The 106,250-nt window shown below is 45.7% G+C and overlaps 7 protein-coding genes across 10 annotated transcripts; 4 read left to right on the forward strand and 3 right to left on the reverse strand.

The window, feature by feature from the left end:
- Positions 1-30,330: 30,330 nt before the first annotated feature.
- Positions 30,331-39,185, forward strand: SLC46A1 (solute carrier family 46 (folate transporter), member 1). Of its 2 annotated transcripts, XM_006874210.1 has the most exons (5): positions 30,331-30,558; positions 30,957-31,809; positions 36,904-36,987; positions 38,531-38,687; positions 39,137-39,185. In XM_006874210.1, exons 1-5 carry the CDS (start codon positions 30,331-30,333, stop codon positions 39,183-39,185), a joined length of 1,371 nt encoding a protein of 456 aa, XP_006874272.1. The 2 variants fall into 2 exon arrangements, with proteins under 2 accessions (XP_006874272.1, XP_006874273.1); XM_006874211.1 differs by lacking the exon at positions 36,904-36,987.
- Positions 39,186-42,657: 3,472 nt separating this feature from the next.
- SARM1 (sterile alpha and TIR motif containing 1) lies at positions 42,658-67,936 on the reverse strand. The gene is made up of 9 exons (XM_006874214.1): positions 67,467-67,936; positions 59,045-59,663; positions 56,905-57,117; positions 56,521-56,612; positions 56,202-56,437; positions 51,666-51,768; positions 51,404-51,593; positions 42,956-43,077; positions 42,658-42,802 (listed from the first exon to the last, which is right to left on the reverse strand). The coding sequence occupies exons 1-9, from the start codon at positions 67,934-67,936 to the stop codon at positions 42,673-42,675; spliced, it is 2,175 nt and encodes a 724-aa protein (XP_006874276.1). The 3' UTR covers positions 42,658-42,672.
- Positions 67,937-70,736: 2,800 nt separating this feature from the next.
- VTN (vitronectin) lies at positions 70,737-73,321 on the forward strand. The gene is made up of 8 exons (XM_006874213.1): positions 70,737-70,800; positions 70,894-71,013; positions 71,091-71,417; positions 71,495-71,634; positions 71,881-72,037; positions 72,159-72,311; positions 72,684-73,022; positions 73,209-73,321. Exons 1-8 carry the CDS (start codon positions 70,737-70,739, stop codon positions 73,319-73,321), a joined length of 1,413 nt encoding a protein of 470 aa, XP_006874275.1.
- Positions 73,322-73,510: 189 nt separating this feature from the next.
- Positions 73,511-74,897, forward strand: SEBOX (SEBOX homeobox). The gene is given in 5 exon segments (XM_006874236.1): positions 73,511-73,526; positions 74,319-74,406; positions 74,408-74,440; positions 74,631-74,647; positions 74,794-74,897. Coding segments are annotated over 5 exon segments (258 nt in total).
- A 3,230-nt stretch (positions 74,898-78,127) lies between these two features.
- TMEM199 (transmembrane protein 199) lies at positions 78,128-81,224 on the reverse strand. The gene is made up of 6 exons (XM_006874212.1): positions 81,020-81,224; positions 80,153-80,226; positions 79,775-79,864; positions 79,275-79,317; positions 78,522-78,634; positions 78,128-78,223 (listed from the first exon to the last, which is right to left on the reverse strand). The coding sequence occupies exons 1-6, from the start codon at positions 81,222-81,224 to the stop codon at positions 78,128-78,130; spliced, it is 621 nt and encodes a 206-aa protein (XP_006874274.1).
- Positions 81,225-81,304: 80 nt separating this feature from the next.
- POLDIP2 (polymerase (DNA-directed), delta interacting protein 2) lies at positions 81,305-90,651 on the forward strand. Of its 2 annotated transcripts, none has more exons than XM_006874215.1 (11): positions 81,305-81,605; positions 82,864-82,945; positions 84,029-84,126; positions 86,703-86,799; positions 86,958-87,033; positions 87,249-87,356; positions 87,798-87,934; positions 88,588-88,614; positions 88,771-88,896; positions 89,540-89,619; positions 90,196-90,651. In XM_006874215.1, exons 1-11 carry the CDS (start codon positions 81,445-81,447, stop codon positions 90,308-90,310), a joined length of 1,107 nt encoding a protein of 368 aa, XP_006874277.1. In that variant the 5' UTR covers positions 81,305-81,444; the 3' UTR covers positions 90,311-90,651. The 2 variants fall into 2 exon arrangements, with proteins under 2 accessions (XP_006874277.1, XP_006874278.1); XM_006874216.1 differs by having other exon boundaries at positions 81,438-81,605; positions 84,083-84,126.
- Positions 90,652-93,478: 2,827 nt separating this feature from the next.
- TNFAIP1 (tumor necrosis factor, alpha-induced protein 1 (endothelial)) lies at positions 93,479-103,302 on the reverse strand. 2 transcript variants are annotated; one of them, XM_006874217.1, is made up of 7 exons: positions 103,204-103,302; positions 97,991-98,309; positions 97,240-97,409; positions 96,746-96,835; positions 96,617-96,669; positions 95,656-95,851; positions 93,479-93,726 (listed from the first exon to the last, which is right to left on the reverse strand). In XM_006874217.1, exons 2-7 carry the CDS (start codon positions 98,193-98,195, stop codon positions 93,490-93,492), a joined length of 951 nt encoding a protein of 316 aa, XP_006874279.1. In that variant the 5' UTR covers positions 98,196-98,309; positions 103,204-103,302; the 3' UTR covers positions 93,479-93,489. The 2 variants fall into 2 exon arrangements, with proteins under 2 accessions (XP_006874279.1, XP_006874280.1); XM_006874218.1 differs by lacking the exon at positions 97,991-98,309 and having other exon boundaries at positions 103,204-103,296.
- Positions 103,303-106,250: the final 2,948 nt, after the last annotated feature.

A 106,250-nucleotide genomic window follows, 5' to 3' on the forward strand; every position in this document is an offset into this window, starting at 1 on the left:
GTGGTTCAAGTTCACCAGCTGCTCCTTGGAAACCCTATACAGGGTCACTATGGGTCGGAACTGACTCGATGACACTTCACAACAACAAAAGGTTTTGGGTAAGAAAAAGACATCATGTTTATTATAGGAATGGACAAGAATTTCCAGGAAATGGTCTATTTAGGAGGGATCATGCTAACTGAGTGCCTTCTCAGCATTTCTTCAATATGGATCTCACTGTAAAGGCCTCTGGTAGGAGAAGACAGAACTTGTTCTGGGATGTTGAGCATGCATGGTTCTTTGGGACCCTAATTCAGGCTCTTCCCAGAAGCTGGCATTTTCCTTTGCCCCAGTAGAAGTTTTGTCCTTTAAAGTCATACCTAAGGCACTAGGTAAACCAGTCCAACCTGTAAAATACCTCACAAGGAAGTAAAAGTACAGAATTTTTTTGGGTGGTCTTTCTTAATGGTACATTCCAGGGTGTGGCTGCTCAGTTATGTGCCCTGGCCATGTCCTGTATATCTTTACAAATGCACACTGGGGAGCAGGCTTCAACATTTCTCAGGATTTCTGGATGCTAACATTAGATAGATCTTGGGGAAAAGCAGAGAAGATCAGAAAGATGTTTACTTGTCCTTTACTGATTACAAAAAGCATTCAACTGTGTGGATCTTAACAATGGATAACATTGCAAAGAATAGATATTCCAGAAATTTTTATTGAGCTCATGAGGAACCTGTACATAGACCAAAAGTCAGTTGTTAGAACAAGGTGATACTGAATGGTTTAAAATAAGGAAAGGTGTGAACCAGGGTTGTATCTTCTTAAGGCAGGGAGCCTAAGGGATCTCTTGGAAAGAGTTATTAGAAAAGCAAAGACTTGGTTATCAAAGACAGAAGACTTCTTTGATTCTTTATTGTATCCCCAGCACCTGACCCAATGCTTAGGACATATACAGTAGGTGCTTAGTAAATTTTCACTGAGTGGATTCTCAGCAATAGGTAATTTCTAAGAACTGTACCTTCATATTCCCTTGGAGAAGGCCCCTGAGTAGCTATGAGGGATCCAGCTGAGACTCTAACGTAACCCAGCCACTATCATCTACTACTTGACCTCTCCAAGTCTTCTTGAGACAAGGAGCCTAGGGGGCCCTTGGAGGATGAAAACATTACTCCCAAGACCTTGCCCATTTTACTGTAAACAGACTACCATAAATTTTCTGTATTTCACCTCCTGGTTTTACCCACTTTGAAGGATGATCTTTCCTGGGGTGGGGGTGGGGGTTACAGGAGAACATCAGCCCCTGGGAGGGGCTTGAACTAGAGTACTGAAGAACCATGCATGTGTGATATCTCATAGAGTTCTAGCTGCTCCTACCAGAGAGAAAAGAAGACCCCCAGCGAGATGGATTGGCAAAGTAGCAGCATCAATGGGCTCAAGTGTGGCGACAATTGTGAGGTTGGCCCAGGACAGGGCAGTGTTTCGTTCTGTTGTGCATGGGGTCGCTGTGAGCCAGTACCAATTTGATGGCACCTAACAACAGCAACAACCAGAGGCCTTTCCAGTGGAATCTATCTTGAAGAAATGTTGTGCATGCACCCAATTAACATTGCTCTTCCTAAGTAGGCCATTTCCCAGGAATCCCTGTCCATCTCTTGAATAAACATGATGTTTTTTCCCTAACCAAAAACTTTTAAACCCCAGCAAAGCCTTTGCTCAGGGAGTTGGGGTTTCAGTGTTGCATTAAGTCCTCCCCATCTCTGCTTGCAAGGCTCTTTCCCACAATAAACCTTTGTTGGTCTGGAAACTCTGCTTCACCTAACTATTCTTAATCAGTAGAAGGCAAGAGGCCTCTCTTATACAGTTTGTATCTCCCCCTGTAACACTTTCACCATACTTTTGCAATCTGTATGCTGAGCAAGTAATCTAAGAAGCTGAATTATATGAGAAAGAATGTGGCATCAGGATTGGAGGAAGACTCATTAACAACCTGTGATATGCAGGTGACACAACCTTACTTGCTGAAAGTGAAGAGAACTTCAAATACTTACAGATGAAGATCCAAGACTACAAACTTCAGTATGCATAGTACCTCAATGTAAAGAAAATGAAATACCTCACAACTGGACCAATAAATAATGTCATGATAAACAGAGAAAAGACTGAAGTTGTCAAAGGATTCATTTTGTTTGGATCCAGAATCAACTCTCATAGAAGCAGTAGTCAAGAAATCAAAACGGGACATATTGCCTTAGGTAAATCTACTGCAAAACACCTTTTTAAAGTGTTAAAGAGTAAAGATAACAGTTTGAGGACTAATGTGTGTCTGACCCAAGCCATGATATTTTTCAGTTGCTTCATATGTATGTGAAAGTTGGACAATGAATAAAGAAGATGGTACAAGAATTGATGCATTGGAATTATGGTGTTGGCCAAGAATATTGGAAGTACTATGGAGTCCTGGTGTGGTGCTGTGGACTCCAAGGTCAGTTTGAACCGCAAGGTCAGTGATTCAAGCTCACCAGCCGTTCCTCAGAACAGGGTCACTATGGATCGAATTACTTGCAAGCACTTAACCACAACATGGAGTCCTGGTGTGGCACTGTAGTACAAGCATTGAAACACAAGGTCAGTTTGAACTGCAAAGTCGGCGATTCAAACTCACCAGCTGCACCTCAGAAATACTATACTAGGTACTATAAGATGGTAACAATTCAACTGCACTTAACAACAGCAACATGGAGTGCCAGAAGAACAGAAACGCCTCTGTTGAAGGAAGTATAGCCATAATGCTCCTCAGAGGCAAGGATGGAGAGACTTTGTTTCTCTTACTTTGTACATATTATCAGGAGGGACCAGTCCCTGGAGATGGATGGACATCATGCTTGCTAAAGTGGCGGTGGTGATGGTGGTGGTTACATACCGTGGAATCAGTTCTGATTCATAGCGACCTTCTATAGGGTGTCCGAGACTGTAAATCTTTATGGGAGCAGAAAGCCTCATCTTTCTCCTGATGGACAGTTGATAGTTTTGAACTGCTGACCTTGTTGTTAGCAGCCCAACTTGTAACCACTACAGTACCAGAGCTCCATTGGTAAAATAGAGGAAGACCCCAACGAGATGGACTGACAATGGGCTCAAACCTAACAATCGTGATGATGGTAGAGGATCAGGTGATACTTCGTTCTGTTGTGCCTAGGGTCGCCATGAGTCAGAAAAGACTTAAAGGCAGGATAAGCATTGACGGCTAACCACAAGGTCAGCGGTTCAAACCCACCAGTCTTTCCTTGGAAAGCTTGTACAGGGTCTCTAACAGTTGGAACAAACTGCAAGGCAGTTAACAACAATTTGACATGACCTCATTAACATAACAAAGAAAACACTATTCCTAAATGGGATTGTATGTACAGCTATTAAAAAACTCACTATTAGTGATCCAGAATAGAATTGGCCCAGAGGGCTTCCAAGGCTGTAAATCTTTATGGGAACAGAAAGCCTCATCTTTTTCCTGAGGAGCATCTAGTAGATTTGAACCTCCAACCTTGTAGTTAGCAGCCCAATGTTTAACTCATTATGCCACTATGGGTCCTCTCCATAGATACAGAAATTCTGATCTGGGGGAAAACCTTGTTTCAGTTTCTCTAGTGATCTTGACATTACTCCCTTCCTTGATGATCTCCACGTGATGTCTTACCTTTCCTTCATTTGGGTTTGCCGCTCTCTGTCTAATCTGCTCTTTCTGTATCTCAAAAGTCATTAGGTTTACGACACACCCTACAGTGATATGACCTCATTAACACAGCAAACAGGAGTCCTGGTGGCGCTGTGGGTTAGGCATGGAACTGCTAACTGCAAGGTCAGCAGGTTGAAACCCACCTACTGATCCAAGGGAGAAAGATGAGGCTGTCTGTTCCTTTTAAGATTTACAGTCTCTGAAACCTATGTAGGGTCACTGTGAGTTTGAACGGACTGGATGGCAGTAGGTTTAATTTAGTAAAGAACACCCTACCCCCAAGTGACCTTATATCTACAAGCACAGGGTTTTCTTTATTAGATTAATGGTTCCATTATCAATGTGTTGTTGTTAAATGCCTTAGAGTCCTTTCCAACTCATAGCCACCCTGGGTTTGAACTGCAGACTTTGTGGTTAGCAGTTCAATGCTTATCCTACAGAACCACACCCAATGACTTTTGAGACATAAAAAGAGCAGATTAGATACAGAGAGAGGCAAACTCAAATGGAAGAAAGGTAGATCGCCAAAGGTTAGGATTCCAACACACTTTTTTTTTTTAAGTTTTCATTGTGAGTTATGTTATAGTTTACATGGGAGAACATTAGCTTTACATTCATCCTATCGTATATCATTTCATTTCCATGGTTACAATTTCCTCTATGCAGCATCAACCAACCAACCAAAGGGGATACCTTGCAAGCCTGCCCCTCGGTCATCAGCACACAGCCCCTCTCCCTCTCTGGGTCTACAGTCCCCAGCCGCTCCATCTCTCCACATCATCATCTCTGCCTCCATCTCTGGCGTCACTGTTTCTTTGGGTAGGGTCCCACACTCTGCTCTTCTCCCTGGATGGTCCCAGGGAACTCCGTTCCTAGGCTGCAAAGTCGATCACTCCCCTCCTTTTGCTACAAAACATCTACCTTTCCATTTCCAACTCTCTCAGTCAGTCCTGATAACAATTATTCACTATAGTATCACAAAAATCCTATCCCATCTCCTTTCATCAGCCCCGCCCGGGCAGATTGGATACTGTCAGTAGAGATTCTACCTTCCTCCGCACCCTCTGGATCTAGGCTCCCTCTTGAAAGCTTGTAAACCAGTCACTTCTTGCCTTTGTAGGTCCGCCCCCTCCCCCCATTTTGGGTAGCCAATGTCCAAGCTGCCCATCCCTGTCCACTCTGTGTATGGAGGGGGTGGGAATGATCCTTGCTGTAAAGATTTGTTCCCTCTTTTGAGCTACTGCATCCATAGGTGTAGGTCAAGTTCATCAAATTGTATCAGATTACTCCTTATTTCCCTCTACTTTCATCTTCTAGTCAAGTTCTGATCATCAAGCCAATGATGCCAGGTCAAGTGGGTATTATCTACAAGTGTGGGTGTTCTTGTGCATATGCCCTCTCTTATCAACTGGACGCTTCACTCTCCACTCTAGTCCTCTGGGGCTATGTCACTGTCTCTGGGCCCAGGAGTCTCCAGGTCTTGCCATACCGCTGGCCAACCAGGTCTCCACCCGGGTTCACACAAGTCTATTGAACGTAGTTAAACTTAGCTCACAGTTTCATTGCTGTTTTTCCCTGACTTCCCCTTATTGGTGACCAACGTGGTCACCAGTCAGATCGCATGCCTTTTTGTGTATTTCCCTTGAGTCTTGCATTATGCTCTTTCAAAGGATCAAACTGATCCTTTGATCTATATAGGATCAAACTGATGCCAAAAACTCGAAAGATTAGATAGGCTCCTTAGGGAACTGCAGAGTTTATGTTAATGGGGTTGGAACACCTTCGAAAAGGAGGGCAAAAACGGTTGCCCAACTTGAAGAATGTAATAAATGTCACTGGATCACATGTAGAAACTGTTGAATTGCTGCTACATGTTTTTCCGTGTATATCCTCAACAACAACAAAACAGGTAAAAATAAATTATTTTAAAAAGAAACAAGTTTCTGCTTAAAAACAACATGTACAAGAGGACTTCAAAAATTCCATTATCTTTTCATTCCATTTTCCCACAAATGTTTTGAAGCTCTCTCATATCCCAGGGGCATTTTTTCATATTCATAGCATAGGAATTAACTTAACCTGAAAAACCTGTTGCCTTCCATTTGATTCCAACTCATAGGACAGAGTAGAATTTCTCTGTAAGGTTTCCAAGGCTGTAAACATTATGGAAGCAGAGAACTATGTTTTTCTTCCGAGGAAAAACCTTGGTTTGTACACAAAAGGGAATAGTATGCAAAGCTGAAGAATAATGATGAGTCTGCAAAACACCTCACAACATGGATGAACCTGGAGGACATTGTGTTGAATGAAATTTGTCAATCACAAAAGGAAAAATATTGTATGAGATCACTGTCATAAAAAGTTAAGAAAAGGTTTTCTTGGTAAAAGAAATATTCTATGCTGTATACCCAGGGGGATGGGAGAGGGGAAATAATTCACAGGCTAGAGGGTGGCCTGTTAACATAGGTGACAGGACAGGCATATACAAGAGGGAGGCTGGCAGAGGAGAGCTGAAGGTAGGGGGAGATACAGGAGGAATGCAATAGTTAACGTGAATAGAGGTAAGTACTCTTAACTGGCTCATCTGTCAGTTTGTTGTACTGTGGTGTCTTGAGAGTTGCTGTGATTCTGAAAGCTATGCCACCAGTATTTTAAATACCAGCAGGGTCACCCATGGTGGACAGGTTTCAGATGAGCTTCCAGACGAAGACAGACTAGGAAGAAGGAGTGACAACTACTTCCTAACATTTAGTCACTGAAAACCTTGTAAGACCCTCAGGTTGGAAGGCATTCAGAATGGATTGGCAAAGTGGCAGCATCAATGGGTTCAAGTATGGCAACAATTGTGAGGTTGGCCCAGGATCGGGCAGTGTTTTGTTCTGTTGTGCATAGGGTTGCTATGAGTCGGTACCTACTCAATGGCACCTAACAACAACAACAACTGTTAACTGGGACTCCTGGTGTGGTGCTGAGGGCTAATGCGCTGAACGGCAAGGTTGGTTTGAACCACAAGGTCAGCAGCTCAAGCTCACCAGCTGCCCCTTGGAAACCCTATACTGGACTCGATGGCACTTAACAACAACTGTTAACTGATGGCACATGGAGGGGACTATAATCATTGTAATGAAGCAAAGTATATGATTTGTTGAATGTAAAACTGATGGTCTGCTCTGTAAATCTTCACTCAATTCACAGAAAAAGTTGTTTTTAAAAAAATGTCTAATTAAAAAATAAAAGAATGAGGAATCCTAGAAGAACCCTGTCAGTGTCAGGTACATGCTAGTACATGGATTTTATCCTTTATCCATAATTTCAGAGACCTCCATTTTTTCATATTTTAGACAAACTCTTGAATACACAGCTCCATGATTTCATGTTTTCTTTAAATTTATCCTTTTTCTTGCCCACTGAACAATGAGTGATTTAAAGTGACAGAAATTTCTTATCTCACAGTTCTGGAAGTTAAAAGCCTCTCTGAGGGCTCTAGGGGAAGATCCTTTCATGTCTCTTTCAGTTTCTGGTAGTCCTGGGTGTTCCTTGGATTGCAGCTGCCACATAACTCTGTGGAAATGTGACCGTCTTCCCTCTGAGTCTGTCTCTAGTCTTTTCTTTTTTAAAGGAAACTCCTTGGATTGGATTAGGACCCACCCTACTCAGACATTATATTCACTGACAACCTCTTCAAAGAACCTAATTCCTAAACAATGTCACATTCACAAGTTGTTGTTGTTGTTGTTAAGTGCCGTCGAGTCGGTTCCGACCCATAGCGACCCTGTACAGGGTTTCCGAGGGTGTAAATCTTTACGGGAGTAGAAAGCCTCATCTTTCTCCCGCGGAGCAGCTGGTAGTTTCAAACCACTGACCTTAAGGTTCGCAGCCGGATTCGTAACCACTACGCTACCAGAGCTCCTTTACATTCACAAGTACCGAGGGTTAAAAGACCTGCATTTCTTTTGGAGATGGAGCACAGTCAACCCATAGCATGTACCCTCAGTGCAACGAGCATTCATTTGAGGCCCAAACGCATCGCTCTCAGGTGGCCAATGATTATCCATTTTATCGGTACCAGTCAGTCCTAGTGTTTCCCCCAGTTCTATTTTTTTAAAAAAAAGGGCAAATGTCAATCAAAGATAAAATAGCTGAGTGGAAAATTAAAAGTGGAAAAGTCATGTTGGAACAGCTGAAAGTGTTGGTTCAGCAGGGTTGTACAGGTGACCCAGTTTTGCCTCTGACAGGTAGTTTAGAAGCGTTGGTGTCTAAGTATGAAAGAGTCAGTGCAAGTACCGTTGAGGACAGCTGGCTGCCTGGACAGGTTAGCACCATGATGAAGCATCTGCCGCTGTTAAACACTTAGCCAGCTAAGGTTGGGTGGGGTTCCACCTTTCACCTGATCACTCCCCCTCACTAGGTTTCAGTCTCAGATATGCTTCCCTGAGATTACACTGATCACTGAGATTTAGGCCTGCCTGATACAAAACTCCTCCATCCTACCTTTAAGAGAGGGGCTAATCTCACACCAGAACGTGTTGGGTCTTGTTGCTTGTTGCATTCTCCATAATGACCTTATCAAGGCACACCTTTGCTACATTCCTCAATACTAAATGTTGTCTCTAATCCAAGTCTGATTTCTCCTTCCCTTATCTCACCTGCAGAAACTGTTCTGGGAGTGCCCACCATGGACCCCTAACTGCAACAGTTTTCTAAACCTCTCTTTAGTATCTAGCATGTCACCACATTTGGTTGTAAATTATCATCTCTTGGCATCCTCAACACTCTCTTCTGCTTCTCCTTTTCTTTCTCTGTTGGCTCCTTCTTCCTCTGTCCATCTTGAAACATTTGTGCTACTCACAGACCCAAGGTCTTCATCAATTGCCATGTCCTCTCTGGATGGTCTCTCCACTTTCATGGTTCTGTCACATATATGTAGATGACTCCCAGCCCTGACTTTTCTCAGGAGCTCTGGGTACAACTGCCTATCAGAGCCTGTCCTGTACCAGATGTCACACAGGTACCTCAAAACCAATAAGACCCAAATGGAATTCATTAGAGGCATAATCTGGCACCTACTTACTTCTCCAGCCTTATGTTTTCTCTCTCTCTCTATTACTATAGTAGGAATAGCAAACTGTGGGGGATTAGACACTAAGATGCCCCTTATAGCTAATTTAATCAACTAGACATGGGAGGAAACCACATGATTCTCAGGTTCTTGGTATAATGGCTTGGCACTGTGTCACAGTGACTTCGTAGCTTAGTGGTTGCGAATTGGGCCACTAACCTCAAGCTGTTCTGTGGGATAAAGATGAGGCTTTCTGCTCCCATAAAGATTTACAGCCTTAGAAACCCTGTGCAGAGTCACTATGAGTCAGAACCGACTCCACGGTTCTTAACAACAACAACTTAAAAAAAAAAAAAAACAACCCAATCCAAACTCCATAAAACCTTGGTATCCTCTTTTCCAGGAAACAAAAGAGCATAGTAGAGGGACTACAATCTTGACAGCCTACAGGGACAGGCCTACTCTGCATGAGTGAAGGCTGGTGCGATGGCAGTGTTGAATATAGAACACATGCCTCACTTATAGGTAGAGGAAAGCTCCTTCCCAACATTAGCCAGGTACTGCTGTGTGTTGTTGTTGTTGTTAAGTGCCGTCGAGTCGGTTCCGACCCATAGCGACCCTGTACAGGGTTTCCGAGGGTGTAAATCCTTACGGGAGTAGAAAGCCTCATCTTTCTCCCGCGGAGCGGCTGGTAGTTTCGAACCGCTGACCTTAAGGTTCGCAGCCCGATTCGTAACCACTACACTACCAGAGCTCCTGCTGTGTGTGGATATTGTCATATTTTCTGAGCTTTCAAGAGAATCCAGAAAGCTGGATTTTTTTTTTTTTTTTAATCTTCCAATTTCTAAGTGTTGTCAACTAATTCGAAAAAATTTTAAATATACTATATGAGCCAAGTGATTTTTTTTTTTTTTTTAATGGCTTCTAAAAGGGAAGGGGAGTCCTGGTGTGGAGCCGTAGGATAAGCACTGGACCACAAAGTCATTTGAACCACAAGGTCGGTGGTTCAAACTCAGCAGCCACTCCTCGGAAACACTATATGCTATGAGTTGGAACCGACTTGACGTCACTTAACAACAACAACAAAAGGGGAAGGAGACCTAAGTAAATTCATTACTAATTTTTAAACTTAGTCATATTCCAGACAATCATGAGCATTTGATAAAACAGTAATAACCAACCCATCAGACTCCTAAGCAATTGGCACTCAGGAGACAAGGAACCCTTTAAAGTCCCTGCAACTTCCTCAAGGGGCTGATCTCAGCAGTCCCCTGGGTATCTTCAGAAAGGGGCTAATGGACCACCCTGGTTCCTTACAACCTAGAAACAACCTGTTTTATACAAAGTGATAGCAGTTTAATGAGCTAAGTAATATTTAAACCAAACAAAGTACATCTTTGGACCATATCTAAGCTATATGTCAGTTAACTATATAAAGTAGAAAGATTAAAGGCTTTGGCCTCAGGTAGACATGGGCTCAAATATGGACTCTAATTCTCTTCAGTTGTATGAGGAGGCTTCAAAAAGGTCATGTGGAGATGATGGACTAGGCAGACATACTTCATGGACCGTCTACAACAAAGATACGAGAGACCAAATAAAACAGACACAGATGAAAATTCTGGCACCCTGAACTTCAGAAGAAAGGATAGAGAAGCAGACAGAGTGCTTGCTGGGAGGAGAAGCTGAGCAGGAATGGTGAGAGAGGAAGACTTGTGAATAGCTGGTCAAATGTGACTTGGTCATCTTGTGAGCAGCTTTGGTAACAGAAAGAGGCTTGGCAGAGCAGATTCACACAGACAACGGGAAAGGTACAATTCCTTCTTTTTCCTCATTGACCCTTGGCAATCACAGCTTTGACAAGCTCCCATCCTCATCTATCCCCAACATAAACCCTTCTCTCTAGGAGTTTGGAGTCCCATGGTTGGGAGCCATACCACTTTGAAGTGAGGGTCAGGTTTGGTGCTTGAATTCAGGTGGGCTCACCTCCAGACTTATAAAACCCACAGAGTCACCAAACTAGCATGTAATAGTCACCCTGCTCTCAACTGCCCTGTGGTCCTAACAGACACTAAAACCAACTCCATAAAGGGTCCCCATGAGCTACTTCTGGATTGAGTGCCCTAAATATAAATAACACTGAGGCCAATGGAACTCCATCTAGGGCCAGGAACTCTGCTGTCAGATCTTGTCTACAACCACATTGTGAGCTCCTTAAGTTTCAGGAAATGGAATGAAGAGATAATGAAAATTTTCCATGAAGTTTTCAAAGCCCCCTTATATGACTTTGGGCAAGTCCCATAATATCTCCAATTTACTCATCTATAAAATATGGATTGCAATACTTACTTCACTCTATTGTGATGCAGATAAGAGGTTTTTATGGGTTGATGTGTGTCCCCAAAATGTTCAGATCCCAGTCCCCAGTACTTATGAATGTGACCTTATTTGAAAAGAATGTTTTTTCAGGTATACTTAATTGACATGAGGACACAGTAGAGTAGAATGGGTTCTAATCTAATGTGGCTGATGCCCTTATAAAAAAAGAAGAGATGACCCTGTGAAGACAGAGGCAGAGATTGGGGCTTAAGCCAAAAACCAACCTGGATCACCAGAAACTGGAAAAGGCAAGAAAGAATTGTCCCTACAGCCTTCAGAGAGAGCATGACCTTGCTAATACTTCTAGTCTTCAGACTGTGACACAATACATTTCTGTCATTTTAAGCAACTCACTCTGCACTTTGTTATGGATACTCTAGGGAACATACAGATATTATAGGTAAGGTGACTGGCACACAGCCATTCTGTAAAGGGAAGCTGATGATTATTTAATTAGCACTAATGAGACATCTCCACTACTCATCTGTCAGTTTGTCCTTCTGTGGTGGCTTGTGTGCTGCGGTGATCCTGGAAGCTATGCCACAGACATTTTAAATACCAGCAGGGTCACCCATGGTGGACAGTTTCAGCTGAGCTTCTAGTTGAAGGCAGACTAGAAAAAAGTAGAAGTGCTATTCATAAGGTTTTCAGTGACTAATATGGTGTGAGCACCAGAATATTGAATATTGAAACATGATGAAGAGCACCAGAATATTGTCAGATCTAGTGTCAGAAGATAAGACCCTCAGGTTGGAAAGCACTCAAAATACAACTGGGGAGCTGCCTCCTCAAAGTCGAGTTGACCATGACAATGCGAGTGGAGTAAAGCCTTCAGGACCTTCGTTTGCTGATGGGGCACAACTCAAAATGAAGAGAAACAGCTGTAAATGTTCATTAGTAATCAGAACATTGACTGTATGAAGTCTGAATCTAGGAAAATTGGAAGTTGCCAAAAATGAAATGGAACACATAAACATTGATATCCTAGGCATTAGTGAGCTGAAATGGATTGGTATTGACCATTTTGAATCTAGCAATCACATGGTTTATTATGCTGGGAATAACATGCTGAAAAGGAATGGTGTCGCATTCATCATCACAAAGGTCTGTTTTTACTTGAAGGGGAGAGAGAGGAATAGCCAGAAACATCACCAGAGAAAGCTTGTAAGTCCGTCTTCAGCCTGTAACTGTTTGGAATAACTAAAAGGGGGCTAGAACTTGCCCAGTGAAGGAGGTTCTCTGCAGAGCCTTTGCATTGCACAAGACCATAAGTGGAATCCTGATCCTCATCCAGAATCTTCTGAGGTGGGACATTCCCACGTGAAAGGACAAGCAGACCAGTCTGGAGCAGCTAGAAGAACAGAAGATACTTCTTGAAAGAAAGACCCACAAAACACAAAACAAAACAATCACAGCAATCCAACTGACTACTACAACAAGAAGCAAGTTGTTCCCCAGGGAGCCATCAATGCAAGTGGTCAGCTCCCCTCAAGGCAAACCCCCTTCCAATACTGAAACTCAAATGGAATACACTAGTAGGCATGTGGTCCTGCTGCTGACCACGTTGGTCACCAATAAGGGAAAGTGGGGAAAAACAGCAATGAAGTTGTGAACTAAGTCTGACCACATTCAATAGACTTCTGTTAACCTGGATTGAGACCTGGTTAACCAGCAGTATGATGAGACCTGGGACTCCTGGGTCCAGGGGCAGGGACATGGCCCCAGAGGACTAGAATGGAGTGTGAAGCATCCAGCTGACATGAAGTGAGGGAGGATGCACAAGAACACCCACACTTGCAGATAGTACCCATTTGACCTGGCATCAATGGCTGGATGATCAGGAGGAAGAAAGAAGGGGAGGGGAGGGAAGGAGTAACCCACTATAAGTGGATGAACTTGACCTACGCTTGTGGATGCAGTATGACAAATCTCTACAGTGAGGATCATACCCACCCCCTTGGTACACAGGGTCAACAGGAAGGGGGAACTTAGACATTGGCTACCCAAAATGGGGGGACTACAAAGGCAAGAAGTGACTGGCTTACAAGCTTTCAATAGTGAACCTAGCTCTAGAGGATACAGGGAAAGTTAGAACCTCCACTGAATTGTTTCCAACCTGTCTGGATGGGGTTGATAAAAGGTGAGGGGGAAAGGACTCCTGTGGTTCAATAGGGAATGATTGCCATCAGATCTAACAGTGAGTGTTGGAAAGGTAAATGTAAATGTTTGGTAACAAAAAGAGGGAAGTCCAGGAGCAGAGATCCCTGGAACCATCAAGGGAGAAAAAGGAAGTGAGAGACCCTGTCTGGAGAGGCAGTGATACTAGGGATGGAGGCAGAGGCAATGATGTGGACAGAAGGAGTGGCTGGAGACTCTCGACTCAGGGAGGGAGAGGGGTTGTGTGCTGGCAGGGGGCAGACATGTGGGGTGTACCCTTTGAGTGTTTGATGATGCATGCAAGGGATTGTGATCATTGCAATGAAACAAAATACGATAGGATAAATGTAAAGATAATGTTCATCCATGTAAACTAACAGATAATTCACAATAAAAACTTTTTTTTAAAGTCTGTTTTAAATTACAGCTCTGTGTGTGATAGGATAATATCCATATGCCTAGAAGGAAAACAAGTTAATACCATTATTATACAAACTTACACACCAAACCACTAAAGCCAGTGACTATGAAATTGAAGAATTCTATCAACGTCTTTAGTCTGAAATTGATCAAACATTCAATCAAGATACATTGATAATTACTGGCAATAGGAATGCAAAAGGATGGAAACAAAGAGGAAGGATCAGAAGTTGGAAAATATGGCCTTGGTGATAGAAACGATGCTGGAAATTGCATGTAGAATTTTGCAAGCTCAATGACTTCGTCATGCCACATATGTTTTTTAAACAACATAAAAGATGACTATATACATGGACCTCACTATATGGAATACACAGAAATCAAATTGACTACATCTGTGGAAAGAGATGGTGGGAAAATTCCCTATCATCAGCCAAAACAAGACCAGGGGAAGACTGGACAACAGACCATGAATTGCTCATATGCATGTTCAGGCTAAAGCTGAAGAAAATTAAAACAAGTCCTCCAGAACGGGAATCTGACCTTGAATATATCCCACCCGAATTTAGAGACCATCTCAAGAACAGATTTGACGTATTAGACACTAAAGACCGAAGACCAGAAGAGTTGTGGGATGACATCAAGAACACCATATGGGAAGAAAGCAAAACGTCATTAAGAAGACAAGAAAGAAGGAAAAGACCAAAATGGATGTCAGAAGAGACACTGAAACTTGCTTTCCAGGGTAGCTATGCTAAAGCAAATGAAAGAAATGAGGTACAGAACAGAATTTTCAGAAGTTACAGAACAGAAATTTCAAAGGTCAGCTCGAGAAGACAAAATCATATATTACAACAAAATGTGCAAAGATCTGGAATGAGAAAATCAAAAAGGAAGAACACGCTCAGCATTTCTCAAGCAGGGGGAACTGAAACAAAAATTCAAGCCTTGACTTTCTTTTTGAAGATTCTCTGGGCAAATTATTGAATGATGCAGAAAGCATCAAAAGAAGATGGAAGGAATACACAGTCACTGTACTAAAAGGAAATTGTTGATGTTCAACTATTTCAAGAGGTAGCATATATGATCAAGAGCCAATGATACTGAAGGAAGAAGTCCAAGGTGCATCGAAAGAATTGGCAAAGAACAAGGCACCAGGAATTGATGGAATAAAAGTTGAAATCTTTCAAGAAAGTGAAACAGCACTGGATGCACTCACTCATCTCTGCCAAGAAATTTGGAAGACAACTATCTGGCCGACTGATTGGAAGAAATCTGTATTTGTGCCCATTCCAAAGAGAAGTGACCCAACAAAATGCGGAAATCATCAGACAATCTCTTTGATATCCCATGCAAGTAAAGTTTTACATTGACAAAGAACTGCCAAAGGTTCAAGCCAGATTCAGAAGATGCCATTTAAAGAGGGATATCAATGCTGATGTCTTATGGATCTTGGCTAATAGCAGAGAATACCAGAAAGATGTTTACCTGTGCCTCATTGACTACTCAAAGGCTTTTGACTGTGTGGATCATGACAAGCTATGGACAACATTGCAAATTATGAGTATTCCTAAAAACTTAATTGTGCTCATGAGGAATCTGTACATGGACCAAGAAGCAGTTGTTTCAACAGAACATGGGAACACTGAATGGTTTCAAATTAAGAAAAAGGTGTGTGACAGGGTTATATTCTTTCACCATACTTATTCAACCTGTATGCTGAGCAAATAATCTGAGAATCTGGGTTATATGAAGAAAAACATGGCATCAGAATTGGAGGAAGACTCATTAACAACCTGCGATATGCAGTTGATACAACCTTGCTTACTGTAAGTGAAGAGGACTTACAGTATTTATTGATGAATATCAAAGACCACAGACTTCGGTATGGATTTCATCTCCATGTAAAGAAAAGAAAAATCCTCACCACTGGACCAATAAACAACATTCTTATTAATGGAGAAAAGATTGAAGCTGTCAAGGACTTCATTCTTGGATCAATCATCAATACCACGGAAGCAGCAGTCAAGAAATCAAACAATGTATTGCATGAGGCAAATCTGCTGCACAAGATCTTTTCAGAGTGTTGAAGAGCAAAGATGTCAGCTTGAGGACTAAGGTGCGCCTGACCCAAACCATGGTATTTTCAGTAACCTCATATACATGTGAAAGCTGGACAGTGAATAAAGAAGACCATAGAAGAATTGATACTTTTGAGTTATGGTGTTGGAGGAGAATATTGAAAGTGCCATGGGCTGCCAAAAGAACCAACAAATCTATGTTGGAAGAAGTGTAGCCAGAGTGCTCCTTGGAGGCCAGGATGGCCAAATTTCTCTCATACTTCAGACATACTGTCAGGAGGGACCAGTCGCTGGGGAAGGATATCATGTTTGGTAAGATGAAGGGTGAGAGAAATAGAGGAAGACCCCCATCGAGATGGATTGGCAAAGTGGCAGCATCAATGGGCTCAAGTGTGGCAACAATTGTGAGGTTAGCCCAGGACTGGGCAGTGTTTCATTCTGCTGTACAGAGGGTCACTATGAGTCAGTACTGACTGGATGGCACCTAACAACAACAACAGATGACCAAGAGCCATGATCTGGAAGGATTCTATGGACAAAATAGTGAATGATGCAGAAAGCATCAAAAGAAGATGGAAGAAATATACAGAATCACTGTACCAAAAAGAAATGGTCAATGTTCAACTATTTCAAGAGGTAGCATATGATCCAGAGCCAATGATACAAAAGGAAGAAGTCCAAGGTGCATTGAAGGCATTGACAAAGAACAAGGCTCCAGGAATTGATGGAATACAAATTGAAATCTTTCAACAAACTGATACACCACTGGAGGCATTCTCTCATCTATGCCAAGAAATTTGGAAGACAGCTACCATGCCAACAGACTGGAAGAGATCCATATTTGTGTCCATCCCAAAGAGAGGTGACTCTACAGAAAGTGGAAATCATTGGACAATATCATTAATATCACATGTAAGTAAAATTTTGTTAAAAGATAATACAAAAACGGCTACAACCGTACATTGCCATAGAATTGCCAGAGGTTCAAACATGACTCAGAAGATGACATGGAATGAGGGCTGATATTACTGACATCAGGTGGATCTTGGCTGAAAGCAGAGAATACCATAAATATATTTGCCTGTGCTTTATTGACTATACAAAAGCTTTCTATTGTGTGGATCATGACAAGTTATGGACAACATTTTCAGAGAATGAGTATTCCGGAACACTAAATTGTGCTCATGAAGAACCTGTGCTTATAGACCAAGAAGCAGTTGTTGGAACAGAACAAGGGGACACTAAATTGTTTAAAATTAGGAAAGGTGTGCACCAAGGTTGTATTCTTATTCAATCTATATGCTGAGCACATAATCCAAGAAGCTGCATTATATAAGGAAAAATGTGGCATCAGAATTTGAGGAAGACTCATTAACAACCTGCGATATGCTGATGGATGATACAACATCGATTGCTGAAAGTGAAGAGGACTTGAAATACTTACTGATGAAGATGAAAGACCACAGCCTTTGGTTTGACTTGCACCTCAATGTAAAGAAAATGAAAATCCTTACCACTGGACCAATAAATAACATCAAGTTAAATGGAGAAAAGATTGAAGTTGTCAAAGACGTCATTTTGCTCGGCTCAATCATCAACACTCATGGAAGCAGCAGTCAAGATATCAAATAACATATTTATTGCATTAGGCAAATCTGCTGCACAAGACCTCTTTAAAGTATTTAAGAGCAAAGATGTCAGCTTGAGGACTAAGGTTCGCCTGACCATGGTATTTTCAATAACCTCAAATGAATGTGGAAATTGGACAGTGAATAAGGAAGTCCCTATAGAGGACTGTTGTAAACTCTAGTCTGTTATCCCAGCACCTAACAATGGGCCTGGCAGCAGCAGATGCTAGCTGAAGGGGTGTGTGTGTGTGAGTGAATGGAAAGGCTACAAGGGAAAGAAAGTGCTAAAAAAGTGGAACCAAGAGTAGGACCCCTAAGATAGGAAGTAATTCGGGAAATCTTCCTTTTGGTATAAGTGTCCACTGTGGTTGAGGGCAGTGTTCTCTTCTAAGACTGGGATAGCCTCACTCCTTTCTGCTGAAATCCCTTCTTACTGACAAGCCCATCTCAACAACTCTAACATTTCTGGTACCTAAACACAGCCACATAAAGTTCACAGCCACACAGTTTCTCATTTGGTCCTAACAACTACCTCATGGATTGGATATTATGACTTCATTTTACGGCTGAGGAATTGAGGCCCCAAAATGACTTCATAGATGAGAAAACGGAGGGAGTTAGCTAAAGTCTCACAACGAGTTGGACAGAATTTCAGTTTCTACTTCAGTGCTTTTGCCACCCTCAATTGTGGCATGGATACCACTTTAACTTTTAGGGTTGGTATGTAAGAAGGAACAAATCAAAACAGGAAGTAGTTTTCCCCTCATGGTCTTGCCTCCCTGCTTCTTGTTAGCTAAAAACATGAACAGCTCTTTGGAAGCTGCAGTTGTGGAAACAATCACAGGCTTTGGGTGGAAGCGATGACAAGACTGCCATATGGGTGAGGAATTCCATGTGGCAATAATTTCTCTCACTGTTAACTATCAGTGGTTGTACAGCCCGTCTTTTACAGACATTATCCGCCTGGGAGAAAATAGTTTCTTAAAGCTTTTAGAAACTTCCCCAAAGTCTTTTAATGCAATGCATTGAACAAAAAGAACTTATTGAGCAAGAAAACGAAAATATTTCAAAGTTGGACCGATGCTGTCGGTGCTAATAGTTACTAATCCTGGACTGTCATTAATGGATTACAGGACTCCTCACCAAGCCAAGCAACAGCCATACTCAACGAAGCAATCAAGACAGCTGAAGTCAATTGACTGGAGTTGGCATGTGATGTGAAATCCATGAACTAGTATCATCCTGTTGCATGCCAGGCCCAGTGATAGGGAATACAGAAACGAAGAAAACATTGTCTCTGCTTTCAAATCTGGAAGCAAGAAGTGGATAGAGTTTAGAAGGAGGCAAACAAGTGAATACATACCTACAACCATGTTGTCAACCTATGTGGAACCAGGGTTAACTGTAAGAACACAGTATTATGGGGGCTTACAGGATTAGTGATTAATTCTGACATGGGTTTTGAAGGATGAATAGGAGTTCAATAGACCAAGCATGGTAGGAAAGGTATTCCTGGCAAAGGAACCATCATATACTAGGGCTTGAGATCCAGAAAGAACCTAAGTGACAGGAGCTTATCTCTGGCAATTAAACTATTATAGAAGTAGAGAAACATCATCAGATTTTTAATTTTCTTTCTATTGTATTATATATATATATATATTTATACTAAAAGAGTTGAAATTATTTTTAAAAGAAGAAAAGAAAATCTCACTAACCAGAGAGATTTCTGTTAATATTTTAATACTGTGTCTTTAGTCTTGTTGAAATTATTTTCTATACTCCATATGAACAAAAAGGTCTCTTCTTCACATAAAATTATGACAAATATTTTTCTATATTATTACAGTCTCTTTGACTATTATTTTAATGGCTAAGATACATAGAGTGGCTAGACTGTAAATAACCATTTCCCCATTGTTGTACAAGTCTACAATACATTTTTACTATAGTCTGTAATGCTATAGAGAACATCTTGGCACATAAAGGCTATTTGTGTACTTTAGATTATTTCCTTAGGATAGAGACCCAAATGTGGAATTAAAGAATATAAGGGTCTTCATGGGTAGTACAAACCGTTAGCTTGCTCAACTGATAAGCAAAACTTTAGAGGTTTGAGTCCACCCCGAGGTGTCTTGGAAGAAAGATCTGACCATCTACTTACAAAAAATAAGCCATTGAAAACCTTACAGAGCAGGGAGCACATATTAATCACAGACATAACTCTTCGCTCCTGCCTGGGAACTACACACCCTCGAGGTGACCATCCAGAAGACTACAGCCAGATCGAGGTTCATGTTGAGTTGTTTACTGGAGGATATTGCCCAGAGGATCAAGTCATGCTCCTGGCAGACACAACCAGGAAGCGACAAGGCTACCCTGAGCCAGTGTGGAAGCAGCTGGCAGCAGGCTTTGAGGTAAAGTCCATGGTTCCCTGTCTTTGGTCAGACTCTCAATGTGGCCAAACAGAAGAAGCCCAGACAGATTAAGCCGTAGATATAATAGAACGGGTGTTCACTTGTGATAAGAAGGGCTTCAATACCAACTCTTAAGTACCCTGGCTCTCTTTGAAGAGTTTATTCAACTAACCTTTTCTGAGCATCTACCACGTACCTGGCACTGTTTTAAATCACTTAGCCCAGTCACACACAAAAAGAGCACATTTTTTCTCTGACATGCAGAGAATCTGTATGAGTCAGAATCAACTTGATGACAACTGGTTTAATTTTAAGGGTCTTGATACATACATATTGCCAAATTGTTTCTTGAAAGTCTATGGGCATTTACACTTCCTCAGAAGAAGGCTTTGGGTCTTCTCATTGAAAACAATCTCTAGTAATGTGTTGGCCCAAAAGAACAAAAACAAAGGCACAGGATTACTCTGGTTATTTAGAAACTGAAGACAAACTTACAAGTGTGTCTCACGAACATGGTTCTGGTTTTGACATCTTGGTGCATGGTTTTTATCAGGGAGGGATCATAAGCTTGTTATCAACTCTGGTTAAAATATTTAGCCTTTGATTATTTTAAATGATTTTCTATTAGATTTTGTTTGTAGTTTGTCTCTTAAGTTCTCAATTATTTTCCTCTCTGGTTTTATTCTCTTTCTTTCAGGGATTTGAAAAAGAAGAATTTTTTAGTTCTTCCTATGTAAATCACCTATCTCTGGGGCTCAGTTTCCCCATCTTTTAATTGGGTGGGTAGGCCAAGATGTGATCTCTTGGCTTTCTTCCAGGTATAGATTCTAGGACTCTGGACTCCTCTACAGTGCAACTCAACATTGACAACCCTCACGAAGTGCTCTGGGCTCCAACCAGAAACCGTTTTCCTTGGGACTGAGAGGAGGAGTTCATTTGTTTATTCAACTAACCTCTTCTGAGCATCTACCAGGTGCCAAGCACTATTCTAGGTGCCAGGAATATAGGAATCAAAACAAAACAAAACAAAACAAAGCCCCTGCCATCATTGTTTCTAGTAAAAGGAGATTAAGAATAAAAAAAGGAGCAAGATATTTATAATAATTCAGATAGTGACAAATACCAGCAGAAAAATAAAATGAGATAGAAGTTAAGGCGTGTCAGCAGGGAAGTTTCTGTTATAGATGAGGGGATTTCAAAAATATCACGGAAAAATTCCATTATCCTTTCGTTTCATTTTTTTCTTGAACTTTTTAAAGTCCCCTCTTATAGGAGGCATCAGATGATATTTTAGCAGAGAGCTGAGAGAAGAGAGCCAGTCAGAATTCTGAGGGAATAGAATTCCAGTAAGGAAAAGGCCCTGAGGCAAATTAGAAGGAGCTGAGGGAAAAAGAGCAAGGGGGAGAGGGTTAGCAAAGGAGAAGCAGTTTTAAAGCCTCCATAGAGTTTGCTTGTACTCTGCGTGAAATGGAAATAATCCGATGGGCCTAGTTTGGCGCTGCAGGATAATGTACTGGACAGCAAGATTGATTTGAACCACAAAGATTAGTGGTTCAAACTCACTAGCCGCTCCTCAGAAACCCTATACAGGGTCGCTATGAGTCAGAAGCGACTTGAGGGAACCTAACAACACAGATGGTATTTATGTTTTAAAGAAATGCAGAGCAGTATCCGTCCGGTCTCATGGCCACCACAGGCTCTAGCTCTGAGAAAGCACGCCCTGTCTCACTCCCAGCTAAGGAATCCTGGCCTCACCTCTCCTAGCCTTAGTTTCTAGTTAACATACAAGATTTCAGCAGCGCACCCACTCCCTCAAAGCAGCTAACTTAACCCGGACAAGTTTCTATGTAGGTGTTAGGGAGGGGAGGAAAGGGAGTCCACTCAGAGGTTTAAATGTTTAATGTGGATTTCCAGACTCTAGGAAACCCACAGGGTGGTGGTTGTGAGGAAGTGATGACATTCAGTCAACCAATGTTTAGCCAGGATTTACGTGTTCTGAGCCTGGGGCTCTTTCCACCCTTAGGGAATATAAGGAGAAACTAGACAGCTGTAGAGTAGTGCCTGGGTGGTGCTGTAGGAGAAGTACTGGAGTGCTAACAGCAAGGTTGGTGGTTCAAACCCACCAGCCACTCCTTGGAAAGCTGGTACAGGGTCACAATACATCAGAACTGACTTGAAAGTACTTAACAAGAACAACTGCTAACTGAAGATAATTTTTTGTTAAGAATAATTTTGAAATAGTTGCAACAGTACATTGATAAGGAGCTGCCAGATATGCAAGCTGGAGTCAAAAGAGGATGTGGAAGTAGGGATATTGCTGACATCAGATGGATCTTGGTTGAAAGCTGAGAATGCCAGAAAGATGTTACTTGTGCATTATTGACTGTGCAAAGGCATATGACTGTGTGGATCATAATAAACTATGGATAACATTGGGAAGAATAGGAATTCCAGAAGACTTCATTGTGCTCATGAAGCACCTGCATATAGCTAGACCAGAGGCAGTCACTAGAACCAAACAAGGGGATACTGAGTGTTTAAAATCAGGAAAGGTGTGCCTCAGGGTTGTATCCTTTCACCATATTTACTCAATCTGTGTACTGAGCAAATAATCTGAGAATCTGGATTATATGAGGATGAGCATGGCACCAGTATTGGAGGAAGACTCATTAACAACCTGTGATATGCAAATGATACAAGCTTGCTTGCTGCATGTGAATTGCATTTCAAAACAAAAATTCTCACAATTCGATCAATAAATAACATCATGATAAATGGAGAAAAGACTGAAGTTGTCAAAGACTTTATTTTGCTTGGATCCACTATCAACACTCATGGAAGCAGCAAATATGCTAAATCAAATGGAAGAAAAGAGGAGGTGAAAGAACTGAACAGAAAATTTCAAAGGACAGCTCAAGAAGAAAAAAGTCAAGTAGTATAATGAAATGTACAAAGACCTGGAGTTAGAAAACCAAAAGGGAAGAACATGCCCAGCTTTTCCCAAGCTGAAAGAACTGAAGGAAAGATTGCAATATTGAAAAATTCTATGGGAAAAATATTGAATGATGCAGAAAACATCAAAAGACGATGGAAGGAATACACAGTCACTGTATCAAAAAGAAATGGTTGATGTTCAATCATTACAAGAGATAGCGTATGGTCAAGAGTCATTGGTACTGAAGGAAGAAGTCCAAGGTGCACTGAAGGCATTAGTAAAGAAAAAGCCTTCGGGAATTGATAGGATACAAATTGAAATATTTCAACAAACTGATGCACCACTGGAGGCACTTATTCATCTATACCAAGAAATTTGGAAGACAACTTCTTTGCCAACAGATTGGAAGAGGTCCATATTTGTGCCCATTTCAAAGAAAGGTGACTCAACAGAATGCGGACATCAGACAATATCATTAATATCACACGTAAGTAAAATTTTGCTAAAGATAATTTTAAAATGTCTGCAACAGTACATTGACAGAGAACTGCCAGAGATTCAAGCTGGATTCAGAAAAGGACATGGGACTATGGATATCATTGCTGACGTCAGGTAAATCTTGGCTGAAGCAGAGAATACCAGAAGGAGAATACCTGTGCTTTATTGACTATGCAAAGGCTTTAGACTGCGTGGTTCATGACAATCTATGGAAAACATGTGGAGAATGAGCATTCCAAAAGACTTAATTGTGCTCATGAGGAAACTTTACATAGACTAAGAGGCTGTCATTTGAACAGAACAAGGGGACACTGAGTGGTTTAAAATCAGGAAAGGTGTGCACCAGGATTGTATTCTTTCATCATATTTATTCAATCTGTATGCTAAACAAATAATCTGAGAAGTTGGATTATATGAAGAATATGGCATCCGGATTAGAGGAAGATTCATTAACAGCCTGTGATATGTAGATGATACAACCTTGCTTACTGAAAGCGAAGAGTACTTAAAATACTTACTGATGATGATCAAAGACCACAGCACTTCAATGTAAGGAAAACAAAAATCCTCACCACTGGACCAATAAATAACATCAAGAAAAATGGAGAAAAGATTGAAGTTGTCAAAGACTTCATTTTGCTTGGATCCACTATCAACACTCATGGAAGCAGCAGTCAGGAAAGCAAATCATTGCATTAGGCAAATCTGCCGCACAAGACCTCTTTAAAGTGTTCAAGAGCAAAGATGTCAATTTGAAGACTAAGGTGTGCCTGACCCAAGTCATTGTATTTTCAGTAACCTCATATGCATGTGAGAATTGGACAATGAATAAGGAATACTGCAGAAGATTGATGCATTTGAGTTATGATGTTGGAGAAGAATATTAAAAGTACTATGGTCTGCTAGAAGAACAATACACATTTGTGTTGGAAGGAGTACAGCCAGACTACTCCTTAGAAGCCAGGATGGTGAAACTTCATCTCTCATACTTCAGACATATAATCAGGAAGGACCAGTCCCTGGAGAAGGACATCATGCTTAGTTAAGTGAAGTATCAGCGAAAGAGAGGAAGACCCCCAACAAGATGGATTGGCATATGGCAGCAGCAATGGGCTCAGATTTGTGAGGATGGCTGAGGACTGGGCATTGTGTTGTTCTGTTGTGAATAGAATCACATGAGTCAGAACCAGCTGGAGGGCACCTAACAACAACAAATGAGGAAAATAAATTAAATTGACTATTATTCAAATTTATGCACCAACCACTAACGCCAAAAATGAAGAAATTAAAGATTTTTACCAATTTCTGCAGTCTGAAATTGATCAAACATGCAGTTAAGATGCATTGATAATTATTGGTGATTGGAATGGGAAAGTTGGAAACAGAAGTATCAGTAGCTGGAAAATATGGTCTTAGTGATATTATGGACACTGAAGATTACATGATAGAATTTTACAAGACTAACAATCTATTCATTGGAAATAACATTTTTAAATAACATGAATGCTGACTATATACATTTGGATCTCACTGGATGGAATACACAGGAATCAAATCAAATCAATACATCTGTGGAAAGACGATGGAAAAGCTCAATATCATCAGTCAGAACAAGGCTAGGTGTCATCTGTATAGCAGATGATCAATTACTCATATGCAATATCAAGTTGAAGCTGAAGAAAATTAAAACAAGTTCACAAGAGCTAAAGTATGATTTTAGTCTTGAGATCACCTCTAAATCCCATTTGAATTTAAAGATCATCTCAAGATTTGATGCATTGAACCCAAGACCAGAGGAGTTAACAAGCAAGTTGCTCACCCAGGAGACATCAAGGCAAGTGGTCAGTCCCCCTTAGGGCAAACCCCCTTCCAAGACTAAAACTCAATGGGAATAAACACTCTGATTGGTGACCATGTTCATCACCGATAAGGGGAAGTGAGGGAAAAACAGCAATGAAGCTGTGAGCTAAGCCCTACACCGTTCAATAGACTCCTGTGAACCCGGGTGGAGCAGTGTGGCAAGACTTGGGGGCTCCTGGGCCCAGAGTCAATGACATAGCTACAGAGGACTAGAGCAAAGAGTGAAGCATCCAGCTGATAAGAAGCGAGGGATATGCATAAGAACACCCACATTTGCAGACAATACCCACTTGACCTGGCTTCAATGACTTTATGATCAGAGTTCAACTAAAAGAAGAAGGAAGAGGAATCTGATACAATTTGATGAACTTGACCTACACCTATGGATGCAGTAGCTCAAAAGAGGGAACAAATCTTTACAGCAAGGATCATTCCCACCCCCTCATTACAACGAGTAGACAGGAATGGGCAACTTGGACATTGGCTACCCAAAATGGGGGGGCTACAAAGGCAAGAAGTGACTGGCTTACAAGCTTTCAAGAGGGAGCCTAGATCCAGAGGGCATGGAGGAAGGTAGAATCTCCACTGAGTAGTATCCAATCTGTCTGGGAGGGGCTGATGAAAAGAGATGCGGATAGGTCTCTTGTGATACAATAGTGAATAATTGTTATCAGGACTGATTGTGAGGGTTGGAAATGTAAAGGTAGACATTTTGTAGCAAAAGGAGGAGAGTGATTGACTTTGCAGTATAGGAGTGGAGGTTCCTGGGACCATTAGGGAGGAAAGCAGGGAGCGGGGCCCTACCCAGACAAGCAGTAACATGAAAGATGGAGGCAGAGAAAATGACATGGAGAGATGGAGCAGCTGGGGACTTTAGACCCAGAGAGGGAGAGGCTCTGTGTGCTGATGACCGAAGGGCAGGCTTGCAACCCTTTGGTTGGTTGATGATGCATGGAGGGGATTGTAACCATGGCAATGAAACGATACAAGATAGGATGAATATAAAGCTGATGTTCTCCCATGTAAACTATCACATAATTCACAATAAAACATTAAAAAAAAAAAGACAGAGGAGTTGTGGGATCCGATCAAGGACATCATATATGACAAAGCAAAGGTCATTTAAAAAGACAATAAAGAAATGAGACCAAAATGGATTCAGAAGATACTCTGAAACTGGTTCTTAAATGTAGAGTAGCTAAAGAAAAAAGGAAGAAATGATTAAAAGTAAAAGATCTGAATAGAATATTTCAAAGGGTAGCTCAAAAAGACAAAGTATTATAATGAAATAAGCAAAGACCTGGAGTTAGAAAAACAAAAAGGAAAACGATTGATTGACTTTTCTCAATCTGAAGGAATGGAATGAAAAATTCAAGCCTCAAATTGCAATACTGAAGAATTCTATGGGCAAACTATTAAATGACTCAGGAATCATCAAAAGAAGATGCAAGGAATTCACAGAGTAACTGGACCAAAAATAACTGGCCTTTACAATAACTGGCCAATAACCAGTGGTACTGAAGGAAGAAGTCCAAGCTGCTCTGAAGGCACTTTTGAAAAATAAGGCTTCAGGAATTGGAGTTGGGCTATGCCAAGAAATCTGGACGACATCTACCTGGCCAACTAACTGAAAGAAGTCTGTATTTATAATCCAAAAAAAGGTGAAAATTATTGAACAGTAACAATATCACACACAAGTAAAATTCTGATGATTTAAAAATTAGTTACAACAGTACATAGAATGGAAACTTCCAGAAATTCAAACTGAATTCAGAAGAGGACATGTGTCTTAGTGCTGTTATAACATAAATACCAGAAGTGGATGACTTTAACAAACAGAAATTTATTCTCTCCATTTGGGAGACGAGAAGTCTGAATTCAGAGCACCGGCTCTAGGGAAATGTCCTTGTCGCCTTTCAGCATCTGTAGGCCCAGAATTCCTTGGGGATCTCCATGTGTCTTGACATCAATCATTCCCTGGACCTAGGAACTTCACAGTGCAAGAATCCTAAGTATAAATGACGTAGTCTATTCCTAGCTCTTCTATCTTCAGCTCTGCTCACTTCTTCATCCTTTCTGATCTTAAAAAATTTTGACTCAAGATACCATCTAATCCTTTAGATTACATCTGGCCTCATTAACATCACAGAAGTAAGGATTTACAACAATAGAATAATTATATCAGATCAGGGCTGGTCATATTAGATCATATCATGGATGGGATTGTATCCATCATATTTCATCATGGGGATGATACCTACATCTTAATTGTTAAACCACAGAGAATCCTGGCCCAGCCAAGTTGACATAAAACTTTAATTATCACAGAGTGATGTCATTGCTGATGTCTGATGGATATTGACTGAAAGCAGAGAGTACCAAGAAGATGTATACTTGTGTTTTATTGACTGTGCAAAGGTATTTGATTGTGTTATTGTTGCTAAGTGCCTTTGAGTCAATTCCAGCCCATAGTGACCCTGTACAGGGTTTTCAAGGAGCAGCTGGTGAGCTTGAACAACTGACCTTGTGATGCAAACTGACTTTGCAGTCCAATACATTAACCCACAGTGCCACACTAGGACTGCAAAGAATGGGAATTCCAGAACATAAGGGAATACTTCTTGGTTTAAAATCAGGAAAGGTGTGTGTCAGGGTTGTATCCTTTCATCATACTTTTGCAATTTGTATGCTGAGCAAATAATCCAAGAAGCTGGACTATCTGAAGAAGAACAATGCATCAGGATTTGAGGAAGACTCATGAACAACCTGTGTGTGATATACAAGTGACACAACCTTGTTTGCTAAAAGCAAAAAGAACTTGAAGCATTTATGGATGAAGATCAAAGAATACAATCTTCAGCATGGATTATACCCTAAAGAAAACAAAATTTCTCACAATAAACAACATCACCATAAATAAAGAAAATATTGGGGTTGCCAAGGATTTCATTTTACTTAGATCCCTAATCAACACCTATGGAAGCCGTAGTCAAGAAATCAAATGACATATTATTGCCTTAGGCAAACCTGCTGCAAAAGACTTCTTTAAAGTGTTATAAAGCTAAGAGTCACTTTGAAGATTTATTTAGGTGTACCTGACCCAAATAAAATTTTGAATTTTGAATTCTTATTGTGAATTGAGAGATTTACAGACAAGTCATCAGTTTTACATTCAACAAGTCATACAGTCTGTTTCATCTCAATGATTGAATCCCCTCCGTGCAACAACACTTTCTTCCCATGGTTTCTTCCCATGGTTCCTATTTCCATTCCACCCACCTTCCCATCCCTTCTTAACTTGGTCCTTAGGTAAATGTTACCTTTTTAATTTGGAATGATTGACCATTTCCTGGTGACCACTAGTGTTGTTGTTACCCCCATATACTTACCTATCTATTACTTTGCTGAAAATTAGGGGAGTTCCTTTCCAGACCTGGAGAGTGGTTGAGGACCATAGTCTCTTTCTGACCAGTAAACCCAGTCTTTTCTTTTAGCTTTTTTGAATAATAAGTTTGAATTCTGTTCCACATTTTCTGCTGCTGTATCCTGGACCTTCTAATGTAATCCCTCTTAGAGCAGTTACAATCTAATTCTGGTCTCAGAGTCATGGAGACTGATATTTACATATTCCATTAGTCTGCTGGACTAATTGATTCCAAGACTCTTCTATTTTCATCACTTTTCTTTCTTCTGCACATGGAGAGACTAATTTTTACAACTTAGCCCACTCATGAGCTTTTAAGATCTTAAACGCTACACATAGAAGTAAGATGTAGAACATTGTCTTTGTGGACTGTTGTAGAGACACAAATTTAAGGCTCCAAAATGGCCATGACATGGTCACATCAAACCGTGTCTCCTGTCCCAACCCCCTGCTCCTGCTGTCTTGGAAGGAGCTGACAGCCCCTCCTCTAGTTATGTATACCAAAACTTCTTGCTTTCTTGTTTTAGTTGTACATATGTTAGGAAGGAGTTCCCTCCTCCCACTTCTAGAGAACTCTTTGTTCTCTAGGAGGGGACAGACAACGATCCTACCTCTCCTAGTTCTGCATACCAACCTTACACATGGGAATACCCCATGATATAAAAATACCTTAGCCCCAACCGCTCCTGGATAAAACTTCATGGTCCAGCCAGCAGCCACTGGATACAGCTGTGTTTTGCCCTGTACAGGTAAATTCCCTTGTTGGTAAATCGTCTCCTTTATTTTCTTTTCTGTAATACATTAATGTCTCTCGGGATGAGTTCTGGTCATATTTTCAGCCTCTTGGCACCTGTGGACTCAGAAGACATTTTCCCTTCTGGGCCTGAAGCGCAACAACTATGTTATGCTAATTGACCATGGCGTCCCCAGGCCCAGCAACTCATTGCCTTAAAGTGTTTGATATCTTAAGTAGTTTTCATCATTTTGCCCCCTGTGAGCTCCACTGCAGCCACGGTATTTTCAATTACCTCACATGCACGCAAAATTTGAACAACGAATAAGAAAGATCAAAGAATTGATGCCTTTGAATTATGGTGTTTGGGAAGAATATTGAATATATCATGTACTGCCAGAAGAACGAATCAATCTATCTTGAAGATATACAGTCAAAATGCTCCTTAGTAATGAAGATGGAGAGACGTCATCTCACATACTTTGGACTTGTTATCCCGAAGTACCAATCCCCTAGAAAAGAACCTTACGCATGGGAGAGGGTCTGAGAAAAAAAGGAAGACCCTCAGCAAGACGAATTGGCACAGTGGCTACAACAATGGGCTCAAGCATAGGATTGTGAGAATGGTACAGGACCCATCAGGGTTTCAAAGTTCTATTGTACGTATAGGGACGCTATGAGCTGGAACCGACAAGAAGACACCTAACAACACCGATATTTTTGTTATTGCTATAAGCGTTTCTGGACTCGGGCGGGTTGGCTGCAGGGCGCATTCTTACACAGTTTGGAAGGGAGATCGCCTTGAGGTTCTTGGGTGCGAGGGTCCCTCCTCGCCCGCCTACACCCATCACAGAGTGGGCGTGGCAAGAAGTTCCGCCGGCGCCATGCCCCGCCCCACCAAGCTTTTTTATAAAGGGCACGGGCGCAGGCGCAGATTGCGCAGGCCCGGTCTGGTGGTGCGGGAGGTCCTGAGCTGCTCGATTCACGCCACCTACGAAGTGCACCAGAAGTACCATAAGTGGAGCGCATGGAGGGGCACGCAGGCTCCCCGGGCCAGCCCCCCGCCCGTCCGGTGGCGTCGGTGCTGTTCCGCGGCCCTGTAGAGCCGATCATCTTCCTTGCCAACTTCGCCTTAGTCCTGCAGGGTCCTCTTACCACGCAGTATCTCTGGCATCGATTCAGTACCGACCTCGGTTACAATGGCACCCGCACCAGGGCCAGCTGCAGCAATCACAGCGTGGACCCCGCAATGAAGGTAACGGCGGTGGGAAGCGTGGAAGCCGTGGTGTCAGGGCTTAAGTGCAGCTAAGGGGTAGGTTGGACCTGTTAGAAGGTAGAGGGGCCCCTGTGAGGAGTGGATATTGGACAGTGGGTGGAGCCAGAACAAAGTTGGGGCCTGGGAAAGAACTGCATGTTGGGGGGATACAGTAAACTTGGTCTAATAAAGCATGGCCTTGAAAGTTAGCAGAAGGGTGTAAAACTGTGGGAATGGGGCCGTAGCCTGTTCCCCATATAGGCTCAAAAGAAAGTTTTGGAAAGTTCTATCTTTCCAAAAATAATCCTCATTCTCATAGCTTCCAGGATGGTGATGTTTTGGGGTGGGGGGAACCCAAAGTAAAGAATGGCACCCGACTAAGGCTTATGCCTTCACAGGAAGTGGAGACCCTCACCTCCCACTGGACCCTCTACATGAACGTAGGCGGCTTCCTAGTGGGGCTTTTCTCGTCCACCCTCCTGGGGGCCTGGAGTGACTGCGTGGGCCGCCGCCCGCTGCTAGTGCTGGCCTCATTCAGCCTGCTGCTCCAAGCCGTGGTGTCCGTCTTTGTGGTACAACTAGAGCTCCACGTTGGCTTCTTCGTGCTGGGCCGCATCCTTTGTGCCCTCTTCGGCGACTTCAGTGGCCTCTTGGCAGCTGGCTTTGCCTCCGTAGCAGATGTCAGTTCCAGCCACAACCGTACCTTCCGAATGGCCCTGCTGGAGGCGTGCATTGGGGTGGCAGGGATGCTGGCAAGCCTTCTGGGGGGTTACTGGCTGAGGGCCCAGGGTTATGCCAATCCCTTTTGGCTGGCCTTGGCCTTGCTCATAGCCATGACTCTCTATGCAGCATTCTGCTTTGGCGAGACCGTCAAGGAACCAACACGTGCCCGACTCTTCACGCTCCGTCACCACCGATCCATTTTCCAACTCTATGTGACTCCATCCCTGGAGAAGTCTAGGAAACATTTAGCCCTGTACTCCTTGGCTATCTTCATTGTAGTCACTGTACACTTTGGGGCCCAGGACATCATGACCATCTATGAGTTGAGCGCACCTCTCTGCTGGGACTCAAAGCTAATTGGTTATGGTTCTGCGGTTCACCATATCCAGTACATCACCAGTCTGCTGGGCCTACGGCTTCTTCAACACTGCCTGGCTGACACTTGGGTGGCTGAGATAGGTCTGGCTTTCAACATCCTGGGGATGGTGGTCTTTGCATTTGCTACCATCACACCCCTCATATTCACAGGTAAAGTATGTGGGCTCAGGCATAGCTTATTCCAGGGGCCAGCCACTCTGCCCCAAATGGGATTAATGTCTTTGAAAAAAAAAAAAAGCATTTTGCCCCCAGCCTGCACTGGAGGGCAGTCAACTAAGAAACCTTTGTTGTTAAATGCCATCCTTGAGGGTGGGGGGGGAACCTTCTTTGAGTAGCCAAGTAATTAATCCACATTATCAACCATAAATATAGCATAAAAGATACAAAAGTATGGCTCATACACTCACTAATTGCTTCAGCCCTTGTCCTCCTTTACCTATTCATGGTGTTCTTAAACAAAGTCCACACCATTAATGCTTCAGTACTAACTTCTGTGATAAGAATCACAGGACTTTAAATAGCCTTGGTCAGCTTCTTTGGATTTTTAAAGAAACTGGTCTTCTCAGACCACAAATACGAATATTTCACTTACTTCTGTTTTTTTGGAGGGAGTAGGAGAACGCATAGACCCTGTAAACTGGGACTGGCCAGGAAATGAGGAAATTAAGCTGTTTCCCCCGCCTCCCCTTTCTTTGATCTTAGTTGTGGTGAAAATATACACACCGAAACATTCTCCAACTTTTATGATTCAGATTTACAATTCAGTGACACAGTTGCAATTTGATGACAGTTTTCATGGGCCACCACTGTAGCTATACTTTCCCAAAAGATTCTACTATCATTAACATAAATTTAGTACTCCCCAGACAAAAACTCCCCTCTACTCTCTCTCCCACCATTATTGGCATTAATAATCTTTGGTTTCTATATATTTGCTAATTTCATATAAGTGAGATGGCACCGTATTTGTCTTTTTGTGACTGATGTGTTTTGCTCAGCATAATGTTTCAGGGTCATTCGGGTTGTGGCATGTGTCAGAACTTCATTACTCTTTATGGCTGTATAATATTCTGTTGTAGGTATGTCTCATATTTCGTTTATCCATTAATCTGTTGGGCATTTCACAATAACCAAAGGTTGATTCCACCTTTTGGCTATTGTGAAAACTGTTGTAGTGAATCTTGGTGTACAAGTGTCTGCATTGCTGTTGCTTTCTTTTAAAAGATGGTTTCTAAGGCCAATGCAGGCTACCCATTAGCCCTGTGGTATGTGCCTCTGTGATTTCATTACATAGCAGGAAGTATTTATTAATTATATTGAGTGTATGTATTTTGTGCCAGTCACTCACTATACAGTGGTGAATGGAGCTACTGCCCTTCCAGAATTATTGGTTGGGGTGGGACAGGGCTCAGAGATAATGCAGAGAGAAATAAGTCATATTTCTTAAGAAACATGTACTTGTTTATCAAGAGACACCATTTTCTGCAGGTCTCCCTGTTCTCGGAGAAGAATCTTCTCACAGGATTGGCCAGAATGAGATCTCATTAAAAAGAGAGAGAATGTATATAGCAAAATACTAAGTTTATGACCATCGTTCTATAATTAGTTGATAGCCCTAGAGCATATTAAAGTTTCTCGTTTACCATCTGTTCAAAATTATTTTTTAACTTTTTATTATGAATTGGGTGAAAGTTTACAGAGCAGATCATCATTTTTACATTTAACAATTCACACACTTCATCACGTGATTTCAATCACTTCAACATAGCATCACTTTTCCCACTTCCTCTTTGTCTCCTATTTTCATTCCTCCTTCTGTCCTAAACCTTCTGAACTTTGTCTTTGGGTAGATGCTTCCATTTTGATCTCTGGTTGATTATTCTAAGATGTATATACTTCAGTGGAGTCCTGGTGTGGCACTGTGGGTTAATGCGCTGAACTGGAAGGTCGATTTGAACCAAAAGGTCGGTGGTTCAAGCTCACCACCTGCTCCTTGGAAACCTTATACAGGGTCGCCTTGAGTTGGAACGGACTCAACAGCACTTAACAACAACAATATACTTCACTAGTGTTATTATTCCCTTTATAAACTTGTCTATTGGACTGAAAATTGAGCCTCAGTGGTGAGTTCAGTTCTAGACCTGAATGAAGGGTAGCTAGGGATCATAGTTTCAGGGGTCTCTGCCCAACTAATAAGTCTGGTCTCTTTTATGATTTTGAGTTTTATTCCACATTTTCTCCACATGTAATGTAATCCCTTTCAGAGCCGTTGGTAGTGGTAGCTGGGTCCCATCTAGTTTTTCTGATCTCAGTATAATGGAGTCTGATGTTCACATAGTCCATCAGTCCATTGGACTGTTGCTATGTGTCTTCAATCTTCTTCACTCTTCTTTTCTCCAGACAAGGAAAGATCAGTAGTTGTACCTTGATAACCAGTCACAAGTTTTTAAGACCTCAGTCTCTACTCACCAAAGTAGGATGTAGAACATTGTCTTTGTGGACTATGTTATGCCAATCTACCTTAATGTCTCCTATTTGGTTATACTAAGAAGTTTTCATAACTTTGCCCCCTGTCTGCTCCTCCACACTCGTGGATTTATTTGCAACAAATAGGATGTGTACAAATATCCTCTGTCAAACCTGTATATATGTGTGGGTATACTCTTGACTCTCCCTCTCATACCTGTCCAGGCTATATGTCTGTTCAGTTGTATTGTCTTCCCTTTCACATAAGTATTAATTTCTTCCAAAGTTTGAAACAGTCTGTCTTCCTTTGAAGTCTACTTCCTCACCATTTGGAAGCTCTGTAATTACACTGTTTTCCCTTTTTACTTTGTAATTGTCTTTGTTATAAATTGATATTGCTGATTCCCTCTGTTCATTTTTATAGTTTTATTTTACTTTGAATACTTCTATGTCTGGGTTGATTTCTGGATAGTGTCGTCATGTATGGTAATCTCAGGTTGTTGTCTACTGTTGGTTATCTTTCCAAAGAACTCCCTTGAGTTTTTATAAGATGGGTCTGGTTTTTACAAATGCCCTTTTATCTGGAAATGTCTTAATTTCGCTGCTGTATTTGAGGGATAATTGTGCTGAGTGTATGATTCTTTTATTGGCTTTGGCTTTGGCAAATTTATGATATGTCTTGGTGATTTTCTTTTGGGGTTCATTCTGCTTCTTGAATGCATATCTTCTCAAATTTCTTGATGTGAGGCAAGTTTTCTCCCAACAACTCAGACTTTTCTCTGTACTTCTTTTGTCTCTTCCTGTTCTGGAATTCTAATCACACGTAAGCTTCTCTTGTTGATAGTGTCCCACATACCTCTTAGACATTCTTCAGATTTTTTTTGTTCTTTTTTCTGATTGTTCCTCTAGCAGGTGAATATTGAGAGATTTATATTCAAACACATAAAATCTGCTTTCCATTGATTCATTTCTACGACTTTGCCCTTTCAATGCATCATCTGTTTCTGAAATCTTAGTATTCATCTTCTGGATTTCTTTTTGCTGTTTGTGTGTGGTTTCTAGTTTTTAATTTATTTTGTCGAATTCAAGGAAACACTATAGTTTGTTCTCGAAGTGTTTTCTTGAATTCATCTAAAGTGTTATCTATGTTTCCCTGATTTTGCCTACAGCTTTCTTAGTCTTTCTCTCAATTCATCTAAGGCACCTAAATATAATTCTTTTAAATTCCTTGTATCAGATAGTTCCAATGCCATTTCTTCCTCAGAGAGGTCTTCTCACTCCATATTTTGGAAACTTGTGGCTTATTTCTTCATGCAAACTCAAATTGTCTGTTTTCTCTGAGACATTGTGGTGGTGTTGTGCATGTATTTAATTGACGATTGTATTTCGGTGTGTTCTTAGGCACTCACCACCTATAGAATGTGGGTGTGTGGTTCTCTGTTCACTGTTTATGTAGCACAGTTTGGGGGTGGGTTTGGCTGGTGTTGATGACTCTTTACCAATTATTAGGTGGTATAGGAGTGGATAGTGGCCCTCACCCCATAAGTGGGGTTGAAGATGGTATGGGTGTGACTGGGCTGTATGGTACATGGTTGGTATCTCCCATCAGGTGTCACAAGAAAAATGAGAACAGGAGGGGAAAAAATGAAAATAATAAAGAGGAAAAAAAGAAGAAGTGATGGGGAAAGCAGGCAGACACATAAGTGGAGTGTGAGATTCTACCTGGCAAAGCGATGACAGCAGAGACAGTGGCAGAGGCGGTGGCATGGAGAGACAGAGCCGCTGCGGGTTCTAGGCCCATGGACTGAGTAAGGCTGTGTGCCTGTGGGCAGGAACCCTTTGGACATTTAAAATGAATGTTTTATTTGATTTTGCATGTGTACATCAGTATTTTTGCCTTATTCCTTTGTGAAATATAAGACATGAAAGGGAAGCCCCAGGGAGGAAGTAGAATAACTGTTGTTGCAGGGAGGGGAGTGTAATCACTGAGATGAGGCAAAGCAAATAATGTGTTGAATGTAAAGCAGATGATCGCGTCTGTTAACCGGCACTCAATTCACAATAGAAAGTTAAAAGAAAATAAAGAAAAGCAGGCTAGTAACAATAAGAAAAAAGAAGGCAATGACTTGTGGTCGCATCACTGCAATTTCTGCCTCATGTTGCCTCCTCTTCTGTATGTCTTCCCCTCTGTCATACCTTTCTCTGCTTCCCTCTTATATGGATACATGTGACTGTATTTAGGCATTTTACATCTGCAAAGGCCCATGTTCCAAATAAGGTAACATTTACCGGGATTTCGGACCTGATGTCTTTGGGTAGCTGTTTTTCAGTCTACTTCACTTAAGAGCCATCTGCGATGAAAACTTTGTATTCCTTTTACAGATAACAAGTCAGGCTCATGTAGGTTAAATATCCAAGGTCACACAGTAGTGAGCAATAGCACAAGGATTTGAACTCAGGGCTGACTCCAGAGCCCATTCTTGCTTTCTACGTCCTGCCATCTCCCAATCACGTGCCCAGTGCGGTGGGTGATGCATGCTGTGACCTTGAGAATATTCTAACAGGAAAGCAACTGGAGAATCGGTTTTCAATCATGAAACAGGTGACAGATGGGCCAAGTGTTAACAAAACTAGCCTTGATACCTCCTTGACCATTGTCTCCCCATCCTCACCATCAAGGAAGTTCTACGTCTTACCTGAGTTCCAGATGGGGTGCCATATCATTTGGGAACTCTTCTCCCCAACCCCATTTTCTGATGGTTGTTTATTTCTTCACAGGGTACGGGCTCCTCTTCCTGTCATTGGTCACTACACCTGTCATCCGAGCCAAGCTCTCCAAACTGGTGGGCAAGTCAGAGCAGGGTGAGTGTCAAAATCAACCTGAGGTGGGCAGATGGCCTGCCATGGGCTAGGGGCTGCTTAACTTTCACCCTCCCATTCTGGAGAATCGGGGAAGAACAACACACTTGTCAGATTGCCCAGGAACCGTGGTTCCTTGGCATTTCAGACCACAAAGTTGGGATCTGCAAGCAGCAAAACACACTTATGTTCCTGGTTGGTAACCGGAGCATAGCATTTACTCTCTTCGGACCTCTGCTTTTCTATCTGAGAATTGGATGTGATGATGCTCGAGTTCTCTACTTCACTGGGTCAGAGTGTACAAGCTTGGAGGAAGTGAACAACCTTATGAAATAGGTTTTACTGTCCCTGATCAATAGATTAGGAAATAGAGACCCAAAATGTGCTAATTGACTTACAGGTCATTCAATGAGTGGGGGAGCTAGGATGAAAACCCAGGTCTATTTTTAAGAGCAGTGGGTCTCAGGATCTAGATTTAAATCCTGGCTTTGTCACTCAATGACTGTGTGATCTTGGGCAGGCCCTTTCCACTTTTTGAGCCTCAGTTTCCTTTGCTGTAGAATGAATGGTTTGAAGCTTTTGAGTCTATGATCAATTTCTGTTGAGTTTCGTAACTCATTTTGCAAGTTGGACTTCTGTTGGCATATCTGTAATGGACAGCTTCTCAGGCCTCTGGGTGTTTGAAACATCAGCTCATCCCAATTCATACATTCAGCTGCTCTGGAAGAATAGAGACCCTAGTGCCACATACAACCCACCATGGGCTCTGTTGTCCTCAGAATCCATGTGTCTTCATTTATTTACTCAGTTTTTCTATCACCTTCATTCACTGTAACCTCTTTTTCTATCACCTTCACTGTAAGATGCTAAGGGGAACACGAGAAAAAAACAGTCCTACTACCTGGCTTCCTCTAAGGAGCCAGACTCTGTGATGGGTGCATTATTGACAGTCCATAAGCAGGTACTGTCTTTAGAAATCCTGATGTGGTGCTTAGAATAAACACTGGACTGCTAACCACAAGGTCAGTGGTTCAAACCCAGCAGCCACTCCTTGGAAACCCTAACCAGGGTTGTTTTGAGTCAGAATAAACTCGACAGCACTTAACAACATCTTTATGTAACAGAAGGGGGGATGGAAACTCAGGGAGGATAAGTAACAGGCTGAGGTGTCTCTCTGCATGCTGCAAATGGTTAATTGCTTGACTATTAACTGGAAGGTTGGCAGTTTGAACCCCCCCCCCTCCCCAGAGGTGCCTTGGAAGACAAGCCTGGTGATCTGCATTCGGAAGGTCACAGTCTTGGAAACCCTATGGTAGTTTAACTTGCAGACATGGGATCACTATGAGTTAGAATCAACTATATGGCCACTAACAGCAACAGGAGAGCCAGTGATTTCCATGCACAACCTCACTGACTCCTTGTCACAGCATGAGATTTACAGATGAGGAAACAGACAGGTTATGTGACTTTCCCCAGGTAACACAGCTATCAGGTGGTGATGCTGGAGTTTGGAGTCTTACAGAGGGTGGTATTTATTTCTTCACAGGTGCTCTCTTTTCTGCTGTGGCCTGTGTGAATGGCTTGGCCATGCTGACAGCTTCCAGCATCTTCAACTCACTCTACCCAGCCACGTTGAACTTCATGAAGGGGTTCCCCTTCCTCCTGGGTGCTGGCCTCCTCTTCATCCCGGCCATACTGATTGGGTAATACAAGACCCTGAACCCATGCTTATAATGGAGCCCTTGGTCCAAGTCTCAGGCCCAGACTGACTCTCCCCTTCCCCAAGAGCAAGCTGGAAGTGTGGGTAGGGGAAGGGTCAAGTTAACATTGCTTCTTGGTAAGGCTGTGTTCACCCCCAGTCTCCCTCCTTACCCCTCCTTTCCTGTTTTTGACGTGAAACTATATTGGCAGAAACGTGCTAAAGGAAGCCTGGAGAATGTTTTTAACTTAGTTGAGCTGGGCTACAGACTAAACTGGTCCACTCCTTCCCTATAGCCTCAGCGCCTACTGTCTTTGGGCCATTGTCTTCCACCTCTCAGCTTGGGGAGAAAGTGGGGGCTCCCTGGCCAGCCCACTTAGAGAAAGACTGCCACTTCAGATGGCAGTTGAGAGTCTCCCTTGGCAAATCTGATTCTTCTCTCTGGTTTCATAGGGTGTTGGAGAGGGTTAATCCTCACAGTGAATTCCAACCATTTCCCTGATCTGTCTGGACCAGAGGACAATGGAACAGAATGAACACTCACCAACTGGAAAGATACCTCTGGGGTCCCAGTCACAGCGGCATCCGCAACCTCCCTCAAAGCTACACCAAGACTCTGCCTCAGCCACAGCGTGCCAACCTTCAACTCTAGTGTATCAAATCCTACTTCACAGGCCCATTAGGGCAGGCAGTGTGGGAGCCACTGGGCACCCTCTATGCCATCTGTCACTTAGAACCCTCCAGGGGAGAGGAGAGGCCCTGGCGGAGGTGACACTTCAGGGAACAGCTAGCACCGAAGGACTGGCCAAAATGGTACAGGGCTCACTTCATGATGTGCACACCAACCACCAGTTGCTCTTAGTGATGAACATTGTGTCTAGCCTTGGGGGAGAGGGCTGCTGTCTGTGCTGGGGAACTAGTCTTTGTCTGTGGCCTGCCTGTCACAGAACCACATGGTACTAATCATAATAAATCTATATAAACATTATAAATCTATGTAAATGAACCTTCCAGTCTCCAAGGCATGGGGCTCTGAGGCCTCTTTTCCTGTTTCTGATCTGCCTGCCACAAGTCAGAGGACAGTAAGTGCTGAGATGGGCAGGAGCCCCTGAGCTGCCACAGGCTTGAACTGGGTGTGGGCCAACCCAGGCTTCATCTAGACCCTCATTTTCTTCTGAGTTGCTGGGAGAGACTGGTTGGCTTGCAGGAGGCTAGCAGAGAAGCTGGGGCAGTGTCCTGACTTCCCGTCTGAGACTCGGGAGATCCAGTCTTTGAAGGTGCCTATACTGAGCTTTCTAGTAACAGGAAGCCCTCCAACATCTCTTATCAATTGGCATGTCAGCAGAGCCATGTGCTGAGATCATCCCCTGTGCCTCCATCGTAAGTCACTGGGACCTTGGGAGGTTACTGATTCCCAGAGATGAGGGGCCCATTTCTAGGGAGTTTGGAGGGTCTGGATCTTAAGTTGAAAGGCAGACTGTGCTTCATATTAAGGCACCGAAACACTCCAGGTGGCGCTTGACTTCTATACAGTGTTGCCCATTTCTACCATCATCTCCCCTGCCCTGCCAACCAGTTTCCTGACTGAAAGTCAAGCAAGTGAAGGTGTCCAGGACCACTGCAGCCGAGGCCCCTGTCTCTCTCTGTCCGTTATACAGTTGGGACACTAGGCAAGGAGAGGGTTTCCATCAAGTGTCAGCATGAGGCAAGGAGAGTGGGGAAAGGCTCTGAGCTGCTCTCAGGCCTGGGTCTTAGCCCACCAGCTAGCTGTATGACCATAAGCAGACCCTTCTGTGAGGGGTAGGTCAGCAGTGCCCCAAATTATTTGTAGAGATCCCACCTGGTTGGATTAGATAATGTCTGAGAACCCTCCTAGTTCATACATTCTTGTTCTGGGTGGGCCAGGGGAAGATGAGTGAATAGTGATACAAGGGACAAGATGGCTTTAACATGTCCCTGAGAAGTTCTGGGCTCTTGGGAGGTGGGACAAAGACAGTTGGCTCAGCTCCAACCTGGAGGTAGCAGCTGCAGCTCACTTAAACACCGTGTGCCTGCAGACCTGGGCCAGAGCAGGTTTAGGGAGAAGGCTACTTCTCAGCCAGGTATAGGTCCCTGCCAAGGCTGTGGTCTGTACAGCATTTGTATGGCAAGGCCGTCATCCCTGAACACACTGGTCTGGCAGGGAGAAGGTCTTCCCTTCAGCTGCTCTGACTCACCAGAGACAGAGGTCAACCAGGAAAGTAGTTAGTGGAGGGTGTGCCAAATGGACAAAAAAGGAACAGGGGACCCATCTGAGTACTGTGGATTGGGAGCAGGGCTGGTTGGAAATGAAATGACAGAAAGCTTCACTCGAAGACATTCATCGCACTGTTATTGTCTCTGTCTGGTCTGCTACATTCACCGGGGACGCACTGGTGGGGACTGTGGTTGCTTGAAAGAAGGAGGGAGGGCAGGCCAGGAACCGAGTGTAGTCAGAGTCAAAGAGCTGGACCTGGACACGGAAGACAAGCTCTGATGGAGGGGCGGGGAAGGAGTTCTAAGCCTAGAGGGAGACCTTTGACTGAATGATATGGTTGGAGAGCTAGAAGTTACCTGGCCGGCGCCTTAGGGGTGGAGGCTGGAACCTGAACCAGCCATGAGGTGTGAACCCACTGCCCCTTAGGAGGGAAGGAGCAGGGAGGGTTCCAGATGACCACACTAGCTGAAGCCTGGATTCATGGAGGGAGGCCACTCCCTTGCCCTTCTGCCCAGGTAGAGGGAGAAGCAGGACATTCCTATTCTTGGCTTGGCCCTTGGTGCTACAATCTACGCCCCAATACCAGTTCTTTGGCGCAAGGGAGAAGCCAACTGTCTGGAGCCGCGGCCCTATCTAGGGCCCAGCCTCTAGGCTGATCTCTCAGAGCAGCTCCATCAGCCTGGGGTTATCACTAGCCAGTTGGAAACCTGGGCGTGTCACTCAACTTTCCAGAGCCTCAATTTCTGTACTTGCAAGCTGGAGAGGTTAGTAGCAAATAGAGTTGCTGTGATGAGTACAGAAACCAAGAAGTGGCATGTTTAGGAAATGACAAAGATTGGTGTTTGGGAGCCTTGCTACTTAGTCTTAAGTAGGACCCCCTGCCCTCCTGTATGGGCTGACGTGAGGATTTGTGAAAAATGCAGGTCTTAGTTGAATCTGCATTTTAGCAAGATCCCTGGGTGACTGGAACGCACATGAAATCAGAAACTGTCCTAGGTCATACCCTGGCCCTTCATTAGGATCCTGCCTCCTCTACCTTGGCTGCTGCTGAGTTGCCTGAGTAGCCTTGGGTGGGTGGGGAAGGCAACCGGGAAACAACTGAGGCATGGGGTAGGGTGGGGAGCCTTGCCTTAGCTAGACCCACGCAGGGGGCTCTTATGCACTGCTAAGTACAGCAAAGCCAGCCAGAGCTACAGACCAGCCAGAGGGAGGCCTCAGCTGACCCAGATGAGGCAGAGAAGGCTGGTCCTCAGGAAGACTGACAAGGACATTAAGAACAGGCCAGCTGGCTAAGGGCACTGAGTGGTTGCAGGGCAAGGCCATGGACGGCAGGAAGTGGTGAGCCAGGGGCCATCACTGCCCTCGACCCTGGCTGACTGAGCCAGGGGGCTCAGACTGGAGAGGGCCTGCCCTCTGCCCTAATTCCTGCCAGAGACTGCCTGGTTGCTATCAAGGCAGGGGTGGGGAGTATACAGCAAACCTTGTCTCCAGAACTCAGCCTTGACTCTGCCCACATCCAGGGCAAGTTGGTGATGGCACCCAGGCCTGGGGAAGTCAGACCCTCACCACCCCCAATGTCTGCCTTCCATTTCCTTTGCTGATTATAGGTGGGTCATGAGGGTTGGGGAGAGGGGAGCCATTTCCTGAAAAGAGTCCAGGCTGTCTCAGCCCAGGGAGGCCAGCTTGAGGGGTCACTCCCCCAGGGAGAATGGTGGAAGTAGGGGTCACCACAGGTCTCGGGAAGTGAGAGCTGTTAAGTTGGGCCCAGAGAGGCAGCACCCTCCAAGCTGGTGTCGGAGCCTGCAGATGAGTCCCGGGAGGAACGGCCCTGAAGAAAGCGGATGATCTTCTCAATGGTGGCCTCCTGGTATTCGTGGGACCACCTGTGGGCACAGAGGCTGTGTGAGTCAGAGGGCTTGGCCAAGGGAGCTTCTGGCAGGGGAGAGGGGATGTTTGTTTTGCCTTCGAGTTACCTCATGTGCTGACTGTACCCAGTACCCACTCACCCACCTACCCCCACGGGCCCTGGAGCTCACTTAATGCCATTGAAGGTGAGCACAGCCTGCATGTCCTCAGGTAGGGCCTGGGGCTCTGGCCACTCAAAGCCATCGATGATGGGCACAATGTTCTTGCCACAGCTCAAAGCAGTCACAATCTCCTGAGGGAAGAACAGAGAAGGGGCCTAAAGGTGACAGGCAGAGACTGTGTCCATCCTGGGGCTAGGTGGGTGCTGGGAGGACTACTGGTCCAGGGCAGGTCCTGGAATCCACCTTAACTTCTCCCTCATTCCTACCCCATCGCTCCCCATTGATCCTGCATGAACCCTGCCAATGGTACTTCTTACTGGTTTCTCAACTCCACCCATTTTTTTCTACTTCCACCCCACCACCACCTTGCTCCAACCCACCAAGACCTTGAGCCCCATCAGTCTCTTCTCAGCCACTCCTGACTCCTCTAATTTGTTCTCCGTGTTACTCCTTCATGTAGCTAAACTTTACAAAATGCAAATCGGACCATGCCACACACACACATCCCACTTACAACTCTTGAGGTGGCCTACATGACCCTGGAATGATTGGTGACAGCTCACTTTTCAAAATACTCCACCTCTTCACTGTCTTCCCAACCACACCAGCCTTGCAGCCCCTTGGACTTGTCATCCTTCCTCACATGCTATTTGCTCAGCCTAGAATGTTCATTCTTGCCTCTCCACCTAGTTACTACCCACTCATTCTTCTTATCTGAACTCGTCACCATTTCCCCCAAGAAGTCTTCCCCTCTTTCCTGACGAGGTCAGCTCCCCCTATTACAGGCTTCCATACCACAGTGTGTTCCTGTAGCTGCAGATTTTAATTAGGGAATAATCTACTTCATATCCATTGTACCCACCAGACATAGAGGCATGGACCCCTGAACTTTCAGCTGGCATCCTGAGTGGGTAGAAAAAAGTCCTGAATTTGTAGCCAGCAGGTCAGAAGTGAGGCTATCATGTGACCTCTCAAACGTGAGGCAGGCATCTGCCTACTGAGCTGTTTGAAGAATGGTGTCTTTTTAACTTGTGAGATCTGGCCTACCTCCAGGTGGCTAGGGTCAAAGACAGTGCTGCATGCTGCAAAACTAAACAGAAAATGAAAAGTGTGGAGTTTTATTTATTTGAGATGTCCACATTACACAGGAAGTATCACTGCAATATCCATGGGATATGTTTAGAGCAGGGCCTGGCATATAGTGTAGTTCTGCTATGTTAATACCCAGTTGGAGTCCTGGTGTGGCGCTGTGGGTTAATGCGCTAGACTGCAAAGTTGGTTTGAACAGCAAGGTTGATGGCTCTAGCTCACCAACTGCTCCTTGGAAACCCTATACAGGGTCGCTATCAGTTGGAACCTATTCAACAGCACTTAACAAAAACAACAATATACATGCTGTTGCTGTTAAGCACCATCCAGCCGGTTTCAACTCATTTTCCGAGGAACGGCTGGTGGGTTTGAACCGCTGACCTTCCAGTTAGCGGTCCAGAGCTTATCCTACAACACCATACCAGGACTCCATATATATATAATATATGTTGTTGTTATGTGCCGTGGAGTTGGTTCCGACCCATAGCGACCCTGTACAGGGTTTCTGAGGCTATAAATCTTTATGGGAGCAGAAAGCCTCATCTTTCTCCCGCAGAACAGCTGGTAGTTTCGATCTCCTGACCTTGCGGTTCACAGCCTGATTCGTAACCACTACGCTACCAGAACTCCTTCATATAATATATAGCCCATATTAATAAATATGAGACATGATTATTTCCTCCTCTTTAAATGAGGATAGCAATGCCTACCTCACAAGGTTGTTCTGAGGATACAACAATGGATGCTCTGATAAGTGCTTATTGAGTGTCACTTTTTCTTTCAAGGGGGAACCTCAGTTCATTTGTGGCTTTCCATATTGATTACCCACTGAATGTGGCTTCAGGGAAACGAGTTTTAAAATCAGAGGCAATTAAGCACTAAAAACTCCCGAGGAGAGATGACGGAGACATTGGGACTGGTCCAAAGCAAAGGTTCCTAGCACCCTTTCTGTTTCTTCCCTCCTCATCATCGGCTAAGAAGTATGGGTACTAAGCATCCTTGTAGAGGGGGCTCCTCCTCCTGGGGGAAGAGTCTGCATAACTTACACCCTGACTGGCTTTCTGGGGAGCTGCTCCGTTTTATGAGTGAAGGAAAGGAAGCCCAACAAAGGGAAGGACCATTTCCCAAATCACATGCACACCTAGCCTAGGAGGGGCCAGGCCTCTGACTCAAGCCTTCAGATTCCAAGTCCAGGGCTGTTTTGACCTCTCTGCTGAACATTTGGTTGAATTCAGACCCTGCAGCACCGTATTTGGGAACCTTTAGACATTTGTTTCACCCGGAATGACCAAGAACCAATGTAAGTCCTAAGCACTCATGACACAAATGCAGAAGTTGCAAGATAATGCTTTGTTCAAGTCACTCAACTAGTTAAGAACAAAGCACATCTTCTGCCCTGATAAACATAGTAGATGTGGTACAGTTATCTCAATTCTATCAGAATCACTCACTTGTTTAATCATTGGTTCAATTACGAGCACCTATTAAAAACTCTTCAGAAGTCTAACTTGGTGCCAAACACCGTCTTAGGCATCAGGGATACAGTAGTGGGAAAGGTGAAGTCCAAGCGCTCACATAGATCACAGATTTTCTCCTTTCTCTCAGAACACAGTTATCTGCCCCCTTCCCTGGGTCATTAGCCATGTTCCTCCAGGAGGTCAGCCTGGTCCAAGGTCCCTTCCCCAAATTAGGTCTGGTACTCAGTTCTCCTACAAGGCCTCTGGGCTGGACCCTCTTCCCACTACAATCTAGATTGCACACCCCAGAGCCTTATTCTCAAAACCGCAAGCCCAGCATCACCCCTCTTGTGAGCTCCCTGCTTCCCAACATTTTTAGCCCAAATGTTCTCCTTGTCTCTAGGCCCTCCAGAACCTGGTTCTAATTCTAATCTAGCAGGTGGTATGCTGATAAATGTCCGATAACTAGCTCTCTGGGGAAAACCAACCAGCCAAAAAAGCAACACCCTAGAGTTGTAGTGTGTTTTATCAATTTCCTTGGTGTAAATATTCCCAGCATGGCCGATTTCAAGCTAGCTACCTGACATCACTAAAGGTGAAACTGGGAAGAGATGAGGACAACAGGCTATGATGGGCCAGTGTGACGTGATTCCAATCCTTCCAAGCTTTCCTTTTTGACTCTCTCAGATCTGAGCTGTAGAACACAGTGGTGGACCTGGCAGAGTTTGGGCTTTGGAGTCAGATGGTCAGAGTTCAAAGTCCCACTTTTCTGATTTCTACACTAGTAGTATGGCTGTGGGAAAATTACTCTACTTCACAAAGCCTCAGTGTCTTCATCTGTAAGATGGAGAAGGTAATACTAAAGATGCACACAAGCTGGTGGTACCTTTCTTATCTCCAGCCCCTCTGCATTTCCTCACTCATGCTGTTCCATCTGCAGGAGAGTCCATCTTTCTTTTCAAATTCTATTTCCTTCATGAAGCTTTCCATGATTATTCTAGTCCTCGACCCTCTCTCCCCTTTCCATAGGCTTATAGTAAGAGGTTCACTTCTTGGCCTAGTATTTACACCAACTTATACACAATTTGATGGCACTTAACAACAACAACATACATGATTTGGAAGGAGTTCTGGTACTGTAGTCAGTTACAAGTAGGGCTGCTAACCACAAGGTCAGCAGTTGGAAGCTACCAACCACTCCGTGGAAGAAAGATGTGGAGAAAAGCCTCTCCTTTTGCTATGATACATCTGCTCCTGTACAGATTTATAGCCAGGGTCGCTATGAATCAAAACCAACTCCACAGCACATAACCACCACCACACCATATATGATCCGGAGTCATGCTGTAGTGCTGTAGGATAAGAACTGGACTACTAACTGCAAAGTTGGTGGTTCAAACACACCAGCCGCTCTTCAGAAATCCTATACAGGGTCATATGAGTCAGAACCAACTTGATGGCACTTAACAACATAACACTTAACATTCTGGGCATATTTTTATCTCTCCTGCTGCTTGAGGACAAGGCCCTATTGCGCTACTCAGCCTTCGTCCCAATTCCTACTGACTGATTAATGATTAACGCAATGAGGCCCCAGTCATGCAAATGCAATGTGGACCCAGTCAGAACTATGCAATGAAATAGATAAACGCTCTGGTCACAGAAGCTCCAAGAGCTTACTGCTTAATGAAAAACATTACTTCACATTAGAGGGTTATTGTTAATAAATGCTATCGAGTTAAGTGCTGACTCATAGTGCCCATGTATAGGGTTTCCAAGGAGTGGCTGGTGAGTTTGAACTGCGGCCCTTGTTGTTCAAACCAGCCTTACAATTCAGCACATTAACCCACAGCACCACACCAGGACTCCCATTAGAGGGTAGCGCACCCTTTTTGGAACACAGAAGCTTTGCATTGGAAAGCCTTTCCTTTTGCTATGATACATCTGTAATTGTAAGTTAAAAAAAGAATAACCTGTAGATGTGACATGGATCTACTCGTCCATCTATTCCGCAAATATTCAAGAAGTTTTTACTATGTGTCCAGCACTGAAAACACAATGGTGAGTTAAACAGTGGACTGCCAGCTGCAAGGTCAGATATTCAAACCCCCCAGCTATAGTCATTGGGAGAAAGATAAGGCTTTCTGCTCTCATGAAGATTTATCGCCTCAGAAACCCTACACAAGGTCACTATGAGTCAGAATCAACTCCTCGGCAATGAGTTTGTTTTTTGGTTTCAGCACTTGTAACAATTATATTAATAACCATAATTTCTACTATTACTGAGCAGTTACCAGTTAGACACTCCGCTAAGCACTTCATGAACTTTAGTTCTTTTAATCCTTAGAATAATATCTTGGTAAGTTAGGACTTTTAATATCCCCTCTTTCCTGTAAACAAACATGAAATTCATTGGGTTAAATACCTTGATGAAGGCTAGAGCCTGAATTAAAACTCACAACTTAGTACTCTTAACAATCATTTAATTTGTCCTGTTATGTGTTCTCTTGCCCTCCCACACTTACAGCGCTTATTTTTAAAAACATTTTCATTGCTCTCTGATCCTAACAACAATCATATAAGGCGAACAGGATGGATAAGCTATCCTCATTTTGCTGATGATGAGGCAGAGGGTCAGAGAGCCTACGTGGCTTGTGAAAGTCCTATCATTATGAAGAGCACCTGAATATGAGCCCCTCAGGTTGGAAGGCACTCAACATACGACTGGGGAAGAACTGCCTCCTCAGAGTAGAGTTGACCGTGATAACACAAATGGAGTAAAGCCTTCAGGACCTTCATTTGCTGATGGGGCATAACTCAAAATGGAAAGAAACAGCTGTAAACTCCCATTAATAATCAGAACATTGAATGTAGTAAGTATGAATCTAGGAAAATTAGAAATTTCAAAAATGGAATGCAAAAACATCAATATCCTAGGCATTAGTGAGCTGAAATGGACTGGTATAGACCATTTTGAATCTGATAATCACATGGTTTATTATGCCAGGAATAATATGTTGAAGAGGAATGGTATTGTGTTTATTAGCAAAAGAACATTTCAAGATCTGCCTTGAAGTACAACACTTTCTGTGATAGGATAATATCATATGCCTGGTATGGTGCTGTGGGTTAATGCGCTGGACTGCAAAGTCGATTTGATCTGCAAGGTCAGCGGTTCAAGCTCACCAGCCGCTCCTCAGAAACCCTATGGGTCAGAAACAACTCGATGGCACTTAACAACAACTGGAAGACCAGTTAATACCACTTTTATTCAAATTTACGCACCAACCACTAAAGCCAATGATGATGAAATTGAAGAATCCTGCCAACTTCTTCAGTCTGAAATTGATCAAACATGCAATCAAGATTATTGATAATTACTGGTGATTGGAATGCAAAGATTGGAAACAAAGAGGAAGGATCAGTAGTTGGAAAATATGGCCTTGGTGATAGAAACAATGCTGGAGAATTGCATGATAGAATTTTGCAAGACTAATAACTTGCTCATTACAATTACCTTTTTAAACAACATTTAAAGATGACTAAACACATGGACCTAACCAGATGGAACACACAAAAATCAAATTGACTCATCTGTGGAAAGAGATGGTGGAAAAGCTCCATGTCATCAGTCAAAACAATGCCAGGGGAAGACTGTGGATCAGACCATCAGTTGCTCATATGAAAGTTCAGGCTGAAGCTGAAGAAGATTAAAACAAGTCCACAACAGCCAAAATTGACCTTGAACATATCCCACCTGAATTTAGAGACCATCTCAAGAACACATTTGATGTATTAGACATTAAAGACCGAAGACCAGAAGAGTTGTGGGATGACATCAAGGACATCTTACAGGAAGAAAGCAAAATGTCATTAAGAAGACAAGAAAGAAGGAAAAGACCAAAATGGATGTTAGAAGAGACTCTGAGACTTGCTCTCCAGCGTAGAGATGCTAAAGCAAATGGAAAAAATGAAGAGGTAAAAGAGCTGAACAGAAAATTTCAAAGTTCAGCTTGAGAAGACAAAGTCAAATATTATAACAAAATGTGCAAAGACCTAGAGTTAAAAAACCAAGAGAGAAGAACATGCCCAGAATTTCTCAAGCTGAAGGAACGGAAGAAAAAAATTCAAGACTCAACTTGTGGTATTGAAGGATTCTATGGGCAAAATAGTGAATGATGCAGAAAGCATCAAAAGAAGATGGAAGAAATACACAGAATCACTGTACCAAAAAGAAATGGTCAATGTTCAACTATTTCAAGAGGTAGCATATGATTAAGAGCCAATGATACTAAAGGAAGAAGTCCAAGGTGCATTGAAGGCATTGACAGAGAACAAGGCTCCAGGAATTGATGGAATACAAATTGAAATCTTTCAACAAACTGATACACCACTGGAGGCTCTCACTCATCTATGCCAAGAAATTTGAAAAACAGCTACTAGGGCAACTGACTGCAAGAGATCCATATTTGTGCCCATTCCAAAGAGATGTAACCCAATGGAATGTGGAAGTCATCAGACAATATCATTAATATCACATGCAAGTAAAATTTTGCTAAAGATAATACAAAAACAGCTGCAACTGTAGACTGATAGAGAACTACTAGAGGTTCAAGCCAAATTCAGAAGAGGACATGGAACATCATTGCTGATTTTAGATGAATTTTGGCTGAAAGCAGAGAATACCAAAAAGATGTTTACCTGTGCTTTACTGACTATGCAAATGCTTTTGATTATGTAGATCATGACATGCTATGGACATTCTGGAGAATGAGTATTCCAGAACACTTAATTGTGCTCATGAGGAACCTGTACGTGGACCAAGAGGCAGTTAGTTGTTCGAACAGAACAAAGGAACATTGAATGGTTAGGAAAGGTGTGCCCCAATATATTCTTTCACTATATTTATTCAATCTGTATGCTGAGTACATAATCCGAGAAGCTAAATTATATGAAGAAGTATACGAGGAAGACTCATCAACAACCTGCGATATGCAGATGATACAACCTTGCTTGCAAAGCAAAGAGTACTTAAGGTATTTATTGATGAAGATCAAAGACCACAGCCTTTAATATTGATTGCACCTCAATGTAAAGAAAACAAAAATCCTCACCATTGGTCCATAAACAATATGTAAATGGAGAAAAGATTAAAGTTGTCAAAGATATTATTTTGCTTGGCTCTACCACCAACATTCATGGAAACAGCAGTCAAGAAATCAAATAACATATTACATTAGGCAAATCTGCTGCACAAGACCTCTTTAAACTATTCAAGAGCAAAGATGCGCACCTGACCCAAGCCATGGTATTTTTAATAACCTCATATGCATGTGAAAGTTGGGCACTGAATAAGGAAGATTGTAGAAGAATTGATGAATTTGAGTTATGGTGTTGGAGGAGAATATTAATATTACCAAGGACTGCCAAAAAGAACAAACCAATCTGTTAGAAGAAATACAGCCAGAATGCTCCTTGGAAGCCAGAATGGCCAGACTTTGTCTCTCATACTTTGGACATATTATCAGAGGGACCAGTCCCTGGAGAAGGATACCATGTTTGGTAAAGTAGAGAGATGCAGAAAAAGAGGAAGACCCCCAACAAGATTCACTGGCACAGTGGCAGCAGCAATGGGCTCAAGCGTAGCAATGATTGTGAGGTTGCCACAGGACCAGGAGTATTTTGTTCTTTTGTGCACAGGGTCGCTATGAGTTGGTACCAACTCAATGGCACCTAACAAGAACAATAAAGTCCTATCACAGTTATTAACTGTGGCTCTGGACTTCCAGCTGGGCCAAGAGGTACTTCATAGTTAAGTTTTGCTTGGGTATGCAGAGGAGAAAAGAGAAGGGCTCTGTTCCCCAAGCCACAGGCTACTGCTGGGGTCACAGAGGCCTAGGCTAGCACCTACCTTGTGCACCCAGTCCTTGCAGTCATAGTCCTGCATGCATTTGTCCAGCGCCCCAGTCGACAGCACCAGCACAAAGTTTCGGGCATCCATGACACTCTGGATGAGTTTGTCCTCGAATTTGCCCGCTTCCAACTTCTCCACATCAATGAAGACACTGAAGCCGTGTAGCTGTAGATGCACCTTGAGGAGACTGCAAAGAGGTCTCCGTTCAGTGCTATGGCCTTGCCCTAGAGCCTTGGGCTACTTGCCTGCCCCTCCTCACCTGGCCAGTTGGGAGCCTGAGTTCCGACGGTAACTGATAAAGACATCCGGAGTGTCCCCACTGGGCTTGCAGACAGTGCAGGGCAGTGGGGAGTGGAGCATTTCTGGAGTGGATAAGAGACAATGCAGTGAGGGGATTGTAACCATGGCAATGAAATGATATACGATAGGATGAATGTAAAGCTAATGTTCTCCCATGTAAACTATCATATAATTCACAATAAAAGATTTTTTAAAAATGAGAGAGACAATGCAGTGAGGGTGGCTACTCCTCATCACTCACCATGAATTGCTAAACATTGGTGAGCCCCTCTCAGGGGGCAGGGATTGTGCCTCAGGGACACTGATATGCCCTACTAGCCCTTCCCTCTTTGCGGATCTCCAGACCTGTACAGTCAGCTGCTCAATGGCACCCCAAACTCAACACACCCCAAATCTGTTCTAGTCCCTTATTCATAACTTCCCACGAAAGCCAAACACCTGTATCCATCTCACTTCCTGCTGCTCTTTCATCCAACAAATATTCAAGTATTCACTGTATGCCAGGCACTAGTCCTGTTCTTGGATATGGCACTGAACAAAAGCGACAACTCCGGTCTTCATGGAGTTGCCATTCAGCCCTCAGACCTAGGCACTGTGCTTTGTGGATTCTACCTACTAAATATCCTGGATTCTGGCCTTGAGCCCTTCCTATGTCCAGGCCCTCAACTTCAGCCTCCTCATTGGTGTCCCCTAACTCACACTTGCCCATCCTAAGCCAGCTGCCGAAGGGATATTTCTAAAATCCAGATCTAAAATCCCACTGAAGAATTGTAAATGGTTCCCTACTCCCATAGTAGGAGTTTGTAAGCTATTTTAGTCCTAGGAACCTCCTGTTTCAAAAAAGAAACAGAAAGAAATAAATCACGGAGTTTTTTTCTAGGAGCTACAATATAAAAATGGTAAGCCCAACCTGCTTTGGTTGAAGCAAAAGACTGAGAGCAAAGCCCAGGCCCTTGTCCACAGTACATATTTATTGAATGAATGGATAAAAGAATATAATCTGTTTTCTTTTCTTTGGACTTAATACCCACAGGCAACATTTGTCTATTTATGAAGCAGAACATTATGGGTTCAAAATCCAGCTGTCATTTAATGGCTTTTAGAACCTTGAATATTATTTAAATTCTTTACATCTTAGTTTCATCATCTTTAAAATCAATATCCACACTGGAATGGAAATGTTATCATTGGTTGTGATGGTGGTTACATCAAAACTCTTTGAACCAGGCACTTTCAGATTAAATTACACCTCTTTTTATTCTTTTATAAAATGTTTTATTGTGGGGGGTGAGTGGGTGGGTAGGAGTAAGGAGTTAGAAGTAGGATTGTGGCTAGGTCTAGGCAAGGCCTAGGACTTCATTTAGTGTTAGGGGTATGGTTAGGACTAGGGTTAATAATAGGGGTAGAAGCTGGGAAAGAGCTAGGAGTAAGGCTTGGTCTAGTGTTAGGGTTCCAGTTAGGTTTATTTTTTTTATTTTCTTGAAATGTACTTGATTTCCCCTTCTTTTAGAAGCTTTGTAATTCCACTATTCTCTTTTTTTCCTTTATGTTTTGTTGTTGTGTTTTTGCAAACTGGTATCTCTAGGTTTGTTTTGAGGTCCTTCTGTGCTGCTGTAGGACCCTATACAGGGTCTTTAAGAATTAGAACAGACTCAACAGCACTTAACAACAACAAGGTTTGTTTCAAGTCTGGGTTGAGTTCTGGGTGACATTGTCCTGTATGCTAGTCTCAGGTTGTTTGCTCTTGTTGGTTCTCTGTTCAAAGACCTTCCTTTAGTATTTGTTGTAAGGTTGGTCGGGTTTGTGAAAATTCTTTGAATTTCTTTTTATCTGGAAGTATCCTAATTTTGCTGTCTTATTTGATGAACAATTTTTCTGGGTATATGGTTCTTGGTTGGCAATTTTCTTCTTGCAGAGTGTTATATATGTCATCCCATTGTTTTCTTGCCTAAGTGGTTTCTGCTGAGAAATCAGAGTTCTCCTTTGTAGGTAACTTGGTTTTTCTCGAGCTGCTCTCAGGAACTTATCCTTGTCTTTGTTTTTGAAGAATTTGATCATAACATGTCTTGGTAATTTTCATTTGGGGGTCTATCCTGTTTAGAGTTCATTTATCTTCTTGAGTGGCTATCTTCTCATCTTTCATGATGTTAAGAAAGTTCTCTTCCAGCAGCTCTTAGATCATTTTCTCTATGGTTTTGACTCTTCCTGTTCTTGAATTCCAATCGCAAATAAGTTATTCCTCATGATCGTGTACCATGTAAATCTTAGATTTTCTTCAGATTTTTAAATTATTTTTTCTGAATGTTTCTCTCGAAGATCAATACTAAGAGCTTTGTCTTCAAGCTCACTGATTTGGCCTTCCATTGATTCAATTTTACTTTGCCCTTTCAATGTATTATCTATTTCTAAAGTCTTAGTATTAATCTTCTGGCTTTCTAATTGCTGTTTTTGTATGGCTTCAGAATTTTCATTTATTTTGTCAGTTTTTCCTTATATTATTTTCCTGAATTCATCTTTGCTTTCATCGATCTTTCTCTCAATTCATTCAAAGTACATTCTTTTAAATTCCTTATTATGTTGTTTTGATTCCATTTCTGGTAGCATATTTTCTGAGTCTATATTTTGGTCATTTGTTTGAGGTACTCTGTCTTGTTTCTTCATGTAAGTTGAAACTGTCTGTTTCTCTGAGACATTGGGGTATCATATTTATATTTACATGATGCTTGCATTCTGGTGTGTTCTCAAGCACTCACCACCTTCTCTTGATGGTTGTGAGAGAGACAGAAAGAAGTCTAGACAGTTCTCAGTTCCTGTATGTGTATTGTAATTCAGGGCGAGTTCAAATGCCTCCAGAGGGACTCCAACCTGGCTGTCTACTGGCTGCTGTGTTGGCCATGAGGGGACTGGCTACCAGGAAGGCAAGAGAACAAGGGAGGACTACAACCCCTTGTCTACCACCTGTAGCCCAGCCCTGTGCCCACAGGCCGCTGTATCAGAGGGCACTTGGAAAAGCTCAAGATGGCCTTGACGCTCCACACCAACTTCTTTCACTGTTCCTGGTCAGCTTCCTCTTCTAGTCAACCCTCAGTCTACTTCTCTGTCCTATCTTTCAAAGCTCAGCATTCCAGGACCATCATCTGTATGTATTTCACTTGTTCTCACATGTCTTTGGTGCAGATACTGGGAAGTTCCCAGGTGCTCACCTTCCCTCACTCACACCACCTTCTGCTCTCTCCAATCTCGACAAGTGCGAAGGACTCTGAATCTCACCATTAAGCCCAGTCCTTATTGGGCCGGGCCGCCTACTGGCTCTCGGGAGCAGTTCCCAGCTCCACACCGTGGGACACTGAGATTTAGGTCTAATCACTAACCTCTTTTTATTCTTCACAAAAGTTGATCTTTAAAAAATTAATGCCTGCTGCATAGAATGAATGTACAGATTAATGAGAAAATATCAATTCAAACTTTAGTATTAAAAAAAAATTCTAACTGCCATTGAGTCAATTTCAACTCATAGTGCCCCTCTATAGGATTTCCGAGACTATCTATCTTTATGGTGGCAGACAGCTTCATCTTTCTCCCTCAGAGCCGCAGGTAGGTATGAACCACCGACCTTGTAATTAGCAGTCAGTGCTTATACTGGTGGTGGTTCTGTGCTGTCGAGTCGGTCCCAACTCATAACGACCCTGCATAGGGTTTCTGGTGAGTTTGAACATTGCAGTTCAAGTTCACCTTGCAGTCCAGTGCTTATCCTCTAGTGCCACACCAGAACTCCTAGTACCTGGCATATAGCAATTGCCCAGTAAATACTAGCCAATCTCTCAGTTAAAAAGGACGGGTGGCTAGAACCCTGGAATTGACTCTGCCCTCTTAAAAGTACCTCCACAACCTACAGTCTGTCAGTTGCTAGCTAACAGGATAAACCTCCCAACTTCCCACCCCACCCTCTATGCTCTGTCAAACACTTTTGTCGAGGCTGCTCCCTCTCCCTTGGGTGCCTTTAGTTCTGGTACAACCTCCTCCCCTAAATGTTGTTGTTGTTGTTAAGTGCCGTCGAGTCGGTTCCGACCCACAGCGACCCTGTACAGGGTTTCCGAGGGTGTAAATCCTTACGGGAGTAGAAAGCCTCATCTTTCTCCCGCGGAGCGGCTGGTAGTTTCGAACCGCTGATCTTAAGGTTCGCAGCCCGATTCGTAACCACTACGCTAACAGAGCTCCTTCTAAACTTGTTCAAGCAACCCCTCCTCTTGGAAGTCGACAATTAAGACTTTTCCTCTGGTCCCCCTGATAAGCACTTTACCTACCTGCCTCCCTCCCATTTTCCTAACCATCTCAGACGGGGGCCTTCTCCAGAGCAGTGTGCACCATACTCCCCTTTACATCCTCAGTGCTCAGGTGACATAAATGACCAGAGAGGCTCTAAGGCCTCACTGTCTGTCTCCCCTCACCCCTCCTGGGGCTGACTGTGGGCTGGAATCCCAGATGGCAGGCTGACCTCTGGCGGCCGAGATAATGCGAGCGCGGTGCACGCCCAGACGGATGCCGCAGTCCTCCAAGAGTTGCTGATCCGACACGCGGTGCAGCAGGGAGCGGTCCAGGCCACAGCTGACCAGGCCATAGGTGTACTGGCGGAAGCGGGGGTCCAGGCTGCCCAGCCAGTCGGCCAAGTTGCTGCGGTCGCACGTTGAATAGTTGGCGAAGGTCTTGAGCTCCGTGAGCTCCCTAAAGAACCTGTATCCCATGGAGGAGAAGATACTGCGAATGCGGCATTTCGTTAGACCTGACCGGAGCAGGAAGGGCAGGAGGCTTCGTACCTCTTGCGGGTGATGCCCGACTTCATGCCCAGGTCCGTCTGGAGCTCCTCTTCCGTGAGCCGCAGAAGCAGGTCACCATCCACCTGTTGCTCCTAGGGAAGAAGGCAGGGGTAAGGAAGGGCTCGCCTCCTCAGATTGCAAGGGAGAGAACAGAAGATGGCACAGTGGGGGGAGGGGAGGAACCCAGCTCAGATCTCAGTGACTCTGAAGGTGGCTACAAGTACTGGCTCTCCGCCTGCAAACGGTGGAACTGGGGTAAGTGTGAGGGCGAGGAGGGGACGCTGTTGCGTTTTTTGCAGGACTTCAGGACGCTCCCTAGTGGCCATGCGGGGCCCTCGGGTATATGCCCGCTCAGATTCGGGGAGGTGGCCCTCGCGGCTCTACCCGGAAGTTCTCGCAGTACTGGGAGAAGCTGATTTGCTGCAGCCACGTCTGGACCTCGACCTCCTTCCAGCTGGCCACGCAGGGCAGGATGGGCCGCGGCACCTCTTCGCCCACCAGGCGTAACGCACGCTTGGCCAGAGCCGACGTAGTGCCGTTGGTGGAATAGGAGACGAGGCGTTTAAGGCTTTGGATGGCACCGATGTCGCTGAACACCTGCAGGGAAGTGGGGTGAGGGTGTCTTAGGTCTACCAGGTCACAAGCAGCCTAGAACGGTCCCAGTCTCTCCCTTTGTTTCTTCTTACCAATGAATGTCCTACTATCTGCCCTAGCGCTGCCCTCTTCCTGTGAATTCCCCATCCTGAAGCTTTCTCAACTCTTGACTAGGTCCACTTCATCTTGCCCCTTGATCGTTGCCATCTGCACTGAGATAAAGTCTGAGTTCTCAATAGGGTTCCAGGACCCTGCACAATGCAGCCCCCTGCCATCGACTTCCAGCTTAACTCTCCTTCCATCCAATCCATACTGGTCTGTCATTATCTCCCTCACACTTACACACAACCCACTCCCTCACACAAAACCACCAAGGCTCTCATGTTTTGGACCATGTTGTTCCCAGACCCTTACTTTCTCCCCTGCATGTGGAACTCACACGTATGCACCGCAATCCAAATGGACAATACCTCCTCAATGCCGCCTGCTTTAGTTCCTCCCACAATTTGGCCTACATCTCTAATTAGCACTTGGACCACAACCACACTCTGGATGCCATGGTCATCAGCTGATAATGTAACTTCCATGGGAATAGAAGCTGAGCTCCTATCTTAGTTACCACGGGAGCTCTGTACCTGCCACACTGCTCAACATGTCTTGATTGAGCTGTACTCATTTGGCCTTGCTGAAAAAGGGGGTGCCAGAGCCAGTGGTCATGGCTGCTGCCCAGACTCAGTCCCTGCTTCCCTTCAAGTCCCTTCTCCCAAAGTAGAATTATCTGCTTTTGGAAGCAAGTCCTCCCATGGACCAACTGTAGGGCACGGTAAGGAGAGAAAGAGATTAGCGCTTGGAAGAGGCCTAACACAGATCAGGGTCTTTTCTTGATCTGGGGGGCATGCCTGATAGGTGACAGTAATTATGAGACACACTCCACTGAGCACCCCTGCATGATACCTGTGGTACGGGCAGAGTTGTGTGCTGGGAACCAGCCCCCATGTCCCAACTGTCTCCAGTCCTCAAAGCCCCCAGAGGAATGCAAAGGAAGGAGAAGTGATAGTTATAGGCATACGCTTGAATCTGTAGTATTTATCAACACACACACACAGTGGGTGTAATGTAACTATTATTAGTCCCACATCCAAGGTAAGAACTGATGGCTGTGTCCCGCTCCAATTTTCTAGAGAACAAAAATGAGGCTCAGAGAGGGGAAGCCAAGAGCTCAAGACCATATAGCAAGTTAAAGCAGAAGACAAAGGCTTGGACAAGGCCCTGAGCGTGGGGACCTCTTGTGACCAGGTGAGAGTCACCCAGTTGACACATTGATGTTCTATCTCTACCTTTTTGTCTCTAGCTGCCCTCTCCTGCTTGTGCTCCACACCTAAATGACAAACTGACCACTGGAGCACTCCAACTGGGCACTTCTCAGGCACCTCAAAGTCACTCTGTCCCACTAAACTCACTCTCTTTCCCTCCCCCATACCAGCCTGTCCCTCACCCAGTTCTCAGGTGCCCCAAACCGGAAGTCATCTTAGCTACTCCATCTCTTTCACCCGTTCTTAAACACCTTGTGGGTCTGTCTGCTTCTCTGCCTCTGCTGTCATGCCCTAGTCCCTGTTCCCACCATTTCAACTGTCCCCCTGTCATAGCCTCCTATCTGGTCCCCTTGCCTCCAGCCTCACTCTTGCCAACGCTTTCTCCATCCATCAGCCAGAATGATCTTTGTAAACACCAGTGCCCCCTGCTTTAAAATTTCTCAGTGACTTCCTCTTGTTCCAAAGACCAAGTTCAAACTGCTGGTCTTGCCTTGATGCTTGTAATGACTGGGCCCTTCATCCCTCACTTTGCCTTCAATTAAATCTTATATGTGCTTCGGGTCTCAGTTGAATGTCACTTCCTCTGGGAAACCTTCCGACCCTATACCCATTCCCACCTTCGTCTTGCCGTGAAGGCTCTTGATGGCAGCTTCAGCACAGAGATAGAAAGTCCCAATGCACTGCGCCTCCAAGCGTGACGAGTCGAGCAGCGGCACAAGGCGCTGCAGGTCGTCAGGCCCACGGCCTTGGCTTGTGTCACTGGCGTCCACGAGGCAGCGGGCGAAGCGTCCGGGGTCCAGCGAGGCCACGAGCGGCTCTACGAGCGCCAGCGTGCCTGAGCGCTCTACCTCGCGCTCCACCTCCTTATTAGTTGCCAGCACTGCCACGGCGAGGCAGGCGTGCAGCCGCAGTAGCTCGTCCTCCTTGGAGAAGGCTAGCGGGAACAGCCACTCTGCAGCGCGCTTCTCCACCATACGCCGTTGCGCCGCCGCGCCACCGTGCATCGCGCAGTTAGCCAGCGCCAACGCACAGTGGCGCAGTAGCGACGGGTCGGTGCGACGGCACCAGAACAGTATGGCGTCGAGGCCGCCAGCCGCCACCAACCGCTGGCACGTCTCCTCCGAGTGCTTGAACATGTGCTCCAAGATGCCTGCCACACTGCGCGCCAGCTCTACCGGCTCGCGCTCCTTCGCCAGGTTGAGGATCACGCCCAGCCCGATGCGCGCCACCCGGTCACTGCAAGAGAAGGTGGGAGGAGGGAAGGCACGTTGCTGCCGCGGCCTGGATAGCTTGTCCCACCCCCTGGGGGGAACACTGTCTGGTCATTTACCCGCTCTGGGCCTCACTACTGACATAGGAAGTTTAGAGAAAAGCATTACCCTCCTTGCAGCGATCCCATCCTCACCTTGGAAATCTTATACAGAGTCGCTATGAGGCGGAACCGACTAGATGTAATTTAAGTACTGCCACCACAATCCTAAGGAGCTCTGGTAGTGTGGTGGTTACAAATCAGGCTGCGAACCGCAAGGTCAGCAGTTCGAAACTACCAGACGTTCCGCGGGAGAAAGATGAGGCTTTCTGCTCCCGAAAAGATTTACAGCCTCGGAAACCCTGTACAGGGTCGCTATGAGTCGGAACCGACTCCACGGCACATAACAACAACAACCATCTTAAGGAGCTCTGGTAGCACAATGGTTACGAGTCGTGCTGCTAACCTCAGAGTCAGCAGTTCGAAATTACCAGCTGATCCACGGGAGAAAGATGAGGTTTTCTGCTCATCTCTTCCTGGCCCCTCCTCTTTGAGAGGCAGAGTGTGTAGTGGGTAAGGGTTCAGCTCTAGAGCAGGCTACTACTGGTTTCTTCTCTCACTAGCTGTGTGGGAGCCGGCGCCTTCCTTTGTCTCAGTACCTCAGTTTCCTTATCTCATAAATGGCATATAAAAATACTTATCTGATTATATGAAGGAGCCCTGGTGGCGTAATGGGTTATCAGTTGGACTATTAACCTCAAGGTCAGCAGTTTGAATCAACCAGCTTGTCCATCAGGAGAAGGAGGAGGCTTGCTGCCCCCATAAAGATTTACAATCTAGGAAACCCTACACAGGGTGGCTATGAGTTGGAAAAGACTTGAGGCACACAACCACCAGCATCTCATTATATAAGAACTAATGGTGTTGTAGGGTATGTACTGGACTGCTACATACAAGGTTAGTGGTTCAACCCCACCAACTGCTTCTTGGAAACTTTATAAAGGGTCGTGTGAGTCTGAACCAGCTCAGTGGCACTTAAACAATTAAATAACCCATACCTGGCACATAGTGAAGACTCAATAAATGTCTTCTTAACATCACTTGAAGTTTTCCACACTTCTTGTTCTATGACTAAGGGTATTTATTCATTCAACTGACATCTACTGAAGACCTGCTGTGTGCCATGCACTGTGTTTGGGACTGGGGTTAAACAGGGGCTAAGACTGCTTAGGGCTTATATTCCATTTACATGGAGACAGATGATAAACTAGTGACCAGTGAACGAACAGTGATGACAGTAAAGCCACGTGATGTAATAGCGGGTGCTTGGGTGGAGGGATGTGTCTGAGGAGGGGCATCTGAGAGCTGTCTGAAAGCGTCTTTGAGCATAACAGGCCAAGAGAACAAGCGGGTAAAGACTTTGAGGACTGATGAGCTCAGCCAGTTTGAGGAATACAAAGAAAGAAAGAAAAAAAAACTAGAGATATTTGCAATTTTTAAATCAACAAAAAAGACTATGGCTTTTAGTAAGTTCAGGTCTGGAAATGAAGTTCGATTTTCAGCCTAACAATAGACCGGAAGTGTGGTGGCTCTGTAGTACTGGACTGCAAACCACAGGGTCAGCAGTTCAAGCCCATCAACTGTTCCACGAGAGAGAGATGAGGCTTTCTGCTCCTGTAAAAATTTACAACTGGTATGGCACAGTAGGATAAGCACTGGGTTGCTAACTGAAAGATCAGTAGTTTAAATCCACCAGCCACTTCTTGGAAACTTATACAGGGTTCCTATGAATCAGAACCGACTCGATGGCACTTAACAACAACAACAACAAAAGGAGAACAATAACACTAGTGATATATGCAGACTTAATAATCAAACATTTGAGACCAAAAGGAGAACATTTACCCAAGTACAAAGTTCAGAAGGAGTACGCACGTTAGGATAAGCACTGGACCATAAGGTCAGTTTGAACTGCAAAGTCAGTGTTCCAAACACACCAGGCAGTCTTCAGAAATGCTAAACATGGTCACTATGAGTCGCAACTGACTCAACAGCACTTAACAACAACAACAAAAAAAAAAACGTTTAGCAGTGCTAGGAAAGAAGGTATGGAAACAAAAAACAGGAGGAAGTGGGATAAGAGATGTTATATTGTGGGGATTGCAATCAATGAGATGAAACAAATCGTACATGAATTATCGTATGAAAAACTAATCTGTCCTATAAACCACCACCCAATTCACAATACAAAGTTAATTAAAAAAAAAAAATCAAAAAGGAGTTACTATGTAGAATATATACACATTCAAATCATTCAGTAAATGCAATAGAAAATAGGCAAAGAACATAAATAAGCAACTTACAAATGAGGAAATCCAAAATGTTAACAAGCAAATGAAGAGATGCTCTGACTCATTAGTAATCAGAGAAATGAAAATTCAAACAATAGCTATCATTTTACACCTATTGTCCAAATCCAAACCCACTGCCACCAAGTCAATTCCAACTCATCTAGACCCTATAGAACAGGGGTTCCAAGGTGATAATCTTTACAAATGCCAACTGCTACATCGTTCTTTTGTTTATGCTTCTTGTAGTTAAGTGCCATCCAGTCAATTAGACTTATTAAGTGCTGTTAAGTTGCTTCTGACTCATAGCAACCTGGTATAGGGTTTCTGAGAATCAGCTAATGGGTTTAAACCACCAACCATGTGGGGTTAGCCATCCAGTGCTTATCCTACAGTGCCACACCAAGACACTTTATACTTATTGTTGTGGTTGTTAAGTGCCATTGAGTCAGTTCTAACTCAGTTCTAACTCCAAGGAGCGAGTGGTGAATTTGAACCACTGACCTTGTGGTTCAAGCCGACCTTATGGTCAACTGCTTATCCTACAGCACCAGACCAGATTTCCTTATACTTATTTGTTGTTGTTGTGAAAAGTGGTGCAAATTTGAAGCTGGATAACAGGAAGGGTTGGGGAGTTGTGGGAATATGGACACCTTGAAACATGGAGGACAGAGGTGCAGTCTGGGAAAGTCAGTTTGGAAAACAGCTGGGACTATTTGGTGAAATTAAGGATACACACATCCCATGGGCTCCTATTCTATATCCCAAAGAGACTCTCACACAGTTCCACAAGGGCAGGCAGACAAGGATGTCCAATACAATGCTATTTATGGTGTGTGAAAGTTGGAGGCAATCTGGGAGAACAGAGAAGTAACATGGATAGGTGCCCACCCTGCAGTATTATGGAGCAGTTACAAGTGACTAAGTAGATGATATCACAGCAATATGAAGAACCTTAAAAACATAACCCTGAGTGGAACAAAGTGAGAAACAGAATGTACTATGTGGCATAGCACCCTCTATGTAAATTAAACACACACACACACACACAAAAAAACAATTGTTTTGCAGGAACACAAAAAAAGACACATTAATATGTACAGTGGAATGGTTGCTTATTGGGCTAATTCAGGAAGATGGCAAGGGGCCTTAGTCAGGAAGAGAAGGGAGATACCATTCCAGGCATGGATGTATGCAAAGACTTAGAGGTCTTTGGGAACTGTTTACACTTCAGTGTGGCTGAGATGGAGGGCTCAAGGGGAAAGTGGAGAAAGAGATCAATCCTGGTGACCTTTGGAGCAACTTCAAGGCATTATTTTATCTTGATGGCAAATGGGAGTCATTGAAAGGCTTTAAGAAGGGGAACGTGGCCTGGTCACATGTGGATTTGTAGACACTCATTTTGGCTGATGTGGGGAGGACAGGTCAAAGGGAGAAAACTTGGAAGCCAACAGAGCCAAACTCTCAGCAGAGACAACCTCCCTTTCTGCCTCTTTGATCTCCAAAGGTGAGGCTAGCCTCAGAGACTTAGAGGCCCAGCCAGCCTGTGACTTTGGGTCTACACTTTGTTGTTATGTGCCAAGGAGTCAGTTTCGACCAATAGTGTACAAGGTTTCCTTGTACAGGGTTTCCGAGGCTGTACAGGGTTTCCGAGGCTGTAAATCTTTACGGGAACAGAATGCCTCATCTTTCTCCCGTGGAACAGCTGGCATGCACTTTAAAATTCAGCAAATTCTCATTTTCCTAAGACTTAACTGAGGACTGGTCAAAGAAAGGGCTTGCTCAGGAACATCATTTCAGAGTTATGACTTCATTCTGAATCTCTTGATTCCTCCCCTAGCCCTTGCTTTCACTATACATCTGGCACCTCCAGAGTTGAACTGTGTACTTGCTCTGAGCACTATTTACTTAGCCTTTAATTCTTCTGCAGTCTGAGAGGCTGTGTTAGTGTTGCTAAATGTATAGCATTTCCAAGGAGTGGATGGTGGGTTTGAGCAGCTGACTTTGCAGTTCAAATCGACCTTGCGGTCCAGTCCTTATCCTACAGCACCACACTAGGACTTTTCGTTGGCCCTGGTACCACTGGGATAGGAACCAAGGATCTCCTGTTTACTAGACAGGTGCTTTAATCAACTAATTGGTGAAATGGGCACATACATTGAAGTCACACACACATGGGTTCAAATCCTTGCTCCAAAGGAGGAGGAAATTTGTATATATACCATACAACAAAATCAGTTGTCACCAAGTTAATTCCAACTCATAGTGGTTCCATGTGTGCTACAGAGTAGAACTCTGTTACATAGGCTTTTCAAGGTAGTGATCTTTCAGAAACAAATCACCAGGCCTTTCTTCTGAGGTACTTCTAAATGGGTTTAACCTCCAACCTTTAGTTAGTAGCTGCATGCTTAACCATTTGTGCTATGCTGGGACTCCTTCTGCCATTAAGTGCTGTTGAGTTATTTCTAACTCATTGTTGTTAGGTGCCGTCAAATCGGTTCCAACTCATAGAAACCCTCTGCACAACATAACAAAACATTGCCTGACCCTGCACCATCCTCACAACTATTGTACTTGAGCCCATAGCTGCTGCCACTGTGCCAGTCCACCTCACTGGGACTCTTCCTCTTTTTCTCTGATCCTCCACTTCACTAAGCAGGATGACTGGTCCCTCCTGATACCATGTCTGAAGTATGAGAGATGAAGTCTTACCATCCTGGCTTCTAAGGAGCACTCTGGCTGTACTTTTTCCAACAAAGACCTGTTTGCTCTTCTGGCAGTTCATGGTACCTTCAATATTCTTCTACAACACCACAAATACATCAAATACATCAATTCTTCTACAATCTTCCTTACATATTGTCCAACTGTTCTGAACCATAGTGACCCTTTATAGAGTTACCAAGCTGTACATCGTTGCAGGAGCAGAAAGCCTCATCTTTCTCCTTCAGAGACAGCTGGTAGGCTCTTGTGGTTTACAGTCTAATGCTTATCATAAGAGCCACCATGCTCCCCAGGAACTCTTTACATATGTGCAAACATGTGTATTCTTATACATACATATACAAGCACCTGTATGTGCACAGTCTCTCTAGAACAGGGGTTGGGGACATCCGGCCCACAGGCTGCATAAAGCCTACAAAGTCATTTCGTCTGGCCCTACCAAGGAAACCGCAGTTTCAACCATCACATTGTTGTTGTTGTTAAGGGCCATTGAGTCAGTTCCAACCCATAGCAACCCTGTACAGGGTTTCCGAGGCTGTAAATCTTTACAGGAGCAGAAAGCCTCATCTTTAGTGAGTTAACTAAATGTTTGACCAAATATAGCAGAGTAATTCTAAAGCTGATAATTTTGTATGGCCTGTGAATGATATTATAAATTTTGGCAGGAAAAAGGTTCCTCACCCCTGCTCTAGAAGGATATGGAAGAAACTTGTAATAGTGGTTTGCCTCCAGGGAGAGGCTCTAGGTGGGGAAAAAAGAATTTTTCATTGTATATATGTTTGTACTTTTTGAATTTATGTGCAATAGTTTTCTGGTGTTTTAAAGCTTGTCTCCACGTATTCATTGGTATTATTTGGAAAACCTCTGAGGTTATATTCTTTAAAGTTCCCTGATGGGGATGGCCTATGAATTTAGAGAGTTGCAGTCCGGAGGGACCCTGACAGTTGTGAGGCCTGTTGGGCTTCTCCTGTTGTTTGGCAGTTGTGAGCTAGGTTCCTGGGTTGTGGGTGCAGTTGCACCTGGAGAAGAAGAAAGCTGGAGGTTACACACTGATAGAAGAATCCTTTTTAAAAGGAGGAAAAGGTTTCATAGACAATTTCTCAGTGGGCTGGCCCTTCTCCCCTGCTCCCCTCCCACCCACACACTTTTCTAGCTCCCTTTTAAGCAACCAGGCCCAAAGACACTCTCTTTGGAAAGATTTTGATCTTGTCCAAGCAGTGCTCTGTCCTTGGTCCTGAAGCAAGCAGCATTCGCTCATTTCTTGGGACAAGGGACACGGGTTTACAATTCTGAATTAGATGAAGATTGTATTTTCTACTTTGAAAAATGCCAGTTCTGTTTCATTTTGTAACTTTCTACAGTGCTGGATGCATCCACTACCTGGGTGCTCTAGTCGTAGCCCCACCACACCCAACAAGCACCCACTACACTTGCTAGACCTCCAAATTCATGGCATCAGATGTTAAATGGGAGGCTAATGATAAGCAGATTCCTTGCCCTCCCAAGCTAAATTGCTTCATTCATGTATTTCTGAATTTGTATCATTTCCATCAATCACAAGACTATTTTTCATTTTGAAAATGGCAAGGAATTGTGCCCCTACCCACTCTCATCTCATCACGCAGTGTGAGAACTGTATGAACTGACAGTAATCCTTCCACGACCCATCTAGCCAGAAGGACCCAAGAATTCAGCATGACAGCAATGGTCTGCCCTGGCATCAGGGGGAGGGAAATTGAGTCCTCAGGGGTCTTTGTACTCCAGAGGTGATCCTAAGAGACAAGCGAAAGAGTGGCAACCAAACTTAACTTTTCTGAGTCCCTGCAAGTTGCAAATAGTTAACATGCTGCCAGTTGAAAGGTTGGAGTTTGTAGTCCACCAAGTGGTGATCGACTTCTGAAAAATCGGTCATTAAAAATCGCATGGAATGTAGTTCTACTCTTATACACAGGGTTGCCAGGAATCGGGGTTCACGCAACAGCAACTGGGTTGCTTTGGTGCTGTATCTCAGCACTAGGTAGGAAAGGGGGGAGAAAACACATACTGTTTTGTGAGCCTAGCTCTATGCCTCTATTTTCTCTTCCCCTACCCATTTATCCCAGTAGAAAACCTTCTGTTTCACATCATCAGTCACAGGGTGAGATCATTTCTGATCTGTTACATGAAGGAGGATGCAGGAAGTGGATTGGGGTTGATGTGATGTAAGTAACCTTTAGGCCAGTATTTGTTTCAGGCTGGGAGAGGACTGAGGGGAAGGCCTTCCCATTCTCCACCCATCTGAACATTGTGTTTCTTTCTCCTCCCAGTGGGGGTACAATGGGTGAAAGGTAGCACAGAAAACCAACCAGGACTGTGCAGAAGAGGGTTGTGGAGTTAGAGGGGCAATGGCAATAAAGTATCATCTCCATCCACAGGAGTTGGGACAGGTAGGGACCTACTCCTGTCTTCCTCTTCCTGTCCCCAACCCCCAGCTCACTAGCCCTGGGAGCAAATCCTGGCTGCATTATGAATTCACGCTGTGATGCTGAGCAAACCATTAAACTTTCGATCCTCCGTTTTCTCATCTGTAAAATGGATATGCTGATCTCTAACGTGCAGTGCAGTAGCAAAGTAAAACGTAGTAAAAGTACAGTACAAGGCATACGGGACATCTAGCCGCCAGACAACCCTTGCCGCTCCCATATCCCGCGGCGCTGTCCCCCAGCCCAGCATCCTCACCGGTTCTCGGCCACCAGGATCTGCTCCAGAAGGCGCGCGGCCTGCACGCGTGTTTCCAGCTCGGACTCCTGCAGCAGCCTCAGAAGCAAGTCGAGGCCTCCGTCCAGGCGGATAGCATCGCACAGACCCTGAGCCACCTCGCGGCCCACAGCCGGCAGCAGCCAAGCCTCTTCCACCAGCTGGAAGACCTCGGCCAGGCCCGCGCCCATAGCCCGCGCTCCACCTGCCTGCTTCAGCTCGGACAGCGCCTGCTGCAATTCAGGCAGCGCGCGCTCTAGGGCGCTCTGCACCTCGGCGCCCACCCCGGGCGATACCTCGCGGGGCCCACGACCGCCTGCGGCCCACCACGGGCCAGCACCACCACCTTTGTCCGGACCCGGCACCGACAGCCGCTCAGCTCCTGGCCGTGGGCCCGACATGGCGAAGAAGCGACACAGCTTGTAGGCGGAGAATAGTAGCGTCAGGACCATGGGCGCGGGGCTGCGGGGGACATCCCCAGTTTGGAGGGACGGGGTCAGACGGGACGACCCGGGACCACGGGGGGCAGGGCGACTGGAGAGCTGACAAGAGGAAGAAGACTCAGGAGCGAGAGATGGAGAGAAAGGCAAGGGCGCTGGCTAGAAGTTTGGGGGAGGGGTAAACACAGGATCTGGGTGGAGAGGCTGGGGAAGAGGTTGAAGGCCCAAATGCAAGAGGTGGGAGGGAAAAGGTAATCCGGAAGCGAAGGATGGACCTAAACGCTAGAGCGTCGAGGAAACTGCGGCTGAAACAAAGCGCTTCTCCAGCTTCACAGAGTTGCTCTGCGGAAGCCCCGCCTCTTGACTCGCAGGACACCTCCTCCATCGCCCGCTCAGTCACGTCCCTGTAGCCTGCCCCAGCCACCTCCATACCCCGGCCGGGCCTCCTCCCTCAACTGCATCCACGCTCCGCATACAGAATGCAGGGGGAGGGGATGGAAGGACGAGGACTGTCTGGTTTTCTGACGCTGAGACAACACCAATTAGTGTGCCTCTTCTCTTGTTAGCTTCCCTGGAGTCGCCCCCACTCATGATGACCCTGTGTGTTGCTACAAGGGTGACCCAAGTGGTTTGCAATCAGCTGCTAACCTAAAGTTGGCAATTCAAACCTACCCAGCGGCTCTGCATAAGAACAGTCTGGCAAACTGCCCCGGTAAGAATTAACCAAAACCTGTACCAGTGAGTAAATTCTAACTCATAGCGACCCTATAGCGTTTCGAATGCTGTACGTCTTTACAAAAACAGACTGCTGCATCTTTCTCTAGTGCGGTGATTGGTGAGTTTGAACTGCCAATCATTTGGTTAGTAGCTGACCAATGTGCTACCAGGGCACCCAAGGAAACCCTATGGAGCAATTCAACTCTGTAACACGTGGGTCCAAATAGATTACACAGTAACAATGGGTTTGGGGTTTGGGGGTAATCTTTAAGGAAGCAGTTTGCCATGCCTTTATTCTGTGGAGGTGCCCGGTGGGTTTAAACTGACAACCTTTAGGTTAGCAGCCAGTTGCAAAACCAAAACACCTCGGTACCTCTTCCCTTACTTCTTGTTACGTCAGAGGCTATAAGTCTTCATGGAGCAAGGAGTGGCTGGAGGGCTCAACTACTCAGTGTTTATCCTGCACAGCCATCACACTCCCCTTCCCTTACTTTGTTGTTATTGTTAAGTGCCATGGAGTTGGTTCCCACTCATAATGACCTTGTATAGGTTTCCCAAGGATCGGCTGGTGAGTTTGAACCATGAACCTTGCTGTGCAAATGACCTTGCAGTCCAGCGCATTAATCCACAGCGTCACACCAGGACTCCTTTCCCTTACTAGTGGTTTGAAAATCAACCCAGTTGCCTTGAGTGGAATCTGACTTATGGAGACCCCATGTGTTTCTGAATTGGGTCTTCAAGACTTTGATTTTTTGGAATCAGACTTCCAGGTTTTTCCTGAGGCACCTCTAGGTGGATTTGAATCGCTAACCTTTCAGTTGGTAGTCAAGCACTTTTTTGTCACCCATTACCTCCTATTAGTGGCTACAGCAATCATAATAATGACTCTGTACAACTCTCAAGGCCGTTCTAGTGTGGCGCTGTGGATTAATGCACCAGACTGCAAAGCCATTTGAACTACAAGGTTGGAGGTTTAAGCTCACCAGCTGCTCCTCGGAAACCCTATACAGGATCGCTATGGATCAGAATCGACTTGACAGCATTTCACAACAACAACATACCTATTAAGACTCATGACATCTCTGTGGGGCAGGGTTAATGTTCCCATTTTACAGCTGAAGCAACTGAAACTCATAGAGAAGACATTGCCCAAAGTCACACTCCTCTCTAATTACAGAACAGAAAAAGTCAGCTAGAAGCTGGCATCCTATGCCGGTGGGCATCTTCTGGGGATTATACTTCTCATGAGAATATAAAAATGTGATGGACTAGGCCACTCCCACTCTTTACAGATGGGGAGACTGAGCCTGGGAACATGCAATGGCCAGCCCGGGATTGGTGAATTCACGGAAGACTCGGAATCAAATCCTGTCCACATTATTCACTCAGTGCCCTGCTCTGTGAAGACCAGCTTGGGAAAATCAATGCATCCAAGAAATGAAACTTGGTTCTTTTGTGATTAAAACAACAGAAAGAAATTCCCTAGAGTGCTTACCATCTCTCCTTCCACTGCCCTAAATATACTAAATATACAAAAAAAAAAAAAAAAGGTGAGCCACCCACCTAGGGATGCACATGATCAAACAAATCATGGATCAATAACCATTTACAGAGAGAGAATGTGGGGCTAACCCAGACATTAGACACTGTCTGCTCTAGTTCCTGTGCTTTCCCAATACCTCATGAAGCAAGTATGATTAGTTCCATTTTACTGAAAAGAAAACCAAAGCTCAGAGAGGCAAAGCAATTTGACTAAGGTCATAATAAGTGTGGATCTTCTTTCTGACATCCAGATCCCCTGTGCTAGTCACCCTCCTGAAATGACCCTGAGCTTGGCAAGAATCTCATTTCCCAGCTCTCTCGGGCCCTGAGTTCCGGGAATGTGACACTTTGCAGCAACCTAGGGATTCTGGGCAGGTTACTGGGGGCTGGAGGTTGAGCAAACAGAATGGCAGAGAGGGCAGCCCTTTGGTCAGTCCCTCCCTCTTCCCCTCCCTCCCAGATTCCTCCTCTCATTCCCTTCTTCCTGAATCAAAGCTGAGACTTCAGGGAGCTCAGAGACCAGCTTCCCAGGCCTGTGGCTGGAGGCCCTGCCATGGCACCCCCCAGACCCCTTCTGATACTGGCCCTGCTGTCATGGGCTGTTCTGGCTGACCAAGGTGCAGGAGGATGATCATGACCATCTGGGTCAATGTGGGGTGGGCAAGGGTAACCTGGGCTTGGCCTTGCCAACTGACACCCCGTTCTCACAGAGTCCTGCAAGGACCGCTGCACTGAGGGCTTCAACGAGAACAGGAAGTGTCAGTGTGACGAGCTCTGCTCTTACTATCAAAGCTGCTGTGCTGACTACATGGCTGAGTGCAAGCCCCAAGGTGCGTCTAGAGGCAAGGTGGGTGGGCATGGAGTTGCCCCTGCAGCTGGAGACTCATACTACCGTCTCTGTCTGCAGTGACTCGGGGGGACGTATTTACTCAGCCAGAAGATGACTATGGAATCTATGAGTACCATGAGGTGACCAAAGACAACACCAGTGTCCACATACAACCTGAGAGCCCCACTCAGAGCCCTGGGCTGCTCGATTACACAGAGGGTCTTGAATCTGAGCAGGCGTTTCTAAAGCCGGAGGAAGGGACCTCAAGTCCTGAGGCAGTGACTTTAGAGAGATGGACCAGCAACCCAGAGATCTCTGAGTCCCCAGCAACGGAGGAGCTCTGCAGTGAGATGCCTTTTGATGCCTTCACAGACCTCAAGAATGGTTCCCTCTTTGCCTTCCGAGGTGATTTTGAGGGCAGTTCTTGGGGGTAGGGGTGTGCTCCAGGAGTGTCCCCTCTCACAGAGCCTCCCCACCTCCAGGGCAGTACTGCTATGAGCTTGATGAAAATGCAGTGAGGCCTGGCTACCCCAAGCTCATCCAAGACGTCTGGGGCATTGAGGGTCCCATTGATGCTGCCTTCACTCGCATCAACTGTCAGGGGAAGACCTATTTCTTCAAGGTGCCAGACTAGAGCCTGTGAGATCAGGGTAGAGGACTTCTAGGGAAGGGTCCAGAACTATTGTGTCCAGGGCCAGGGTAGGCAGGAATGCTGGTTGGATTCCGGGTCCTGTGGGTAACTGGCTGGGGCTCTGTGAGGATAGACAGGACAGTCTGGGGTTCTTGGTTCTGGTCAGCAAGCCTAGAGTTGGGGATAGCTGTCTAGCCAGCTGCCTCCTCATCCTTCTCCACCTTCACTACCCCTTAGGGTAGCCAGTACTGGCGCTTTGAGGATGGTGTTCTGGACCCTGACTACCCTCGCAACATCTCTGAAGGCTTCATGGGCATCCCAGACAACTTGGACGCAGCCTTCGCCCTCCCTGCCCATAGCTACAGTGGCCGGGAGCGGGCCTACTTCTTCAAGGGTACTCAGGGAGAGGGTGGGGAAATGATCAGGCAATGGAGTAAACTTGGGTTTCCTCTGCACTTCGCTGAGGTTCTGTCAGGAGTTCCAGTCCCACTCATGCCACCCTCCCTGCTTCCCAGGGAGACAGTACTGGGAGTACGAGTTCCAGCAGCAGCCCAGCCAGAAGGAGTGTGACAGCAGCTCTACGTCGCTTGTGTTTGAGCACTTTGCCCAAATGTATCGGGAGAGCTGGGAGAACATCTTTGAGCTTCTCTTCTGGGGCAGATCGTTTGGTACCTCAGGAGAATTTGGGTCCCCTGGGTAGGGAAGTGTTGGGCCAAGGGGGCTGTGGTTGTGGAGCTATTGATCAAGAGCTGTTTGTTCAGCCCAGACTTTGCTTCTGTTGACCTTTGGGGAGTGACTTGGCTCAATCTGGACCCCAAACTTTGAACTTTGTCTAGCAGTTATGGACACAGCCAACAGAAGTTAGCGTGCTACTAGGAAGGTCTGGAGAGTGGGAAGAGGCAGACACGTAGGGAAATGATGGAAGGAGGCTGGGGAAAGGCCATGGACTAAAAGTTGGAGGCCTGGGTGCTGGGCTCGGCCACTAGCAGATAAGGCACAGCTCAGCTCCCCGGCCTCTATTAACTCCTTCCCTGTCACAGGTGGTGCCAGCAAACCCGGCTTCATCAGTTCCGACTGGCCTGGGGTGCCAGGGAATGTGGATGCCGCCATGGCTGGTCGCATCTACATCTCAGGCTTCGCCCCTCGCTCTTCTGGGACCAAAAAGCTAAAGTCTACACATCGCAACCGCAAACGCTACCGGTCTAGGTCTCGTGGTGGTCGTAGTCGAGGCCACAAGTCACGCCGGCTATCCCGGTCACCTTGGCTGTCTTGGTTCTCCAGTGAGGAGACTGGGCTAGGAATGCACTATGATTACGACCTGGACTGGCTGGTGCCTGCCTCCTGCGAGCCCATCCAGAGCGTCTACTTCTTCTCGGGAGGTGGGAGCCCCTGCCATTCCTGTAGCTGGTCTAGCCCCTGAGCGTGACCCCAGAAAGCCAGGCCCCAAGTCTTTGACTACGCCATGTCTCTTCACTTATCCTTCCAGGAGACACCTGGGTCTTCTCTCTCCTGGCAGGAGCGGGCTTGACAAGGTCTCACACACCTTCTCACATCCTCTCTTCCAGACAAATACTACAGAGTCAACCTTCGCACGCAGAAAGTGGACACCGTCAACCCTCCCTACCCACGCTCCATCGCCCAATACTGGCTGGGCTGCCCAGTTCCTGGTCGCTCATAGGAGCCCCAGTCTACATAGCTAAGCCCTCCATAGTACTCTCCTCCCGCTTCAATAAAGCTTCCTTGATCCTGAGTTTCAGACTGCTGTCCTGACTGGGGTGGGCAGTCTGGTAAGGGAAGGGAAGCTGAGTTGTCATGGTGGGCTGGGGGCCTTTCTATGTGTCCAGCCCATGCTAGCTCAGGCCAGCTCATGAACCCAAGAAGTGGTGAGCTGGGGAGGATTCTCTGAGAGCCAGCCCTTCTCCTGTGCTAAGCAGCAACACCAGAAACTCGGCAGATACTTGAACACCTCTTGTGATGGCCAGAAGTTCAGGCTGCCGCTCCCAGCCCTGGGTGTTTGTTTGCCCCCTGCAAGTTGACTAGGGTCTTGAAGAAGAGAGAAGAGGCAGGAGTTCTGGTTTTTGTTTTTGGCTTTTCCTGAACCTGGAATCCAGAAAGCTAAGACTCCTGAGCTCCTAGTCACTGTTCTCCCTCAAACCCATCCCTTTTGTTCTTTGATGTCTGTCTTGAGTCTTGGATGGCGAGACAGTAAGGTTAGAGGAAAGAAGCCAGACAGTCTCCTCCCTGTGGAAGCCTTCAGCCTCCATCCTGCCTTCAGCAGACCCTGAAGCCCCTGCCCCTCCTTTCCATCCCTCAACAAACTTCCCCTCCGGTCACCAACTCTGTCTGGCGACGGAGCTAGTAAAAGAAGAAGAGCCAGTGAGCCATGCCAGGACTGTGCCCACACCATACACCTCAGTTCAGGTTTTTATCTTGCCACGCCTCTGAGGGAGGGGTTTACAACCCAAGGGGGTGGAGTGGGGCAGTATTGAGGCTTATAAATTGAGGAAGTGAACTTCAAATGTAGCCCTTCTCTTAGAAAGGTGGCCTGGGGGACTTGGAGGGAAAAGAGCATTGTAAAAACATAAACCTTACTTAAAAACCACCCATTGCACCTGAGGAAGCATAAGGCTAATGCAGGGAGGTGACTGCCTGGCTTGACTGCCACTGGCCCCCAGGTCGTGCCCAGGGACTGGATCGCCACCAGAAGAAGAGGACCACCTTTAGCAGAGGGCAGTTGCTGGAGCTGGAGGGTGAGCTTGCAGCTGCCTTATCCTGACATCAGTTCTTCTGATTACCTGTCTCCCTAAGGCCAAGATCCAGGGCAACTGTGACCTCATCTCAGGCCAGGGGTACCCACTTGCACATCCAGCTTTTGAGTTTAACCCTGGACCCTTCTCTTTGAATATATGGCCTCTAAGTTATACTCCTTCTGTTGTTGGGAGAGTGAATGCTGGACTCAGAATAGACTCCCTCTTCTTCCCTGCCAGGTGTCGTTCCAGAACCAGTGGGCCAAGAGAATAAAAAACAGGAGCCGAAAAGGCCTAAAACCGAGTGAGCCTGCCCCTGAATTCTCATTCTCTTCTCCCACACAACCTCCAGCAGCCCTGAGAGCCCCACAGACTGAGCCAGAATGACTGACTGGTGCTTCAGGGGCCCACATGTCTTCAGAGCATGCAACAACCCAGACCTCACTGGGCAGCCTGTCTGACCTCATCTAGGCCTCGGCTGTTGTCACCAACCTGGACCACTTCTAATCTGGGCTTGCAAGACCCCTCTAACTTCTCTAGCCCACTTTAGGCCACCCCTTCCAGGACTGAGAAAAGTAGATCCCCTTCTCCTTCCTTTAACAGGTGGAGACTACCACAGATGTGGGGTGGGGGTGGGTGCAGCAGAGATGGGTTCTGGTATCACGGTCATCTGTAAGACCAACTAATCTCCAAATAAAACCCCAAATCTTAATCTGGATTGTTGTGTGATGCAAATAAATGGCGAGGGGAGCCTTTTGCTTTAGAGATTGATCTCTATCACCTAATCACTAAATAGGACTGAGTTCCACACAGATCCTAGGTGGAGACCTTCTGCTGGGCTTAGAAGGCAAGTTACTTGGTGGGCTTGGGGCTCTGGCTGACAGATCCTGGGGCAATGGGAGCGTCTGCTAATACATCTGTTCTCAATCCCTCTGGTTCCCCAGCACTGCAGCTGCCTCCACTCTAGAGCGGCTCTGCTATGTAAGCCTGGCAAGTCTCTCAAACAAGCTTGAAAAACAAGGATGTTAATACTTGTCTCCTCTCCGTTTGTGGAACGAGATGGTGTAAGTACAGTGTTCACAGGGTGTGGAGCACACAATCTTAACATTAGTTTCCTTTCTGTACAGCACGCCAGGAGAAAGTGGGCTGGTCCTCTCCCTGGGAGAAACTACGGTGTAGTGAGGCAGGGTGGCTGAGAAGACAGAGCACCTTTCTCCGTGATGGGAACAATGAGATCCCAGTTCAAACTCAGTCTTTGCAGAGAAGGTCTCTAGCACCATAGCCTTTTCCTCCTCATTAAGCAGGGGCTAGAGCTTTTCTCCCTCTGTCCCCAGAAGCTAGCACAGTGCCTAGCTGTAGAGACCTCAGGGGGTGCTCAGTGCTGCTGGCTTGTAGGTCACGCAGAGCTACAGCCACAAGTAGTCCTGCCCTCAAAGATATGAGGTCTGCTCTCTAAGATTTCTTCCAAGGGAAACCCAGGACATTGGAGGAATGTAAAACCACACTGTGCAGGTCCAGGTAAGCAGTCATGAATCTCACAAACCTTGAATGTTTAACTCAGTTGAAACCACTGCAGGTTACTTGAAACTCTAATACGCTGCCTCAATTTTCTTCTCACAGCTGACATCTCTTTAACCTATAGAAACCCTAAGATTTCTCAACAAAGTGATCTATGTGGAATTTTTGTTAAGTGCCACTGAGTTGGTTTTGACTCATAATGATGCTGCATAGGATTTGAGGAGTGGCTGGTAATTTTGAACCATCCAACCTTGCGGTCCACTGCTTATCCCACAGCGCCACACCAGGACTCCTATAGTGGAATGTTATGTGCCCTGGAGTTGGTTCTGACTCATAGCGACCCTGTACAGGGTTTACGAGGCTGTAAATCTTTACAGGAGCAGAAAGCCTCATCTTTCTCCCACTGAACAGCTGGTAGTTTCAAACTGCTGACCCTGAGGTTAGCAACCCAATTTGTAACTACTATGCTACCTGAGCGCCATCTATAATGGAATAGAAGGGAATAAACTTTGCCTTCCTTTTAGGTATAGTACTGCTCTGAAGGCTCCAACTTACTATGTATCAAGAAGAAACTGGCAAGCACTATAGAGTAAATGTCTAGTGACCTACTGGGTGCATAACTGAAAAAGTGTTTGGGGTGGGGTGGGGTGGGGGAGCAAAGACCACAGGAGTTCATACTGTGAACAAACAGATAAGGTATACCATTAGGACTGTGGAGGCTTGTGTGTTGCTGTGATGCTGAGGGCTATATCACTGTTACTTTACATACCAGCAGGGTCACTCATGGTGGAGAGCTTTCAGCAGTTTCCAGACAAAGACAGACAAGAAAGAAAGGCCTGGTGATCTGCTTCTGAAAATTAGTTAATAAAATGCTATGGATCACATCAGGTTGGGAGGCACTCAAAATACAAAGTGGCAGCAGCAGTAGACTCAACATACCAATGATCACAACGCTGCCACAGGACTGGGCAAGGCTTTGTTCTGTGTACAAAGTCAGCATGCGTGAGAGCTAACTCGATGGCAACTTACAAGCACTGGGAGTGGGGCTCTGAAGATCTTTGTGCCATTTGCTGTAGGATTTGAAATAAGAAAACACTGGGTACAATAAATATTTATTGGACAGATAACTAATACTAATAACCTTTTAAGTGCCTTTTACAGATTCTGTCATTACAAAACTAACGTTAAGTTCTTACAAGTACAACGTTACAGAGACTTCAGGACAACCTAGGAGTCTATCAGATGAAGGACCACAAACCAGTCATTTTATGTCTCTCAGCCTTTTCTTTTCTTCTGGAAAAGGAGCCCAAATAACTTCTTTGTGAAGAACAAAGGCAACCAGGTCACAGTCAACTGTGAACATTTCTTGGAATTTTTTATATTCACCAAAACATGTTTAAGAACCCACATAAGATATCCTACATTAGACTTATATATAACAGTATGTATACTCAGAGTCACATATGTAGTGAAATCTGAAAATAGTCCATGTCTACAGATAACAGCTCTCTTTATTAGTTGAGACAATCTCCCCACCCCACACACAAACACAAAAAATTTTGCAACTTAAACAGACAAAAACAGTTTTGCCATTTGGATTGTTTTTTTCAATTTTGGAGGCAGAACAAAGGATAATGGGAAGGAATGTTGGTGAATGGTAGGAAATCAGACACAGGCAAGCAGAAGGAAGAGAAAGAGAATGAAGATCAACGTGACAATCCTGAAAGGTAGCTGCCTTGATTCCAGTCTCACAACCTATACCAACTGCTCTTTCTCTTGTTCAGTGTCCTCCGGTCAGTCCCTCTTTCAGCACAAACCGGAGAAAGAAGATTCTGTTTTCTTGGGACCTTTTGATCTGTATTCCACGTCTATATCATGGCACATGTACAAAGGAAGACAACAGATTTGTGCACTTGGGCAAGTTCAAGGCAGTATGGCCTACTTCTGGGAAGGCCTGGATCCCACCTTGGCAGTGCTCAGAATGGACTGGAAAAGGCAGATGGAGCAGCAGATTCTTTGAGTTTATAGATGTGTAGCCTGAGTCCCTTTCACTTTTCCCTCTGGAAATTCATGGGGCTAGACTCCACATAAGAATAGCAGCCCTCTGATTTACGGGAGTTTAGAACAAAGAGCCTAATGGGCTGACACAGTCAGTGATAGGTAGCTGGGAGCACAAAGCTTCCCCATACCTTTTCGAGACTTTGACGATGAAACACCAGTTACAGCTCTCCCAACTCGCCTTCCATAGCCCGTACCATGACATACAGCTCAGCCAGACCCACCACAGAGGCGACGATCAATGCAGCCAGCACCCGCTGGGAAGGAAGGAAGACCAGACTTAGGGGATATAGGCTTGTACTCAACTCTGCTGGCCTAACACCTTTATCAAGGATGGAGAACCCCCTGACCCAGTCCGTCAGTTTGGGAGGGAGAAGACAGAATCTGGCTTTTCTTGGGGTTATAATCCACCCCCATGAATGTTAGGAAGCATACATGCTCCTTAGTTAATTTCATAAATGTTTATTCAATTTCTGACCTATGTAAGGCATACCCCCTCCCTTTCCCATTAAGAGTCCCTTCTGGGGTACCCTGCCCTACCCAGTGCCTACTCACCGAGGCCATTTCTGTGAAGATATACTGACTTCCAAGGTAAGCGCAGGCAAACGCAGCTACCACCGTGACAATGAAGTTGAAGATGGTGATGACTAGAGCCTTCACTGACCTCACTTTGAGGAGGAGCCCAGAGAAGAAATCTTTAGGTCAATGTCCTCTAGGGGCCCCTCTGATCTCATGGCTACCTCCCGCATTAACTGGGATCCTCTCAGAGCATGCTCGAAAAGTGTGATGGTTAAAGTTATGCATCAACTTGGCAGGGCCCCGATTCTCAGTGATTTGGCAGATGTTATGTAATCATTCTCCTTTTTGTGGTCTGGTGTGACTGCCGAATCAGTTGAAAGGGGAGTTTTCTTGGGGGTGTGACTTGCACCCAACATATATGGCTGTTCTGGAAAAACACTCTCTCTTGACTGTATTCACCTCTTCATCCTGACCTCCAGTTCTTGGGCTATGAGCTAGCTGCCTGCTGCCCAACCTGCATATTTTTGGGTTTGCCATCCCCTGCAACCACATGAGTCAGGAGAAACCTCCAACCAGCAGTTGACCCATGGATTGAGATTTGCAAGCCTCCACTACTATGTGATCTATTTCTTTGATATAAAGCTTTCTCTATGTACTTATAGATACACTTCACTGGGTTTGCTTCTCTAGAGAAGCCAGACTAAGTTTCAACCTAGAACACTGGGGTAGGAGGAGTGCCATGATGCATCCCAGGGAGAGGTTTTAGCATGCTGGTTTCCTAAGCCTCACCTTGCTTTCCTAGGTCACTGAGAGTCCCACCATGCCTTGAATCCTGTTGAAAAGGAAAAGCAAAGGATTTTCAAATGGAAGCACACAGGCAGCCCCCTAAACACTCATTTGCCACTTGTCAGTTTGGCTCAGCTCTCTCTATTCCCTTACACATTCGCTGTGTCTTTTCCATGGATTATTTTTTTCTAGAACCAACCTGTCTCTTTTCTGGACCACAGAAAGGACATAAGCTCCAGTAACCATCTCCCCTTCTCCTGTTCTAGGGAAGGAGCATGCCAAAGGACAGTAGGGAGCCCTGTCAAAGAAAGGCTCCAAGATTCGCCTGCCTTTCCTCCAACCTCACCTCTATAACTATTATGAATCAGTCACCATTTGAGTGAATTGTACATATACTTGGTAAATAAGTAGCACAGAGTGGCTATGAACTCTGAGTAGTATTAAGTTTCATGGTTGTTTTTTTTTCCTTTCTGTACCTTTTCCCAGTGTAGAGCTGCCCTTACCTGGCAGGTGACATTACGTGTGATCCGCTTATATTCCTCATTGGCCAGCTGTATCTTAATCTTCTCCAACCGGGCAACTAACTCTGGGTTCTGGGGCAGAAAAATAAAATGAGACAAGTTATGTTTTCAGCTTGCTAGAAAGTATGTCATAATCATTGGTTTCAAGAGGCAAAGGGCTAAGGGTCGGAAAACCCATGTATCAGGTCTTCCTTCATGGAAGCTGTCAATCATGGAGGACAATTATCTATTTTCCCCCATCCCAGCTCCCAAGACCATAAAAGGCAAAGTTCTGAATTCAAAACTTAATTTGTAAAATCAAATATCATGACTAAGTTCAATTCAGCCATACCCATTCTCACAAACAAGTTTCTTACATACCCGGGGAGGCTTCACAACTTCTGGGAGATAAAATTCACTGCCTTCCAGGAGCTCATGAAGATAGAGCGTGGAATCTGGGAATAAAAGGTTTCCACAACACAGTGATCCAGAGAGCTGAGGCTGAGGGATTTAGATCAGAGAAGGCTCTAATCCTGCTATTCTTTCTACCGAAATAAAACGCAGTATCAATCCTTCTCTAGGATCATTTTTATTTGAGAAGAATCTAGGACAATTCCACATCAGCCTCTCCTGGTGCTCTGACTGTCATAACTAATTTGTAAGTCATTTATATTTGCCTTTGACTTAGGTTACTTCTATGGCCACACAGATCTTCCCTAAATAGTTTAGGTCACAGTGATGTCAAGTACACAGGACACTGGACTAAAGATCTTAGATACCAGTTTGTCCTACTTCCTCCCTTACAGACAAAGAAACTGAGGCCTCGGTATGGAAATGACTATTCCAAGGGAAGTTAGTGGCAGAATTAGGACAAGAGCTCAGATGCTACTCCCAGTCCAGACATTTCTGCATGGCTTGCTTCATCCCCTCTTTAAACACAAACACACAAAATCAGAGAATAACAAAGAATTGGCCACTCTTCCTTTTGAGATGAAAAGAAATCCAAATTCCCAAGCAAGACAAATTCACTATGCTACAGTAGTTCCTAAGGGAACAAGTTCACTATGCTACGGCCTGAGGGGAAGAAACTGATCCTGTGAGGTGATAAATTCAGAGGGGACTTGTAGAGTTTATGAGGTGACTCTGATGGTGAGGTGATTGTTCCGGGGGCGAAAGTGAGTGACGTAAAACGATCTCAAGAAACTTTGGAAACAAGGAGGCGATCTAGGACTGGAGGCTGGGGCTCACCCCTTTTTCTCAGGTGCTGGTGCAGATCCCTGATCAGACGGAAGGGAACCAGGCGTCGGGGACTACTATCACCGCTCTGGTGTTGCTTCTCCAGCGCGGCCTCAAGTTCGGCCCGCAGCTTCCGGGGCAGCTTTTCTGCCTCTAGCTCCCCGCCAGGGCCTAAAGCGCTAATCAACCTTGGGCCAGGCACCAAAGAAGACGCCATGTCTATGCGACTCTGTGGTCACGTGACCACCCCCAAACCGGGACTTCCGTCTGCCGTGCGCCGGAAGTACCACAGAGCTCGCGGGGCGAGGCGAAACCGGGCCGAGGCCCAAGGGGGCGTGGCGCGGCGCGGCGCGGGGCAGTGTGGGGCGGGGGCGGAACGCAGCCCTGTCGCGGGTCGCACCCTGTGTCAGCAAGCGGAGTGTGTGCTCTGGCGGGACATGGCGGGCTGTGCAGCCCGACGGGCCCTGACCGTGGGCAGCCGCTGGTGGTCCCGGTCACTGACCGGGGCTCGGGGGTCGAGGCCGCTCTGTGCGGCGGGTGGAGCTGGGGCCTTCCCGCCAGCGGCAAACACGACGACACGGAGGCACCTCTCGTCCCGGTGAGGGACGGAGCGAAGGGGCGAAGGGACCTGGCCTGGAGCCCAGGGAGCCGTGTTCCCGGCCCATGAGGAGGCCAGGAGGCCGGGCCTGTACCAGGCTGGCTAAGGGAGATTGCAGTGTGACCCTGGAGAGGGATCCAAGCAGGGCACCGTCCTGCTGCGCCTGGGATGTGTGCCAGCAAAGAGGGGAGCGTGGCCCAGAGCCCTGGACTGTACAGTAGCTGGAGAGATTCTGTGGTGTCTGGCTCTGAGGGAGGACAGGCAATTCCCAGAGAGAATTCTGGCTCCCCAGCTGGAGGTCCCCGAGCACTGCTGTTAGTGGACAGCCTTTTAACTCAGCCTAGGATTTTCAATGCGGGCTCCCGCCCTTACAGCGGGTCAAGAGAAAAGATTTTGGACCTGGGTTCTGCGTAGATTCCAGGTTTCAGTGAGATACCTGACTTGGAAAGGAGAGTTGAGTCCTTAGTGATGGTGTGAACCGTTGTGTCTGGGGATGAGACAGGCTGATCAGATAGGGCCCAGAGGATCACGAGGAAGGAAGCATAAAGTTCACATCTCCAGATTTGTAAGAATTAGAGTGCTTTCAAGGCCCTCTGGAAGAACAGTCTTGTCCAGAAAGGTGACAGACTTGAACTTTCAATGGTTGAGTGTAGAAACATTGGAGAGGGATGATAACTCTTTGCGATTTAAGACCCGTGTGAAAATTGATGTAAATTTGAACAAAACTGCCTTGAGAGGCTATTAGGGTATACAACAGGAAATCTAGAGATGATTAAGCCCTTCAAGGGCAGGGTGATGGCTACAGTTTAGAAGGGGAAAGGAGATAGAATTATGATATGGAACAGGTAGTTACTGAGCACTTCAATTACACTAGACTGAGGGGAGCACAGGCTAATCAGACAAAGTCATTGTCCCCAGGGAACTTAGAGTCCCTAATGGAGATACTGCATGGACCCAAATAACTGGAATGCAAGGTAGGGGGTACAGAAGAATGGGTCTGGAAGCAATGCAGGCAACGGGTACATTTAAATAGGGCATGCTAGGAGGAATGCTGAGCTTGTAGAGAGAGGTGATCTGGGAGCAGTTACAACACAGAGCTTGGGCCTCTACAGAGGGAAGCAGAAGCTCTGTGGTATGGACCAGCAGGCCCTTCTCTGCTCTCATTGCTTCAGCTCTGCAGCATCCTACTAGTTCTTTCTGATGAACAAATGCCATTACCATCCCAGCTTTTCAGTTGCTTCTTTTCCTTCCTAATCAGAAACCGACCGGAGGGCAAAGTTTTGGAGACAGTCGGTGTGTTTGAGGTGCCAAAACAGAATGGAAAATATGAGACTGGACAGGTGAGTGCTGGGCTGAGTCATCTTTCATTTTCATAGTCTTCCCTGCTTCTTCAAGGGAGCTGGGCCTGAAAGTTGAGGGGTTTTGCCTTGGTGTTTGGTGCCAGACCACTTTTAAGATGGGTTTTGAGTTCCTGGATTTGGCATGTCATTGGGTTCTCTTCCCGTTACTGTGCCCAGGGCTAGTTTGGACGATAGTAAAGAAGGAACCCAGTTGATGCAGACCCCTCGCGTGTAGGAAAGACAGTAGGGGGAGGTTTCAGAAAAGCCAAGTCTAATCATAACTGAACTGGTTGTATTGTGGAAGGGAACTCTGGGTGTGAGATGCTTTGTGTCAGCTTCGTGCTGCTTGGCTGAGATAGATTCAGGCTCTTTGTAGATACAGATGACTTGTTAATTTTAACTATTTGGGGGGGGGGACAGTGGTATGCTTACATGAGGAATCTTGGTGCACTGTGAGTAAATGCACTGGACTGTAAAGTCGGTTTGAACTGCAAAGTTGGCAGTTCATGCTCACCAGTCACTCCTCAGAAACCCTGTACTGGGTCGCTATGGGTCAGACCCTACTCGACAGCACTTAACACCAACATGCTTACATGAAGGATCTTGGTGTGGTGCTGTGAGTTAATGTGCTAGACTGTAAGGTTGGTTTGAACCCCAGGGTCAATGGTTCAAGCTCACCAACTGCTCCTCAGAAATCCTATACAGGGTTGCTATGAGACGGTACTTAACTACAACATCATGCTTACGTGATTCCTTGGGGTTCAATCAGAAAGCAAGGTAGACATAGTTTATAGTCTAGAAAAGAGTAAAGAGATGCAAACAGGCAATGGCCCTACACGGTGCTGAGTGGAGGAGGGTTAGGTCTTGGAAGGCTTCCTAAGGGAAGTGATGCCTAAGCTGGACACGAGGAGAGCCAGATGAAGCAGGACCCAAGGGACAGTTGGTCTGGGTGGATCACAGACTTCAAGGGGGAGAGTGGGATGAGGTTAAAGTAGAGTTGTTGCCACCTGTGCTGCTTGGTGGGCCAGGTGCGGAATGGATTTGACAGACAGTAGATTCACTGCAGTAGCCTTTTTCTCCCAGCTTTTTCTTCACAGTGTTTTTGGCTACCGAGGTGTCGTCCTGTTTCCCTGGCAGGCTAGACTGTACGACCGGGATGTGGCTTCTGCAGCTCCAGAAAAGTAAGCTTTCCTTTTTCTGTTCCTGACAGTCCCCTCAGGAGGTGGCCTGATGAGGCCTAAAGGGATGGCAGGGATGCCTGCAGACAGCATCCTTCTGGGCCTTGTTCTGGCACAGCAATATCCATGGAGACAGAAATGTTTTGAATGCCAGGAACAGACCTAAGCATGAGGCCCCTTCAGGCCTCCCTAACATACTCCCCCAGCTCCTTCAATTTTCTCTATTGTAAACATCCCAGAGAGCATTGGAGTGTCCAGTCTTTTTTTTTTTTTTTTTGACTTTTTATTGTGAATTGATTGAAAGTTAACAGACAAGATCATCAGCTTTATATTCAACAAATTATTTGCTTTGTTTCATCTCAATGATTACAATCCCCTCCCTGCAACAACAGTTATCCTACTTCCTCTCTGTGACTTCCCTTTACATCTCATATTTCACAAATGAACAAAGCAAACATATTTGATGTAAACATACAAAACAAAAAATATATATATTCATTGACGTGTCCTAAGGGCATACTCTGCAAGCCAACCTCCTGCCCACAGGCACACAGCCTTACTCAGTCCATGGGCTGAGAACCCACAGGTGTTCTATCTCCATGTCATCACTTCTGCCACCATTTTTTCTGTTGCCGCTTTTCTAGGTAGGAGCTCATGCTCTTCCTTCTTGATGGTCCTGGGATCGTCTGTTCCTGAAATGAAAGATTAACTACTCCCACCTTTTAGTTACACACCATCTTCATTTACTCTGGGACAATCACAATTAATCCTGCCAATAATTACTCACAATTGAATCATAAAATTCTATCCCCACCATCCCCTCTCACCTTATACCAGATCCATCTGGAAAAGAGGAAAACTATTCAGTGGGGATTCTACTTTACTCCCCTCATTCTCAAACTAAGCACACTCATGAAAGTTTGTAAGCCAGCCACTTTGTGCCTTTATACACCCCAATTTTTGATAGCCAGTGTCTAGATTGCCTGTCCCTATTAACCCAGTGCACTGAGGAAGCAAACTTGTTCCTTGATATGAAGAATCTTTCCATTCCGGTTGGAATTTGAGCAACTACATCCATAAACCAAGGTCTAGTTTATCAAATTGTAGCAATTTACACTTACAGTATCAGCCATCTTTATCTTCATCCGGTTGAATTCTGGTCAGCTAGCCATCCAAGCTAGGTCATGTAGGTACTAGTTGCAAGTTTGGGAGTTAACACACGCCTCCCTGCACTTCAGACACTTCACTCTCAGCTCTAGCTCCCAGTGGCTAGGTCAGTGCCCATAGAATCAGGAGTTCACACATCTCCCTAAACTTCAAACCAGCCAGGACTTCCTTCTGTCTCTCATCACGAAGTCAATGGGTGTCAATGAAACATGGCTCAAATCAGCCCATGTCTTCATTGCTGCATTCCTCCTATTTCCACTCACAAGTAGACCCAGATGGTCACCAGTGAGCTTACTAGACGGTTTGTGAGTTCCCTTTGAGTTTCAGTCTTGGTAGAGGGTTTTCCCTGATGGGCTGACTTTTCTTCCCTTGATGCCACCAAAGCAAACATCTTGCTTGATATTCTAACAGCCAAACAGTCTGTTTTTTTTTTGTACAGGTGTATCTTTCAGTAAGATTCTTCTGTTCTCCCAGCAGTTCTGGGTTGGTCTGCATGTCTTTTCAAGTGGGAATGTCCCAACTTAGATGGTTCTGGATGGAGATCAGGATTCTACCTGAGGCCCCATACTCTATAAAGACTAAACAAAAGCTTATTTCCACGGGCAAATTCTAATTCCCCTTTTAGCAAATCCAGTCATTTACAGGCTGAAGACGGGCTAACAAACTTTCTGTAATCATAATTCCCAATATTCATTTCTATCACACTTAAATGTCTTTTTTTTTTACAATAGTAGGCAGGGGAAACCAATATCCACACAACAGTCAAACACCTAAACATTTATTCACCTCCTTTACCCATTCAGACTATGTCTCAATCTCTGTATCACAGACCGCTGTTGTTCCAAGGTTGGGACCAATCTTCTTAATGTCAACTAGAATCTTTTCCTTACTTTAATCATCACTGGGAGGGTGCCATGGAGTCGGTTCTGACTCATAGTGACCCTGTATAGGGTTTCTGAGGCTGTACATCTTTACGGGAACAGAAAGCCTCATATTTCTCCCGTGGCTGGTAGTTTCGAACTTCTGACCTTGAGGTTAGTAGCCCGATTTGTAACCCCTATGCTACCAGAGCTCCTTATATCGTCACTAGACTACATTAAAAAAAAAAAGTTCAGCTTCATTAAACGCTCATGGAAAAGCCCAGGGATGTGAGAAGAGTGGGCTACTTTAGGCTCAGGGACTGAGGCAGCAATTTGATTTTCTCAACCTGGCCTCGTCTCCAAGAGGCATCCAGAGAGTAAGACAGATAGGGACTGTGCTATGGTTTCTGTGTGCTCCACTGTTGGCCCCTGACAGACAGCAGCTGGGCTGGGTATTGCTGAGCAGGTCCCCAGGTGGTGTTTAGGGTTAGAAGTTGGTAGGGAGTAGTTTTCCTTTCTCTTGGGGTGATATTGGGCTTTTCCCACTCACAGAGCAGAGAACCCTGCTGGCCATGGCTCCAAGGAAGTTAAAGGCAAAACCCACACTTACTATCAGGTGCTGATCGATGCCCGAGACTGTCCACATATAGTAAGTAAGCAAATTGCTTTGGCCTGGCTTTCCTGTTTAAGGGAAAGACCTGAATCCTGGTGGGGGTGAAGGGAGGAAGAAGGGGTCAAACAGAGCCCAGAATAGTCCTTGGGGCTAGACAATGGCCAAGAAAATCCCTGACTCATTTCTTGCCTTAGTCCCAGAGATCTCAGACAGAAGCTGTGACTTTCCTAGCTAACCATGATGACAGCCGGGCCCTCTATGCTATCCCAGGTGAGTGGTGAGCCTCTAGGTGGGGTCTCTTGATGAGGGATCTGGTGGATCTTAGACAAAGGATTCTGATGCATTTCTGATATCCTTTCAGAAATCATAGATGGGAGGGATCATAGATGCTAAGAAGAAGCTGACCAGGATTGTTTGTTTCTTTCCCTCCCATTCCTCTTCTCTGCTGTGTGAGTTTCACAAGCCTCTTTGCCTCTCTGTGCCAGGCCTGGACTATGTCAGCCATGAAGACATCCTCCCGTATACCTCCACTGATCAGGTTCCCATCCAACACGAGCTCTTTGAAAGATTTCTTCTCTACGACCAGACAAAAGGTAATCTGGGATGACAAGTTCTTCAAAGAAAGTCTCATAGAAGTAGTTTCAAAGCTCTGTACCCACAGCTATAGTCAAGCCTCCCACTCCACCTATCGGGTAGATGGCTATTATCCCTTCTATCTGATAAGTTAGAAACGAAAGTTCAGGGATGATGAGAAGTGAGCCAAGCTAGATAGATAGTGTCAGAGCAAACTCTAAAAACCAGGGCTCTGAATTCCTGGTCCAGTTCCCTTCCTGCAGAGTCATAGTACTGCCTTGGGGCTTATTCTGGTGGGCAGCTCTTTGTCTTCGTCTGACCTGTGCTTTTGCTTCATGTCTGGGTATCCTTTGGCCTGGGCCTCCTCTGAAGGGGCAGTTGGAGAGTACCCCACATGAGGAGCCTGAGTGCTGCCAAGGCCTGCTCTCTGACCTGGACTGATCAGTCATCTCTTACCCCAGCGCCCCCTTTTGTGGCTCGGGAGACACTACGGGCCTGGCAGGAGAAGAATCACCCCTGGCTGGAGCTCTCTGATGTCCACCGTGAAACAACCGAGAACATCCGCGTCACTGTCATCCCCTTCTACATGGGCATGAGGGTATGTGCCCAGCCCGGCCCCTCCCTTCTGGGCTAGGACCGCTGTGATTTCTGGGTGGTTCTGCTCCCAAATACTGCGTGTGTTGGGTGGGGGTTGAGAAGCCTCTTGACATTAAGACTCAAAGGAGGGACAAACACAGGTACAGATGCCTCTCTGGGATCCTGGCAGGACTCTTCACTTCTTTCATTCTGGTTCAAAGGAAGCCATGCTTATATAGGATCTACAAATACTTGTTTAAATCCAAGTAGACTGGATTTCACATTTCTTGCCTGGCTGTCAGTTAGGCCCAGGGGATACATATATAAAAATGAAACAGTGTTCATGCTCTCCTGGAACTCATGGTAGTAGGGGAGACCAACCTACAACATACTAAGGATTATAATAAGGGAAGGCTGTGTGGGGCAGAGAGGTGAGGAGCGAGCCCTACAGGAGGCCTCAGTTGGCGTCCAGCTGTGTTGGTGAACTTGGCAGGATGAGGAGGCTGCCCCCTGTGGGCTGTGGGCATACTTCAGTTGGCACCATCAGCCCACAGGTGCTGGCAGCTTTTCTTGGTCTCTATAGCCTCCCTGGACTAAAGCTCCATTAGAGAGAGTTGACTGGGACAGACTTGGCTGTGTTCTCTGGGACTTAAAGGTCTCTGTGTTTTCCCCTAGGAAGCCCAGAACTCCCACGTCTACTGGGTGAGTGAGTGTCTCCCTCAGGCCGGGGTGGGAGAGGGGAAGGCAGTGCTGGTGTTAGCTTTGTTGCCTTTTGCTTTCCACGGGATTCTGAGTGGGTGAGCCAGGGGCTAGTTCTTCTCAGACCTGAACTCCTCTCCCCCTCACCCCACCCCACAGTGGCGCTACTGTATCCGCTTGGAGAACCTCGACAGTGATGTGGTCCAGCTCCGGGAGCGGCACTGGAGAATATTCAGTCTGTCTGGCACCTTGGAGACAGTGCGAGGCCGAGGGGTGGTGGGCAGGGTGAGCACTGCCAGCCCAGTGCTGGTCCTGCCCAGCAGGGTTTGGAGTTTGCTAGTCTGGGTGCAAATTCTGGCTATTATTTGCAGCTGCATCATTTGGGGCAAGATGTTTAATCAGACTAAAATAGAGATCATACCTATTAACCTTTTGATTGCTGCTGATGCTGCTATGTGCTGTGGAGTCAGTTCCAACTCATAGCGACCCGATAAAGGGTTTCTGAGGCTGTACATCTTTATGGGAACAGAAAGCCTCATCTTTCTCCTGCGTATCAGCTGGTGGATTCAAAATGTTGACCTTGCAGTTAGCAGCCTAGCTCATAACTATGCTGTGATTGCTAGGATTAGCAAAGGTCTGCAGGGCTTACAGGAGAATTGCTGGAACTTCAGCACTGGACAGTGTCCCCTTTCCCTGATGGGCACTGGAATGGGCTTAAGAAGAGTAGGTCCTCGAATATCTTTGCTCAGTTCCCCAGACATTCAATCTGAGATGATCTTTCCCAGAAGCAGACTAAATGACCTGTGGTGACTGGGCCGTCCTGTGGGAGTGCTCTAGAGTGCCTGGCTGAGGTGGTGCTGTGGCCCCTGGGAGGCAGGGAATGTAAGCCTGGGACTTGGCCCAACCCATTCTCCCTAAACCCTTGCAGGAACCAGTGTTATCTAAGGAGCAGCCCGCATTCCAATACAGTAGCCACGTCTCCCTGCAGGCTTCCAGTGGGCACATGTGGTAAGTGAGCATGTGCTGGGCAGGGCAGCTCAACTCCACAGATGTGAACAAAATGAGAACGGGTTACACATTTCTCCTCAAAGCTTGGGGCTAACTTTGGGCTAACTTAAATCTTGTGGTGGGGCCTTGTTTGCTGTTCACTGCTGTATGGGATTTTTTTGTTGTTTTTAATAACTTAACTACCTGTTTTCCAGTTTTCTACAATTTGTAGACCAATAGCTTAGGCCAAAGAAAGTTGGTGCCAGGTTGCTGCAGAGTTGTCCCTGTAGTTGGGATTTTCCCCTAGAGTTTCACTCCTTAGCCCGGAAGTTCAGTCATGCAGCTTTATTCAGTGAGCCTCTTCTTCAGGGCCAGACCAGGGTAGTGGTTTCTTCTCTTCATGTAGGGCTGGGAGGGGCTGTTAAGCTCTTGCTGTTATTGGGTCTCTGGACTAGTGCTACCCTTGTCAGGAGCCCAGTAGAAGCAAGCCAGGCCTGCCTCATCCTGTTTGTGGTTCGAGCCGAAGCCATGGGGCTTCTGAGATCCCCAGGAATCTCAGTTTGACCCCTGTTAAACCAGCTCCTCTCTGACCTTCAGGGGCACCTTCCGCTTTGAGAGACCTGATGGCTCCCACTTTGATGTCCGGATCCCTCCTTTCTCCCTGGAAAGCAATAAAGATGAGAAGACACCGCCCTCAGGCCTTCACTGGTAGGCCCAGGCTTGGCCCTTGGAAAGAGAGCCCTCATCCCACAGTTGCTGCAGAACTCTTCTCTCTCCTCATCACGAGCCACAGTGGGTGTCATCATCATTTGCACCATATGTGAGTTTTTGTGGGGAGGTAGCATTTCTCCAGAAGATTCACATAGGACTTCTCCGAGACTGGCATCCCTATAAGCTCCGCCTACACTGTGTTCCGTAACCTTCCCACCAGGAACTTTTTGTTTAGCTGCCACAGGCTTGGAGGAATCTTTGCTGGTGGTTTGGTCAATAAACCAGTGTACACCTGGCCATCCTAGCCATTTGTTCCCAGGTCTCAGGCTCCCCTTCTGACCCTTCTAGGGACCTGTCGGTTGACTGGACGACTTCCAAGGTCACTGTGCCTCACCGGGTGGGCTGCACTCTTACCCTGTTAAGTACATAGGCAGATGCCAGCATCAGGGTCAGAGTGGCCTGGCTTTCAGCAGCACATCTCTGGCTTGCTAACCTGGAGAAGAGCAAAGTCAGTCAGGTCTGACTCTGAGCAAGCAAGAGTCTGCCAAGCACCCAAACCATGAGGCTGCGATTCAGCTGAGGAGCGCTTTAGGTCTGTATGGTGACAGTCATACTACCTTCTGAGCTGCTCTTCATCTCCAAGGGCCAGATGGGAGATGGGTTACAAAGTTCTAGGAACAGGGCAGGGATGTGTAAAGTAGGATTGAGGGTGTCCTGCCTCTTGGCTAGTGTGGTGACTAAGAGGTAGTTTTATTCTAGAATGAATAGTAAACCTCAGTTCCAGCCCTTGCTAGTATTGTCCTTAGCCCTCCACCAGGGGGAGCTTGGGTTTCTGGGCAACTGAAACGGGTTGGGTCCTCTGACCAGATGAAGAGTACATGAATGAAGCCCCCACACGCACTGTCCACACAGTTCTCTACCACTGCAGTTAACACAATTTTATTAGAAGTTAGTGTTTGCTTCCATGACCTGTGCTGATCCAGGAAGGATTTCAGTGACATGATAAAGGAGAGTCTTTGTGCCCAGATCTGCACTGTCTTCTGGTAGACCTTGATCAGACACCAAATTCTACAAAATCCAATGCTGGTAAGTGTTGATAGCAGGCTTCTGGTTTTCTCATCAACTGACAAGAAAGCTTGACCTACATCCACATTTTTTACTCTTTTGGGCTGTTGGGGGTGAAAATTTCAGTTATGAGCTGCTTTCTGAATGGGGCTGGGAAACCTTTGAAAAAAATTCCCCAAACCTTTAAGTCACAAAGTATAGTCAAAGAAGCTAAAAATCACTAAAAATTCAAAGTCTGATTAAAGAAGCTAAGATCACGTAAATGAAATAGTGTTACGTGTTTTTCCTAAGACCAGGGAGAGAGTTTCTATACATGAATGGAAGTGCCCAGAGTTCCAGACTTTCCCTGCTGAGAGCTGAGGGGAGCTGCATGTCCGAGCCATAAGCACTGGCTGGAGGGATGGAGAGGTCAAAGGAATAGCTTTAGACTTTGAGCATTAAAGGACTTCCAAGAAGTCAGCTGAGGAAATGGGCTGAAACATTCCAGTCGCTGTGGGAAAGCCACAAAGTCAAAGCCTTAACTGGCTGAAGAAATGGATTTGTCTTTGTGCGATTATCCCAGTGAGGGCTAGTAGCTGGTCACCAAGGTGCCTGGCCTGAGTCCCAAAGCCACTTATACATTCAAGACTGACTGCAATGCTGGTTTAAAGTCACATTCCCGTCCGTATTTCAGTCAGTTCAGGTATTGTGAGAGTCCACTAACCTATGGCTTACCATTTGCCCATAGGCTCCATGGGTCAGTCACGAGCACCTGTTTAGCTATAGTGAAAATAGTCACCCAAGTCACAATCAAAGGCTAGCCGAAGTCAGGAGGGAGAAGCTTGATCACCTATGTCCTGAGTGCCTGCGATGCTCTGCTAGGCTAGTTAGTTGTATAGCTCTCATTCCTTTGGAAAAGCATTCCAAGAAGCTGCCTTCCAAGGGTTAGGCCAAAGGGAATGAAAACCAAGGTCCTGAAGAACTTGCTATTGTTTAGAACCTCCAACAAGTAAAAGAAAGGCGACCTTCAAAGGGCTGGGGCTACTCAGCACTTGGTAGAAGCTCATCCCCAGCCAGGACACAAAGCCAACAGCATGGACCAAGGGAGGTAGGGCTAAACACATGCCCTTCTATGCAGGGTGTGCTGGCTGTGGGCCCACTGATGGACAACCCCTGCACTGTGCCATATGCAGTGCCCGTGGGCCCTGCAATCTTCCTGCTGCAGCTTATGGCCCTTGCAGTGGCTCTTTGGTTTTAGTGAGGACAGTGTGCCTCGGGGCCCAGTTACTCAGAGACAAAAGAATCAAATCAGTGCAGTCATGTGGATGTACAATGTGTGGTTAAAACGGTTTGTCACAGGGATTCTATTAGGACCACAGGCCCCAACTTCGACATCCTTCCTGGGGGTTTCTAGGCTGCTTGCTGGGTTAGCCTGGCAAAGCCAAAACCGGTCAGTATTTATTGCTTCCTCTTTATCCCTCCCTGAGGCTGAGTCTGCAGGGAAGATGGGTTGAGGGTCAGAAAAAGAGGACACATATCAGAGCAAATGCAAATCTGAATAAAAAGTACAAAGTGCTTTAAACAAACAGACCCCAAAGGCCTCAGAAGGGCCAAGAGTTGTATCTGACCAGGGCCATGGCACCCTGGCGAGTGGCTGAATGCCCAGTCTCTTCATTATTAGACTTTAACTATTCACTCTCTGGGTTAATTAAAAATAAAAAACAAATAACCAAGCTTGTGCTTAAACACCATAGGAGAAAAGAAGCCCCATCCTCTGTAAGAAACTGGGCCTCCACAGCACCAGAAGCCGCCTTTCCCACAGAATGAGCCCTCATTCTTCACGGGCTCAGCTAAGGCCTAAGGGGTAGCCCTTCAGCATGGGAAAGGCTGCTCAGCAAAGGGTAAGGGGAATATTCTTAGCAGGAGGTGGGTGACACAGTCCCTTCAACAGTGGGGCTTCTGCAGGGGACAGTACTCAGGCCTCTGGAAGTGCTCAGGGAAGGGGGCAAAGGAATGTGGTCTCTGCTTTGCCCAGGCCTTCCAGCTTCCCTGGCAGGGCCTGTCGTGCCTCTGGGTGCTGGAGCAGCAACCCAGTCAGCAGCAGCCTGGGGCGGCCCATTCCCGATGAGGGTCTTGTCATTCCCGATGGGCAGATTGATGGCTGAGCTGCCGGTCATCGTAAGTGCTATAGCGCTTGACGTGGATGCGGCGAACCCGATCCCTCAGTTCAAAGGCCTCCTCGTCTTCACTGGGGGAAGCCTGCCTGTGGCTGCGGCTTGTGGCCTCCAACAAGGAGTTGTCAGGGACTCGGGGTGTCTCAAACAGTAGGACATTTAGTGTTTCCTCGTAGATTCGGGCCTCTGGGAATTCCACCTAGGGTGAGGGTGGCAAGAGGACTGAGTGAGTTTCATCCTGATAGGGTATGGCATGTCAGAACTGTCCACCCTGTACTGACTCCCCAGGTCTCACCAGATGGCTTCTCTTGAGGAAGGGCAGCTCTCCCCCTTAAGATATGATGAGATGTACTTGATGGCTGTAAGGGCTCAGAACACTAAGCCCCATCCCCTGGCCACATGCACAGAGGTTAGGGACTTGGGGTGTTTGTGGTCAGGCCTAGAAGGTATGAGACAGCTTCACCCCTTACCAGCTATGGAACTGTGGGCTTAGCTATTCTAGGCTTCATCTATGGAAAACGGTTACTATTCACCCCAGAGTTGTGAACACTGCATGAACCAGAAATTGTTTAGCAGAGAGCCAGACGTACACTCAATAAATAAATTTTAAAAAGCTGCTCTCATCAGTAGTTTTTCTGCCTTTTACTGTTTGACTGACCCGGTGTGTCCAACCCCCCATGATCAATCACGAGCGAAGAAAAGGGCTGGCAATGAAGAGACCAGAATACCAGTCTACCTCGCTATCTTATTAACATACGTCAGGTGAAGAGAATGGTTCTAGCACGGCCTGTCTCACAGGTGTGGTGTGATGGGCCAAAACAGTTCACAACAGGGAGAGCCCTTGGAAAGGTGACAGGCACTACCTGCTACTTCCACAGCTTCCAACCCCCAACCCCTAGTCCTCCCCTTCCCCATGAGACCTGCCCCCGACCCCTTGATGTGTCAGTGGAAATACCTGTGCCAATTGCCCCTCCCCTCTCCTCCCAAAGTAAAAGACAGGAAGCAAGACCACTGGCTCTACGTTCACTCCCTCCCTGACCCTCAGCAGACCCCTGAACTGAAGACACTTGTTGGCAATCTGAGGCTGAGGCGTTGCTCTGTGTTTAGCTCTTCACGCCCACACAACACTTCCCCACTGCAGGTGCTATTCCACCCAGGCAGCCTGAGTCCTTAACACACTCGTGGAAGAGTGGTGCATTCTGCTTGCTGGCTGGGAGAAAGGGGCTGGCAGAGATCATGACGCCATCACTTAGCAAAGGCTCATGTGCCCAGCTGCACTGTCAGTTGGCCAGGAACATCTGACTGTTGGGTCCCAGAGCAGAGATTTGAATTGCAGTTCACCTAATCAAAAGTCCTAGCAATTCCCTCTACACCACACTGCTGCTCTGGAGTTAACATGCTTCACTTACATGGTAATGAAAAAACCAAACCCACCACCACCAAGTCAATTCTGATTCACAGGGACCCTCTATAGGGTTTGAGACTGTAAATCTTTACCGAAACAGATAGTCTCATCTTTCTCCTGTGGAGTGAGTGATGGGTTTGAACTACAATCGAAAGCTACCCGGGCTCCTTCATTTTCATGATGTTAATTTAAGTGCCATCGAGTCAGTTCTGACTCACAGCGACCCTGTATAGGGTTTCTGAGGAGTGGCTGGTGAGTCTGAACCATTGATCTCACGGTTCAAACTGACCTTGTAGTCCAGTGCTTATCCTACAGTGTCACACCAGGATAGCTCCGTTAAATTCATACTAATCCCCATGTTTGCAAATGAGGAAACTGAGGCACAGATGTCTTCAATGGTTTATCCAAAGTCAGAAAACTGATAGATGGGGAAGCCAGAATTCAAACCTGAATTGGGCCAATTCTAAAGGCCTGGTCCTTCCCACCACACCAGACTGTTTCCAGCTGCTCAACAGCCCCTGTCTCTCAGCTGACAGGCACACACAATTCCTGTTCCATTCCCCAAACTCCTTTGTTTTGGCTTTTCTCCTTACCTGGTATCACACTACGTTTGGGAAAGTAAGAGAGCAACCTGCATACGCTTTTGCTCCTTGTGGTGAAAGGTGAGCTCTCCTAGATGCTGTGTGTCTGTCTGACTGGCCCATGAGAGAGAAGGCCCCCTACCTTGGTCTGCTTCTTTTCTGTGGCATACACGATGGAGGTGCAGCACACCTCTGCCAGCTTATGGCCCTGGCCATAGAATGACCAGCAGCAGATCTCATCACCAATGACGTCCTTGATGAAGAGCACACGGCCGTTGAAGCGCAGGGACAGCTTGTCAAACAGCTCGATGTTTTTCAGCAGGTGGTCATCAGAATTGCTGAAAATACCCAGGAAAGTTGCAGGCCTGGGACTGAGGGTCCATCACAAGGGAGGGTGCTAGGACAAGTGGGTTCTCCTGCCCCTTCCCGCCTTGCCAAAGTGATAAAAAGTCAGGATGCCAGGGGGACAGGAAAGGAAAGGGTCACTCACTGGGCCCCCTCTGGGTTTGGGGGCCTGTGAGGAAAAGGAGTTGAATTGGTGCAAGTTAAAGCAGAGAGAACGAAGATGTCAAGTCCAGAAGCAAAGAGGTATCGTACTGTTGAGGCAGGAAGTATTTCCTCCTTGCTGCAGGGGTGATGCTGACAGTGTATCTTCCACAGGGAGTCACTGGGGGTGGGGACTTGGGGACTCTGAGCCTGTATCCACCTGGGTGTGCCTAGCTGTGGCCTGCTGAGAGGATACTGAGGGGCAGGGGGAAACTCGCCCTGCTGCCAAGCAAGAGGGCTGGCTTAGGACTCCCACCCTACTGGCTGCCAGCATCTCTCCCCCAACTCCTGAGCTGATGTTGGGGAAACACTGGGCAGCTCTCTGACTTGATGTAGCTCAAAGCGGGGATAACATGTTGATCATCTACATCCCAGCCAAGGCCCTATACCATGTTCCAAGTGCCTTTTCCCGCCTTCGTGCAACCCATTCCTCAACACAGAGTATGCTGACTGCCAGAGGCGCAGACAGCTTCCCTCAGGCGCTGCCCACTTTCCACTTAGGCTGTTCACTCCCTCCCTGACCCCCAGCCCCCCAAAGCCCCTCTCTCCTCCCCTACCTGGTGTAGGAATACTTGTTGTTACTCCTGTTGTAGAGCAACTTCACCACAGGCTGTGAAAGAAGACAGGGTGAGGACAGGACCAGGGGCCTGGGAAGCCCTGTCCGCTGTCCTGAGACGCCGCAGTACCTTGGTGGAGGATTCGATGAGCTGCTCCTCCTCCTTCAGGGACGTGATGATGGGGATGTTGCACACAGGCTGGTAGGAGTCCTTCTTGTCCTGAGGGACACAGGGCACTTCTTTAGGGTCTTCTGCTTGCCAGGCTTAGCCCAGTACCCCAGGGACCACCAGAGCCTCTCTGCTATGGCCACCTCCTGCTTGGCGAGGGGAATCAGATAGTGGTCCAGAGCCACTAGCCACAGTTGGCTCCATTTTTAGGAACCCTCCAATCCAGGTTATCTAGGGATATAAACAAGCTAGCAGTAGGGCCTACTCACTTGCATGTAAGCTCACCTTACAACTGACCAGCTGTCAGGACCCCCTGCCTGGGAAACACCTGGCTGCATTTATATGGGTTTCCAACTCATCCACCACACTTGCCCCACAGTCTTCTAGAAACTTGTATCTTTGGAAGAGGGGATGACTCTTGACCTCATCAACGCACCCTAGGTCTGCCCCCGTACCTGCAAGGCACCCTGGCACGTGTTCACCAGCCCCTGAATGAGGTAATATTTTGCTTCCGCCATCAGTTCCTTGATCTCTTGCAGAGTTTGAGGGAGGGTGATGGTGTCGTCTCGGAGGTAATTCAAAATGGTGCCAAAGTGCTTTCCGCATCGGTCTATGAGGATCCAGCCTAGGGAGTCCAACCCAGAGAATTACTGATTGCTTCCAGCTGCCTCAGAACAGGCAGGGGGCAAAAGGTCACTGGATGGATCTGGTGGCAGGGGGCAAGACACGGAGTTACTTAAGCAGAAGCCCACACAGTGGTGACAGAAGTGGGCATAGAAGTGCCAGCTCTCAGGGCCATGGCTGGAACCAAGAACTGGCTCCCACTGTGGAAGACACCAGCCCTCAGGCTCTGCTGAGGCCCCAGAGGTCCAAGCCCAGGAGCACTCAGGTCTACCCACTAGCAACCCACAATCCACCAGGCCCTGCTTCCTTCCTGCCCACAGTCCAGGCCCTACAGGCCGAAGATGGTTCTTAGGACTCCAGTCCTATGATGATATAAAGCAAGTATGGCTCTTCTCCCTGGAAAAACACATAAACGTACACTGTACTATGTACAATTTCAAGGATTCTGAAGCTCGACCAAGGACTCCCATGAAGAAATCCTGTCAGAGGCGAGTTGTAATCACGATGTGTCAAATGTAAGGCTTTACACAGCCCCTGAAGTCACGCTTTTAGGGACTCATACTTCCTTGCGCCCCTGCTCACCTTCTTTGTCGGTCAGCACCTCCATGCGCCCACTGAACATGGCCTTGAGCATGGTGTCATGCCGGGTGAGTGTCCGCACAGTGGTGTAGTACAGGGAGCCACCCACATTGAGCTGGACATACTTGTTGCCCAGGCCTCCACCTTTGAAGCTGTTTAACTTGGGCTTAGCCCCTGAGGCTGGGCATAGACAAGTATCCCCCGACATCTCCCGCTGCAGGTAGATCACCACACGGCAGGAGGTAGGCTTGGAAGGCCCCGCCGTGGTGGAAGGCGTCACGGGAGAGTGGCCGGTGGAGGCCAGAGCCTCATACTCTCACTGCTGTGGGCAAGAAGACAGGAGTCAGTGATGCCTTCAAACCAGGAGAGGAAGACAGTAGAAACCTGACCAGCCAGCGATTCCCTCCTTGGTAAGTCCAAGCATTCCCTGGCAGAGGCCAACTCCCTGGGCAACAGTCAGAAAGATGTTCCTGCTGTATTTTACTGTCCCTGAAACCAGACCTGGAAGCACAGTCTCTTGGAGCCTGGCTCTGGTCACTTCACCCAGCACAACTCTGGATGGCACAAAAGACAAGCTAAGTCCTTGGAACTGGCCGGAGAGGGTCTGAGGGACAAATGGGCAAAGCTGAAGTCCTCATCCTGTGGAATCTACCAGTTAAGATTCCCAGTTATTGTCTGACTGGGAATCCAGCCTGCCCAGGAATTTCCCAGGAGCCAGAGCTGTGGACAGGATACATTTCCATTCTGCCAGATTCTATTCTCAACAGCAGACAGGTCCAGTGGGATCTGGTCTGAGAAAGGAAAGGTCAGGAGAGAAAGAAGGGGTGAGGCAGGTGGGAAGGAAGGAGGGGCCCTGGCTCCAGCGGGGGGCTTCTGACCTCCCTTTTTCTTGGCACCTGTCTTATTCCAAGTTCCTGAAATTGTCACTGTTTTTCAGGACTGATCAACTACAGGATGGCTAGTTTCTCTTTTTTTTCCTGAGAGGGGACACAGCCCCATCTCTTCCTTTCTTCCCTTCCAACTAGGAAAGGGCCAGAAAAGACCAGGTGATAAATCTACAAACAACTAAGGGACTTGAAAATCAGTATCTATCAGGAGCAAGGAAAGAAAAGGAGGGAAAACCCCACATGATTTAGATTCTCTCTATATTTTTTGTTTTCCAAAGAATCAATAAAGTTCCTTCCCTGAAGAATAAGATAGTGAACACTCATTGTTGGTGTGAAGTGCTGTTGAGTTGGTTCTGACTCACAGTGACTCTGTATAGTTTCTGAGAGCGGCTGGTGGGTTTGAACTGACAACCTTGTGGTTATCAGTCCGGAGCTTATACTACAGCACCACACCAGAATTCCATTCATTCTATGCAGATATTATTCTAGCATTGAATATATATTAGACCCCAAAGCCAAATCCATTACCGGAATGCAACTTGGACTCACTGTGATCCTAGGGGACAGAGTAGGACTTCCTCATCGAGTTTCCAAGGCTGCACATTTGTATGGAAACAGACGGTCACACCTTTCTCCTGTGAAGTGGCTGCTCAGGTCAAACCACCTTCTAGTTAGCAGCTGAGGGCTTAACTACTATGCCACCATTACTCCTTTATATTAGTTCATTTAATTAATAGCAAAACCAAATACCAATAATATCTCAGGCAGTACTGGAGGCACTCACTCATCTATGCCAAGAATTTAGAACACAGTTATCAGGCCGACTGATTGGAAGAGACCCGTATTTGTGCCCATTACAAAAAGAGGTGACCCAACAGAATGCGGAAATCATCGGACAATCTCTTTGATATCCCATGTGAGTAAAGTTTTACTAAAGGTAATACAGAAACGGCTGCAAGCATACACTGACAGAGAACTTTCAGAGGTTCAAGCTGGATTCAGAAGACGATGTGGAATGAGGGATATCATTGCTGATGTCCAACGGATCTGGGCTGAAAGCAGAGAATACCAGAAAGATGTTTACCTGTGCTTTATTGACTACGCAAAGGCTTTTGATTGTGTGGATCATGACAAGCTATGGATAACATTATGAAGTATAAGTATTCCTGAACACTTAATTGTGCTCATGAGGAATCTGTACCAAGAGGCAGTTGTTTGAACAGAACATAGAACACTGAATGGTTTAAAATAAAGAAAGGTGTGAGACAGGGTTGTATTCTTTCACCAACTGAGCAAATAATCAGAGAAGCTGGGCTATATGAAGAAAAATGTGGTATCAGGATTAGAGGGACTCATTAACAACCTGCCATATGCAGATGATACAACCTTGCTTGCTGAAAGTGAACAAGACAAAATATTTACTGATGAAGATCAAAGACCATAGTATGGATTGCATCTCAATGTAAAGAAAACAAAAATCCTCACCACTGGATCAATAAATAACATTCTTATCAACGGAGAAAAGATTGAAGTTGTCAAGGACTTCCTTCTTCTTAGATCAACTATCAACACTTCCAGAAGCAGCAGTCAAGAAATCAAACGATGTATTTCATTAGGCAAATCTGCTGCACAAGACTTTTTTTAAAGTGTTGAAGAGCAAAGATGTCAGCTTGAGGACTAAGGTGTGCCTGACCCAAGCCATGGTATTTTCAATAACCTCATATGCATGCGAAAGCTGGACAGTGAATAAGGAAGACCGTAGAAGAATTGATGCCTTTGAGTTGTGGTGTTGGAGGAGAATACTAAAAGTGCCATGGGCTGCCAAAAGAACAAACAGATCTGTGTTGGAAGAAGTGTAGTCAGAGTGCTCCTTGGAGGCCAGGATGGCCAAATTTTGTCTCTCATACTTAGGACATATTGTCAGGAGGGACCAGTCACTGGAAAAGGTTATCATGTTTGGTAAGGTGGAGGGTCAGAGAAAAAGAGGAAGACCCCCAGTGAGATGGATTGACAAAGTGGCAGCATCAATGGGCTAAAGCGTGGCAACAATTGTGAGGTTGTCCCAGGACCGGGCAGTGTTTCATTCTGTTGTACACAGGGTTGCTATGAATCGGTAATGACTCGATGGCACCTAACAACAACAAACAATATGCAATGGTGGTGGCTGTGTGCCATGGAGTCAGTGCCGACTCATTGAGACCCAGCACAGGGTTTCCAAGGCTGTAAATATTTACGGGAACAGAAAGCCTCATCTGTCTCTCATGGAACCTTGGTAGTTTCGAACTGCTGACCTTGAGATTAGCAGCCCTACTCATAACAAGTACACTACCAGAGCTCCTTAAGATAGGGATAGAGAAATGAAAAGACATTATCATTTTCTTCAAGGAGTTCAAAGAATGAGAGCATGGATCGTGCCTCTATTATGTGCCAGGTCTGAAGATACAGAAGACAACAAACAAGTTATGTCCTCATAGAGCTTACATGTTTGTGTGTGTGCAATTGATTTAAAAAATTTTAAATTAGGAAGCCATTTTAGAAAGTGTTAAATGCAATAAAGACAATAAAACAGTGATAAGGAAAACATGATCATTTAGATAAAGGTCCAGGAAACTCTTCTTTGGGAAAGTGACATTTACGCTAAAGTCTGAAAGAACATTTTAGATAGACAGCTAGAAAAAAGTTGTTGTTAAGTGCCACTGAGTCAGTTCCAACTTAGAGAGTCTATATAGGGTTTCTGAGGAGTGGCTAGTGGGTTTGAACTGCTGACTTTGTGTCTGTCCAAAGTTCATCCTACAGTGCCACACCAGAACTAACTGCAATGGGAATCCAATGAATGATTTGAAGCAGGGGAGTGATAGGATGCATTTTGAAAAGATTATTCTGACTGGGACATAGAGAAAAGATTGTAAGAATCCAAGAAAGGAGGTGGGATGATCAGAGGAAGTAGGAAGACAGAAGGAGGAAGTATCAAGATAACAGATGATGATGGCTTGGACTATCACAGAAACAATGTGAAATTGTTTCTCATTTTAATCCTCACAAGATGAGGGGTTCACAGTTGCTCATCGTCTTGTGTGAATGCAAAGCAGAGTGCTACCTTGGTTTCTGTTCACTGTTATGCTCTCCACACAGTGCTCAGCACAATGCATGAGTAGCTGAGGTATTTAGTCTTGGCTTTTTAGACTGAAGCTGTCCCAGAAAAGAGCCCCGGTATCATACTGGATTAGGAAATGGGCTGCTAACCAAAAGGTCAGTAGTTCAAATCTACCAGCTGTTTGGCAGAATAATGAGGCTTTCTGCTCCAGTAAAGATCTACAGCCTTGGAAACACTATGTTGGGTAGCTATGAGTTGGACCGGACTCTGTAGCACACAACCACCACCTCTATGGGAAGAATGTGCAAAGGGCCAGAGCAGGTGCTGTATAAAGTACTGCATTCCTCTGTAGGCTGGTCTGGGAGATTCTACCATTTGATTCAAGGATGGAACCTGTACGAGCTAAGCCTTTGTCCTCTGACTGTCCAATCAGTAACACTTAAATGGTACAAGCTCACTTTACTTCCCTAGCCCACCCCAAAGGAATAACCCAGCCCTTATCAGATTTTATTAAGGTTCTTATGCATTTTGTGTCTAGCCCAGATTTCCCCAGGGTCAAAGAAAGAACAAGCTAATGGAATTTGTCCATGAACTTTTTGAAGCCCCCTCAGACATGTTCTGCCAAAGCAAAGGAATTCACAGGCTAAGCTAGCCAACAGAGGAAGACAAGTCTTTGTTCAGAGCTAATCTATTCCTTTTCCCATAAAAGCAATTGCTTTGGGTCCCTGGATGACGTCAGCTCAGATTCCTTACAAATCAATGGGTTCCAGGCATCCTGTGGCAGGTAACGCCCAGAAACTAATTCCAGGGAGAAAGAAGTTTTCCCAGATGGCCTCAGTGCTCTTCCTTCCGGACTTTGTGTGTAGTTATTTGGGGACGCCTGGAGCTAGGGACGTATCTCACTCAGTGATGCTAAAGTGACCCTGTGCAGAAAAACAGCCGCCAAGAATAAGGGAGGAGAAGGCGGGGTCCTGGGGAAGAAGATATCTGTCACACCGGTGGGGAAAGTTAATTTTGGCTGGAAAGGGCGTCTCTAGCAGAAATCCTAGTTGTGAGTCTAAGCGTATATTCAAAGAGGCCTGGGGAAATTTAGTTAGATCCAGCCCAGTGTGGAGTCTTCCCCAGCTCGTATTCACTATCGACGAACCGAGCCTGGTTTTGACGCCCAGAAGAGGATTTGAGCTCTCCGTCCCAATACCAAGTGGGGCCCTCTTTGCTCCAACCCCAGGTCTCACCGTCCCCGGGGGCGCCTCTTCCTCCTCTCAGCTGGGTTTCAACCGACTCCGTGCAGCGTCTGGACTGTAGTCGACTGCCCGCCTGCAATCCCCGGGTGTGAGCTCACATCCTTCGTTCGCCGACTCCGCCCTGAGCTGCGGCCCACTCTCCAGCCGACGAGCCTGAAAGACTACAAGGCCCGGAATGCTCAGCATCCTAGCGTGGGGGTAGAGGGCGGAGCCCCTTCCTAGGTGAGATCAGAGCTATTTCCGGCAGCCTTGCCGGCGCAAAGACCTCTAGGTCTTGTAGGCAGTCATCCATACTCTCAAGCCTCTGTTTCCCAGCAAGCTCAGTGGGGTGGGAGGGTGTGTTTCCGGAGTCAGGCAGAGACGTCATGGGTAGACAGGTCCTGTAGCCGTGGCAGCGGCGGAGGCCGGCAGGCTGGCAGAGTATCACTGACCCGAGAGCGTAGCTGTCGAAGACATCAGTCTGGAACGCAGCGCGCCACCGTTACGTGGCCTGCAGGTAGGCCATGACTACCGGGTCAGGGAAGGCGGACTCGACTCGGTGCTCCCGAGGTTGGGGACAGAGTCGGGTGGCCCCGGGGCTAGATGAACCCCAACAGGCCCGCACCTTGAGGCAGTCCCAGGAGGCCAAAAGTGGGAATTCCGCCTGACTCTTTGGGAGTTGTCTTTATACCCAGTTTAGGCTTGGGGCTTTATGTGCGTTCACGGGAGCAGTGATCTTACTAGGAAACTGGTTCAGATTAGTTCGAGAAGTTTACAGCCAGCTCCATCACCCAGGTCTTCCAACTTTCTGCCCAGTGCCCCTTCCTTCACAACCACTGGGTGGGGCTTACTGTTGGGCCTGACTTAGCCCTGGGAGGGCGGGGTCGGGATCGGAGAGAGCTTCTCTGCCGGCATCCTCAGGATACTCAGGCTCAGAAGCCTTTTACCCTGTATACCTCGGGTTCCAGACACGTGTGTGTGTGTGTGTGTCTGCCATAGGCATTGGCAGAGAACTTGATGGATGACAGAACCTTCTCCATCTCATTCTATCTTCTCCAGCCACTTAGCTGACTCAAGTCCGATACTTGACAGTCATGCCTGACCCTGTCCATAATTCATCTTCCACTCTTAAACGTTCATTCAATCTATTGTCAAGTCCTGTAGATTCGACTTAGAAAACATCTCAAATCGGAACACTTGCGCTCATTTCCACGCCTGCAGTCTACTTCCTCGAGTACCAGTTATGCTTGGTGCTAGGGTTTACAGTGTTGGAAAGGTGGTGGTCTTCTCTTGTTCGCTGCATCCTGACCCAGAGGGGTACCTGGACATCTGTGCAAGCAGAACTCTACAGGACTGCCTTGTTTTTCCAGATCTCGGAAGTTTTCCACCTTTGACAAGGCACAGTCTTCTTAATCACTTTTTTATTGCTGGTTTTAGTGGTAAGTATTTGAGTTTTCCTTCTCTGATAGGTTTCCATCTTACATAGGTCCCTGCTTTCACAGGCCTTGTTGTATTTCTAAAATGCGAGTCTGAGTATGGCTCCTTGTAGAGAATCTGTTAAGATAAAATCCAAACTCATAACTTCATAACATGAAGTGGCTTTCAGCGACTTCATGGTCCAGCTCTAGCCTAATCTGGTTCCATTCTCCCTCTGCTCTGGCTCACAGGCTGCAGGCACAGTGACCTTCCAGTTCTTGTATGACTGCAAATTTCTTACAGCCTCAGATTCTTCCTTCTGCCTAGATCGCCTCCCTTTCCCCCTCACTTGATGGTTTTGGACATTCCTTCAGGTCTTAGCATAAGTGTCACTTTTTCAGAGAGGTCTGTGCTGACACCCCTTCTCCACATGAATTATGTCTTTCTGTTGCACATTCAGTGGCCCTGGTAGTGCAACAATTAAAGTGCTTGGCTGCTAACCAAAAAGTTGGTGTTCAAAGCCACCAACCACTCTGTGGGAGAAAGATTTGGCAGTGTGCTTCAATGAAGATTTAAAGCCTTAGAGACCCTGAGGAGTAGTTTTACTCTGTCCTAGCGGGCCCCTATAAGTCAGAATCCACTCAATGGCAGTCTTTGCCTTTAGGCTTTGGGCTACACCGTCACATATCACTATGGACTTTTCGTCATACTCTTATCACAAGTTGTGATTATTATCTAAGTATCTGTCCAGAGGTCAGGAAGTACAGCTCTGTGGTCACTACTTGATTCATAGAGCAAGAACTCAGTAGATATTTCTAAATGAATGTATGGTTCCTGGGAAGGAAATGGAAATTGAAGCAGATATTTGTTCCCTGACATTACTTGAAGTTTACTGGAGCAGCTGGCTTACTTAAACATTTAGTAGATTCTCAATACTTACACTATATATGAGAGAGTTTCAGAAAGTTCATGGGAAAATTCCATTACCTTTCTATTCCATTTTTCCACGAACTTTTTAAAAGTCCCCCTCGTATGCAAATGTAACAGGACAAGTAAGAAAACAAATTTTACAAAGCCTGGTTCTAAGGAATCTTGAATGATGAAAATATTTCAAAGGAAGATGCTGGCTCACACACTTTAGTGGATTCCAGTAAGCTCTGGGCCAGAATCACACACAGTCATACATAAGCTCTGGGCCATAGACATACATTAGTTGATCCACGCAGTTGGGTGGTTTGGTTTTGTCTTTTCCTTACTTTACATCTTTAAATTAGGTGTTGTTGTTAGGTGCTGACTCATAGGGACTCTATGCACAACACCACAAAACACTGCCTGGTCCTGTGCCATCCTCACAATTGTTGTTAAACTTTAGTCTATTGCTGCTGCCACTGTGCCAGTCCATCTGGTTGGGAGTCTTCCTCTTTTTTGCTGACTCCCCACTTTACCAAGCATGATGGCCTTCTCCAGGGACTGGTCCCTCCTGATATATGTCCGAAGTAGAAAAGACAAAGTCTCGCCATCCTGGATTCTAAGAAGCTTTCTGACTACTTCTTCCAGCATAGGTTTGTTTGTTCTTCTGGCAGTCAATAATCTCAGCACCATAACTCAAATGCATCAGTTCTTCTACGTTTGTTCTTCCTTAT

Source organism: Chrysochloris asiatica, unplaced genomic scaffold, assembly GCF_000296735.1.
Source record: "Chrysochloris asiatica unplaced genomic scaffold, ChrAsi1.0 scaffold00266, whole genome shotgun sequence".
NCBI lineage: Eukaryota > Metazoa > Chordata > Mammalia > Afrosoricida > Chrysochloridae > Chrysochloris > Chrysochloris asiatica.

What these genes read in the sequence shown, in the direction of transcription:
- TNFAIP1 (XM_006874217.1), bottom strand. Translation starts at nt 98,195, where the DNA reads ATGTCGGGGGATACTTGTCTATGCCCAGCCTCAGGGGCTAAGCCCAAG. An exon ending in TCATCGAATCCTCCACCAAG is followed by an intron (nt 96,670 to 96,745) that starts GTACTGCGGCGT and finishes CTTCTTTCACAG; the next exon opens with CCTGTGGTGAAGTTGCTCTA. An exon ending in CAGAAAAGAAGCAGACCAAG is followed by an intron (nt 93,727 to 95,655) that starts GTAGGGGGCCTT and finishes CCCTCACCCTAG; the next exon opens with GTGGAATTCCCAGAGGCCCG.
- SARM1 (XM_006874214.1), bottom strand. Translation starts at nt 67,936, where the DNA reads ATGGTCCTGACGCTACTATTCTCCGCCTACAAGCTGTGTCGCTTCTTC. An exon ending in TCGGGCATCACCCGCAAGAG is followed by an intron (nt 56,438 to 56,520) that starts GTACGAAGCCTC and finishes CATGGGATACAG; the next exon opens with GTTCTTTAGGGAGCTCACGG. An exon ending in GCAAGGACTGGGTGCACAAG is followed by an intron (nt 43,078 to 51,403) that starts GTAGGTGCTAGC and finishes TTCTTCCCTCAG; the next exon opens with GAGATTGTGACTGCTTTGAG.
- SLC46A1 (XM_006874210.1), top strand. Translation starts at nt 30,331, where the DNA reads ATGGAGGGGCACGCAGGCTCCCCGGGCCAGCCCCCCGCCCGTCCGGTG. An exon ending in GCGTGGACCCCGCAATGAAG is followed by an intron (nt 30,559 to 30,956) that starts GTAACGGCGGTG and finishes ATGCCTTCACAG; the next exon opens with GAAGTGGAGACCCTCACCTC. An exon ending in GGTGGGCAAGTCAGAGCAGG is followed by an intron (nt 36,988 to 38,530) that starts GTGAGTGTCAAA and finishes ATTTCTTCACAG; the next exon opens with GTGCTCTCTTTTCTGCTGTG.
- VTN (XM_006874213.1), top strand. Translation starts at nt 70,737, where the DNA reads ATGGCACCCCCCAGACCCCTTCTGATACTGGCCCTGCTGTCATGGGCT. An exon ending in TTCCCTCTTTGCCTTCCGAG is followed by an intron (nt 71,418 to 71,494) that starts GTGATTTTGAGG and finishes CCCCACCTCCAG; the next exon opens with GGCAGTACTGCTATGAGCTT. An exon ending in GGAAGACCTATTTCTTCAAG is followed by an intron (nt 71,635 to 71,880) that starts GTGCCAGACTAG and finishes ACTACCCCTTAG; the next exon opens with GGTAGCCAGTACTGGCGCTT.
- POLDIP2 (XM_006874215.1), top strand. Translation starts at nt 81,445, where the DNA reads ATGGCGGGCTGTGCAGCCCGACGGGCCCTGACCGTGGGCAGCCGCTGG. An exon ending in GCTTCTGCAGCTCCAGAAAA is followed by an intron (nt 84,127 to 86,702) that starts GTAAGCTTTCCT and finishes TCCCACTCACAG; the next exon opens with AGCAGAGAACCCTGCTGGCC. An exon ending in TCTCTACGACCAGACAAAAG is followed by an intron (nt 87,357 to 87,797) that starts GTAATCTGGGAT and finishes CTCTTACCCCAG; the next exon opens with CGCCCCCTTTTGTGGCTCGG.
- TMEM199 (XM_006874212.1), bottom strand. Translation starts at nt 81,224, where the DNA reads ATGGCGTCTTCTTTGGTGCCTGGCCCAAGGTTGATTAGCGCTTTAGGC. An exon ending in AAGTTGTGAAGCCTCCCCGG is followed by an intron (nt 79,865 to 80,152) that starts GTATGTAAGAAA and finishes TTTCTGCCCCAG; the next exon opens with AACCCAGAGTTAGTTGCCCG. An exon ending in TCTTCACAGAAATGGCCTCG is followed by an intron (nt 78,224 to 78,521) that starts GTGAGTAGGCAC and finishes CTTCCTTCCCAG; the next exon opens with CGGGTGCTGGCTGCATTGAT.